The sequence below is a fragment of the Vidua chalybeata genome, chromosome 24 (assembly GCF_026979565.1).
Source record: "Vidua chalybeata isolate OUT-0048 chromosome 24, bVidCha1 merged haplotype, whole genome shotgun sequence".
NCBI lineage: Eukaryota > Metazoa > Chordata > Aves > Passeriformes > Viduidae > Vidua > Vidua chalybeata.
In genome coordinates, this window is record NC_071553.1 from 517252 (window position 1) to 657005 (window position 139754).

At 48.8% G+C, this 139754-nt stretch overlaps 6 protein-coding genes and 1 long non-coding RNA gene across 16 annotated transcripts in view; 3 read left to right on the forward strand and 4 right to left on the reverse strand.

Annotated features, from left to right (window-relative positions):
* Positions 1-11888: 11888 nt before the first annotated feature.
* Positions 11889-12906, reverse strand: LOC128799678 (uncharacterized). Its single transcript, XR_008434799.1, has 2 exons — positions 12720-12906; positions 11889-12425 (listed from the first exon to the last, which is right to left on the reverse strand). It is a non-coding gene; the product is annotated as an uncharacterized LOC128799678 (long non-coding RNA).
* A 156-nt stretch (positions 12907-13062) lies between these two features.
* LRIF1 (ligand dependent nuclear receptor interacting factor 1) lies at positions 13063-24865 on the forward strand. 2 transcript variants are annotated; one of them, XM_053963919.1, is made up of 5 exons: positions 13112-13167; positions 16649-16719; positions 18806-20330; positions 21682-21960; positions 23215-24865. In XM_053963919.1, the coding sequence occupies exons 3-5, from the start codon at positions 18819-18821 to the stop codon at positions 23680-23682; spliced, it is 2259 nt and encodes a 752-aa protein (XP_053819894.1). In that variant the 5' UTR covers positions 13112-13167; positions 16649-16719; positions 18806-18818; the 3' UTR covers positions 23683-24865. The 2 variants fall into 2 exon arrangements, with proteins under 2 accessions (XP_053819895.1, XP_053819894.1); XM_053963920.1 differs by lacking the exon at positions 16649-16719 and having other exon boundaries at positions 13063-13167.
* An 8595-nt stretch (positions 24866-33460) lies between these two features.
* Positions 33461-49860, reverse strand: DRAM2 (DNA damage regulated autophagy modulator 2). 3 transcript variants are annotated; one of them, XM_053964090.1, is made up of 9 exons: positions 49785-49860; positions 45400-45491; positions 42522-42679; positions 41526-41593; positions 40837-40976; positions 38507-38684; positions 35064-35146; positions 34274-34366; positions 33461-33776 (listed from the first exon to the last, which is right to left on the reverse strand). In XM_053964090.1, exons 3-9 carry the CDS (start codon positions 42650-42652, stop codon positions 33669-33671), a joined length of 801 nt encoding a protein of 266 aa, XP_053820065.1. In that variant the 5' UTR covers positions 42653-42679; positions 45400-45491; positions 49785-49860; the 3' UTR covers positions 33461-33668. The 3 variants fall into 3 exon arrangements, with proteins under 3 accessions (XP_053820065.1, XP_053820066.1, XP_053820067.1); XM_053964091.1 differs by lacking the exon at positions 49785-49860 and adding an exon at positions 48947-49036; XM_053964092.1 differs by lacking the exon at positions 49785-49860 and adding an exon at positions 48917-49004.
* Positions 48926-82135, forward strand: CEPT1 (choline/ethanolamine phosphotransferase 1). Of its 7 annotated transcripts, none has more exons than XM_053964084.1 (9): positions 48926-49012; positions 51377-51777; positions 55043-55190; positions 56245-56386; positions 72587-72671; positions 77412-77543; positions 78196-78354; positions 79545-79670; positions 81349-82135. In XM_053964084.1, exons 2-9 carry the CDS (start codon positions 51439-51441, stop codon positions 81466-81468), a joined length of 1251 nt encoding a protein of 416 aa, XP_053820059.1. In that variant the 5' UTR covers positions 48926-49012; positions 51377-51438; the 3' UTR covers positions 81469-82135. The 7 variants fall into 7 exon arrangements, with proteins under 7 accessions (XP_053820059.1, XP_053820057.1, XP_053820058.1 ...); XM_053964082.1 differs by lacking the exons at positions 48926-49012; positions 72587-72671 and adding exons at positions 49436-49590; positions 64014-64098; XM_053964083.1 differs by lacking the exon at positions 48926-49012 and adding an exon at positions 49859-49909.
* Positions 82136-85324: 3189 nt separating this feature from the next.
* Positions 85325-99567, reverse strand: DENND2D (DENN domain containing 2D). Its single transcript, XM_053964080.1, is given in 14 exon segments — positions 85325-88148; positions 89453-89692; positions 90100-90186; positions 90785-90830; positions 91290-91467; positions 91600-91748; positions 93671-93811; positions 93902-93979; positions 95103-95172; positions 95293-95405; positions 95932-96116; positions 99274-99359; positions 99361-99452; positions 99454-99567. Coding segments are annotated over 14 exon segments (1641 nt in total). The 3' UTR covers positions 85325-88086.
* MYBPH (myosin binding protein H) lies at positions 98983-125236 on the forward strand. The gene is made up of 12 exons (XM_053964081.1): positions 98983-99047; positions 114486-115010; positions 115230-115364; positions 117166-117333; positions 119636-119724; positions 120636-120831; positions 121162-121301; positions 121446-121605; positions 122355-122491; positions 122907-123093; positions 124714-124755; positions 125038-125236. The coding sequence occupies exons 2-11, from the start codon at positions 114665-114667 to the stop codon at positions 124722-124724; spliced, it is 1569 nt and encodes a 522-aa protein (XP_053820056.1). The 5' UTR covers positions 98983-99047; positions 114486-114664; the 3' UTR covers positions 124725-124755; positions 125038-125236.
* Positions 125237-128600: 3364 nt separating this feature from the next.
* The window catches only part of ADORA1 (adenosine A1 receptor), a 23907-nt gene continuing 12753 nt past the window's right edge, over positions 128601-139754 (reverse strand). The window contains exon 3 of the mRNA XM_053963956.1: positions 128601-129554. Coding sequence (XP_053819931.1) covers positions 128918-129554 — 637 coding nt within the window. The 3' untranslated portion in view covers positions 128601-128917. The remainder of the gene's footprint in view (positions 129555-139754) is intronic.

Genomic DNA, 139754 nt, shown 5'->3' on the forward strand with positions numbered 1-139754 from the left:
CCCTAGGACATGCCTCAAGGTCTTTCTTGGGGGGAGGGCCTTAAAACTGTCCCCAGGAACTGACCCCAGGGTTGGAGGTGGGGCCTCACCAATGCAGGGGGAGAGTCACTGGATGGTCCTGCTGGACACACCATGGCCAGAAAAAAAACCCCAGGTCCTTTTCCCCAGCAGCCACTTGGAAGGACTGAGCTGGTTTGTGACCTTATGGCCAAGAGACTTGCTCTGTTAGAATGAATTACTGGCAGAGTATCAGAATTAATCAGGCAAGACTCCATTTCTTCATGCAGGAAAAAGACAATTCTTTATTCACACATCTCATTTTATACAGTTTTTACAGACCTCGTGTGCAACTTTAATTGGTTAGTAGCTTTCTTGCCAATTACTCTATTGATTAGTAAAAGGTACTTTTCTTGTCCATGAAATTTCTCTATTCTTAAATGGTTTACATATTTTCTTCACTGATTCTCATGGGATAGATTTAATGTTTATGGAGGTGCTAGTTATTTTTCACCCAGGAATAGATTGTTATGTTAATGAACTGTTCACACCAAGATTGTTTTCACATGGGAACTTGCAAAGTGCTAGCTGCACTTAGAAGAAATAACAGGCCAGCCATTGGTCTAACAGAGCAGGCCTGATTTTATGAGGCCTTTCCTTTTATAATTTTTCTACTTGACTGCAACAGCAGAGTGTTTTCTGTCTCTGCACCTTTTTCTCTGCTGAGGCAATCTGACTTTGGATGCAGCAGGATTTGATGTGGAATTGTTCAGATACTGACCCACAAAAATGCACCTAATGCAGCTCTCTGAATTCTGGGGTGTGGAGACAAGTGATGGCATCTTTGCTGGGCATTCCTGGCATGATTCAAAGCCACTCCAGCTGGATTTGGGTCACCTTAGGTGCTTTAATAATAGGAGGGAAATGTGTCTGATGGTGTTGATTTCCTTTGATTTTTCTTTTTTTTTCTGACCACTCCTGCCCCCCCTTGTCTTCTTCACCTCTTCACCCACATGCCCAAAGCTTCTCTCTATGCCTGGGTGATATTCTTTCTTGTTTTTGCTTCATTATGAGACTTACCTTGTAAAGTTTTCATTTAGGGCTTTAAGTGTCTTTTCTGATCTCATTTTCTTTGCTTTGAGTCACTGTTGGCAGAAATCAGAGTGAGACAATTAAGTCACCTTTTTTTTGGGTCATTTATGCTCCAAGGAGCCTTTAATGGAATCCCAGACTGGTTTGGATTGGAAGGAACCTTAAAGCTCACTCCATTCCACCCCTTGCCATGGTCAAGGACACCTCCCACTAGACAGGTTGCTCCAAGCCCTGCCCAACTCAGCATTTTCAGAGCTGCTTTAGTGTTTTGCCAGCAGTGGAGTTGATGAGCTATCTGCCTTCCTGGCTGTTCAGGAAACCTTCACTTCCCATAACAGCACAGAGCTCCTGGGGGGCTGCAGATTTCTCCTGAAGGACAGCTCTGATCTGTGCTCTCTGTGACCAGGGACAGGACCCAAGGGAATGGCTGGAGCTGTGCCAGGGGAGGGTCAGGCTGGATATCAGGAAAGGTTCTTCTCCCAGAGGGTGCTGGGCACTGCCCAGGCTCCCCAGGGAATGGGCACGGCCCCGAGGCTGTCAGAGCTCCAGGAGTGTTTGGACAGCGCTGCCAGGGATGCCCAGGGTGGGATTGTTGGGGTGTCTGTGCAGGGCAGGGATTGGACTGGATGATCCTTGTGGGTCCTTTCCAGCTCAGGATATTCTATGATTCTCTTCCTCCAATTCCTTTGGCACAGGAAGGTGACCAAAGCAGCTGCTCCCTGGACAGCTGCAGCCAGGCTCTCTCTGCATCCTGACATGTCACACATGATGGTGACAGCAGAGCTTTTGGAGTGGCACTGGCTCCACAGCACCTCTGTATCCCACCTTGGTGTCCCTGAGGATGGGATATGCCATGATGGCCCTGCTCCCTCTGCCCCGGCTGCATCTCCACCTGACTGGTTCTTCCTTTGCTGGAAATCCCTTTGCTCTCAGGAACATGTGGGATTCTTAGGGTTGTCCTGTGCAGAAATAGGAATTGGACTCGATAGGTCCTTTCTAACTCAAAATATTTTGATTCTGTGATGAAAAACATTCACCAGTTCAACCAATTCCACTGGCTGTGTTGAAGGACTGAAATCACAGGCTGAAGACAGGAACAACTATGTAGCCTTATCCCTGAGGGCTTGCTCCTGGATGGTGACAACTGGAACTTTGCCAGGAGTGACAGAAGAGTGAAATCCCATCCCTCACCTCCATATAGTCCACCCAGGGCACGAAGTCTGCTGTGCTCTGACCAGCCCTGGTGTTGCTGTACTTCCAGTGCTGGAGCATTTGTGTCCCAACACCTTCCCTTCTGCAGAGCAGGACATCAAACTGCCCTCCCTGGCTGGGAGTGATGCAGCAAAGAGCCACCAGGGAGATGGTTGACTCTAGGCTATAGCTGACCCTCAAACCAGAACCACCTCTCCAGGCCTCCGATGGACGATCCTTTTCAGAATAAACCTGTTCACTGCAAACCCAGTGTACTGAGTCACAACTTCAGCTGAACAAGGCTGGTGCCTCTGGTGCTGCCCTTGAACCTTCATCAGCTGGAGAGAGGGAAGGACAACCTGCCTATCCTCCAGTCAACACTGTCTTGTTTAGGATGGATGCTTATGGGAGAAATAGCTGAGTTTTAGACTGATTGGGTTTTTCTGGATAACTAAACTATGTTTTCTCAGGTTTCTGCTGATGAGAGAAGTTCCGGGTATTAATCTTTCATGTAAGTTTATTATAGTTTTTAAATAAAATCTTCTGAGTTTTTGTATCTAAAAAATGTGCTGTCTGAGCTAAATCTAAATCCTTTCCCATATCTAAACTCTAAGACCACAGAAATCTGTATCCTAATGTTTTCCATTACATTACATGGTTAAGTGAGATATCACTTTAAAAATGAGATTTTGAATTCCAAGTAATTTACTCCTTATTTTATTTGGTTCATTAACAGGAACAATAATTACCCTCCTCTGTGCAGTAAACACCTGTGGGAGGCAGTGGAGTCAAGGTATGGGACTTTTGCCCACAATTAATTTTTTTCATTGTCCAAATAGTCCTGTCAAAATTGCAACTTACCTTTTTTACTCAGCTGGTTTTCCTTAATCCTGAAACTTCAAACATGATGGTGATGGATCCTCAAATAGCCCATTGGCATTTCAGACTTGGGATGAGTTTTGAATTTTAATTCTTTGTGGTTGAGTGGAATTGGACAAAGAAATATCTTGAACAAAATAAGCACTATGACCCAGGATTTGGTGTGCCTTGAATAGAATTTCAAGCATTCATTTGCTTAATGTGTAGAAATCAGAAGTGGAAGGTAAAATTCTTGTGAACCCTCATAAAGTCCAATTTTAATTAAAATTATGGGATCAACTAATCTCAGCCTGGTTTGGGTGGGAAGGGACATTAAAGCCCATATAGTTTCCACCTCCTTCCATGGCAGGGACACCTTCCACTATCCTGGGTTGCTCCAAGCCCTGTCCTACCTGGCCTTGGACACTTCCAGGGATCCAGGGGCAGCCACAGCTGCTCTGGGCAACCTGTGCCAGGGCCTCACCACTCTCACAGGGGAGAATGTCTTCCCAATATCCCATGTAACCTTGTCCTTTGCCAGTTTTTATAGTTTAAATATCCTAAATGAGGTTTTTGTGTGTCTAATGCCAACTCTACCTTTTCAAGCTGCAAAACTGGCAGTGAATTTAGCCAGTCTTACAACTTCATGTATACAGATTTGCTTTATGTGGTGGAAAATATGAATTAAGATATGTCCTCAAAGAGGTGGAGCCCTGCCCTTGTAGGTCAGGTATGGCTTTGTTGACTCAGTCCTAAATATTGCACTAAGAACTGTAAACCAGTTTATAATTGACGTAGCACATATTCAATGGGGAGCACCTGGTAACGTCTAACTCAGCACCATTTGGTGTTTTCAAGACTCCAGATGAATTTTGGCACTAGTTCTGTTGCAGCTCAATTTTACATCTTGTGATATCTCAGTGGAACTGAGTTTGACAAGAGCAAGTATTCACAGCATCCCTATTGACAGGCAGTGGATGCATCTGTCTGGCTGCTTTTCCAGCTGAAATGGCAGACCAAGTAGCCAAACAATCCTTTTGAGAGCAGACTGGACCAACATCTGTCAAATAAACAGCTAATCAGCTCTGCACACAAGTCTCTGCAGACACCAGACCTCAAAGTCAAACCTAAATGATGCCAAATGAACAGGCAGGAGAGGAGACAGTCAGCTGAAATATTTTTTCCCCAGAATGTTTGTTTGAAGCCTGTGGCTCTGTGGTTGGTAATTTAGAGGAAGCTGAGTTAGACCTTGCTCAACGTGTTTGAATTCAACATGAGGAAAATTTCTGACCATGAAAAAAACCTGAGAGGAATTGTTAGCCTGGCATCTCATAAATGAGGAAGGCAAAGATTGACCTCCAGAGGCTGGTGGACTTCACCAGTTCAAAGGGAGTTGAAAGACTTAGCAAAAATTACCCAAATCTGAATGAATTTGAATTTTCCAAGAGACCAGCTGGCATTCTCTTGCTAAAAGGATAAGCAGTAAATATTGCTGGCAGACAGTGATCCTGGGAAATAGCAAAAACTTATTCTCAAAGCCTTTACCTGTCTGTCCTGGCAAATTCCAAAGAATTTGCTTTTCAAGGCCTAGGATGGTGTTACGGGCCGTAGCATGAGGCACAGGATAGGTTTCCAACCATCCTGTGGTGGCTTCTACCATTGTGAGCACATAACGCTTGCAGTGGCGTGTCTGGGGCAGTGCGATGTAGTCAATCTGCCAGGCCTCCCCATATCTGTACTTGGACCACCGCCCACCGTACCACAGGGGCTTTACCCGCTTGGCCTGTTTGATGGTAGCACATGTCTCACAGTCGTGGATTACCTGAGAAATACTGTCCATGGTTAGATCCACCCCTCGATCTCGTGCCCACTTAAAAGTGGCATCTCTACCCTGATGGCCTGAGGCATCATGGGCCCATCGTGCCAAGAACAATTCCCCTTTGTGTTGCCAATCCAAGTCTATCTTTGATACCCCTATCTTTGCAGCCCGATCTACTTGCTGGTTGTTTTGGTGTTCCTCATTGGCTCTGCTCTTGGGGACATGGGCATCTACATGACGAACTTTCACCAGTAGCTTCTCTACCCTGGTAGCAATGTTTTTCCACTCATCAGCAGCCCAAATTGGTTTTCCTCTACGCTGCCAATTAGCTTTCTTCCACCTCTCCAGCCACCCCCACAGAGCATTGGCTACCATCCATGAATCAGTGTAGAGGTAGAGTTTTGGCCACTTCTCCCTTTCAGCAATGTCCAGGGCCAGTTGAACCGCTTTGAGTTCAGCAAATTGACTCGATCCACCTTCCCCTTCAGTAGCTTCCGCAACTCGTCGTGTGGGACTCCATACGGCTGCTTTCCACTTCCGTTTCATTCCTACAATGCGGCAAGAGCCATCAGTGAAAAGAGCATAGTGTGTTTCTTCTGCTGGCAGTTGGTTATATGGTGGCGCTTCTTCAGCATGTGCCACTTCCTCCTCTTCATCTGCAAGACTAAAGTTTTCACCTTCAGGCCAGTTTGTAATTATCTCCAAAATCCCAGGGCGATTCAATTTTCCAATCCGGGCGCGCTGTGTAATAAGGGCAATCCACTTGCTCCATGTGGCACTGGTGGCATGGTGGGTGGAGGGAATCTTTGCTTTGAACATCCACCCCAGCACCGGTAGTCGGGGTGCCAAGAGAAGTTGTGCTTCTGTACCGATCACCTCCGAGGCGGCCTGAACTCCTTCATAGGCTGCTAAAATTTCCTTCTCTGTTGGAGTATAGTTGGCTTCAGACCCCCTATAGCTTTGACTCCAAAATCCCAGTGGTCGGCCTCGAGTCTCACCAGGCACTTTCTGCCAAAGGCTCCAGGACAAACCATGGCTCCCGGCTGCAGAGTAAAGCACATTCTTCACATCTGGTCCTGTCCTGACTGGGCCAAGGGCTACTGCATGGGCAATCTCCTGCTTGATCTGGGTGAAGGCTTGTTGCTGCTCAGGGCCCCAGTGGAAATCATTCTTCTTGCGAGTGACCAGGTAGAGAGGGCTCACGATCTGGCTATACTCAGGAATGTGCATTCTCCAAAAACCTATGGCGCCTAAGAAAGCTTGTGTTTCCTTCTTGCTGGTTGGTGGAGACATCGCTGTGATCTTGTTAATGATATCTGTAGGAATCTGACGCCGTCCATCTTGCCACTTGTGACACTGGTGACATCCAGAACATGCCGGATGCTGTATTTCCAGTTCAGTCAGACACCTAACCTCGCTCATTTTTTAGGATTAGGATCCAGGTGGGAAAATAAGGAAATAAGAGAAAAAGCTTTTGACTGAGTAGAATGAGGTGCTCTGGTGAGGCACCTGTAAAGCTGTGTCCAGTTGTGGGCCCCTCCTGGAAGGAGAAACATCGAGGGGCTGGAGCATGTCCAGGGGAGGGAATGGAGCTGGGGAAGGATCTGGAGCACCAGGAGCAGCTGAGGGAGCTACGGGATGTCATGACCCATTGGTTGGTTCATTGTAAATCCTCATCAGGCTGAACAAAGGTCAGGGAGCACTTGTGCTTTTATTGTACTGTTGCCTCAACTCCAGCAACCAGCCAGTTGAGTCTAGAGTATAGACTCCAAAAGTGTTGACTAACAAGCTCTTGAATATTTACAATGCACTTTCACAGTAGTGGTGGCTACAGGCCCTTAATTTTGTGCAGTTCTCTTCAATGAGTTGTCAACTCCCACAACAAAATCCTCAGAGGAGCTGGCTCACAAGCCACAGTACCACTACTCAATCTGCCAACTCCCACATCAAACTTCCATACAGAGCACAGGATGGAATGTAAAAACCATGCTTTGCCCAGGCAAAGCAAGGGAGCAACTCCAGAGCACCCTGAAAACTACAGACCTGCCAGTGTCACTTCAGTGCCTGGTAAAGTTATGGAGAAGGTTACTGTGGGAGGTATGGAAAATGCACCTGAAGGACAACTGAGTCACTGGTCACAGCCAGAGTGGCTTCATGAAAGGAAGGTCCTGCTTAGCAAACGTGATTTCCTTTCATGACAAGGTGACCCACCTGGTTGACTCAGGAAAGCCAGTGGATGGAATCTTTTTGGATTTCAATAAAGCTTTCAATACTGTCTCTCCCAGGATCCTTCTGGACAAAATGTCCAGCCCACAGCTGGATAAAAACATCATGGAATGGGTGAGCAACTGGCTCACGGGCCAGGCACAAAGGGTAACAATTACTGAGGTAACATCGATTAACTGGGGACCTGTCACCTTTGCTCCAAGTATGACACAAGAACAGACGAGAGACCGAATTGCAAGAGGGAAAAAGAAGCTTTAATACAAAGGATTCCCTGGCTTACACAGACTGATACGATACATTCTACTTGATTGGCTAGTTAATAAAAACATCTTTCTCACACACTGTCCTTTAGAAGAACAGAAAAACAAGGTGGAAAGACACCACCTGCAGATTGTTTATACTAACAAGTTATCACATTCCTACAATTCCCTAAAAATTCTCACAAGCCACTGTGAGAATCGATTGCCATTTCTCTCTCCCTGACCAGACTGGCATCCACAGGGACCTGTTACTAGTGGGGTTCTACAGGTCTCCACCCTTAGCTCTGTGCTCTTCAACACCTTCATAAATTACTTGGATGCAGGACTGGAAGGGATAGTGAGCAAGTTCACAGATGATACAAATCTGGGAAGGAGCCGTTGACTCCCCCGAAGGCAGGGAGGCCCTGCAGAGAGAACTCAACAAATTATAGGTGGGCAATCACCAAACGTATGAAGTTAAACAAGGGAAAGTGCTGGATTCTGCACCTGGGATGGGGCAAACCTGGATGTACAGACAGAATGGGGAATGAGAGGCTGGAAAGCTGCGCTTGGAAAGGGACCCAGGGGTCCTGGTCAATGGCAAGTTGGATCTGAGCCAGCAGTGCCCTGGCAGCCAGGAGGGACATCCCTGTCCTGGGAGGCATCAGGCCCAGCATTGATGGCTGGACATGGAGGGGATTATCCTGCTCTGCTCTGGGCTGAGGCGTCCTCACCTTGAGTGCTGGGGGCAGTTTTGGCCACCACAAGATAAAAAATGTGATGTTTGGAGAACATCCAAACGAGGGAAACAAAGATGGTAAAGAGCTTTGAGGGGAAGACATATGAGGAGCAGGTGAGGCACCTGCTCTGTTCAGCTGGAGGAGACTGACAGGAGACTAATCACAGTTACAATTTCCATGTGAAGGGAAGAGGCAAACACTGACCTCTTCTCTGTGGTGACCAGGGACAGGACCAGAGGGAATGGCTGGATCCTGGAATGTCAGTGGAGGTTTAGATTGCGTATCAGGGAAAGGTTCTTCCCCCAGAGGGTGCTGGCACTGCCCAGGCTCCCCAGGGAATGGGCACAGCCCAGAGGCTGTCAGAGCTCCAGGAGTGTTTGGACAGCGCTGCCAGGGATGCCCAGGGTGGGAATGTTGGGGTGTCTGTGCAGGGCAGGGATTGGACTCTCCTTGTGGGTCCTTTCCAATGCAAGACATTCTGTGGTTCTGTGAAATAAAGACAGAAAAGGGGGAGGAAGAGAACAAGAGCAGAGTCTCACTAGTGCTTAGATCCCACCTTGTTCCTGGAGCTGGGCTTGTGAGACAAAGTGAAAGTGAAAGAGAGGAAAAAGAGAACAAGGGAGCCCAATCCACTTCTCTTCATAGCTAACCCAGTGCAGTCTCTTATGTAAATTAGATTTTTTTGTTCTGTTTTGTTCACAAATGCACAGCCAACCCTTTGAGTCCTCCTTGAGAAGGGGGACTGAGCATGAATCTCTGGGAGTTGGCTCAGCTCCACAGGACCTTTTCTGATCACACCTTTCCTGTTGTGACAGTCACAATGTCTTAGGCAAATCATGCCTGTGCCTGATATTCTCAGGGGACCTGATGAAAAAGGAGGCTCGGGGGGACCTTCTGGCTCTGCACAACTCCCTGACAGGAGGGGGAAGCCAGGTGGGGTCAGGCTCTGCTCCCAGGGAACAGGGACAGGACAAAAGGAAACAGCCTCCAGCTGTGCCAGGGGAGGTTTAGTTTGGATATTGGGAAAAATTTCTTCATGGAAAGGGTGGTCAGGCTTTGGCTCAGGTTGCCCAGGGCACAGGTAGAATCACCATCCCTGGAGGTGTTCAGGGGATATAGTTTAATGGTGACTTTGGCAGTGATGAGTTAATGATCTTAGAGGGCTTCTCCAACCAAAATGATTCCATGATTCAGTGATTCTGGGCTGTGTCTAGGATTACAGGCGTTGTAGAAAAATGGAAGGAGGTTCGCAAACATGAGTTTGGGCATAAGCAAATCCCATTGACCAAGTTGCTGGCCAAGAAGCACCCAGAAAGGCTCCCTCCTGGGCTGAAATGGTGGGGTGTTTCCCCAGGTAACCTCTTGATGCAGCCCAGGGGTTGGATCAGTGCAGGATCATCTCAGAGTGGTGACATGGACAGACTGTGACTGGTCATGGCGCCTTTGCCTGGTGTCACATGCCAGACACTGGTCTCAAGTGTCCTCATGACACCTCTTTCTGTGTAAGCCCACCACTGGTTTCATGGCAGGTTCCAAACTCAGTCTTAGTTTATAAAGGAATAGTAATTCTAAAGATTATAACTTTTTAGGTATATCAGGAACCACAGAGATCAGAAGATGGTCTAAACCTCTGTGTCTTGAGCCTCAAGATGTGCCAGTGGAGGTTCAAGTTGGACATGAGGAGGAATTTCTTCCTGGAAAGGGTGGTCAGGCATTAGAAGGGGCTGCCCAGGGAGGTCTGGAGTCTCCATCCCTGGAGGTGTCCAAAGAATACCTGGATGTGGCACTCAGTGCTCTGATCTGGCTGATAAGGTGGAGACCATTCACAGGTTGGAGTCAATGGTCTTGGGGGTCTTTTCCAACCTGAATGATTCCAAGATTCTGTGGATGACTTTATAACACAACTCTTGCCTGGATCATGCCATACATAAAATAGGAGGAGGATTATTGGGTTGGGTATATATTACCCTAGTGAGGAGGAAGACCTTAGAGAGAATCAGTGGGTGACTCTGGTCTCGCCCCTCCCAGCTGGGGATGCCTTCTTGGAAACATTTTGCATACAATTATTATTAACCATGTTAGCACATCATTATTAGTATGGTTGTTGTTGTTCATCTTCATCATCATCATCATCATCATCACCATCATCACCATCATCATCATCATCATTCTATTGGTGCTGGTGCATTTATCAGTGGCAATTCCAAACCTGCATTTCTGTTGTTTCAATAATTCCTACTGTTTGTGAATCTGTGATTATTAAAGTCCTTATTGAACAGGACAACAAATTGTGTTGCCCAATTGGTGATGATCGGAAATTTAACCCAGCTGTTCCCAGCCCCTCTGAGGACTAGTTGGGACAGAGGAGGATTATTTTCTGCCAAATTCCTATAATACCCACGTGACACCAATAATTGTCATGGGCAAACACTTGATGTTGGAAAAAATAATTTAGTATATTGAAAATTAAAATATGTTTGGATGTTGAGAAACCAAGACAAGATTTAAACCATTTTTTTCCCTAGGCTCAGCTTCACATCCCCAACTCCTCTCTTTCTCTCTAGCCTGGGCAGTGCTTGGGGATGGGGAATGGGGGATGTGGTCAGTGTATAAAAACTCCCCTCTGCTGCTCATTCTTCCTTGCATTTCTCCTGCTCCAGTGTGGGTACTTTGTGGGATGGATGTGGTTCCTTCATGACACACCCACCTTCTCCTGTATTACCCCAACAGCCCGTTGTTACCACAATCTAGACATTCACAAATCCAAAGAGTTTTGACTCATTCTCTTGCTTGGGGTGGAGGGGGGAAATGGGGGATGCATTGGTGGTAGAGTCATTGTCCTTGGATATTTTCAAGGATTGACTGCTTGTGGCACTCAGTGGTCTTGTTCAGCTGGTGACTGGTCACGGGTTGGATTTGATGATCTTGGAAGTCTTTTTCAACCTAAGTGATTCTGGGATTCTGTGATCCTGGCCATGGGGCAAGAGAGAGGAATATGAAAGGGTCTTTCAGTCTGTTCCCAAGGAGCAACATGAAAATCAGTGACAAGAAAGGTCTCAAGCAGTTTTGTAACATCTCAGAATCCCAGAACCCCAGACTGGTTTGGTTTGGGAGAGACTTGAAAGCTCATCCTGTCCCACCCCCTGCCATGGGCAGGGACATACTCCACTATCCCAGGGTGCTCCAAGCCCATCCATCCTGGCCTGTCTTCATGGATAATGTGACATGGAGCACCATGTTTGGCCCCACTGGTGACTGTCAGTGTGTTGGCTGTAGGGTGGGGAAGCAGCTCTGGGGAGTTAGGGTGCGGACTGACGTGGTCCTGGTTCAGCATCCAAGCCACAGGGCTCACCCCTGCCAAGGAAGGAGAACGAGCCTGGCGACACAGAGGGAGGGACATGGCTGCCAAAGCTGCTCCTCCGCCTGTGGAGAACAGCCAAATGTGCCCCCAGCATTTCGTGTCACCTTGGCAATTTATAGTTGGTGGAAGTAAATTCTAGCAGGTGATTTTGAAACTCTTACCTTCCGTGGCGTAGAGAGTCTGACACTGCAAGTCATGGAATCGTTGAGGTTGGAAAAGCCCTCCAGGACCATCGAGTCCAACCCGTGACCAATTCCCACCTTGTCAACCTGACAAATTTCACTAATATAATATAATATAATATAATATAATATAATATAATATAATATAATATAACATAACAAACATAACAAACATATAATAAATATGTCTTATATATCTAATATTTACATAATATATAAATACTTTTAGTACATGTATTCATACACATACATTCTTATCTATAGGCCCATGTGTTATACAGTCTCCTTTTATCCTAATGTTACACCATAGAGCACTCAACAATATATGGTGTGATTTGTGTTATTTTCACTCTCTCACCATTTTATACACAGACATTTATACTCTGCGAATGCACCCACTCCCAGGCACTTTTTCATTTCTTTATGTAACTGTAATAACCCAGAACATATAACAAAATGCACAGGGTATTTTATATCTGACATGTGTTATGTAGTGTATTATTTGTACTTATATTTACTGTTATATCCCACAGTGTCATGGTATTGTTTCCTGTTGGGTACCATACATGTTGCTATATTACAACATTATCTTTAATTATATATTACATATATCTACATATATGCATAGATGTATATGTATCACAGCCTCACACAGTCTCCTTTTATGTACACATGTATATTTGTAGTCTGTGCAGCCTCAGATGCCCCTTTTCATAGCATCTGTAAAATACAAAAATATAATAATGATAGATATATAATAATATATTATAAATATACAATAATATATAATAAATGATAAAAATATAATAATGATATATTTTACAAAAATATAATAATGGTATATTTTCATTATATTTGATTATAAATTTCATTATTTATGACTTTTATTTCAATTCATTATTTTACCACGATTAATTATAATTATACAACTATATAATTATTATATTAGATGACCTATTATATTTTATTATTAATTTTGTATATTACATAACATATATTACATATAAAGCTCACCGGCAGCACACAACGCTTCTCACGTGTGTAATATATTCACCCCACTCTCTCCGACAGACACCTGTCCTTGCATACATGATAACACAGATTTGCATATGCAAATTGCGCATGTAAACGCCCGCCCGCGCTCAGTAGCGCTGTCCCGCGGCCGGGCCGTGGCTCAGGCCCGCCCGGGCCGGCGGTGCCGGCGCCGCCCCCCGGCCCCGCCCCGCCGTTTCCGCCCGCACCGGAAGCGCCACCCCCGCGGTGCCGTTCGTGGCCGCCGGGCGGCGCCCCTTCCCGGAAGCGGGGTCCCGGAAGCGGCGGCGGCAGGGGCGGGGCGAGCGGAAGTGACGCGCATGCGGAGCCGCGGCGGGGCCGCCCCGCCATGTCGCGGAGCCCTGAGCGGCGGCCGCAGCTGTGAGGACGGGCGGGCCCGGGGGTCCGGCTCGCAGGGACGCCCCGCCAGGTACGGTCCCTCCGCTCGCCGCCCTGCCGGGACCCGTGGCCGGAAACGGGAGGGCGGGGACAGTGCCGTCCCCGGTGGGACGGGCGGGGGGCGGTGTCCTGTTCGTTCCCTTTCACTCCATTCCTTTATTCTCCCTTCCTTTCTCATCTTTTTCTTATCCCTCTCTATCGCATCCTTTCCTTGTCCTTTTCCTTCTTCCCTTCCTTCCTTGTCTCCTTTTCCCGTTCCCATTCCAGGCGGAGCGGAGCGGCCAGGGGCACTTCCAACTCCGTCCCGCGTGCGGTGCCGTCTCTGGCTTGACGCCACTTGTGTTTTGGTTGTGTTTTGGTTGTGTTTTGGTGTCGGGGGCTCTTGGTGTTTGTTGTCACTGCGGCCACATCGAGGTGAGGGTGGTGTGTGCTGGAGGTAGCCGGGAAAGGGGGAGTGGGGATGTGAGAGGAGTTGAACCTTTCGCGGAATTATTTCCGTTGGAAAAGCTCTTAAGGATCAATGAATCCAACCATTCCCCCAGCACTGCCGCATTCACCACAAACCCACGTACCCAAGTGCCTCATCCACTCATTTTTTTAACACTTCCACGGATGGTGACTGCACCTCGAGGAGTCTTTTCCAATGCTTGGCCACCCTTCCCTTGAAGAAATTTTCCCCAGTATCCAAGCTGAGCCTGCCCTGGCCCAGGCTGAGGCCGTTCCCTCTCCTCCTGTCCCTGTTCCCTGGAGCAGAGCCCGACTCCTCCGGGCTGTCCCCTCCTGTCAGGAGTTGTGCGGAGCCAGGAGGTCCCCCCTGAGCCTCCTTTTCTCCAGGCTGAGCCCTCCCAGCTCCCTCAGCCGCTCCTGGTGCTCCAGTCCCTTCCCCTGCTCCGTTCCCTTCCCTGGGCTCTCTGGGTCAGTTTCACTGCTCAAGTCTGCTGCCGAGCTCAGCAGGCCCAGCGGCTCCAGCCATGGTTTGGCTCCTGATGCCTTTCCTTGTCTCTCAGGAGTTCTCAGGGTGCTTTGTGTGTTCAGGGATGAGTTCTGGGTGATTTCTGAATCCCGAGGCTGCCGTGGGATCCATGTTGGGTGTTCGTGATGGTTACAGATTCTACCAGAGGTTTTGTGGTGGAGGAGGATTTGGTCATGGATCAGGAGAGCTGTGGTTGATGATCGAGCACAGGGGGTGTTTCCTGGCAGTTTGCACATCCACAATTACCTCTACTCCAGGGAATATTACACAGTGGATGAAAAGAGTTCCCAGAAACAATTGCTGTCAAACAGAAAGGTTTTTATCTGCCATTATGGAAAATTTCTGATTTAGGATAAAACCTCACATCATGAGATGGCTTGAACTGAAATTCTGGTCAGAATTCCTCCAAATTCAACATCAATTTCTTGATTTCCTTTAGATGATGATAATGATAATAATTATGGTTATTGTATATTATCTAGATTATATGTTACTATATATTTATTATCATCATTACTATTATTATTTTATTACAGTTTTCATATAATCCATGGAATGAATGCAGCTGTATCAAATAAATATGTATCAACTACAATCATCAATTAATTTTACTTTGTCCCCAGGTGCATGTTTCCAGTTGACAAGAAATAGGTACTTTGCCACTTCCTGGATCCAACTGAACCCATTAAAATAAATTCTTTTGGTTCTCTGGAGTGGCCCATAGTCCCTGGTTATTTATTCACATTTGTACATGAAAGTTGTGCCTTTCATCTAGGAACAGTTGGGAGTGAAGGCAGATGGAAAAGTAGCTCATTGCTCCTTCTGACAACTTTTCAGGAAAACTGAGCCAGTCTGTGTCTTTGGTGTCCACTGATGCATTTTTTAATGGCACTGTCAGGATTTCTGTGGGAATCATGTGCTGGTGTTTGTACTGGATTTGGTGAATGAATTTATTTGGCAGAAATAAATATTCTATTTCCTGAAAATATTCCAAGGGTGGTTTTATTAATGCATGCATAAAGGACAGAAGGTGAAGTTTGAATACTCAGTATTTTGTGTTTTGTGCTGCTTACTGATAGTAATGAACAGAGAGAGAAGTTTGGACAATAAAACTGGTGTGTCTGGTCAAGAAAACAGGAATTCTGGTGAACTGAAGGAAATGTAGATTATTCTTTTTATTTTTTCTGTTTTGAAATAAGTAAGTAAAGAAATAAATCTCCCAGTTTCTTTCTGTTCTTTCTGCTTTCTTGCCTTCCTTAATGCCACATCCATAGGGAGGTGTCGATGTTGCCACACATAGACTGTTCTCCAAAAGAAATCTTCTTTTTGGGTCAAAAAAATGTGATCTGGTTGAAGGTCCCTCTGTGAATGTCACAGAATTTTATTTGATTGTTTTTATTGATTTTGATAATTTCTCTGGTGATGTTAAATAAGTTTTTTTTTTCCAGTCTGCCATTTTTTTTGGTCTTCTGTGAGCTTATTTCCCTCAAGGTTTGTTCATGGATCTGCCTTAGGCCTTTCTAAAGTATCATAACAAGACAGTTATTTCTGAGTGTTCGTATATGAGACTTGAGGAGATATATTCTTATGGAGTTGGAAGCAAAGGAGGATGAAGAGGAGAAAGAAAACTTACTTCAATAACTATGGGAGAAGTCCCCAAGGACAACCTGGAATGATACAGATTTTTTTTTTCCTAGGAAAAGAAATTAACCTGTTCTTTAACCAAATTAATTTGACACCCTAAAAAGGGGATACTGAGGGAGTTTTTTTCATTCTGCTTAAGACATTCTTAAAAATTCATTAATTCAAGGAAGCAATGACCTTGAAGACTGAAGCAAAACAAGTTCTAACTCTCCTCTTCATCACTCAAAAATGTATGGGGACAGTACTTTATTTTATTCTGGTAACATGAAACTTCACCTGGGAAAAGCTTTATGATGTGAAATTGTTGCAATGAAGCCTTTTCAACTTAGAGAGCTAAAAAGATTTGCCGTGATTCTTTCTCTCCTCTGTTGTTTGAGTAAATATGTGTGAATTCCACTTCTCAATATCTTACTGATCTTTCCTTCTCTCTTGCCTATCCTTTAGCTTTTTGTCATTCTCCAAACATGTAAATACCTGATATTTGTTTCAAGTTAAAGAATGTTTTTTCCCTAGACAATTATGATTTTGGGGTGCCTTGCTCTTTTTCATGGAGATAAAAAGCTACAGTTGCCTTCTGTAATCATTAAAAGCAGAATGATCTGAAATTCAGGCAAATGAGATTTTTTACTCATACGTTCATTGGTGCTTTTTCTCCCAGTCTACTTTTAAAGTTCCTGTTTGTAGCACAGTCAAAACCAGTTTTTAAGTCCATTGAGCTGGTGGTGAGTGGTGATTCCAGGTGGAATGAGGAGGTGAGCGCTGGAAACTGGCAGAGGAACACATTGATGCAAATACATCGTCAACTCATCTCTCCCTGTTTTTCTTGCTTCCTCCCCCTCTGATCTGCTCCCCCTTCTCTTGCCCAAAAGTTAGAAGTGTCCCCTTGCTTTGACAGGTGGAGGAACAAGCCTCTTTGGAGGTTTCTTCTTGGTGCCAGTTTGCAACCATAGTTAGTAGGGGGTGCAGGTAAGTGCCTGTTTCTCTGTTCAGCACTTCCACGTTTGTGGGACTTGCTGAAAAAATCCTTCTGAATTTGCCTTTACTTCTTATATATAGAAGCAAATTGTGGCTGTAGATCATGAAGTTATGAAAGAAGTGTTGAGAGATTCAAAGCACAGAACAGACAAAATGTTGTCCAGGAGCTGCTGCTGTACCTCATTTGTATTGTCAGTAGTGCTAGAAGGTTTAAAGTTCTCCAAAAGTCTTTTTTCTCTGCTTTAATTATGTTCAAACACACAAATATTTCTACTTCCTCTTCATTCGAGCAAAACTGTTTTTTGTCGGATTGTTACCTGTCAGTGCTAGTCCATCTCAAGTCTCATTTCTGATTCCAAAGCATCCAATTCCATTTTGCGCCTAAGCCCTTTAATGACTGCTTCCATTAGGAACTGTGTGATATATTGCCCATATTTTAATTTTCAATACCTTAAAAACAAAAGTACTGCAGAATTTCCTGTCCACTGCACTGATACCTCATGTAAAAATCTCAATTTTCACACATTGTGTCCAGAAATGAGGCATTGTACCAAAATACTAGGTGTGGGAGTTAAATCCAAGGTCACAGCAAGGAAAGCTCTGTGTCCCTGATGCCTTTGTGTGTTGGGCAGACAGTAGTGGGCTATTTGTGTCAGTCCCCAGGGGAATGGGACCCCCAGCAGCAGCTGCCCAGCTTTGGGAGTGAAGAGCATTCCTGTGACTTCCCACTTGATGGGAAAAGGCAAAGGTTGGCTGACTCCTGAACAGACACAGTGGTGGGATGCAGGACAGAGCTCTCCAAGGCACTGCTCTAAGCTGAGTCAGAAGCCTGAAAAGACAGAAAAAATGCTGGTTTCAAAACTACCTGACAGAAAGCAGAACACAGCACTGATGTCATTGGGATGGGACTGGGAACTACTCCCATGTTCGTCTTCCCAAGGCATTTATTGACGTAGGAGGTCAATGGGATGGAGCTGGTGCTCTTGGCGACTCCAGGTGAAGTTGGCAACTCTGCCTTTTGATCACTCTGGATCTGCTGTCAGGAAATAACTTCCAGTGATTTGGTCTTTTCATTCCAGTGAGGGCAGCTCTGTTTGCCCACGTGTCTCTGCAGTGCTTTGGGCAGTAGATTGTTCTCATAGTCCAGCTCTTTGCAGAAGAGCCTGTTTTGGGCAAACTCCCCTGGAGTGGAAAAGGTTCTTTGTCTTGCCATGGACTCAGAAAACCTTGGCATTTGGAACAGTCACAACTAACTTGTATTTTGACAAGATCTGTCAGTCTCTTAGTGAGTTCTTACCTTACCTGCAAGAAATCTCTGTTTTCTCTTTGAAATGTCCCTAGTGCTGTTTCCATGTGTTCCTCCTTGGTTTCGAAGCCTTTTCCTTCCCAGACTTAGACTTCTGTTCTCAAAAATGTTTATAACCCAGTAGTATTTGAGGGTTTTCCATCTCTTTGAGGATGAACCACCTCTGCGATCTGTATCTGCCTCAAGAATGGCCAGGCAGGTGCGATGGAGGCACAGAAGCCACCTGTTCCACAAGATAAACACATATGCTTCCAAATTCCTTTGTTGTATCTGAAGTAATTCCTGCTTCCATCTTGCCATGCAACTACTCTGCCTGTATTTTCCTGAAATGTCCCTGAAATTCATAGTTCATAGCACTCAGGAAGGATATGAATAGTAACAGGGAGGTGGGAAAGGGAAAAATATGGCTTCTCTGGGAAATTGCGAGGTAGTGGTTTCATTTTCAAATTGAAAGGCCCCATGAGGGGAAGCAGAGGTAATGTGAGGTGTTTCCTGGGGTCTTTTAACTTACATTTAATCTGAAAAAGATGCCATTTCTTGCTACTCTAGAGTGTTGAAGTTGGACACTATTTTCGGACAGTCTGAGGTGGTCTGAAATGGAAACCTGGGTAGGTCAGTAGGAAGCTCCTGCAGATTAGCTCAGGCATTTACAGGAGTTAATCTGCTTCAGCCCTGGGTGTAGAGTTCACTGATGCTCGTGAATTAAAGTACCTATGCTTATTCACTTACACTGCCTTTCATTTTTCTCTCTTTTCCTTTTTCTTTGTTAAGCATTGCAGGCTGTATGTACCGAGTCATTCAGACAACGGGACCAGATGGAAAAAACCTTCTGAAATTGCTTCCCATTTCTAAAACTTCTGGAAGCTTTGTGCCAATAGTTCAGTCTCCAGCCATGCCAAATAATTCTAACGCAGATGTTTCTAGCCCAGTCCATCTTACTTTTAAGACACAGATTGGCAATACTGCTGCACCTTCATCTGTTAAGATACCGATTTTTCAGCCTTCTAATCCTGGAAAGATTATTCTTACGAGGACATTAGACGAGCAGGAAAGTGCTAGGGCAGGTTCTGAAAAGGAAAGCTTGATTCCAAGTGCACCTGCCAATGCCCAGAGCAGCTCTGTGTCCATGGATGGAGTGTCCTTGCAGAACGTGGCCATCACAAGCTCCTCTCACCAGAACAGCACAACCTACATGGTGGTGAACACCAAACCCCTCCCAGTGACTGTCAAGTCTCCAGTGCTGCCCTCCGGACACCACCTCCAGATTCCAGCTGATGCAGAAGTGAAATCTGTTCCAGCATCTCTTTTGCCACCTGCAATACAGCAAAAAATCCTGGCAGCTGCAGCCACCAATGTGTCTGGAGGGGCTGACAGTACAAAAACACCGACGGTGATTTACGTGTCACCCGTGAACACAGTGAAAACCTCCCAAGTCCTGCCCAAGCGCTTGCAGAGCTTTTGTCCCAAAATTGCCACGGAAGTTTCAAAGACACTGATAGTGACAGCTGCCCAAAAGGGATCTGATTCTTCTCCCGAGCCAGTCACATCCGAGGGGCAGCAGTGCCAGCAGTCTCCCATGAAATGGATTGTGCAAGAAACTGCCTCGCTCTCAGCAGCTTGTCTTATCCCTGTAAAGTCTTCAAATAATGTGGCTTCCAAGATCCTGAAAACTTTGTCAGACACGAAGAATGTAGAAGTTAACCCTGCAAATATTTTGCCACTCTGTTCTAATGGTCCTGGTGGAAGCCAAACCAAAATCACACCTTTAAAAGATAATGCTCTGGTCATGTACAATGGAAAAGTCTATTTATTGACCAAAAGAGGCTCTGATGTTCTGTCAGCCCAGGCTGACAAACAGACATCTTCCTCTTCTGATGCTTTACTTAAAAAGGAGACACCCAAGCAAATTGATTCTACTGAAGTCAATAAAATAACCAGTAAAGTGGTGAATCTGGTGTTGTCAAAAAGCAAAGGAGTGGTGCTGTCTCAGAAAGACCCAAAACCATGTACAGTTTCCAAAAATTCATCACCAGTTAGCTTAAGAAATGACTTAAAATCCACACCTGCATCTCTGCTGGCACCAAATGCTAATCAGCAGGATCCCACTGTAATCCAGAGACAGAGTTTGCCCTTCACCAAGAGCATTTCTTGCAGTGAAGTGATCTCAGTTCCACCAGTAGGAATGCAGGAAAGTGTGTGGCAAAATGGCAAAGACATGAGTCATTCCCCAAGAGCAGCAGGGGCTGTGTTACCTCAGGCTAAGCAGGAATGTGCTGTCAGTGAAGACTGGCCAAAGGTAATAAATCATAGACATGCTGCTCAGTGTCTGGTCAGTGGTTCTGTGGTCCTGGTTTTAGGTGGATGAAATGACTCTTGATGAGTTCACACATTTTAGAAACCAGGTATCCTGGAAATGCTGCTCTAAGGTTGGTTCTAGTCAATAAATGCCTTTTCCCCAATAATTTTGCACTGTGCAATTGAGAAATTCATAGAAAAGAAAGGGGCAGAGGAAATGTGGCTTTTGATTTCCTCCCAAGATAAATGGTCAGCAATAACTGAACTCCAGGGAGGCTGTTCATGGTTTGAGCTCTTAGATATTGATGCCGCATGCTTACAGCACAACCTTAGGGCTGTAGGGGTGATATAGGGTAGAGAAGGACAAGTCTGTGGCTTCACAAGAGGCAAATAAGTTGGAAGAGCAGAATTTGTCCTCCAGAGACAGCTCTGGTGCGGCACTGTCAGCTCCAGGTTCCGCTCACTCTGACAGCCATGGGCAGGAGCTGTGTTTCCTTCCTCCCCTGCCCTGGTGGGGAGGGTCCACCTCCTTCCTTCCTGGGTCCATGCCAGGCAGAAGGAACTCTTGAGATCCTTAATGGCTGCATTGACATATTTTAAGGTCATGATGTTGAAAATACGTTAAAAGTTGTAAGCCTCCAATCCCCAAAATCCCCACAAAGGAGTGGGGGTCTTGTTTTTAGTAGCTCCAGAGGTCTCCAAAGAGAAAAATCCAAAAATCATTTGTGTTGTCCAGGAAGAACAGAAGTGTCAGCTAAGTGTATTTTTGCAAATTTTAGACATTTAATTGTTGCAACAGATTCTAAGACTTAGTTTTTTGATTGTTTGTCACCTGAAAAATGGTTGAAATATCATTTATTTTCTTCAGTGCTGTGTGATGCCGAGTCTCAGCATTTGCATTTGCTTTAACCTTGGTGAGAAATAGCTCAGCAAATTTGGTGTTCTTGTCCCTAAATTTGCAAAGCCCTGGACTGCAGAGTAGTAGACACTACCTGCTCTCCCCTTCTCTTTCTTTGGTACTTTGAAAGGGTAGAACAAGTGATTCTCTTGTTGCTTCTTTTATTTCTGTGGTTTCTAGTTGGCCTGGACATTTTCAGGATGTTCTACAATGTACTTGGTGTGTTAAATAACGAGTGTTAGACTTACGATAATTTGCATATAATTTATCAAAATCGGCTTATCTTTGTCAAATGTTACCTGTGTTAAATGTAGCTCTTGGAGAATGGCAGACAAAATAAATGTTCACCTGTCTTTCTAGTACCTACTTTTTGTATATTAATATATGTTATCTATTTATAGATATATGTAGTGAGAGAGTGATTGATGGCTCTTTCACTGTTCCTGTATTTCAGATCAAATGTGTAAAGATGGATTCACCGGAAAAGATTATTCAAATCAAACACCAAGAGCACCCACACTGGAGACAATACTTGGAATTAAGGAAAAAATTTGGTCTCTTTAAGGAGGAGAGAGTTTACCTTACGAGAGTACCATTAAGGGTCTTCTGTGAGAATCCAGAAGAAAGGGTTTGTTCCAGTGACAGCTTGGAAAGGAAAAATGAGTCTTGCAGTTCATCCTTATTGGATGTGGAAGTAATGAGTCATCATCAAGAATATGTTAAAGAAGAAAAGGTACCTGGGATTTTTCAGTGCTAAGCACATAAGGCAGCCTATGTTTAGTCAGTACAGAGCTGGGGGTGTTTGGAGCCTCCCACCTCTAGATTCACCAGGAGAGTCAGGAGTTGTTGGGATCTTTATGAGAATTGTTCCTAGAACTTGCTTGAGATTTCTGTGACTCAAGCACCTTCTAGGAATTTTTATTCTCAATTTTGGGTTCTGCTGGAGGAAACTTGAACAACAAATGCTTTTGAGAAGACTCCCCCTACTATTATGGTGATGGTCCTTGTTGGAATAGGGACCTGACCTGGGGATCCTTATTCATATTTAAGCCTCTGCAGATGGTTATGTTTGTCTAGCAGTGCAGTGGGTACAGGCAGAAGAATGGGTTTACTTGAAATTAAAAGAAATTTATTTTGGATCTGTCCAATCTTTAGAATTGCAAGTGTTGTTACAAACTTTGTCATTGCTTGAGTACTTCTGGAAGAAAGAATTTCCATGTTAATGCATGGAAAGGATTTTATCCATCTAAGTATTTCCATTCAGCTACATTTTCTTCTATGTGATTCTACTCAACTCAGTCAAAGACTTTCTCACGTTTACTAATTTTGTGATAATAATTGAGCAGATCCATGGCTGCTCTTAACATTAGCATTAACCCATCCCTTAGAAGTGTCCAAGGCCAGCTTGGATGGAGCTTGGAGCAACCTGGCCTCATGGAAGGTATGCTTGCCCATGGCAGGGGGTGGAATGGAATGGTCATAATGTTCATAAAGTCTCAATGTTCATAATGGTCATAATGGTCACAAGGTCTCGGAACTCAAACTAGGATGTGATTCCATGATTCAAATAATAAAAGATCTATGAGGAATTTAGTCTGATAAAGGACATTACTCCTCAGATTGAGGTTTTGGAAATGTAGACATGAAGAATTCTTCTACACTGAATTTTCCCATCAAATTAGGAAGTTCTTGTCCTGCAGTAGTGTTAACTTAAACAGCCACAGAAGATGATGGACGTGGCCAGGAAAGGCAGACATGCAGCATTGACTAAGGAAGGATTTCAGTGTCTGGAATTGTTAACTGGAAATCTTTGCTAGAAAAACATCAAACACAAAAATATGTTTGTTCTTTGCTGAAAGAAACTTCTTCCAGGCAGTTCCAAGCTTGCAACAAATAACTTGTAATTTGTGCTTAGACAACTTGGTGTTATAATGTAACTGTTGCTGAGTTTAACAGAAGTGAATTTTGTCTGTTTCTAACTGTGCAGATAATTGTGGATCTGGAAGAGGATTTGATTAGGAAAAGGAAAATAAAATCCTCACCTTTGTTGGACAGTGGCAAGAGGAGGAGAACTTCGATCAAATCAGACACAAGTCCCAGTTTAGAAATCACCAGCTCAAGTTCCAGTGCACTTAACAGGAGTGTTTCACCTGCACCAGCCTCACCACAGCCAAGTGTTCCCACTGGGTTTTTTGGAGTGTCCCAAGAGAGGCACTCGGAGCAAGACACATTCCCCCAGTACAGTGACACTACCCACCCGGGGATTTCAGTTTTAGTGACTTCTGAAGAGGATACTTCCATTCTGGAAGGTTCTTTCCGAGATGATGCTTTCCCAATGGCTCCCCCGGACCTGGATGAGACAATACGGGATGAAAAAATCAAGCGACTGAAGCAGGCCCTGCGGCAGCAGAACGCAGCGCTGGAGGAAATGCGCCGGGAAATGCAGCAGAGCTGAGACCGCTGCGCTAGGGATCCCAACCTCGTGCATCACCTCTTCAGTGACTTCAAGAGGAAATCCCATGCTTAAAGGAATATTTCTGGTAGATGGAAGAACTAGATGAAGTATGTGTGTATTTAGAGAAGTGTCGGTTTTTGTTAAAGGCCAGAAATAAGAGACTTGGACCATTAAATTCTACTTCTGGGACATGATCCAAGAGCACAGACAAAGGGCATTTTTACCAGCATATTCCCCATATTTTGAATGGAGGGGGTTCTGTATTAGTCTCAGCAAATAAACGTTCCCCTTTCGAATTCCACGACCTGGCTCTTAGAGCCCCAATGCAAATTGCAAACCCTAGTTGTAGATACTTTTTTGTTTGTTTTTCTCATGTGCATGAGAACTTTGATGAATTCCTGAGAACTGTTAATTTTCAGAAGAGGTCAACAGTCAGTGGTTAATAAATGCTATTTAAAGAATCTGGGAATTAGACTGTAGACAGTAACAGTGCAGATATTTATAGGAAACCTCTTGCAGATGTGAAGACAGAGGCAGGAGGAACCCTGTGACAGTTGTTTGGATTCATGGCTCTCTCTGTCATTATTGTGAGCCTTTATAAGGCCATGGCCAGCTGTGCAATGTGGAAATTTGGTCGTTGGCTTGTTTTGGAAGGCTGGAATGTATTTTTCTTTAAACAGAATTCTGTTAATAATAATTTCTTGAAGCTAAAAGACTTCTTTATCCCTGGATGGTATCTTTAACAATCCTCAGTGGGTGTCTTTTAATTTGTTGTTGTTTGAACATGTCTCTTGCTGCCTTCAGTTATGGTACCTTAGTTTGCCTTGTAGGAGGGGATGTGCTCTCAGACTGTCTTTGCAGCCTAATTTTTGTAGAACTTTTTATTTCCCCACCGTGCTCTGTTGTATGTGTAGGGACACCTTTCCTTGTCCTCTGTTGTCCATGTCTTTGATCCTTGCAGATTCCTTCTGCAGTATTTCAGTTTCCATTTCACCAGTTAATAACTTTTTTTGCCAGCAGAGTTTGTTATTGTTTTGTTCCTGTCTGTTTATATTATGTTAAACATCACCAATCCTGGCAGAACTCCACTGCAGATTTGCGTTCATGGAAGGCTTTTTTTTACTGTCCTTAATTTTGTATTTATTCTTTGTTTAATTTTAATTAAATTTTCATCTGCAAGGTTTTCATTGCTTATCCCATGGATGCCCAGTTTATCTATAGGTTTTTAGTGGAGGATGGATGTTTCTTGGAGAGTTTAGTCCCGTATTACTTATTTATTTAAGTTTTCACAGTGGGAAAAATTCCAGTGGATTGGAGAGGCTGGAGAGGTTTTTACAAGAGAAGGAAAATGAAGTTCCTGCTCTGAAGAATCACAGAATCAGAGAAGGCTTTGGGGTGTAAGGGATCTTAAAGCTGATCTCATTCTACCCCCTGCCATGGGCAGGAACACCTTCCACTATCCCAGGCTGCTCCAAGCCCCATCCAGCCTGGCCTTGGACACTTCCAGGAACAAGGAGAGCTTAAGCTAGACCAAGGTCATGGACCAGATGCGCAGTGGTGGGTGAGGAGGGAAGGTGAATAATGGAAATAAACTCTGCAGTGATTGAGATTACTTGGTAGGAGGGAAGTGTGGTGGAACAAGCAAGTCAGGATGGTAGTGTGGTATCCATGGGCTCACTGTGTATGGAATGGGTGTTTTGGGACAGAATTGACTTTGGCCAACTCTCAGACACCCACCTGCTCCACTCGCTCCCCTCCTGTGGCATGTGGGAAAACGGAAGAATGGAAAATGGAATTGTGGGTGGAGATAAAGGAGTTTAACAGGTCAAGCAAAAGCTGCTTGCACAGAAAGTAAAATCAGGAATTCAGTCACCACGGCCTTTCAGCAGGCAGAAGATTGGCCATTTCTGGGGTCTCCGTGTGCACAGTATTCGCCTGGAAGACAAATACTGTGACCAGAAATGTCCTTCCATCCTCCTGCTTTTATAAAGCTTTTATTTGCTGAGCACGGCCTCCTGTAGTATGGAATATCCCTTTGATCAGTCTGGGAAGACTGTCCTGGCTGTGTCGCTTCCCAGTTTCTTGTCCATCCCCAAATTCCTGTCCATCCCAAGCCTGCTAGGGTGTGCACAGCAAGAGAAGGAGAAAATCTGGATGTCGTGGGAGCCCTCCTCAAAACATGGGTGCGTGATCAGCAGTCTCCTCAAAATCCCAAACACAGCATGACATGGGGCTACTGTGAAGGACATCGACTCCATCCCACCTGAAAGGATGAAATGGGACTTGGGAAGGAGATGGAGGCAGCCTTGTGTCATGTGTCTGGTGCTGCAGTCACCTGGTAGATACTCTTCCAACAGGCTTTGCTCACTTACTGTTCTCTAACAAATGTCTTTCCTTTATTTTCCAATTATCTCCAAAAAAATTAATGAAGCAGAGTTCTCTTATCCTCTTGTTTCACTTGAGGATTCCAGCATTGACATTCTACAATGCACCATCTTCTTTCTCCCAGAACCTCTTTTACCCTAACAAAGTAGTCCATTTGCCTGAGTTTTTTGTAGAGACAATAAAGTTTGGAGAAGAATCCTCACTGCAAAATTTTGAAGAAACGTGACCAGGATTTGACGGAAGAAGGTGAATGGCCTATGTATAGTGATGGAAAACACCTGATGCAGTTCAGAAACCAAGTATGGAAGAGAGAGCTCTTCCTTGGAACAACACCAGTGCAAGGTTGCAGGGATCACTGAGAGCCAAGAGAAGCCTCTTGATGTGCCGATGGGGGAAAGTTGTGCCAAGAGGAGCAAAGGGGCTTCTGACAGCCAAGGACCTTGAAGCTGTTGGAGCTGCTCCTCATCCAGACTCACCATGTGCAGCACGAGTTGGATTTTGCTGCCCTGTTCATCCTTGAACTCCCGCGATTTATGAAGAATCTGTGACAAGAACAAGAGTTCTGGAAATGCTGGCTGTCACCCCAGGAGTGAAGGTGACTGGTGACATCCCTGAATGCAGCCCAGGCTGGTGGGAAAGTGTTACACACCAGGATTGCTGTGCTAAGTACATACAAAATCCATGGATTTAGGATATGAATTACAACTTCAAGCAAATTCCTGGCAAGAATCAGTGGAAGACCTTTTAGAAATTCCAGAGTCCAAAAGCAGAGGTGGCAGTGAGTGCCGGACAGAACAGATCAGGAAGTGAAGATGGTGCTGGGCAAGTTGCCAACATGAGCCAAACCTGGTGCCTTGGAGTCCCTGGCCAGAACTGTTCCTGTGCCTGTCTCCTGTACTGGAGACCCACCACAGCAGCCCCAGAATTTCTATGTGAGGCACAAACCTCCACAGAGGTCTGTCCTAGACATAGAATCATTGGATCATTTAGATTGGAAAAGGCCCTCAAGATCATCAAGTCCGACCATAAATCTGACATAGCCAAGCCCAGCACTCACCCAGATCTGGCTGTTGCCAGGTGCAGCCCAGGAAGCCACCTGGGGGTGGCTTTTAAGGGGCTGTACGAAGAACACCCATCAGATGAAGCTCTGGACAGACAATAGCAGTGTCACGTTCACAACACAGGAGAGCATAATTGATCCAGGAGGTTCTGGAATGCATTGAGGATAAACTTCTCCAAGTGAGAGAGGAGCCAGCAAGGAGAAGAGCTGTGCTGGACCTTGTGCTCACCAACAAGGACAACTTGGTAGGGAATGAGAAGCTCAAGGGCAGCCTGGGCTGAGCGAACAGAATGGTGGATTCAGGATCCTCAGGGCAACAACGAGGGCACAGTGAGCCCTGGGATTGAGGATGCCTCTTCAGAGATCTCCTTGGTTGAGTCTCATGGGATAAAGCCCTGGAGGGAAGAGGGTTCCAGGAGATCTTGTTCATATTTAAGGAATCACCTCCAAGCTCAGGAGTGACACATCCCAAGCACGAGGAATTTTAACAAAAACTCCAGGAGGCCTGTGAGGGTGAACAAGGAGCTCCTGGACCAACTCAAAGAGTGTGGAAGCAAAGACAGGCAGCCTAGGAGGAATACAGAGAGATTGTCTGAGCAGCCAGGGATCAGGTTAGGAAACCTGAAACCCTGGTAGAATTAAGTCTGGCCAGGGACATCAAGGGCAACAGAAAAGCTTCTATAGGTACACTGGTGATAAAAGGAAGACTGGGGAAAATGTGGGCCTTCTCCAGAAGGAAATGGGACACCTGCTTACCCAGGACATGGAGAAGTCTGAGCTTCTCAGTGTTTGTGCCCCAGTCTTCACTGGGAAGTGACCCAGTCACCCCGCCAGAGTTGCAGGGGCAAGGGCAGGGACTGGGAGAACCATCCACACTAGGAGAACCATGGAATTCCAGAACCTTTAAGGTTGGAAAAGCCCTCCAAGGTCATCAAGTCAAACCTGTGTAATCAACCTGTCCAACCTGTGACCGATAACCATCTTGCCACTCAGCCCAGAGCACTGAGTACCACATTCAGGCATTCCTTGGACACCTCCAGGTATGACAACTGCATCATCTCCCTGGGAAGACCCTTCAATGCCTGACCACCCCTTCCAGGAAGAAATTCCTCCTGATGTCCAACCTGAGACTTTCCTGGTACAACTTGATGCCATTTCCTCATGTCCTGTCCTTGTTTCTAAGAGTAGAGCCTGACCTCCCCTGGCTGCCCCCTCCTGTCAGGGAGTTGTGGAGAGCTAGAGGGTCCCCCTGAGCCTCCTTTTCTCCAGGCTGAGCCCCCCAGTTCTCTCGTCCATTCCTAAGAGGACTTATGCTCCATACTCTTCACCAGCTCTGTTCCTTTCTCTGGGCTTGAGAAGATAAAGTATCTTCTACTGGAGTATCTTAAATACTTCAGTAAAGGAGTATTTAAGGAATATGAAAGTGCCCAGGTCTGTGGGACCTGATGAGATGCATCTATGGATCCTGAGGGAACTGGCAGAGGAAGTTCCTAAGCCATTCTCCATCACATTTGAGAACTTCTGGCAGTTCAGTGAAGTTCCCACTGACTGGAAAATTGGAAATTTGACCCCATTTTTCAAAAGAGAAGTAAGGCAGATGCAGTACACTACAGGCCAATCAGTCACACACAGTCTGTGTGCAAGATCATGGAGAAGATCCTTCTGGAAACTGTGCTAAGGCACATGGAAAATAAAAGGTGATTGGTGACGACCAACATGGCTGCTCTGAAGGTAAATTGTGCCTGATAAATTTGGTGGCCTTGTATGACAAGGTGACAGTGCTGATAGGTGCAGCAGAGCAACTGGCATCTTCTACCTGGACTGTGCAAAGCATTTGACACTGTCCTGCAGGACAGCCTTGTCTCAAAACTGGAGAGACATCTGATGTACCATCTGATGTTCCATCTGATGGGTGGAACACTCACTGGATAAGGAACTGGCTGGATGGTGGCACTCAAAGGGTTGTGGTCTGCAGCTGTAGACAAGTATGTCTGAGTGCAGACCAGTGACAAGTGGTGCCCCAAGGGTCAGTGTTGGGACCAGTGCTGTCTTTGTCAATGACATGGACAAGTGGGATTGAGGCACCCTCAACACGGTGCTGACAGTGAGATGTTTGGTGGGGTGACATGCTGGAGGAAAGGGATAGGGCATCCAGAGGGACCTGGATGGGCTGGAGAAGTGGGATCGTGTGAACCTCATGAAATTCAACAAGGCCAAGGACGAGATCTTGCCCCTGGGTTGGGGTGACCTCCAGCACAACTCTAGGCTGGGGGATGAATGAAGCAGCCCTGAAGAGAAGGACCTGGGGGTGTTGGTGGATGAGAAGTTCAATAGGAGTCACTCCATCAGTGATGAGAGAAAACTGACCGATGTAATTTATCTAGACTTCTATAACCATTTGACATGGTTCTCCCCCAGTATCCTTCTCTACTTTGGAGAGATGGATTTAACAGGTGGACTGTCAGGTGGATAAGGAATTGGATGGTCACATCCAGGCAGTTTGGTCAATGGCTCAGAGTCCCAGTGGACATTAATGACAGTGGTGTCCCTCACGGATCTGTACTGGGATCAGTAGTGTCCCTCGGGTCTGTACTGGGACCAGTGTTATGTAATATCTTCATTAATGACAAATGAAGGGATCTAGGGCACCCTGAGCAGGTTTGTAGGTGACACTGAGCTGAGGGGGCAGGGACACCCCTGAGGGAGAGAGTCATTGAGAGGGACCTGGACAAGCTCAGAAGTGGCCAAGTTCCAGGTGCTGTAGCTGGGTCAGGGTGACTCTGGGATGGATCCTGGCTGGGGGTGAGCAGATGGAGCAGCCCTGGGAGAATGACCTGGGGGTGTCAGTGGGTGAGCCCTGGATATGCCTCAGCCCAGGAACTCCCCAAGCCATTGGCTGATCCCTCAGTGTGGGCAGCAACGGAGGGGGGTTCTGCCCTTCTGCCCCAGTCAGGTGAGACACCACCTGCAGAGCTGCCTCCACCCCTGGGACCCAACAGCAGCAGAAGGATGTTGAGCTGCTGGAGCAAGTTCAGAGGAGGCCATGGAGATGCTCAGAAGGCTGGAGTCCCTCTGCTCTGGAGCCAGGCTGGGAGAGCTGGGAATGTTTAGCCTGGAGAGAGACGCTCCAGGGGAAGAGAAGGTTCAAAGGAGACCTTAGAGCCCCTTCCAGTGCCTAAAGGGGCTCCAGGAGAGCTGGAGAGGGACTTTGGACAAGGCATGGAGGGACAGGACAAGGGGGAATGGCTTCCCACTGCTAGAGGGAAGGGTTAGATCAGATATTGGGAAGGAATTGTTTCCTGTGAGGGTGGTGAGGCCCTGGCCCAGGCTGCCCAGAGAAGCTGTGGTTGCCCCATGTCTGAAAGTGTCCAAGGTCAGGTTGGACAGGGCTTGGAGCAACCTGGGATAGTGGAAGGTGCCCCTACCCATGACACAGTGGTGGAATGAGATGATCTTTAATGTCCCTTCCCACCCAAACCATCGCAGGATTCTATCAATCGAGATCTGAGGACTGTCCACAGAATAAATCCTGGGGCAGAGCTGAACCAGGGCCACCCACAACAGCCCAGGCCAGGGCTGAATGCTCAAGCTTGGGCTCATGTGGAGCTCATGGGCCATGAATGTGTGAGGAGGTGCCAGGAGGCTGGTCAGGGAAATTCAGGTGTATTAATGGACCCTGCCAGTGTGTTCAGTGCTTGGCTGGTCAGGCATTGGAAGGGGCTGCCCAGGGAGCTGGTGGAGGCACCATCCCTGGAGTTGTTTAAAGGGTGTCTGGATCTCGCTGGGTGATGTGATTTAGGTGTTATGGGGTTACAGTGGCAGTATGAGATGGACTTCGATGGATGATCTTGAAGGTCTTTTTCAACCATGATGACTCTATGGGAGGTGGGACCCAACCCAGACCCTGGATCATGACTGTTGGTGGGACTGCAAAGAAGGGGAAAAAGGCAAGGATTCACTGGGGGTGTGTAACTCTGGAGCAGCTGGGAGCAGGGAGCTGCTCCTCATTGCTGCTCATCTGCCTCTTGGCAAAGGGCAAGACAGCAGGAAAAGTTTTCCTGGCATTGAGGAAGTTGTTAAACAGAGAAGAGTTGGATGCTCTGAGACTGAATTTCCATGGATCTGCAGCTGAGCAGGAATCCCAGCACGTGGTGGTGGGCTGATAGGAGAGCAGTGAGGGAGGTTTAGGGGGTTTAAACCCAGGAATGTACTGGTTTGGGCAGTAAAATCATAATCTTTGAGGTTGAAAAAGCCCTCTGAGATCATGGAGTCAAATTTTTCCCAGCACTGCCCAGGCCTCCATTGATCATATCCCCTAAGTGCCACATGCACGTGTTTTTTTTAAATCCCTCCAGGACTGGTGACTCCACCACTATCATGGGCAGCTGTGCCAGGGCTGGACAACCCTTTTGGGGAAGAAATTTTTCCTGTTGTCCAACCTAAACTCAGTCTTCCCTGGCTGGCTTATCACAGTGACATTAAGTTACAGAGAAATTCCTGCTCTCTGGGGACAGGAATTGCTTCTGGGAGCAGCAGGTTGGATGTCTGTTGTCAGGATCAACCTCTGTGTTTCACAGGGATCCATGGAGAAAGCAGTGAAGGGGAGGCAAGGAAAACCCTGTGAGCAGGCAGATGCCTTCTAGAGCCTCCTTGAGAGCTGCATGAATGCATCAATTGGGGTTTTTTTTTCTCCTCCCATCATATCAGGCAAAGAGCTCTCTCCCTCCTTCTCCACAGGGATCCCATCACTGTTGGTACCACCTCTTGCTTAAACCATTTGTCTAATGAGCCTTGGGGGAGGCAAAGGATTCTCTCAGCTGAAAGATCACATTTTCTACATTGGAGCAGTTAATCAGGATCTGGGGTTTACCTATTCCCTGCTTAGTAAGTTTGTAGCCAAGAGTGCATCTCTCCACGGCGGCTGAGGTCCCTAAGGATTCATCAGCAGGTAAAATACAATACTTGAGAAACCTTCCCAGGCCATGGAGCCCAGGGTTCTCCGTGACTCCATGTGAATCACACCCACCTGTCCTCTCACCCCACTGCCCTCAGTAGTATGGCGTCTTTTGGCCCCAAATGTTTCCACCCTGTGGATTGTCTGAACTCTGGCTGAACCAGGCTGGAGATGCAGTAACAGGGATGGAGACATCCCATTTAAATCTGGAAGAAAGAAGCTACTCAGGGAACTGCTGGGGTTTTCAGGAGGCTTCCAGCTTAGATTAATTTCTTTCCAGGTGCTTTGTCTGCTCCTCCAGGAAGGGAAGGTGCCAATGTAAGGGCTTCTGGTGTGGGAGGAAATGTGCTGGAACACATGTACAAGCCTTGAGCAGTAACTTGGGAAGGGAACTGAGCTATTCCTGCCAAGCAGGGCTCAGAGGCAGCTGTGGAGGTACTTGGTAGGTCTGTGTGCAATCAGATATCCCCCTCAATCTGCTGTACTTTGGTAGAATTTGAGATACTTGTTTTTAAGGCTTCTGGCTTGACCTGGGCATGAGTGTAGGAGATTGTCCCTATGGATTGACCCTGGAAGCAGCTGGTGTGTCTGGCACTTAGAGGCTCGTGGAGCTCAGCCTTTGGAGCACACAGACACTCCACAGGGTTGGGATAAAGGCTGTCAGCACTCTGGGAGCTGCTGGAAGCAGCTGGAGGAAGGAGCAGCTGGCTTAGGTTGGAGGCTCTCAGGGAGCACCAGGGATGTCGAGAGCACAAGAACAGGGGTCACACTCTGGGGTGTTTAGGGGACAGCTCTTGGTCGGGAGGGAACAGGACATGGGCTGCCTTGGCCAACTCTTCCACCTGTCTAACAGGGATGCTTGGCATGAGAACTCCTGGGTCAACCTGCCTGTCAGCTCCAACAACTGCCAGGGAGAGGGAGGGAAGGAAGGCCAGGTTGGACAGGGCCTGGAACAAGCTGGAAGGTGTCCTTGTGCATGGCAGGGGATGGAATGGGATGGGCTTTAAGGTCCCTTCTGAGCCAAACCCTTCTGGGATTCCATGGCTATGTGGTTCCTGCTGCTCCCTGTCACTCCTCTCCAGAGCCAGCACAGGGCTGCCCTTCCAGCAGGAGGGAGCTGCTCAGCTGCCTCTTGATCTCCAGAGCAGGCTGTGGTGTGAAGAGGTTTTTCCCTATGGGCTGCTCAGAGGATGGGGTGGCTTTGGGGTCCATCCCATCTGGCCCAAACTACAGGGCATAGATCAGCCCCCTGGGCCCAAGGGGAGCAGAGGTGAGGCTGGAGACTCTGCCATCCAAAAGGATTTGGCCTGAGGAGCACTGGAAAGAGGAGGGTGAGGGAGGTCAAACTGGGTGTGGAGGAAGAGACAAGGAGACACAACTCATTAATAACCTTCATTTAATCCTTCATGACATTGGAAAATGTAGAAATGTCACAGACTCATTCACAGTACTGGTAACATTTGCAAAGCTGTGCAAAGCCCTTGATGTCAAGTACAAGACAATCACTTCATACTTTTTTTAATATAAAATTAATGTTTAGAAATAGCAGCTGTTATTGCTTATAAATTCCTGAGTTCTCTACATCCATCAGATGCTCCCTGCTATGAGCAGTGCCTGCTCCTCTGCCCTGAAGCTCCCTGGGCTCTCGTGCAGGGTCTGGCCCTGCAGGCTGACCACGGCTCGCAGGGAGATTTTCTGTGGAGGGAAAGCAAAGGGAGTCCCTGTGAGTGGCTCCTTCACTGCCTTGGCACTGGGAAGTTCAGTGGCCAGAGGAAACGCCAAAGATTTTTTGTGAATACCAACAGATCAGCTCAGAACCATGTGCCTGGCTCCTAGCTGTGCTCTGGACTGGCTCCATCATTTGCCTTGTCCTGGAGGAAAAGGCCCCTGTGGCTGTGACAGGACTGGAAGTGAAGTCAGTCGGGGCGAGTCAAGGCTAGTTAAAGCCAGACTGATGCTGGAGCTGTGGTAAAACAGCAGGGACACAGCAGGGACAGACTCTGTGGGGGTCACTTAGAGCTGCTCATGGGTCTCCAGCCCTGGTGACTGATCCATGCCAGGTTAATGGCTGGACTCCATCACCTTAAAGGTCTTCTCCAACCAAAACGATTCCATGATCCCATAAAATCTAAGGCTGCCCTGCTGCACCACACTGGGCTATTCAGAAACAGAGAATGTTAACTTCATTTTACCTGGAAGTCACGGATGTAGGTGAGGAAGAAGCTGAGGAAGGAGAATGCCAGCGACCACTCAGAGACGGTGCTGATGATGTGGGGGGTGTAGCCCTATGTTACAGAGGGGAAAAAATCCATGTGAAAACTGCCCTAGAACCTGCAGTGGCACAAGGATGGCTTGTGACTTGTGACATCCCATGTGAGATCTTACATCCAGAACTATTCCCACTAGAGACCAAAATCCCTTATTGTATCTGGAATCTCCACGAATGAAGTGCTGAAGAATGAGAATGACCAGGAAAACACCTGCTCCAACTGGGATGATGCCCACTGGGAATTTAATATGCACCTACAAAACCTGAAGGCTCAATCCAGAGCTCAACTAACAATGAGCAGAGAGGTTCAAGGCCCTCCTCAAGATGCAGGAGGGATTAATTTAGAGTTACACTTGAACATCCAACAGTTTTGTGCAATCAGTACTTCAGTAAGTGCTGGCACAGGTTGCCCAGAGCAGCTGTGGCTGCCCCATCCCTGGAAGTCCAAGGCCAGGTTGGACGGGGCTTGGAGCAAGCTGGGATAATGGGAGGTGTCCCTGCCCATGGCAGGGGGTGGAACTGGATGGGCTTTAATGTCCTCCCAACCCAAACCAGTCTGGGATCCCACAATTCCAAGGATCTGCTGGCTGGTTCGGCTGGCACAGCTCTCTCCTCTCCCATCCCAGTCTGTGCTGTGACCTGCAGGAAGTTCCCACCTGTCCCTCCAAATCCAGCTGGATTTGGTCTCCATTTCTGCCCCCCCCCCCACTTACTCTTTCCTGAGGGTCCCAGTGCAGCTTCTGCACCAGGTTCTGTCCATACAATCCACTGTACAACACAACTGAGGACACAAACACTGAGGGAAGAGGTTAAGGAAGATTCAAAGCTAAGAATGAGGAACATGGAAGTTGCAGACTGTGTTGAGCTGAGGCTATGAGGTCTCAGCCAGAGGAGCAGTAATGGTGCCATGGACCATTCACATTGTGCCCTTCAACCCATAGCTTGTCCCAGCCCACTGGTTATTGTCACATGAAAGGGTTAATTTGAACGTAAACCCATTATTTCTGTTCTCTGTGTGCTGCCTCTTGTTATTCCTCTGATCAAACACAGCACTCTCGTGGAAGTGTTTAAGCTATGATCAGATGTGCACACTTACTGAGCATTTTAATTTATTTTTACTGGTATTTCCCACCCTAATAAGAGTCTGGATCTCTTTCTCTGATGGCTTGTCAATGTCTCAACTACCTTGCATTCTTGCTGTGGGCCACAGGTTGGAATTCTGTATCACCTGCAGCAAAGAGGATATTTGGCTTTTCTATTTCCCTCCTAGTCAAGGTTTGAGAAGTGCTTTGGATTTCACGCCATCTGACAATGATCCCCCATTTAATCCAAGACCTAGATCCTTCTGGAGTGTTTGATGTCACTTCAACATCTTACAGGGGGAAGGTACCCAAAAAAGTGCTCCTGCTACACAACAAATGAAACTCAGATCATTAATTTATAGACAACCTGATTTTCATAGGATTAAGATATTAAATTTGTCAGTGGTTAATGAGATTAAACATGAAGAGCCTCCTGATGTGAAAAATTAATTTTGGTAGTGAACAAGACTGGACTTCCTAGCACAAACATGGCCTTAAGAACCCAGACTTCCAAAGCTTATTTCAAAATGGATGTGAGTGGTTTAGCAGCTCTGGTTACTGATTGGACTACAGACACCCAATTTTCTGCTTAATTGAATTGGGCAGCTCTAGGAGCTGTTTGTTATCTGCCTGAGTTCCTGCTGCAGTGGGAAGAATTTAATCATCGTGACATAAAAATAACTGGTTCCCATTCCCCTCCCTGCCCCCCCATTACAGTGGGTCATCAACTGCCTTGCTCTGGGCTGGCAGTTCTGCTGTTACACTCCACCACAGGACCAGGGGTATTTTCATAGATTCAGATAATTATTTAGGTTGGAAAAGACCTCTGAGGTTGAGTCCAATTGTTCCCCAAGGCCAAGGCCACCACAAACCCACATCTCCAAGTGCCACATCCACATGCCTTTTAAATCTCTCCAGGGATGGTGACTCCACCACTGCCCTGGGCAGCTGTGCCAGTGCCTGACCACCCTTTCTAGGAAGAAATTTTCCCTCATATCCAACCTGAACCTCCCTTGACACAGCTTGAGGCTGTTTCCTCTTGTCCTGGCCCTTGCTCCCCAGCAGCAGAGCACAACCTCATCCTGGCTGTCCCCTCCTGTCAGGAGCTGTGCAGAGCCAGAAGGTCCCCCCTGAGCCTCCTTTTCTCCAGGCTGAGCCCCCCCGGCTGCTCCCTCAGCTGCTCCTGGTGCCCCAGACCCCTTCCCAGCTCCATTTCCCCTCCCTGGATGTGCTCCAGCTCCTCAGTGTCTCTCTTGTCAGGAGGGGCCCAGAGCTGTCCCCAGGACCAGAGCTGCCCTAGCAGTGCCGGCACAGGGAATGGGCACTGCTGTGACCCCAGAGCTGACACAAAATACATTTCCTTCTGTCTTCCAGTACCTATTACAACATTTAACCCAAGGCCACAGACTTCTCCCTTTCCCCATCTTTCCCTTATGATATTATGAGCTGTTAATTTAGAACAATAAATTCCCTTTTCTTCCTCTTTCATTGTTATATATGTACATATCATTACTTCTACAACTTCCCTATAATTTTGGTTAGTCTACATTGGCACAAAAACCTCTACAAATCTGAGGTTTGTGGGCTTTTGGCATCTGTAAGAGGAATGTAACTTGCAGCAGATCATATTGTTCATAGAACATATTTTAGTTTCACCCATTTGGTTCCTCCCTATTCAAAACTGAAAATCTTGGTTGCTAATACTAAAAATTTCTGTTAAATACAAAAATTCTCCAAGTTTCTCAGAGGATTTCCTTGCTGTCTGCCAAGGCCCCTCAGCAGGTGAAGGTCCTTCATGATGGATAACAAGCCTGTGCCCCACTGTCCCTGCTCCTCTGACTCCTTCAGATTCTATAATCCTGCAGCAGCAGGGATGGGAGCCCAGCAAGATGCTCCAACCTTGTGAAATGGGACATACAGTTTAGTGTTGCTATTGGCTGCCAGCCTGCAAATATGTGGGATTGGTGGGGATTAAATCAGTGGCCTGGATACAGCTGCAGATGGGATAGTGTTTAAGCAATGGGTTTTGCAACTTGTGTCTCTAGAATTCAGGAAGTTTGGTGTTATTGTCCTATTTGACACAAAAACTTAGTTTAATTTTCAAATCCAATTTCCAAGTCCATTGTGGTGAGCAGGGGAACTATTCTGATGCAGTCTCCTGACTGTTTCAATGATTTGGGAGAGGAAAAAGGCCTCTATTTCTGAGTGAGTTTGCCCACATTTGTTATATAAATATATGGATAAATGTTCCAGAATATATTCCCACTGAGACAGGGCAGCACTAGAAGATCCCTTCAACACAAACCATTCTGTGCTTCTCTCTTTCTCTAAACCCCACAGCTGCTTCCAGCACTTGGAATACAGAGCTAAAGGGGGTGATGAACTCTGATGCTGAGGGAAGGTGGTAGGGAATGCCAGTCAGAAATATCTTGTCTTTTGAACTGCAGGATGGGCAGGGAGGAGATCAGAGGTCAAAGTCCCCCCACCCAGCTCATCCTTGAAATGTGCTCCAGACTTGTCTCCCTGGCAAGTGCCAGCACATCATCCCTGTTCTAGAGCCAGCTGGCACAGCCCTGCTCCACATGGTCTGTTTTCCTCTTGTGCTACATTCTGTTTCTTTTTCAGTTGTATCCTAATCTAACCCACTGCACCATTTTTGTCCTCAGGAACACACTTTTATTTCTTACCTGTTTTTTTTCCCCCATTGAAACCACCCATCCCTTAAGGACACTTCCCTTTGGCCCCATATTTCTTAATTTAGTCAGACCTCTTATTTTTCCTGTTTTCAGTCTCTGGTGTGCAGTAGGTAAGGGGAGGAGAAAGGGTAGTAACTGTCCCTCTTACCTTTTTTTTTTTTTTTTTTTTTTAATATCCAGGGGGGAATATTAAAAGTACTAAAGGCATTAACAATTTTCCCTGAAATTCCCAGGCTGGAATACAGAACAGGGCACTCTATAGGGTGTACAATCAAGGATGACAGGCCTCTTGTGGCACATGGTGGTGGTTCAGTTCAAGTAGGCGTAAATCCTGTGGAGACTGCTGGGTTTTGGTGCCACTGCCCAGGCAAAGGATACTGCTCAAGATGCTGGAACAGCTCCACAGGAACACAGCCAGGCGGGCCCAGAAGATGTCTTTGCTGTGAAGTTCTGGCTGCATCAGGTAGGACAGGATGGTCTGAACCAGCATGTAAATGGACCCCACCCCAAAGGTCAGGCAGGCTCCCAGCACGTGGATGTAGTACAGGATGCATTTCTAGGGAAAGAAAGTGCTGCCTGTGAAAACCTGGTTTCATTTTCTTCTGTAAACCTCTGGCATCCACCCCTCAGTGACCTGCTCCCATTCTGAGCTAAGCAGTTCTGGACTGTGCCAGTCCTCAGGAGACTTTTTTTGGAAGCCCCATTGGAAGATGTCTGGAAGGCAGAACCTGCCAGCCTCTGGAATTTCTGCTTTTGTTAAGTTCTTGTGGTGATGTTACAGGTCACAGCTGAACCTTCAGTACAGGAATTTGTGAGAGCTCTTCTCATAAATGGACAATATCACAGGAACTGGGTGAGAGAATCCCTGCAGGTGGGCAGGGAGTGGGAGTGACAACATTTCTACCCCAGGAACCTGGGCATCTATGAAAGATTATGTAATACAGAACAGATACAACACAATACTAGCATCTAATTTTGGATTAAAAATAATGAGGTTTTGCATTTCTCTGAATGAATTCCGGTTTGAATAACGATTGTTTATCAAATTAGTATCTTGGAATACTCTGAGGGAACAGGGTTCAATCAAGCAGCAATACTTAAAAACACCACCAGGAGAACCAAGTGTCAAATAGCAAAAATAACTAAAACCAGAAGATATTCCAAAAAATCCAACCCAACAAAAAAATTATTTTTAAAATATATGTGTATGAAAACCCACGTGTGTTCAGCCCTTTCCTCTCATCCCCAGCTTAGCACATGAGCCAGAGACAGGGAACAAAAAGTGTCATCTGACCTGTTGCACAAGCCAAGGCCTGGCGGCCTCCCTGCACCTTAATCGTGCAGATGTTTCCTTCCCTAAAACATGAGGTTCTCTGTGTATCTTACTGAGTAACTCTTAAGATCAAGCTTTTCGTTGTGCACCTTCTGTGCACAAACAAATTGTAAGTGCTGCATCCACAATGAGAATTTCTATTTAAGAAATATACAGGTTGCAAAGGTGTGTGCTCCAAAATCATGTACTGTGCAGGGAGGTGTCAGCAGAGAGAAATTCTCTATTTTTACACTTTGGGGTCTTCAATCACCAGTGGATTGCAGGGCAATATGCAAGAGCATCACTTCCAACTTTTGTTTTGCTCAAGATTAAACGATACACACTGTTACCAAATTAACATGCACCTCCTGGGTTTTGACTGTTGTGAAATGCAAAGAAAGTAGAAAAACTCTTTCTTGAGGGCAGTGGAGGGAAATCATGGAGTTGAGCAGAGCCTGGAGGATTCTTCTTGGTGGAATGGGAGGCTGGGACCTCTGAGGGCTCTAGAAAATAGTAAATAGATTGAGGCCTCCAAAAGAAAAAATGTCTAGAATGAGAGTGCTGAGGTTTCGAAGACAGGGGCTGCTGAAGCACCTTAGGAGCTGTGCTAGGGAAAAGGTGGAGCTTTCCAGGAGCCTTTTCTCTTTGGTTTTCCCTGTTCCTAATCCAGCAGGAGCCCAAGGTGACACTGCAGCCTGTGGTGGCTACAGGCACCACAACAGAGCCCCAAAATCCATCAGGAAATTAATGTGATAAGGCTGGCAATTATACAATCACCTGGCAAATAAAGCCAACGATGGGGACTTGCTCATGGTGTGATGGGTGAGAATATCAGATTTGGGGTTTTTGGAGTGGAAAGTATTGGGGAGAAGAAAAAATAGAGACCTGGGATGGAGAAAATCAGAAGAATTAATGTTGCAGAATTTTCAAGAATTTGAGAAGGTTTGAAGGACAATCTACCCAAGAGGGCAGGTTTTTCAGAGCTCGGCTTGTGGGGTTGGGTGGTTTTGTTGGCTTTGCTTCTAGTTGTAACAAGTTTTTGATACCTTTTATACTATTTGATACCTGATTCTCCTGAGCCCCAGTTGCAGGGTTTCAATCTAGACCTCAGGTTTTCAACCTGCTGGAAGGAGATCCAAGTGGGGCTTCTGCAATCTTGGTGGTTATGAATGTTTTGAAATGTCATGAACAGCTGCTCACAAATCCCAAAGCAAATAAGGAATAACTAACAAATTAAAAGTCAAACCTTATATTTTTTAACCGTTCTCTGTAGAGAATTTCACAAAAAAGCAGTTTGCCAGTTTCTGTAAATCCACAGTTTATCAGGTATGACAGCAGGTATCTCAGAACAGACACAGCTCTGGCAGGAGCAGAGCAGTGCACGTGGCGCACAAACCTGGAAATTTGCAATAATGCAGAGTCCAAAGCAGCTCATCCATCCCAGTGTGAGGCCCAGCTTATTCAGCCTGAGGATCTTGGGTTTTTCTGGGCTCAGGGCAGACACTTGTTTGTACCGGACGTACATGGTGGCCATCCCTGCAAAGACAGCCACAAGCATAAGATTCCTGCTGGGGAGCAGTGGCCTTGTTTACCTGGGAAGATGCTGAGTGACGGAGGCAACTTTTAAAATACAATTATTTTTTTAGGGCACAGTGAAATAGGAAAGCTGAAAGGCTGGAAATGAAAATTGAAATAATATAATGACAAACAAATCAAATTATTAGATTTTTTGGAGCTATTTCATTAAAAAGCCATATTGGGTTGTTTTCCCTCCCTCCATTGTTGTAGTACAGGTAAGGTGACTGCCTTGAATTTGCATTTTTATTGCTTTTACTTTTCTGTTTGTTTTTTTGAATGCATTTTTTGTCCTTCTGGAATCCACAAACACATACTGGCAATTCATGGATGACATCCCTGAATACACATTTTGAATCTCTTAAGAGAAGTGAGATTTATTGCTCAGTATTTAGTTTTTGAGTAAGAATTCTGGGCTGTTTAATGATCTGGAGAAGGAAGTGAACTTTTTTAAAGCTGTTGCATTACAGAACTGCCTGCAGCTCACCAAGGACAGTTTTCTGTACTCACCCAAGAAGGTTGAAACATTTAACATGATCCCAAATAAGCATCTTTCAGGTGGTATTGTCCCTGTATCACTGGAAAAGATAAATGGAGTGATACATATCCTATATTATTTATATTAAAAATACTTCCAACACAACTTTACTTATTTCAGTCTACAAAGGACATGTAAAAAAAGTGCCTCCCAGATGATTTTCACTGAATTTTTCATTACTCAAACTATGCTGTGCTGGTTTTAGAGCTGTAGAAATCACCATGGTAAAGACAAGCTTGCCTTGGAGCAGGGAATGATCATGCTCAGAGTAACTGTTCCTTTCATATCGATCTTGATGCCATAAAAGGTGAATAAAAAGGATTAAAACTGGAAAAATGAAGAACATGGAAAACTGAAAGAGCAAAGCTTGAGTTATATATATCAGCCTTAATAGAATAAAGTTGGCAATGTAGATTTTAGTATGGATTTTCTGGTGCAACAAACCTGGTGGCAGCAAGTGGCTTCACTCTGAGCAGGGATGTGGTGAGGCACCTGCAGTTTGTCATCATTTTTAAGTGTATGTTCACAGAGCCAAAGCTTAGAGTTTTGCACAAAACCAGACACCTTTAAATAGAGTAACACATAAATCCCAGAAGGAGGTTGGGAAGGACCTTAAAGTTCATCTCAACTATCTCATGCCAACCAGGGACATGTTCCACCATCCCAGGGTGCCCCAAGCCCCATCCAACCTGGCCTTGGACACTTCCAGGCATGGGGCAGCAACAGCATCTCTGAGCAACTTGTGCTAGATTCACCACGCTCACAGGGAAGGAATTTCTTCCTAACATTTAACCTGAATTTCCCCTCTGTCAGTTTAATATCACCTATAACTATATATACAATGCCTATAAAGAGTAACTTTAGAACTGGAGCTGTTGGGTAAGAACTGCTATTTAAGTCTGGAGTTGGGAAGAACTCACAGGAGTGGTGTCAGTTCAGTGCTCTGACACAGGTTGGACATCACTGACCTGATGTAGGGCACCAAAGGGTCAACGTGGTGCAGGACAATTGCAGTAATGTAGGAAAACACAAACGATGCTGCTGACCACACAACCAGCGCCACGGGCAGGAAGGAGAGGCCTTGCTGGAACCACCACATTTCGGGGCTGACTTCTGCCTCCAGACACTGTGAAAAACCAAATGCAAAGGTTTACTAAGAGTTCTCAAATGTTTACTGAGATTCTCAAATTTACTGAGTTCTCAAGTGTTTACTGAGAGTTCTGAAAGGTTTACTGAGATTCTCAAAGGTTATCTAGGATTTTACTACAAGGACTCTGAAGTTTTGCTTTCCTTGAGGCAGGCTGCTTCCCATACAGCAGTTTGATATTGCTTTCAGTCCTCTCCTGCAAACCCAAAGTGAACACTGACTTCACAGAAGAAATCATAAATAAGCAGAATTACATCTGGAAATGTTAATTCTGAAATTCTTAAGAGCATCATTAGAAACCAGTACTGTCATTTTACTACGTGACTTGGATTTTTTGCTGCCAGAAAAGGGTCATGTGGGTCACTGTGAGTAACATTTTCTTCTCAGCCTTGTGTCACAACACCAGGTCAGTAGAGTGAGCTGACAGAAAACGTGTCCCTGCACTGACACTGCAACTGATGGTGGCTGTGGTGGAGCCTCCAGCTTCTATTAACGCTTAGCTGGGTAGATGTGGAGGAAATGACCCAAAATTACTTTAATACCTGCCCTCAATTATTCCCTGTCAGACTCTGTGACTTAACATCTATTATAGAGTCCCAGGGCTGGAAGGGACTTTAAATCCCATCTTGTTCCACCCCCTGCCATGGGCAGCGACACCTTCCACTATCCCAGGTTGCTCCAAGCTCTGTCCAACCTGGCCTTGGACACTTCCAAGGATGGGGCAGCCACAGCTTTTCTGGACAACCTCTACCAGGGCCTCACCACCCTCACAGGAAGGAATATCCCAGTATCCCATCTAACCCTGCCATTAGTTGCACACACATAGGTTTTATTTTCTACTCTGAATCCTCTTTGCTTCACAGTCTCATTTTGTTGTCCCTCCATAATGTGCTGATGGGCTCTCTCAAAGCACTGGGGGGTTTCCTGGGCTCACTGTGTTAATGTTGAGCAAACAGCTCCATTTCCCCACATCTCTTCCTCCCATCCTGTCTAGATTTGGGTATTGCCAAGGAGAAGCTTTTGCTGAGGTACCTCACAGAGTGGGACAGAAAATGACTTTGCCATTCTGCAACAATTTTTAAAAATTAGTTTGTTTTTTAAATTTATTAATGTTTAGGATGAAATGTCAGTGAAAATATAAAAACCCTTCATAATTTAGATTAAATCAAAACTGAACTAACGTTTAGATCTATTTATTCTATGTTGTAAAGATAACTTTTAGAAGATATCACTGGTGAAGTTTTGAGAAGATAAACCCAATTCTTTTGTGGAGAGTGAATCAGAACTTTCCCATGGATTGTAATATCAATAATAACAATACCCATATTAACAGGGCAGGGGCACCTTTCACTAGAGCAGCTTGCTGAGCTCCATCCAGCCTGGCTTCATGACCTCTCAGCTATCTGAGTTCATTGCTACCAACCACAGCCCTCAAACTCAAGGGTTGCTCACAGCAGTTGCTGTTTTACAGGTGGGAGGAAAAGATCCGTGTGCAGTGCAGTGAAATTATGACTCTGTACTCACACTGTCCAGTTCCCTAAATCCCACCCTGACAGCAAATCTGTGTCTCAACCCAGTTCTCTAAGAGCAAGAAGGGCTCTTAGCTCTAGTGAGCTCACACAGAGAGATCTATGACTCCTCCCTACTCTTGCTGCAAAAGCAAAGTAATTTGCTACTAGCTTCAAACACAACCAGAGTTATTTCAGCCTCCCAGAATGGCTGAGGGGGGAAAGGAGCTCTGGAAGTCACCTGGACCATCTCCCTGCTCAAGCAGGGCCACCAGAGCCAGTAGTGCAGGATGACACCCCAGGGATGGAGATACCACAACCTTTCTGGGGATGCCTGGGATAACCAGTGCCAGTCACCCTCACAGATAAAAAGTGTTTCCTGATGGTCACTGGAGAGAAGAGGAGAAAAAATGTTTAGTTAAAAACTGGAGACTGTAAATGGAAGATGGAAAAGGACAAAGGTGAAGAGCAAATAATGGAGAATGCACATCCAAGGGCATCCAGGCAAAGATCTGTATGTGAGAAAAACAAAAGAATGTTGAAACAAATTAGAAGGAAGTACTGAGAGGTTTTAGAAGGGCATGGCCTGGGGTGGAGAGGCTGAAAGAAAGGAGGAAGAGAAAAGGAAGAAAGAGGAAGCATCAAGACTAGAAAGTCTCATGGCGAGAAAAAAGTTGAAACAAAAGCGGGTGAATCTTGCAAGAGATCAGAGCTGGTCAACCTTCACAACTCTTGCATAGAATGGACAACTACAGCCTTGTAGAGGTGAAGGTTCAGCTGCTTGTGAGAAAGCTGGTTGGTGACAGGTAAAGGTGTTTAAGGATATGTAGTGAATAAGAACAGATTGACAGAATTCAAGTTGCCTGATCTCTTGCCCATTTTTAAGCTAAATATAAAGTCTGCCATCTGATCATGATTTTTAAGACTGCAAGCAGTAATGACTGTAACTTCACAATCCCATCTCTAGTATGAGTAAATTGGGAATTTGAAAGAGAAATGTGGATTTTGCATGACATTCTCTGTTATAAATGTTATGCTCCTGGGCATGTAATTCCCAGCATTCCAGTCTGAATATACTTTTCATTTCACATTTAAATATTCATAGTGCCTTAATTTTATTTCTGAGCTAACATACTTTTCCCTGCAAACAAACCAACCAACCAACGAACCAACCAACCACATTCCACATACCTGAGAACAAGGGCATCAGAGGACATGTCACTTAAGGGGAATCCAAGGTCATTTTTCTGCTGAAGCTCCACGTTCGCTTCATTTTTCTGACTCTGAGATATAAAGGAAAATAAGCAAGATGTGAGGTACCTCTTGACACGTTTATTCTTCTTAGCACCTTCTGTTAGTCACTGCTGCTGACTGGACACAGATTAGACTGTTGGCTTGCCCCAGCATGATTTTCCTTCATTCCAAGTGGTTTAAGGAGTGAAGCTTGTGTGTAGTGGGGAGGTAGAAATGAAATAAAAATGGTGTTTAAGGCTCTTTGATTTTAGGAGTTTTTTACACAACCATTTAACTTGAAATGAAGAGCTTTCAAGAGATGAAGTGAATGCAACTATAATCAGTGCCTACAACCACGGCTTTCACCTAAGAAAGGGAACAGAACATGGAGACTTCCCATTTCATTGTGGACACATATCCCAATGTCCTGCTGGTGCAACGCTAAATACATGGCTGGAGAGGGGCTGGAGCAACCTGAGTATCACAGGACCATTTAAGTTGGAAAAGGCCTCTAAGATGATCAAGTCTAACTCTTCCTCTGGCACTGCCAAGGCACAACTAAACCACATCCCCAGGTGCCACATCCACAGATTTTAAATGCCTTCAGGGATGGTGACTCCACCTCTGCCTTGGACAGCCTATGCCAGTGCTGGACAACATATTCCAGGAAGAAACTTTTCTCAGTTTCCAACCTGAACTTCCCAGCTGCAGCTTGAAGCCGTTTGCTCTTGCCCTGGCCCCTGTTGCCTGGGAGCAGAGCCCGACCTCCCCTGGCTGCACCCTCCTGTCAGGGAGTTGTGCAGAGACAGAAGGTCACCCTTGAGCCTCCTTTTCTCCAGCCTGAGCCCCCCAGCTGCTCCCGGTGCTCCAGACCCTTCCCCAGCTCTGTTCCTTTCCCTGGACACACCCCAGCCCCTCAATGTCTCTCTTGCCAGGAGGGGCCCAGAGCTGCCCCCAGGACTGGAGCTACCCCAGCAGTGCCAGCACAGGGAACCACGCTGGGCCTTCTGGACACAGCATGGCTGTGACAGTCCAGGTGCCATTGGCCTACTTTCCCACCTGGGCTCATGTCCAGCCACTGTTACCAGCATCAGCTTTCCAGCCACTCCTTCCCCAGCCTGGAGTATTCCATGGGATTGTTGTAACCCAAGGGCAGAACCTGGCATTGGTCTTGTTGACTGTCCCACTGTTGGCCTCAGCCACGGATGCTGCCTGTCCATTTAATCAGACATTCCATAACTCCTGACTTCTCCTCCCACAGGTTTGAGGCACTGCCTTGGGGATGCAGAGGGGCTGAAGCTCTGTGGGGATGAAGCTCAGAGACGATGCAGATTCTCTAACTGCTGAGGATATTTATGTGCCTGTGCAGACTAATTTACCTGGGCTAGGACAAGCTTAGTAAAGCAGAACAGCTATCCAATTTCTCCCTGCATATTGCCCTTACTACAAAATAAATGTGTCCACACAGGCAGCTCATCAGCACTGCTCCAAAGCAAGCTGGGCAGCAGAGGAGCCCTCACTCTGTAAGGACTGGGAATCTGTCTACCCTGAGCTGTCACTGAGCCCAGGGCTGAGCCCTGCACATGATTTATCATAATTTTCATGTGGTCTGGCACAAAGAGCACCTTCAGTCACACCACAGAGCACTGCTGAGGCACAGCTTCTTACTGAGAGTGTATGTGCAGGCTGGCGGAATCTCCTGAGCTGGAAGTGACCCACAAGGATCACATCCAAACCCTGCCCTGCACAGACACCCCAACAATCCCACCCTGGGCATCCCTGGCAGCGCTGTCCAAACACTCCTGCAGCTCTGGCAGCCCAGCACCCTCTGGGGGAAGAACCTTTCCCTGATGTCCAGCCTGACACAGCTCCAGCCATTCCCTTGAGTCCTGTCCCTGCTCACAGAGAGCAGAGATCAGAGCTGTCCCTCAGGAGAAATCTGCAGCCCCCCAGGAGGATCATCCTGACAACACCAGTTGGGCTCTGCCCCTCTTGCCTTCCCCAGCAGAAACCCCCTCACTAACTCTCCTTACACTAAAAACAGCTTTATAAATTTCTCTTCCTTTACATTCTCTTATGTCAGTCAAGATCTACCCTGAGTTCTTATCTCCCTACATTTCTCTCCTCATTAAATATTTTACAGTGGAATCAAGTCAGTTTTCCCACTGTTCTGGGGGCAGACTGTACATCTCCCACACAGCTTCACTCTGCAAATCCCTGGGCACAGTAAGGGTATGGTGTACTCCAGGCTGTCCCAACTTCCTGCTGTGCAGCTGCCCTGCATCCCTGCCAACTCCCAAGCTCTGCCTGGGCACAGAAAGAGGCACCTCCAAACACCAGGAGGCAGAAAGGAATTGCCATGTGCGCCAGATGCAAGGTCCTGAGATAAATTTTTCTTAACACCTCATCCTATCCCATTGTTTTCACAGGGAGAAGGAAAACACTCAAACTCCTTGTTTTTTCATAAGCTGCTTTGCAAGCAGATTATACAACAGCATTGGCCAGCCTCAATTTTCCATATAACTATAATTTTCTTAAATATTTATCCTGGTCTTCAGGCACTTTGGAGTTTTAAAGGTTTTTTTTTTTTTTTTTTTAAGCTCCAGTTTGACTATCACAGATTGTTTCCAATATCAAGAGCAAGTGAAGAAAGTGTTTCAAAAGGCAAGGAGATTTTAACCCTCTCCGAAGTGTTTCTCCCAGTGCAAGAATGCAGCCACACCCTACCCAAGGGAGCGTGTGGATAGAATCTCCAAAGGAAAATGAAAGGTGGACAAGACCATCAAGGGCAGGAAGTTCATGTTACCTGGAATGACAAAGCTGCAAAGATGGTTGAATTACGTGGGGAAAAGGGAAATTCCTGAATTACTGATGATCCCTGGGTTGTCAACCTGCCTCTTCCCTGCTGTGTCAGCCAGACAGGCAGAGATAAAGCCCTACCAAGGGACACTTCCTTTTTTCCTTTTGTCTCCAGCAAATTGTCCTGTGGACAGTGCTGAGGGAAGGACAGAGGAATTTGTCTGTGCCTTCCTAAACAAACAGAGGCTGTGTCTGAACAGCCTGCACAGGTCAGGTCCGGCTGATAAGACATGGGTAAAGGTCACTGATCCTCAAAGCACTGACGTAAGGAGGTAGGAAATGTGTTACCTCTGCTGTCCCTGCTGCAGGGTAATGACAGCTGACCCATTTTGAGTGTTTTCTCAGTACAGACACTAAAAAAGTTGCCATGAAATCTTTCAGCCCTGTGGAGCAGCTTCCAGGGGGTCTCCATGTTCTGGCCCTGCTCCTGTTCCCTGGCTGAGAAGACACAGCATGGCCTGGAGCCAACCCAAACAGTGCCAGGCCCAGGACACTGTGACACAGGATGTCCCCAAGCCTGCTTGGGACACCCAGCACATTGTGACAGTGGCTGGGCGCTCCGGTTGATCCAGGAGCTCTGAGTCAGGGAAGAACCCAGAGAACTGGCTAATCCCACCTGCCTGACCACAGTGTCAACTACAAACACCTGAGTCCTCGGAGCAGAGCCACCGGGAGATTCCCACGGGACAGCTGGGACTGGAGTCACTGCAAGGTCACACGGGGAGTGGGGGTGCTGGGGGCAATCAGAGAGGAAAGGGAAAAGGAACCAGGACGGAGGGAGGTTTGGGAAAGGAGGAAAAGGGAATGAAGGGGAGAACGGGGGGGCTGAAGGCAGAGAGATGAAGGGGCAGAGGGGCTCAGTGGGGTCCTTGGGGCAGAGGAGTTACTGGAAGTGATGGGGGCTCACTGGGGATGTGGTGGGGGGGGCAGCAGGGACGGTGGTGGGCTGACAGGGGGGCACAAAGGGGATGAGGGGGATTTGTCAGGAGGGGGAGAGAGGACAGCTGAGGTTCCTGGGGGTCCCGAAGGGCAGTGGGGACTGCAGGGCAGCCGGTGGGGGCAGCCGGTGGGGTGGGGGTGACATGGAGGGGGTCAGGGGACACTGGGGGATCACTGAGGGGGTAGTGAGGGCTGACAGAGAGGCCATGGCGTCACTGAGGATGGGAGGATCTCTGAGGGGATGACACGGGGCTTCCAAGGGGGTCTCTGACACGGTGACAGGGACACCGGAAGGTCGCTGAGGGGGATGAAGGGGGGTCCCTGAGGCGGTGACAGAGGATCTCGGAGAGGGTAACAGGGAGTGACAGGAGCACCGAGCAGTCGCTAAGAGGAGTGACAGGGAGACCGAGGGATGGTCGCTAGGGGGTGACACAGAGGGCAGGAGGGGCGAAGGGGAGGTTGTGGCTTCTCTGAGGGGGTGGCAGGGCTGAGAGCGACGTGGGTTTCGTGTTTGGGTCCCTTCCCCCCCCCCCCCCCCCCTTCACCTCAGCCGCTCCCGCGCCGTCCTCGCTCTGCCCCGGCCCCGCCCCCGGCGCGCGCTGCCACCGCCTCCTTTCCGGCCGTCGCAAAAGGGGCGTAAAAGGAGCGCCGCCCGGTGCGGGGAGCGGAGGTAGCGCTGGGGCTGCCCCGGCGGCGGCGCGGAGCCCCGGCCGGGCGGGGGTCGGAGGGCGCGGGGAGGGCCCCGAGGTGGGGCCGGGCCGGGGTCCGGGGGGACCCGGGGCTGCGCCGTGGGCGGGGGCGAAGCGTCTGCGGGGCTGAAGCGTCTGCGGGGCTGGGGCTGCCCTGGGCCCCTCCTCGGCCGGGTGTTTGCCAGGCCCGGTGGGAGTCCCACGGCAGCCGCGCCGGGCGTTTGTTTTGGAGAAGGAAGCGCTCCTGGGCTGTTTTTCCCCCGGTTCATCCCCTCAGGATGAGGGAAAAGCCCTGTTTAATGCACTGGGGTAATTTTTCTGGTCATCCAGGGCAACGCCCACAGGGACCTCGGCGGTGACTAATTCTGGTCTCCTGGCGATTGGAGAGGTGCAGCTCTGCTTCCTCCCGAGCTTATCGAACACAGCGAAGGCCCTGGCACTTTCTCTTCTTCTCCCTCTGACGGGGCTGCCTGAGGTGGCTTTTCACTGCTGGAATTTGCCTTGCTGAGGGTGTGGAGAGTGGAGCTCAGATCACTTGTTCTTAGGCCAGTGATGACCTTTGATTTGCAGTTTTCTCTACCCGTGCAGTGCAGATGGTTTTAGAGCTCTCTGTCTTCTTTTCTCTGCTTTATTTGCTGGACTTCCACCGGGTTTTCTTATTTTTTTTTCATGATTGTCTCCTACAGATGAACAGCAAACTCTTATTTTTAATCCCCTTTCTCTACTGCTTCTCTACTTCTTCTGGAGAGTTGCATGTCTCTGATCACCTGCTTTCAAGAGAGATGGACCATTGTGAGGGTTCTTGTTTGTGCTGGAAAAGTTGTTCCTGACCCTTTATTTTCTTTTCACAGCTGCTTCATGCTGTCTCTGGCCAGCTAAAGCTCTCCAGCTCCTGCATGTTTTTTTTGTATATCTTGAGAGTTGAACAGACAATGAGCTGGGTTAAATTTAGAGAGGAAAAAGCTATAGCAAAACTGAAACAAGGAACAGAAATCTGAAAAAAAAAAATGTGCATGACTGTTTTTAAGTGGTTGTCCTGCATCACTGTGGAGACAAACCAATTTAACCTAACACTTTTCAGTATGAGTAAAGTTTTTGCTGCTGTCAGTTGATAACCTGAGTAGTGTCACCTGCTCTCCTGGGAGAGGTGTAAGGGGTCTGGCTGTGCCCCAGTCTGTAACACAACTCTGCTGGAGCTGGGAGTTTCTGCTGCTGCTGGAATTTCAGCTGGTGGCTGCAGGGTTTTACAGCTGCATTTGGAGCACTTGTTTCTTGTCGTTCCGTCAGCAATTCTCCAAATAACTTTCTCTTTCAAAGGAGTAGTCCTATGAAATAATCTTGCTTTGCTGATGGCAAATGAAATGCTCTTTAGGACAGCAGCTGGAAACTTTTGATATCCTAAAATCTCATCTGTGTGCTCAGGTGTGTCTCGCCCCTTTGTGTTGCAGGATCTTATGGTTCTCCAGCCCAGCTGCTGCCTGCCCAAGACAATTCCTAGGCCGCCCAACCCATGAGTGGGCACCGGAGCGTCAAGAGGCGATGTGGGGAGTCGCACCTGGAGGGCCCTGCAGGCTGTGGCCACGGCCCCAGCGCTGCCTGCGTGCTCAGCAAACTGGTGCAGCTGCCCACGCCGCCCCTGTCCAAGCACCAGCTCAAACGGTTAGAGGAGCACAAATACCAGAGTGCCGGACGGTCCCTGCTTGAGCCCCTCATGCAGGGCTACTGGGAATGGTTAGTTGGAAGAGTTCCAGCCTGGATTGCCCCCAACCTGATCACCATCATCGGACTGTTAATAAATATATTTACAACTCTGCTATTAGTATGTTACTGCCCAACAGCTACAGAGCAGGTGAGTTATGGACTCCTGACATTCTTTGTTTTGGCTGCTGTCACTGGTTTTGGGTGGGTTGTCGCTTTGGGGAGAGCTGGTTCTTGCTGTTCAGCCCGCAGTCCCCGTCCTTGTGACCTGTTCTCTGTAAATGTTTGTGCCTCTCTGTGACACTGGCATGCGGAGAGAGCATGTGTGGATGCTGGAGTGAGACAGTGGTTCCTGGGGCCAGCACACCCATATGGAGCAGGATCTGACCCCAAAGCAACCATGAGGGACCTGCTGCACAGAGCTCAGCCCTGCCAGGAGCTAGAGCAGTGGCTCTGCAGCTGTGTGGCAGGAGGAGTTGGTACCTGTTTACTTTCTGTGACCGGAGCAGGGTGACTGCCCCTCGGCTCTGCGACCAGAGTTGCCACACGAGCTGGGTGGGTTGGACATGCTGGGGCTGCACCAGAGCCAAGGCACTGAGCTCTAGAGTAGTGCCACTAAGATATCAAAGCTGGTGCAACCAAACCCAGCTTAGTGAGCCACAGGGACACCTTCCTGGGCCCCACAGGTTCTGTGTCCTGGCAGCTCAGTCAGGACTTTGGCACAGCGTGGTGGAGTTGTGTTCCTGAGCTGTGGCCATGGTGTGAGGAGGCCAGATAAAAGTCAGTGGTTTTATTCTTTGTTCTGAATGCTCTAAAAGCTCCTCACCTGCCCTGAGCAGAACTGTTTTAACCTGATTTCAGGGGTACAAAAGTCTTTTTGAAGCATTTCAACTTCCCTCTATCACCAGTTACCTCATAAGGCACTTGGAGACTCATTTTTGTACACTGGAAGAGTTTTCACTTGAATGTTGAATCTTGAAAGCTGCTTTTATGTGTGTGCACTGAGAAAGGGAGTTACTTGGTATAGAAATGTGTTACATACCAAAGGGCTGGGAATGTCTCAAGAGTTCCAGCTTTTAAAACATCTGAACTCCTTCCTAACCAAGTCTCCCAGCTGAGGTTGGGAATCCAGCAGGACACAGTTTGTTCCCCACCATACTCCAAAATCTCACGTAGTTGGCACAGTCAGCACTGCATCCCTGTGCCACGTATAACATGGGAAAGGGATGTTTGCCTCTCCTAGAAATCTTTTGAAATAGATTGTTTCACAATAACCTGTGGAATTTGGCAGGTGTAAGATAAACAGTGACTATTCAGTTTGAGCAGGGAATACTTGGAGCAGCTGTGCACAGCCTTTTCCAGGCTGTGGCATTGTGGTGTGGGTCGGTTTAACTTGTGTTTGTTTCTGAGCAGGGTTACATGGGGGCTCAATCCAGTCTGATAGAGAGACTTCAGCTCTCAGGAACCCAGAGCTGGTTTGGGTCACTAAACCAGAGGAGAATTTAAAAATTGGAGAACAGTTGTATCTTGGTTGGTAACTAAACTCCTGAAGTGCCCAGGAAGCTGCACTCAGAGCATCAGAAATTCAGTGTGAGCTGCAGGCTGTATGAAAGCACTGTTTGGTGTTTAACAGTTTGAGAAGTACTTTGTGTGAGGTGAATGAGATTTTCTCCTCACTTGAACTGGAAAATAACTTAGTGCTGAGGCAGCTTTTGGCCTGATCTGATTTGCCACATGGCACAGTATGACCAGGGAGGTGCTTTTTAAGTGTCAAGGAGCTGTGTGGGGAAGAAAATGGGGCTCTGAAACTCCAGGAGCAGAATTTCTCCTCCTCCCCCCAAACCACTATTGATTTCTGATGTAAATTGTCTCCTCCTTGTAGCTCAGCCTTAGTTCCACTTTCTTTCAAGAGTGACTCCTCCCTTCCTGTTGCTGAAAGGTGCAGCCAGGGCAGAGCTGTAGCTCATTGCCTTGTGCAGCCAGAGGGTAAAGGAGATGCAAATACTTCCTGCTTAGCTGGGAGAACTCAGCTGGAAAAGTGCTGACTGATGGAATGGTACTTGAGCTAAAAAAAAAAAAAAAAAAAAAAAATCCCTGGATAAGGAGAGAGCTGTGAAATCTTACTTGGATATAAATAGGTCTAAGGTGGAAACACCTACACTGCTCATGAAAGGAGCTTTTAAGAAATGAGAGCCAGCAGATTGATTTTTAAGTTTATAGAGAAACCTTCAGGGTGATGCAATTTAACTTAACTGTGGCAGATAAAATCTGTACATGAGGGATAAAAATGGGAGGGGATTGTATGGCATCAGAACCTTGGCTAAAAGTGGTGCTCTGCTCTTGGATGACACATTTCCCCTTTCTCACCTTTTGCTGTTTGTACAGACAGCACTGAAAGCACATCACAGTGGCAGCTTTTGGGGCAGAATGAAGTGTTTTGGTAAATGGCAGGAGCAATGCAAGTTGTAGAAGGAAATATATTTAAGTTGATGTGCTACAAATTAGTCATAGTTGGGTTGGCCAAAACCAGCTGGACTCTAGGGCTTTATGAGAGGCAGGTCAGCTTGATTAAACTGCATTTGGTTTTTCTTGGTGTGGTCTGTAAAATGAAGCTGCTCATAAATGCTCACTTCTATAAAGTGTGTCAAATGTGAAGATTGCATTAATATCTGATTATTATCAGCCAATAATATCTGATTTATGGATGTGTAAATGGAGATGGAGTAATGGCAACTCTCTGGCTTTTGTGTTCTTAATGGCTTATGCTTCAAAAGGCATAAAAAAGCTTGGATTGTAATCTTTGCTCTAGCAGGGCTTTGGCATTGTTTGTGTTTCTGTCAGAGTAGAAATTGTTATCATGGATGTGGCCATTAAGGATTCTTAAGGTAGATTTGGCAAAGCTGCTGGTGCCTCGTACTGGAGGGAACAGTTGATGGTGGAGGGGCTGTGCTGCAGAGCTCCAGAAATGTTCTTGGACTCAAAGTCTGGGCACTGGCAGTGACACAGCTCTCAACTGGTGGAGGAGTGGTGAAGATGAACACTGGTGAAGTGTTTGTGACAAAGTTGGGGGCTAAAAGTTCCCAAGTTCCTGAAATCACTGGGACAACTTGCATGTATTTAACGAGGACTTTGTTGTGCTCTGCTTTGCAAATGTAGTATTACAATTTTTCCAGCTGTACAGTGCAACTTCCTACTTTAGAGCAGGGGCTGTAGCTATTAATCTGTCACTGGTTTATTTACATTCCACATGTAACAACCCATTCTGTCTGTCCTTGCAAGGACCAGCTGCAGAAAGGTCCCTGGGAGAGGAGGACATACGTGCAAAGAGAAAACTGATTTGTCAGGCTGTGGAAGAGCTGGCTTTCTCTTTTTTGAAGATTATTTTAAACCTTATTGTGATTGCCTTTCTCTCTTAGGCACCTCCCTGGGCATACATTGCTTGTGCTTGTGGCCTTTTCATCTACCAGTCCCTGGATGCTATAGATGGAAAACAAGCAAGAAGGACAAATAGCAGCACTCCGTTAGGAGAGCTTTTTGATCATGGCTGTGATTCATTGTCCACAGGTATTGTTGTCATTTTTAATTGAAGTCGGAGGATTAAATTACTCTGTTTCAGGGATCAAATCTGCAATACAATAAAAAGCTTCTTTACTGAAGAAAGGACAACTGATAGTGTTGAATGTATCACTTTCAACCAAGAAAGTCACCTTTCTTTCCATAGAACAGTGCTCTGGATCAGCTGAATGCCTTCTCTTGTATTACATTGAAAACAAAACTAAGCATGTGACTAATTCAACCTGAGCCAGGACTTCTATATGATGCTTTAGCAGAGTCTTGGTTCTAAAATATTTCCTGTAAGAAATTGTCATAATAATGTGCTGTATTATTTCATATTGACTTGATACAGAGTGATACCAAGACAGGTCTAAGCCTGTCTAAGTGGGACTCAGCAAGTCAGAGTTTAAGATGTGAATCATCCAGGTCAGTTCCTGGGTAGGTGAAGTTCATTGAGCCAGCCTGAAGTTTAACCCCATTGCAAAAAAATCATAAAATCATAGAATATCTTGAGTTGGAAGGGTTCCACAAGATTGAGTCCAACTCCTGATCGTGTGTTTTGGGTTCCTTAAATTCTTGGGCTTTAAATTTTAGGAATTCTTTTTCAGAGTTGTATATGGAAAGGGTGGAGGGGAAAGCTTAGATATGTTATGCATCCTGAATGTATCCAGACCTTCAATTTTCTTAATGCCATCAGAAAAATTCAGAAGACAGGGAAAAATGTCTGGCAAATGCAGAAGAAAACCCCAAAACTTGCTGGAGGCTGCAGCTACTGAAATTGCTCAAGTCCCTTAATGACATTAGGCATCACAGGGAATAAAAATGTAGGAGACTTAGAAACCCTTAATATTGAGGACTTCTAATTACTGATATGGATTGAAATCTGTGTTGTGCAGCCTGTATATTTTTAAGTGGAAGCGTTAATCTCTTATGTGTTTGAAATAACCATGCCAGGATAACCTTCCCACTGTCCCTCCTCTGGGCCCTGTTGTTAGCTTTGCTTCTGGTGAGGATGCTTACACACATCCACCCTTTTCACTCTGTGACTGATTTTCTCCTGCAGTCTTTGTGGTTTTGGGAACTTGTATTGCTGTGCAGCTGGGCACCAACCCTGACTGGATGTTCTTTTGTTGTTTTGCTGGGACATTCATGTTTTACTGCGCGCACTGGCAGACATACGTCTCGGGGACACTGCGCTTTGGCATGTAAGTACTTGGCTGAGAAAAAGGGAAAGCACCCTGTTCTCCTGAATTGCAACTTGTGTGGCCATAGTGCAGCTCCTCAGAACAGTAGCAAATTGTTTTTATCCATAGTGACACACTTAGAGCTTCTGGCAGGTGTTGGATCTGTAATTAATAGTGAATGTCCCTTAGCCTGTGTTAGGAATGGTAAAAATATAATTTTGGCCTGTTAGTTAATTAGAGCTTTTGTTGTGATGTAAAGCTAAATAAGTAATGGAAAGTACCTGCTATTTTATCCCAAGACTGGAATGCTTTGGTCAGATGGTGGCAGTCTGGCTTTAGCATTCGTTAAACTCTGTCTTGATACTGCTTGATTGTGATGTGTAGTTATTCGTTAATATTAACCATAATCCTTAAAATATACTGTATTAATTGCCATTGTGCCTCCAGTTTAAAGATTGGAATCCCTTTTGGTTAGTGCAGATCACGGTTCTGTCAATAAATGGAACCAAAATTGCAGTGCCAAGAAGGTCTGGAGCAGAAATCCTGTTTCCTGCTGGATGAGGCTGGGTGGGAGGTGCAACACAAGGGCTTGGTGAGCTGTGGGATTCTCTAACCTTAATGGGAAAATAAATGTATTCTATGTTGAGAATTTATTCTGTGTTTGCATTCACAGAGTAAACACATTTCAAAATAAATGCACTGGAGAATTTTTTTCTTTTTTTTTTTTTTTTTTTTTTTTTTTTTTTTTTTTTTTTTTTTTTTGTATCTGGAAACTGAAATTTGCCCTTAGTTTGTGGGGTTTTGAAACAATTCTAAAACAACTACATACAGATGTCTAAAAACTGTTATTTGTGTTCTATAATCTATCTATAGGTACCCAGATACTGCTGAAACAGTACAACTGTGGGCCTCTTGTATATGACAACTTTTATTGGCGGGATACTGTTTCAATAATGCAGATGCTCTTGAGAAACTTCTGTATTTCTGCTCAAAAATTTAAGATGGTTTTAAATGATCAGTTTTAAATGTCTGTTAGAGGAAGAAAATCTAGACTTCTGTTCCAACTGTGACTACGCTAAAGCATATTGACTGAAACGATCCCATTCTGGTATTTAAATCTTTAAAATAAGACATGTGGCTCAAAGAGTTTCCTGTTTTAGGGGTCTCACTTTCATGCTGTACCAGAAGTCTGAATGCTTTTAGCTCCCTTTGAACTTTACAGCGCCCTGATAATCAAAGATTTCTGGATATTGATCAAAGAACACAAAAGCCTGACCTTGACATGTGCTTGACTTTACAGATGGAAGTATCAACCTCCCCAAACTGCTGCTGTGCTGCAGAGAAGTGTTTGGGTCAGTGCTGGTGTTGACTGGGACATTCCTTTAGGAGGAGTCTGTATTTTGGAGGCATTTTTCAGTAAATTTAATTTTTCTGCCTGGCCTATAATAATATAAGAATGTGGTGACCATTAATATGTAGCTAATTCAGATAAGGCAATAAGCACCTAAATGTGTGTATCATTAATTTAGATAACACAGCACTGTGTAGTAAACATATTTGTTCCTTCGTTTGCCCTCTGTCACAAGGTTAATAGACTGTCATAAGCCGATGTTCATTTTAATGCATAAACCATGAGACTATTTATCCAGTTAACAGATTCTCACTGTTTGACACTTTTTTTATGAAGCTTTCATTTCACTAATCTAAAACTGAAAAAAAGGTATTTTATCAACCCTTTCAGATTCACTGCAGTGCACAGACTTAGATATCCTTAATCCTGAATAAGTGGGATCAGAGACAGCTGTTGAAAGGAGTCAAAAAGATCCTTACACACAGGAGCTTTTTCCTGTCTGTATCCCATATGTTGTGACTCTCAAAAATCCTGAGAGAGAGGGTGTAGTAGTGATGTTTTAGGGAATGTGACGGTGTTTTTGACTTGCCTTAATTCTGAAGCAGCAGGAAAGAGTAGACAGCTGGTTATCACTTACTCTGTTTGTGATACATCCAAGAAATGGTATTTCAGTGCAGGAGAACTTGATAATGAAATGGCTTGGAGAAGAGCAGAGGGTGCTAAAGGGAGAGATTGTATTTCTCTCCTTTGACACAGGCCTAAAATGTTGAGTTATAGAATCAGCCTGTCTTGCTGGAAAAGTCCATCTTTAAAAAAACAGGGAAATTAGTGTATCAAACAAAGTGTGTGCTTGTGGAACAGTGTGTACTTTGTGTATGGGGAAGGGATCGCAGCTCCGGGAGCAGCTGAGGGAGCTGGGAGGGCTCAGCCTGGAGAAAAGGAGGCTCAGGGGGACCTTCTGGCTCTGCACAACTGACAGGAGGGGGCAGCCTGGACGGGGGTCAGGCTCTGCTGCCAGGGAATAAAGGACAGGACAAGAGGAAATGGCCTCAAGCTGCAAATTCCTCCTGATGTCCAACCTGACCCTGCACCAGGGAAGGGTCAGGTTGGACATCAGGAGGAATTTCTTCCTAGGAAGGGGTGGTCAGGCATTGGAAGGGGCTGCCCAGGGAGGTCTGGAGTCCTCATCCCTTCCCAAGGAACAGCTGGATGCAGCGCTCGGGGCTGTTGACAAGGTGGGATCAGTCAGGCTGGGCTTGTTGATCCTGGAGGGCTTTTCCAACCTTAACAATTCCATGATTGTCTCTGGTGTCACTGCACCAACCTTGACAAGTCCCTGAAGCTGAGCAGAGCATGTCAGATTGCAGGGCAGGATCAGTTCCCCTGAGGGAGGAGGAAATGGGATCCATTCTGTGAGATTTCTACAGATTCTGCAGGTGGAGGAGGAAAACTTTGTTCAGTTGGGCCCAATTACTGAATCCATCAACTGTGTAGGTTATCTTCTCCCTAACAGCTGTGGTGGTGTCCCTGTGCTACTCCAGGATTTAGAATAATCAGTTGAGTCAATAAAGTTCTGTGACCTGTCTCCATCTTCAAATGATCACATAATTCCATTAGATCCTGGCAACCACTTCACTCTTCAAAAAGCAATTGGTGTTGATTGAACAGCTCAAATAGCTAGAGGTCAGTATTGCTTAAAAATTCCCCAGGAGGAGGCAGGAAGTGTCTCAAGGCAAGTGGGGCAGGCTCCAGGAAAGTCACTGTAACAATATCAGCAGTGCAAAGGCAGCAGGGAACAGCAGGGATAGAGTTAAATGCAGAAGTTTTACTTAAAACACCTGATCTGGGGATGATCTTACAGAAGAACAGGAATACTCAGCACATTTGAAAAAGAGAAAGGTGATTTTGAATGGCAGAGAGACACTTAGTATTGAAGCAGCCCAAATAATGACTTGGCTCTCCTGACCTGGTTTCCAGCACAGGAGCTGGTTTGTCTGGGTTGTGGATTTGCTGTGCTGCAGCACAGGATGAGCTGAGTCATGTATTGGGGCAGCTGTGCCATCACTGGGGCACCTCTGCTTTGGAAACAGATAATTTTTTCCTGCATATCCTAAAAATCAAACTGGCAAGCGGTGATGGACTTCCATGTGTCCTTGTGGAAGCAGATGTGAGATATTTCAGGGACATGCTGCAGAAAACAGATCATTAGGGAGTATGATGCACAAAACCTGAAAGGATTTTCTTGATGTTTTCTGGAGCCCAGGTGTGATCACCTGGTTCTTCCCCAATCTAGGGTTATCCCACTTGGATTCAGTAGTGGTCCTGGTGCGTGCAGGAAGTGCAGGAGGAGAGAATCAAGTGTGTGCAGGCTCAGGATGTTCCAGCTGCTCAAGGTCAGAGCACAGCCTGACTGCAGGGGCTGTCCCACATGCAGGGGGCCATCTATCCCTGTCAGAGCTGGATTCTGCAGCACAGCTCAGAATCACAAAACCATGGAACTGGTTTGAGTGGGAAGGGACATTAAACTCATCCTGTTCTACCCCCTGCCTTGGGCAGGGACACCTTCCACTATCCCAGGTTGCTCCAAGCCCCAGTGTCCAGCCTGGCCTTGGACACTTCCAGGGATCCAGGGGCAGCCACAGCTTTTCTGGGCAACCTGTGCCAGGGCCTCACCACCCTCACAGGGAAGAATGTCTTCTCATTATCCCATCTAACCCTGTCCTTTGGCAGTGGGAAGCCATTCCCCCTTGTCCAACCTGGTTGTTCCCTTAAGAGACATGAGACACAAACTGCTCAGGTAAAGTCCTGGTGCATTTGTTCATGATGGAAGTGCTGGAGGTGCTGAATCTTATTGAAAAAACCCAGTGGGCACTGAACACTCAAGGTCCATCCAGAGACATGAGGGGGCTGCTGTACCATGGTCTCCAGCATTTCTCCTACAAGTTGCTGCATTATCTGGTTTATTACAACCTTTTTTAATGAAAATACCGTAAGTTGGTGATGGTAGGAATTATATATGTGTGTAAATACAGACACAATGAGATGGAAATTAGTTTCCAAGGAGGCTTCACAAAGGAATATCATAAATATGAGAGGAAGAATCAGTTTTTACCGCCTTTCATGTAACTGAAAAGTTAAAAATGGTTACTTTGCTGTGTGAATAATAATCCCCAGAGAAAGCAAAATAATTCAGGCTGCTGAACAAAACAGCCTTTCTTGATGAGAGTTGGAGAATTTGGGAAAACATTCCTGTTCAGTGACTCTGGAGCAGCTGTACAGGCCCAAGAGCCTGTGGGATAATGGGTTGGTTCACCTGAGCCCTATCACCACTGCTGCCACTAAGGTCCAAAGGAGAGGTGAGGAAATGGGAGATTTCAGAAAGCTAAACCAATCTTCCTCTTCAGCCTCAGCAGAGGAGGAGTTGATGTTCTATCTTGCGTAGACACCACACACCAAATACTGAAATACAGGGATGGAAACCTTCCAAGTCAAACTTCAGCACACTGAGTTCTTGCTCCTGGGAACAGCCTCAGGATCTCCACTCTGAGATAAGGCATTCATTCCCATGATTGTAGAGCTTAAAACTTTCCAACATTTCTTGGAGAACTTTTACACCCAGGTTATTTACAGAGGAGAGTCTGAGGCTAAGGAATGTCAGGAGGTGTTGGGCTCTCTGTACTTGCAAGCAGGATGTGTTGAAGTGTCTTTGTGGTGGGTGTGAAGTTTGGTGCTGGTAACCTGCACCTCCTGCTCTCTCAGTCACACTGGCAGTGTCACAGAAACCTGTGCAGCTGATGAGGGCTCACGGAAAAGGTGGGGGTGGTTTCCACATCCTCCTCCTCTTCCCTCCCACAAGTCCTTCAACAGCATTTTCAGCCACAATCCCATTGGTCATGTGTGGAGATGCTGCTCCTGATTGTTCTGATAAATCCTTGGAGTTCTCACTGCTTTGTGAAATAATGAACTGCAACGTAACAAGCATATGGCTACTGCCTGACCTGTGCAACTTCTGTGTACCTCTGTGAGCAGCAGGAGGAAAAATTTACATCCTGGATGTGTATAATAACAAGGAAGGGGGCTTATGGCCCATTTTTAATATTATTTTTCCCTTTAACGTGAATTTCCTGGTGCTGGAAATAATTCTAGTTCATGTTCTCATTTTTTCTGTACAGTTTGCTTTATTCACACTATTGTATTTCATTGCATCCAAGTGAAACTGCTGGATTGGAATGAGTTAGGATAAATCTCTAATTACTTTATAGCAAAGCACTTGCACTTCTGGCATGTGACTCTCAGCCTTTCTTTCTCTTGTGTTCTGATTTTGAACATTCTTTTCTTGCTGCTGTGGTTCCCTTAAAAAAACAGTCCTTTGTCTCCTGCTCAGATTCCCAGTTCATTGCTCAGCCTTAGTAATCCCACTTGCACGCTCAGTAGATATGGGCAGGACAGATGGAAGAATCATCATTTTCCAGACCAGAGTATTAACTGGTAGATGGATCCCTGTAAGTTTTCCAGTCCCATAACTTCTATTTTCTGATGAGGCAGGGGTGTTTTTCTTGTCTGCTTGTGATTTGAGACTTTTTCATGGAGTTTTGTGTGTTGGGAGAGGAAGAGGAGCATGGTGCATAAACCTCCACCATAGTTTCACACAGCCTTAAAAAGCTGTATTAGATCAGCTTTGTTGCTAATGATTTACTTGATTTCAGGGCCATCTCCAGAGTAAGTGTCTGTTTCCTGTTGTCGTTGGATCATTTTCTCAGGGTATCTCTCCATTTGAATTCAGTTTGGGTTCCCTGTTAGCACAAGGAAGGGACTGACCACAGCTGTCTCTGAGCCCTGAGCCAGTGGTGGCTCTTCAATTGTCTAATGATTTCTTTAGTCAAACATGGTCTTTTAAGAATTGCCCATGGAATACACTCAATAAATTAGCACTGACAAGGGAATATTCTGGATGCAGCACTAATCCCCCATGTGTTAATTGCCTCCAGACTCAGGAGCCTGACAGGGTTCCCAGCAGAGCGGGCATAGGGATTGTCAGTGCCAGCATCTCCATGGAGTGAAGCACATGCCAAGGTCAATGCCCCTTCTTAAACTTCCCAGATGATGTTTAAAAAATGGATCCATGTCTGAATTACAAATATCACCTAAAATAACATAGGAAAAAAGGAATAGAAACTGCAGCTGTTGTGAAGCACCAAAGTGGCTGTGGGGTTTGGACATGGGGATTCTCTTCTTGTATTCCCTAAAATACCAACTATTACCTCTCCCAGTTATTTACTGTGTTATGTGCTGTGATAATTAAACTGAAAATGTTTATCAGGCCAAACTTCAGTGGCCCCTCTCCTCAGGCCTGGTGTCTGCATATCATCACTGCACCTGAGCCCTGCACTGGGGCCGCAATGACCTTTCTGTGCTGCCCATTTAAAATCCCTTGGCATGGTGGGTGTCTGTTCCAGCACACACTGATAAGCACAGCCATAAACAGGATCTGTGTTCTGGCTGATGCAGCTGCTGCTGCTGAGTTATTTTCTTTTTAAACTAGATGGTTTGTTTTTTTTAATTTGATCCTATTTAAAAATCTTTTTGTTATGGTAAAATGCAGATTTATGGCACTGTATTAGGAGAAAGGGTGGTTTCTGTGGCTCTGTTTGCTCCAGCATATTTTTTCATCCCTTTCTGCCAGGGGTGAGAAATAAATAGATACAGAATGGAGTGTGATCATCCCTGAGCAGGGGTCCAGAGCTCACTTCTTGGAGCATTATTTACCAAGGAGCTGCATGAGGAGGGAGGTGAAACTTCTTCCTTTCCCTCAGAGGTGTCAAACTGAAATACAATCTGCATTTCTGCTCCACTGAAACATGCAGGAGCATCTTCAGCTAAAGAATTCATATATTCAGTGTCGTTTGCAGACACGAGCATGAGGTCAGGAGATGAGAGTCCTGGATTGTGCTTGGTTATGGGTTTTATTCACCATGACTCAGAGTGAGGAATTTAATTTATTCCCTCATGCACACACCAAATGATTGTTTTTTCTCATGTGTTGGAGTGATATGGTAAAACTAAATTGCAGAAGTTCTGAATGAAGATTTAAATGTGTAAAATACTATGTGGGTTAGAATGGTTTTGTTAATTCGTTAATACTCCTGGATTTTGTGGTTGTTACCCTACCCTGAATTGCCCTTTGAATCATCCCGACCCTGGATTTTGTCCTTTAGCGTGACTGAGGATGTCTAATGGTTCCCCTTCAGAGGAATGCTCAGGACAATGTTCTGAACTGTTTCTCTCCCTTGCATGTAGATTTGATGTGACAGAGTCCATGCTCTGCACAGTAGCCATCCAGCTCCTCACGGGAACGCTGGGGCCCTCATTCTGGAATTACACGGTAAAGCCTTGGCTTGGCAGTGGCATGGACTGAGCAGGGCAGCACCTTTGTCATGCACTGCTCTGTGAAAAGCAGCTCCTACAGGGGATTTCACCAGTGTTTTCATATTTAACACAAGGAGGAAAAATATTTAACGAGTAGGAAAAATTTGATTTAACTGGAAACAAATGTTTTTTGAAAGCATCTAATTGTTTTTGAAACCAAAGCAAAACCTGCCTGTTCAACAGAAGTTTAAATCAAACTTTTTATCACAGTTTTGGCTTCACCTAAAAGCCAGGCAGGGCTGTGGAAGCAGCTCTAAGTGTGGGTGTAAAATAATGTTGTTGGAACTACTTTTTAAAAAAGCTTCTTTTGTTGCTGCCATTTCAATACCTTTCCACCAAAAAAAGGAGAATTTCTTGGCTCTTTCAGGGAACTGTGTCTTGTGTAATAACTTAAAAAGTCTGGTTGAAAATGCCTGGTTTAAGCTGTGCAGCTTGATCCCTGTGTTTGTAGCTTCATGAAGAAGTAACTTCCTTTCCAGCTTGTCTTTATTTTTAAAATGCTTTTCCTTATGTCTGTGTTAAATAAGTCCTTCTCCCCTCTCGTTTGCTAGCCTTAAAAAGGACTTTCTCTTCCTTATTTCACCTCTTTTTTTTTTTTTTTTTTTTTTTTTTTTTTTTTTTTTTTTTTTTTTTTTTTTTTTTGCTGATACATTATATGTGGGTGAGGTCCCCTCCCAATAAAATGTTGTCATTAAAAGTGAATTAATTGGATTCCTTGAAATATATCATAGATTATGATTACTGTTGATGAATTTTTAGCCTGGACTTCTCCTTGAAATATTTGAGGCTATAAGAATAGTCTTTTGATCTCTTTCTTAGAACTACATCAGATGTTAAACCAAAGTGAGGTTATTTTTTTGGTGGTTGGTTTGCATAGCCTTTGTTAAACCTGTATTGATTATAATTATTTTCTAATAGTTCTTTTTTTGTTTTTTCATGTAGTAGCTCAGCAAAATCTCTGTTTTCAGGAGGTTATTTAGGAAGATGAATTACCAGCTCTACTTTAGATGCAGCACCATCAGCACTCTGGTAAATCCAGTTGTGTCTCCAGCTGACCTTGGGACTGGGTGGCTCTAAAGGGAGTCAGATGACATCAGTGACTTAATTTTTAAAATACTTTGCTCATAATCTATGAAAGGCTGGAAATAGTGTCAGGAAATGGTAATTTAGCAAACAGTATTGTAAAGGAAGGAAGAGCTTAAATCAAGATTTTAACCTGTGATATCAACTAACCAAGGAGTCACTTAAGGTGGAAAAAATTGTAAAGTCACATAGTTCTGAAGCACTCAGAGTTCTGAAATCACTCCCTGGTGTGATGTTTGTGGGGTGGAAATAACTCAGATTGGGTGATGAAAGGAAATTGTTTGAACTGGAGTAGGACAATTTACCATGGGGTGGAAGAGAGAGGAAGGGCAGGTGCAGAGGACCTGGAGCTGCTGAAGATGTCCATCTGCAGCCCTCCCTGCAAATGAGGCCTTTGCCATCCCAGGAGATACTGGTGATACTGGTTTTATAGCCAGCTGGGGATGAGAGTGTGAGGGGATGGGCCAGGCAGGGCATTTTCATAGAATCCCAGGATGGTTTGGTTTAGAGGGACCCTAAAGCTCATCCCATTCCACCCCCTGCCATGGGCAGCGACACCTTCCACCATCCCAGGTTGCTCCAAGCCCCAGTGTCCAGCCTGGCCTTGGACACTTCTAGGCATGGGGCAGCCACAGCTTCTCTGGGCAGCCTGGGCCAGGGCCTCACCACCTGCACAAGGAGGAACTTATTCCCAATGTCTCATCTGTCTCTGCCCTCTGGAACTGGGAAAGCACTTCCCCCTTTTCCTGTCCCTCAGGCTCTTGTCACTGTATCCTGAGGCAGAACCCCAGGTGTTGCCTGTGACAGGTCTCCTCACACACTTATTTTAATCCAGTTTTAGGCACTGAGTTAGAGGATAGACTTTTAAATCTATTTAAATTCTTGCATGAGTGATTTCAGATGCCTTCTGGCATCTTTAGTTTTAGTCTTAACTCATAACTGAAGATGCTGCTGCTTCCAAGTGGTTTACTCAGACACACCAAGCATAATGACTTACTTACACACTCAGATGTCAGACAGAACAGATTTTTAGGTCAGTATTGCACATCTCAGATGGGTAAGCTACAGAAAATGTATATTCATACTCTGGCTGTTTCATGTGACAAACATTTGTACTGAGAAAATATAATAATATAATCTTGTCTTGAAAATGCTACAGGAGTTGGGACAGTATGAAGTGAGTAGCTTCAAATTCTTGCAGCACAGCTAAACCTTGTACTTGCTGGGCAGGAAAGTTTTATGTTCACCAAGGAGGGGGAAATGTCTTAAATTGTTAATGAAGTTTACTTATCCCTGTAGCCAATGGGAAATTATTTAGAAGAACCTGAAGGCTTAAAAAGCTGGAAAATAAAAATATTTTGGGAATCAAAATAGGTTGACTCCATTATTCCGTGCATTTGCACTTGAAGTGCCAGAGTACCAGCCCTGCCTCCCTCTCCCTGTAGCTCTGCAGTGTCACCCAGCAGTTCTTGTACTGATGGAATGTGACTTTGGAACATTTTGCCTTGGTGATTTTTCAAAGACCAGAATTGGGCTCTTTTAGTACAGTTTAGCACAACAATATAGAGGAATTGCAAATAAAGGTCTTGAGGATGATTCAGTCTGGAGATCGCTCAGCATTTTATAGAAAACAAAATGTTAAAATAATAATGTTCCTGACAATATTTGGCCACAGAAGTGATTAGAGGGGTGGAAACCTCCTATGAGGAAAGGATGGGAGAGCTGGGGATGTTCAACCTGTAAAAGGGAAGAATCCAGGGAGACCTTAGAGCCTCTTCTTATGCCTGAAGAGCTGGAAAGGGACTTTGGACAAGGGATGTAGTGCCAGGACAAGGCAGAATGGCTTCCCAGTGCCAGAGGGCAGAGATAGATGGGATAGTGGGAAGGAATTCCTCCCTGTGGGGGTGATGAGGCCCTGGCTCAGGTTGCCCAGATAGGTTGTGGCTGCTCCATCCCTGAAAGTGTCTGAGGCCAGGCTGGACAGGGCTTGGAGCAACCTGGAAGGTGCCCCTGCACATGGCAGGGGGTGGAATGGGATGAGCTTTGAGATTCCTTCTAGCTCAAACCATGCTGGGGTTCTCTGGATCTTCTCTTATCTGGGAAGACTGTACAAGTTTGAAGACTGGCAAATAATCTGCATTTCAAATTGTCACAACTGGGAAAGGAGGATCAATAGAGGAAAACACTGCAGTGTGTGCAGGAGAATCCATGGATGGCAGTGTCACCACAGGAATTGCAGCTGCCTCTGGAAGCTCTGCAGGAACTTTCCTGTCTTGTGAATTTAGGCAGATAGGGAGTGAGGGTTGAAATGTGCATTTAAACACTCTCAACTTTTATGCTTCTCTGAGTTCATTTGAATAAAATCCTTAGGTGTTCTGGCTTTCAGCCTGTAGTCACCCTCAGTGCAGTGCTGATATTGCCTGACCCTGTCCCTGCCTTCTACAGTGCTGCTGGTTTTTATTCTTCCCTAACATCACTTTGCTGCAGAATCAGTACATCTCAGCATTATTGTGAGTGTTCTCCCCAACCTTGCCACTGGATGTTCTGTCTGAGCATTTTAGTTTGTCAAATATTGAGTCTGGGTTTTTTGCTCTGTTGTCAGCATCAGCTCTTTGTTCTTGTTCTTTGCCTGGATGTTCCTGCTGATCTTAAACCTCAATACAGGGTCTTCTGTTTATTTTATAGAAGATGAAAAAGCCCCTGGTTTATTTGAAGAAGAGATTTTTAGAACTTGATTCTTCGTGTCCGCTGAACTTGTACAATAACTTTCCGTCCATCTGTTGTAGCGTGGGAATGTCTTGGGAAAAGGGTTTGTTTTATTTTCTTCATTTCGTGGGGCTTAATGATCTTCCACACAATGTGCACAGTGTCAGTGTCTGGGCAGCACTGACATGACTCAGTTGTCAGGAAACATCAGGTAGCAAAGCTGTCAGGTTGGGGGGAAGTGTGGCTCCAGTGATGCCTGAAAATAACCCACATAATAAAAATATCCCAGTTCAGAATTCTGCTTGCAGAATTCACGCTGCTTGCTCTTACCATATGTTTTTTCTTAGGATTTCCACTGTAGTATTTAAATAAATACAAACAGAAGTTGAAAACAGAAACTTTGAACTGGCTGATTCCCTTCTTGCTTTGAAAAAGTTTTGCTTTCTTACAGCTCTGTATGTGGTACCTGCTTATATGTAATTAAATGTGATTATAGTAATTAAGTGAGGCAGTTTGCAGGAACAAAGGCCTTTCCCTATTTTCTGCTTTTTTTTCCCTTAGTTTTTTACTATAATTTGATACATGATCCATTGCTCCAAATTTGTGTTTTCTCTAATGTTTACCATGGGAGAGTCACTTGAATATGCAATGGAACTTGATGTAGAATAAAATACGGTACTAATGATGTTATATCTAAGCAGGAACATTATCACCCTGCTTTGCAAATAAATTCCCCATTCACTAAAGCAAGTAGGATGTATTTTCCCTCAAAAAGAAAGGCATTGGCCAGCCTCCCTCTGTAGAAATCTCCCTCATGGGGTCCCCCTGATGGGAGACCCATAAGAAGTTCTGTGCTAGGAATGAGAGACGGGTGGGACTCTTGGTTTTTCAGTCTTCAGGTTATTGTTTATTTTTCTCTTATGAGAAGTTCTGCACGCCGTCTACATCTTAGACTTACCTTACAAAGAGAAGGCACCAAAAGTCACAAGACACCGAGATTCAAGGTCTTTTAAAGCTATTTTGTCCAATTAACTCTTAGAACATATTTTATTTCTACCTTTCTACCAATAGCTAATTATTTTTCTGTCTACACAACATCTGCATTGCGGTTCTTTTTAACTGATCACCCTGTGCTCCCAACACTGCAGAAAATGGAGTAGATGAAGAACAAGAAGGAGATCCAACAACACCCAGAATCTTCTCTCTCGTCTCCTGTCTACCTCCGTACTAAAAACCTAAAACTCTTTAAGTTTTTCACCCTGTGATAAACTACACCTCTATCTATTTCACACACTCATAGATTCCAATTCATCCCAAAGTCTTGGAAGCTTTCTCCATGGAGGAAGGTTAAAAGCAGTGTTCTCCTGGGGATCAGGACTTCTCAGGACAGGCAGAGAAATATTCCCTGTGCCCTGGGTTCCAACATTCCTCCAAGTGGAGCAAGTGCTTTCCTGCAGCCCTGCTTTTGCCTTCCCATTTATTTGGTACTTCCCAGCTCTACCAGAGTTTAAAAGTGCTATTTTAAACCTAGGCAATTTATAGATTTTTTTGATTGCTAGCTTACTTTACCTGGATACAATGCATAAATTGAAGTTAATAATTTAGGAATGTCCTCTGGATCACCTGATGTGTTAATGCTTTTCAGGCAGTGCGGATATTGCTTTGCTCACGTCTGTCTTGACAAAACTATTGTTGGTTTGGTTTATAATGGCATTTTTTCACTTCTTTTTTACTTTAGGGGCTGGTAGCAATCCACTTTTCTGTCATTCCTATTTATTCCTCCCCTCTCTGGAGCTGTCAAGTCCCACTGGCTCAGTGTTGGGTTGTGTGGCTTCCAGGGGCTGAGCAGACCTTCCCTGCCCTTTCCTCGGGGCTCCCAGCATTTCCGAGGTCATGAAAAAAACACCAGGAAAGCTGATGGGCTGGAAATTGGGACAGGAATTTCTTCCTTTTTGGTTGGATTGTTTTAGCCAAGCCAATCTTCTGACCCTACTGATGGTGGAGATGGTGCTGGCACGAGAGAGAACGTAGGGCTGAGCAGGTGCTTTTGGGGGAAGAAAGTGGCCGGATTTTAAGGAACTTGGGATGTCTGCTCCATATAGCAGCATCATAGATGTATCTGGTTCATGCTGTGGTTGCACAATTATCTTGAATTCAGGTTAAACCCAGAGAGGATCAGTGTGCCCCTTTCACCACCTTGTGCTTCCAGATGTTGTTCCCTTCTGTGGTCCAGCTTAGAGGAGCTGCCTGTGGATTTCTGTATTCTTAGATTTCTGTCCAGAAGCCACTTGACATCCTTCAAAAAAAATTCACTGAATAATTCCAACATCAGGCATGTGCCTTACTGATATCAAGCCTATCAGTTTAAGTCATCTGACAGTGGTTTTAACAAGCATGGGATGTTCCCAGGCCTTTTTCCTCCTTGGGATTAAGAATTTATGCTTTGTTTAGGTGATAGTTATGGTGTTTAGTTTCTCCTCAGTAGGTCTTAATGCTTTTGTCTTCTGTTTTAAGGAGCCATTTGGTATTAAAAGTACAGAATATTAAGGTGGAACTGAAGTTAAGACTTGTATTTGTTCTACAACAGGAGATTCTTACTGTAAGTCAGGGGTGAGTTTTTAACAAATATCCTTGGCTGCCTGATGCTGTTTCTGTTTGAGTTAGCAGGGCAGAGCCCTGGGCAGGGGAGTGAAGGTTGTGCCATGGCTGTGTAAAGATAAAACTGTTTCCCTAATCTCAATCCAGGCACTGCTCCCCATTTATTTGTTGGGCTCTCAGTCTTGTGCAAAGGTTTGTCTGACAGAGTAACTTGGGTTTCCATACATGACATTACATTATTGTGCACAAGATTTCTGCTGCCAAAAGAAACCTGGTTTCCTATCCGAGGAAAGTTGTAAATTGGAGTTAACTCCATGACTTATTAGTCACTGTTTCTGTGAACTTTCTCAGTTTCTTTCTGTTCTTTAGGAGATTGACAGAAGTAGTGAAATGGGCTAAAACACATTCCTGCGCTCCTGGAATGGAGCTGATCCAGTCCTTCCTTGGCTGGACACACTGAGAACACATTTCCATGCTGACTCCAAGGGCTGGGAGGAAGCAATTTGCGTTAAATCAGTTGGTTTGTGTATCTCTGCTGAGCATTTTTATTTTTTTTATTGCAAAGTACCTCAGCGGCTCCATTTGTTTGTATCAGGACTGAAAACAGATCTTTTAGAGCATTCTTTCCTCAGTGGAAGTTAATTTTTCCCCAGCCAGTTGTGATTGCCTTGCAGGATTGTTATTGAGCAAATTGAATATAGGAGGGCTCTGAAGGTTATTTCCTGGATGTTCCATCTCCAGTTTTGTATAGTGGAAAGCAAATTGGCAAAGCAAAGAATCATGGAATGGGTTGGGGTGGAAAGGATCTTAAAACTCATTTCGTTCCAACCCCTGCCATGGGGGATGTCTGCCATGGGATTTAGGTGCAGCCTTGGAATTGTCCCTTGTGCGTATGGCTCTGCTGCTGACCAGACTGGAGATCCCCAAATGACAGGATCCACTCCCAAACTGAAACAAAGTCTACGGAGAAACACTGAGCTGATACTAAAATCAATTCCATGGTCTTGCAGCTCATTTAAGGCAGACAGAGGAAAGCCCACCCCATAATGCTTCTTCCCTGTGCAGGTGATATCAGCAGGGTTTTGTCACAGCAAAGCCTGTGTGTGCAGGAAGGGATTTGAAGTCTTTTAGGTAGAACTATCTAATTGGAAACATAGATAAGCCAGAAATGTTTCAAACTGACTTGAAGGATTATTTTTGATGTAGCACTTCAGGGCAAGATACTATTATGTGGCTATAATAGATATGTTATATATAACATATTTTTATATGTAACATAGATCTATATGCATATATATAGATGTATAGAATGTGTATACCTATTTATAACATATATAGTGTATTTAAACCCCATATATATATATATATCCCACCAGCAAGTCCATCTTCTTCATTTCACTTGTATTTTTATATACTACTGTTTCAGATGTTCATTTGTACACCTGTTTTCCCCTCTTTCTACCTCTAAGACTTTTACATGCTCTTTCAAACAAAGCGACAAATTCCCTGTTTTCTCCAATTCTTCCTGCAGCACGTCCTGGCTCTGCTGGAACCAGAAGTGGTTTCTCTTCTTGCTGCCACTGCACCATTTCCATCAACCCTTTAGAGATTTGTGTTTCTTTTCAAAGCTTGATGCTATTCAGAGAATATTCATATTAAGATAGGGTAGGGAATATAATAGGGGTTAAAAATACATTTTTAGAATTTTATCATCTGTACTAAATTCTTTTTTTTTTTTGGTGGACAAGGTTAAAACTGAATATTTATTTCTGCAGCTGCCACTGGGCAGCGAAGAGTTCCAATGTTTCTGGTTGATAAAATGGATTTCTGTTACTGCACTGTGAAGTAAAACAAAATTATAGCACAACATTGCTCTTAATTTGAACAATAAAACTAAATACATTTTTGCATTCTAAATTATTTGAGTTTTTCTGCTTTTCCTCAGCCTTTATACTGTGCATGACAGAGTTGTGCTGCTGAGCTTGCGAATAACTGACTTGAAATTGCTTTGAATAATTTTGCTTTTTTTTTTTTTTTGGCTTTTTATACCTAATCAGAATTGATGTGACTGAAGTACAAATCTTCATAATAATCATGCATTTACTGGCAGTGATTGGAGGACCACCTTTTTGGCAATCTCTGGTAATTTTGCTCGTGTTCTTATTTTATCCTTTGTCCCATGGTCATTGAAGGACTCCTGTGCATCTTGAGACAGTTTCACTTCTGCAGGAAGGTTTCACTTTTCCTTATAAATGGAAACAGATTTTTGAATTCAGATCCCACGGAATTAACTATGGATTCTGGCTGTACCAGGGTCATTAGAACAAGGTTATTTTATACCCTGTGCATCCAGGTAGAAAGCTATCAAACATTGCATGAACTTAAACCTTTGGTGAAATCCTGGCCAAAACCTGAATGAATTTCATGCAACAAAAAGTGGAGGAATATTAAACTGGGATGAGGATTTGGGGGAACTCTTGGAGAGCAGTTGGGAGCCATCAGTAGATAATTTGGCCTGAATGTGGCTGATGACTCTTGATTTGTGTAAGGAGACAACCCCTACTTGTCAGGCATTTCCTTTTAAACCAAGATGATTCTGGTTAAATGAGCTGCTGGCACAGCCTGGCTGCAGATCTTCTATTTGTATCTATGGATATATCTATATGTAATACAGATATGTTGATTTAGGCTCACCAGGCCATGTCAGCTGACAGTTTAATAATAATGATAATTATAATAATAGTAATACAATAGTAAGTATTAGTGAAGCCGCACTGAGCTATCAAAGTGGCACTGTCCACAGAAAACCATGTATGTGCATACATAAGTTAAAAATATATAAATTTACTGGAAATAAAATCCAAAGCATTGATGTCGTGAAAGGTTTTCCTAGTTTTCCGTCCTGGTTATTGATCTTCTCTCTGTATTTGATAAATGCAATTCTTAAGGAGAAATAAATCTTGATTTCAGTAGCACCAAGAGATGGTCAAAAGTCCCTGAAAAGCTTCACCCCAAATGGATGAATTTATAATGTGCTCTATGTAATGGGAGCAATGAAACCACAGTATGTGGAGAAGATCCCAAATGAGCTAATTGTGGCCATCCTGATTTGCGGCTTGCTTTCAGGCTTAAAACCCCAAAGCCCTTAATTAATTCAAAGTAAATACCATCTATAGGGAATGAGGGTGGGTAGGACTGATTAGAAAATAAAAATGAGGCTACATGTCACCTTACTGGTGCCAAGTTTTCCAGAAATACTAGTGTGGCCAACCTCCCCATGCAGCTATACTTTAATATTCTGTGTTACCAAGAGAATTTCTTGATTCCTGTTCTTGGTTTCCTTTAAGGAAAAAAAAAAAAAAAAAGGGGGAAAAACTGCTGCTACAACAACCTCTGGCACAGTTCAGTAATGTTTGTATGAGCTTAGAAATGGATCTCTTGTTAGTAAATAGCTTAAATAACTCTAAAACAGCCTTTTAAATAACCCTTTTCAGCAAAATCTTGAAATCTATCAGAAGTTCTGAGTTGCAGCAGCATTTGCCTAAGGCAGCTCTCAAAAATATTAAACTATTTTAGTTGGTTTAATGGAGCATTTCTCCAGGGAACAACCTTAATCAGGTCTCCCATGACAATTCTGTTTAACTCAGTGAGTGAGATTTTGTGTTCATTTAGAGATAAATGTTACTGCTTGCAGAGCAAAATAAATCACACAACCCCTTCTCACCCAGCACTCTCTAATCCTTTAATACTTGATGTGACTGCAAAATTGGTGGTTTGGTATTTTCTATTTGCTTCTGTTTGGGGGAAATATGGAGTAGATGTGGTTGTGTACTCAAACATTCCACTTTTCAAGGGAAAAGCAAAACACTCTGAACAGGCAAAATGCAGAGCTGTGAATTTTGGCAATTGTTGCTTTCATTACCTTTCTTTTATTCCATAAACTGTGTGCCCATCCTGGCTCCCTCCTTTCTGGCAGTGTAAATTCTCTTCAAAGCCTCTTAAATGCTGCTCCCCATGCTCCTGGAGCTGAGTAATTCCTTTGGGATGCTGAGTATGGCTCAGCTTGGATCATTTGGGGCATGTGAGTAAAGCAAGGAAGCTTAGGGTAACTTGTTTAGTAGATTGTATATTTGGAGTTGATTTTCCTGCTTGAAGCAAGAAAGGTGCTGCAATTGCTGGAGTTTTCTCTCGTAGGGTCTGGAATATGAAAAAGCACAAACACTTTGGGAATATGAAGCTGGAATTCAGCCCTCTGGAAGTTGTTCCTTGGGCAGATGTGACTGCAGTATATCTGGACAGCTCCAAACTCCAGCTGGGATCCAGCCCTGTGAGAAGGACTCCAGGGTTCCAGTTGCCCAGCTGGCTGTGGTATTTGTGGGATTGGTGGCAGGAGTTCCTGGAGGAAGCGGCTCCATGTCTCTTCGCGTGGTCTCTTACATGCTCCCTCCCTGCTGCTTCCATGAGCTCTTAGCTGGGCTCTGCTCTGGCCTATTTCCTCATAATTTTATTTTTTAAATCCCAATTCATTCTGCACACAACTGATGAAATTTACTCTGGAATCCTGGCAGTAATTTTCTGGCAAAACATTCCAGACTTGCTTTAATGCTGGCTTTGGCAACTGCTCCCAACTTCATCCATTGCCTGCTGCCACTTGGTTATTGCCATGCCTGGGCTCTTCCCAAACAAAATCTGGAATCATGGAATGGTTTGGTTTGGAATGGACCTTAAAGCTCATTCAGTCCCACCCCCTGCCATGGGCAGAAACACCTTCCACTAGACCAGGTTGCTCCAAGCCCTGTCCAACCTGGAATGCTCCTTTCCCAGGTTTTACCTGGATTCTGCAGCTCTCTGGGCAATGCAGCCTTCCATCTGTGATTGCTCTCAGAGGGTTCAACAGAGAACTTGATTTGCCTGCAAAAGATGGACTGGTGATGCTTCCCTGCATTGCTGACACGGTTTTGGGAAGTTCTGCCTGCATGTGACTTTCGATGAAGCCCCTGGAATCACCAGGAAGGGCAGAATAATTGCAGGGACTGTAGTGATAGAATACCAGACAGGAAAGCCTTGCAGCTGTCTTCCACTGTCCTCCAAGTTAAAATTCAGGGGCTGCAGTGCCACTTTGTAGGAACATTTCCCTCTCTCCCTCTACTCAGAGGGAAGAAATAAAAGTAATCTGATATTTGCTTGATTTTGCTGCTTTCCACTTTTGGCTTTGTTGATCTCATTTTGTACGCAGAGAAATTCAGCAGTTGCTGACTTTTTAATCCATTCCTGGCTTTCCTCTGCCAAATTTCTGTATGTGGCTGTTTCTCAGTAATTTTTTCTTCAGGCATATTTTGCACTGATTTAGCTGCTGTGGAGGCCAAAAGGAGGGTGTCAAGAACCCAAAACTGGTCAAACTCGGTGTTACAACAGTGTGGCCTTATCTTCTCCTTCCCTGAGCATCCTTCTCCAGTGTTCTAGTGGTAGCTGGGAGTTCACAGGGTGTTTTTCCCAGCCAACTCCCTTTGTCTTGGGGAAATGTCAACCTTAAAGTCTTTTGACTCCTGTAATGGAGTTTGCTACTGTTTCCTTTTGCTTGTAAAAGTCAATCCACCCCATTCTTTAAATACCAAAGTTCTGAGGCAGAGGCCAGCACAGGTACCTGTTTTTAGAAGAGCTTGAGGAGTCCTGAACCTCCTGACATTACTTTTTACTTGTCTTTATTCTTTCTCTACAATCTTGTAAGAAATGTCTTTTTTTTTTTTTTTTTTTTTTTTTTTTTTTTTTTTTTTACTTTAGCAGGGTAACCTTAGCAAGGGAGAAATACATTTGAATGTCATGAAACTGGGCGGGATTTGGGGAGTGGGCTGAACAAGGCATGAAGAGTTAAAGCTCATCTGCCTCTTAATCATGCCCTGGAAAGATGAAGAGATTCAGTTGTTGAATGGAATAGAAAACTTAGGATCTTCAAGAACGATCTTCAAGCTCTAGTAGGGTTTGGACAATGCTCTCAGGCATAGGGTTGGATTGTTGGGCTGTGTAGGAACAGGGGTTGGACTGGATGCTCCTGATGGGTCCCTTCTAACTCATAATATTCCATGATTTACCTGCTGAAAGCTACTCTGAGAGTGTAATTAAAGAAAAATAGAAGCAACTTGACCTCCTTTGGCCTACTGTTCTGGCCAGACTCATTGGGGAGCCAAGCATTTACTCAGTTGAGTGCCATGACTTCAGTTCCCGAATAAAGAGCTTTTAGTAGTTGAATAGATACAGTTGGGAAGTTTTGGGTAGTTATCTCTATACACTTGCTCCCATAATATATTTCCTGTGGTTTACTTTGGACTATTCTTCATTTCTAGTTTTTCCTGTTCTGCTTGAAACATAACTGTTAAAGAACGAAGGAAACTTTCGAAACTGCCTGTGCTCGTTCTCCCCTTCTTTAGCAACCTTATCCTTCCTCTGCCAGGTCACTGACTCTGATCTGACTTGTCTGATCTTTTTGCTTGCCTTGCCTTGTGCAAAAGATTGGACCCAGTACTTGGAAGGGTTTATCTGACCATCCCTAAGTGACTCTTGTTCTGCGCAGTTTGATCTTGACTGCAGGTTCAGGAAAGGTGATGATTCTCTCCCCTGGGATGATTTAGAGCAAGTTCTTGGTTTCTGTCCATTTCTCTGCTTTTGGTATCTCTTCTCTGGTAACTGAACATAAGTCTGGCCTTCTGGGAAGCTTCATGGAAGCTTTTGGAAAACAAATTTTTGTCTGTAGAAATGTCAATCTCTGTATAGCAGAGAGAGAAGAGCAAGTGTTGTGTTGAAAAGTGGAGTGTTTGAATGCACCTGAAATGTTAACCCAAATTTGAGTTTGTGCCTATTTTAACTTCTTGTCTCTCTTCCATTAAGATTCCAATACTGAATATTCAGGTGAAAATATTCCCAGCTCTTTGTACTGTGGCAGGAACCATATTCTCCTGTACAAACTACTTTGGTGTGATCTTCACGGGTGGAGTTGGCAAAAATGGATCCACTATAGCAGTGAGTACCTTGGGCTGCCAGTCCCTCCTCAGCACAGAGGCTCTTCAGCCAGTTTCTATTTAACATAATCCCTCCTCCATGGAAAAGATTTTCCCTTCAGCTCCTTTCTGGCTTGGGAAAAACAAGTTAATATTGTGTGTGTAAGAATTGTAGATTTAGGAGTAAAAGCTTTAAATTTTTTGATTAAAAATACTAGTTGTACTTTGATATTTGTTTTTGAATTAATGAGATAAATGAAGTTATACAAATACACCCCTCACTGAAGAGTTCATAGAAAAATCCTGTGCAAAAATCCATTCAGAAAGAAATTTTTCAAGAAGATTCTGAGTTAGATCCTTCTGAAAGATCTATATTATTTATATTACCAACATAAAAGAACAAGTGGAGGTGTCTGCACAAGCACCTTCTGTTGCAGTGTTCTTGCTGCCTAAAATCTGATTTCTTTCCCGAGCACCAGAAAGTTTCCACCACATTCTCAGCTGCTGCATGCTCAAGTTTCACTACTTTTTGTACCTTTTACCACCAGCATTCAGAAATATGTTTCTAATGTGATTTTATTTTTAACCCTTCATTGCACACCACATGAGAAGCTCTTTGAGGTTTCTTTGCAATGTGCACATTTTATTAACCTCATGCTTTAATCTCACCACAGGGAACAAGTGTCCTCTCACCTTTTCTCCATATTGGCTCAGTGATCGCCTTGGCTGCAATGATCTACAAGAAATCTGCTGTGCAGCTCTTTGAGAGGCACCCCTGCCTCTACATCCTGACTTTTGGCTTTGTGTCTGCCAAGATCACAAATAAACTGGTGGTGAGTGTGCCAGAACCTTCCCGAGTCTTGTTGCAGGAGAACTTTTTGTAGATTATGGAGCTCTCTGGGTATTCCACTGAGTAACTTGCACTTGTTTGTGCACTGAAGAGATACTTGTGCTTTGCCTTTATGTAGCCTGAAGGTGCAGCAGAGTCTTTTTCTGTTTGAAAGGGCAGTGGAAATGTGGAGTTGATGCTGTGGTTGCACAGGCAGCACCAGACAGCGCAGAGCTGTTTCTCTCCCTTCCCCAGCTGTTAATTCACACATTTGCAATGTATTTGTGCACATGTGAAGAGTTGGGCTGGAACAGAGGTGGCTGGAATTCCCCTCAGATGCAAAGGGAAGGAAAGTTTGGCAGAAGGAGAGGAGGTGATGGAGCTGCTGAGGTTTGGAACACTTCCTGAGGAATTGGAGGAAAATAGGGGTTAAAATAATTAACAGGTTGAATCAAGAGCAGAGGTGTCAATGAATGAGGGTTAAACAGCTCCTGCCTCAAAGGCCATCCTAGTTCTGCCGATCTCTGTTGTGCTACTGTGAGCTGGATCATGCTGGACTTAACTCATGGTGGAAGAGTTTAAATTCATATTGGAAGAAGAGTTTAAGCTCACAGTGGAAGAAGAGTTTCTTTCTTACCAGGCTTGCTTTGGTGCTCAGTCCTATCCCAGCTGTGCTGTGCAGTGAGGATGGAGTTCTGTGGGTTCTGTGCACGTAGGGACGTGAGAAGGGCACACTTGAACACCAAAAATGTTTATCAAATTGTAGCCAGAGAGAGGTGGTGATCCTTATGGAATGGGAGAAAAAGAGGTGGAGAGAGAGGAACAGCAAATGTCCTTGAGTTTTCCAGCTCCAGCAGCTGTGAGTTTTTGGTTCCAGGCTCAACTTTAAACATTAACAGTCTGCTTCCATTTCACTGTTTAGTTTCTGGGAGGAGGAAGAGGTGAGCTGGAAAACTTGATAGTTTTTTTTCCTGTGCTACATTCTCTGCCCTAATAGAAGATGCCTCTCTGCAAACTTTGCATCTCTGTAACTGTGGAGCACCGTGGTTCAAACAATATTGTTGCTGCCACTTGAGTATTTGGTATTTTGCAGTAATGTGGCTTGAACTGTATGGTTTTGGCTTTGTATATTCTGAAATCACTATGCCTTGGCTGGCATATGTTTATTTCTGAAACTTCTTTTTTTTACTGCAGGTTGCCCACATGACCAAGAGTGAGATGTATCTGTATGACACAGCATTCATAGGCCCAGCATTGCTGTTCCTTGACCAGTATTTTAACAGCTTTATTGATGAGTATATTGTCCTCTGGATTGCCCTGGTGAGTCCAAGCTCATTTTATTAATTAGCTCAGCCACTAATTCATTGTGTTGGCTGTGCCCATGCCCAGTTGTGCCCTGGAGGAGGGGTGGATTTGAACCTGTTGCAGAGCTGAGCAGGGTCACAGTGTCCCTGCTTTGGTGTTGGGACAGTCCTGGGCACTGTCTTTAGAGATGGTCTGGGTGACGGAATCGAGGCACTCTCAGTCAGTTTGCAGAGGACACCAGGTAGGGGGGGATGTAGATCTTCTGGAGGGATCTGGACAGGCTAGATCCATGGCCAAGGCCAGCGGTGGGAGGGTCAGCCAGGCCAAGTGCCAGGTCCTGTCCTCGGGTCACAACAGCCCCATGAAACACTCCAGGCTGGGAGAAGAGTGGCTGGAAAGCTGGGAAAAGATCTGGTAGTGCTGGTGACAATGGCTGGACATGAACCCAGGTGTGTCCAGGTGGGCAACAGCACCTGGACTGTCACAGCCATGCTGTGTCCAGAAGGCCCAGTGTGGTTCTCTGTGCTGGCACTGCTGGGGTAGCTCCAGTCCTGGGGGCAGCTCTGGGCCCCTCCTGCAAGAGAGACATTGAGGGGCTGGGGTGTGTCCAGGGAAGGGAACAGAGCTGGGGAAGGGTCTGGAGCACCGGGAGCAGCTGGGGGAGTTGTAGGGGCTCAGCCTGGAGGAAAGTTCTGGCTTTGCACAACTCCCTGACAGGAGGGTGCAGCCAGGGGAGGTCAGGCTCTGCTGTCAGGGCACAAGGACAAGAGGAAATGGCTTTAAGCTGGGCCAAGGAAGTTGAGATTGGATATTTGAAAAAAAAAAATCCGAAAGAATTAATCAGGCATTGGAATAAATTTCCCAGGGTAGTGATGGAGTCACCATACCTAGAAGTGTTCAAGAGGTGTCTGAATGTGGCACCTGGTCACATGGGTTAAGAGTGATTATGGTGGCTCTGGGGGTGATGGTGGGACTCGATGATCTTGATGACTGTGATAGTTTAAAATTTCAGAGCAATGCAGTGAATATTCAAAGCTTAAATTAGAATATTTTGCAGATGATTGTTGCTGCCTTGTTAGCAGGGTCTCTGTGATGGGCAATGCCAGGGTGCTCTGGCTGTGGCTTAAGCTCTGGAATGTCTGTCATGACTCCAGCACCCATTGGGATAAACATCCTAAGTTCAACTTATCAAATGCACAAGTTTAATGAACAAAAACAGTGTTAACCTTTCAGTAAAATTGTGTTGAGGTGATGGGAAAAGACGTGTGTGTGGTTATCACCATTCAGAGTTAATGGGGCATTTCACAGTATCTCTGTAGCTCTGTAATTCTTCTCCACTTTCTGATTGTACAGTTAAGAGTCTGTCTTGTCTTAGGCTGGAAGAAAGCCCAGCATTCCCAGAAATTCTTTAGGGAGTGACGCCCCATCCCTGGAAGTGTCCAAGGCCAGGTTGGACAGAGCTTGGAGCCACCTGGTGTAGTGGAAGGTGTCTCTGCCCATGGCAGGGGTGGAGCTGGATGGGCTCTAAGGTCTCTTCCATCCCAAGCCAGTCTGGGATTCCGTGGTTATTCCTGGTGTTGGAGATTCAGCTCAATGGACCGCAGGGTTATGGTTGTGGAGTGTGGGCTGTTACACCCTGTGTGGCACATAAGGAACATGTGGGTATAACTGTGGATGATTTTTTCCTGTGCAGATCCTGTCCCTGTTTGACCTGCTCCGATACTGTGTCAGTGTGTGCAACCAGATCGCTGCCCACCTGCACATCCACGTGTTCCGCATCAAGGGCTGCCCCACGCACTCGAACCACCACTAGGGATGGGAGCTGCCAGAGGGGAATGGAGAAGGATTGGGTTTCTACAGGAATGGATGAAGACTTGTAGGAGACTAAGGCTAAAAGCAGATAAGAACAAAGTAATTTATAATAATCGATGTTGTATAACTTTTCTTCTTTGTTATCAGTAACACTCCTTAACTAGTCTCCTGCCTGAGAGAGTGAATTCCAAGTACACCCTAGTCAACTTTCCATGTAGTCAACTCTGTTGGTTCCAAGCCTGGGAAAGCATGCAGGAAGAAAATGCTCTGTCTTTGTAATTACCTTGATTACAAATTAATCTCTATATGGTGAATGGATCCCCACCAACTGAAGTTTCTAATGTAGTATAATTACAGCTGCAATCTGACTTGCTTTTAATTTTAATATTTCATCATCTCTTAGTGAAATACTTGTTTAGTGTCCACTTGGAATTTATTTACTAAAGACCTGAGCTGGTAAAAACCCAGAGATATCTCACTAAGTTGTGTGGCTGCAGCAGCTGCCAGGTGGGAGCCAGGCTGGGGTGGTTTTTGCTCGTGCATTGCTGACAAAGCAGTTTCATGCTGAACAGGGTCCTGCGAGCCAAGGGGTGCCCGGCATGCAAAATAGTGTGGTATCTTTGTCAATTAATTTTATTTTTTTAAATAAACATTATCTAAAAAGACAACTTATTTCTCAATTTTCTTCAGTAGAAAAGACTATAAGAAAAAAAAATACTGTTTACTTTTTTATGTATAAAACTTAAGCAAAATTTCCTTTCTGCTCTTAATAAATAAGAATTCTGAGAGCAACAGTTGTCTTGAGATGTATGTGTTGCTCTGTCGTGCTCAGACTTGTGAATGCCTGTGGCTTAGAGAGTAGTTTTCCAGTGCTTTTATGTGGATCATGTCATTCCAGGATCTCTGAGAACTTTGCCTGCTATATAGTGCAGTAAGTTTGGGTTTCTTTTTTCTGTCATTGTTTTCATACCATTTTAACTGTGGTGAACTGCATGAGGGACACTAAGATTAATGAAGGGTTTAATTGCATGTTAATGAAGTTCACGTGGTGCCACAGGCCCTGGCACTGATGGGAACTCCGGATCCCAAGCAGAGGGGCTGAAGTACCGAGCAGGGAGTGACTCCGAGCAGGATCTGCCTTGGCTGTGGGGAAGCTGCTGGGGACAGAGCTGGAATGCTGGGATCCCATGTCTGAAATCCCAACCCCATGGAGCATCTCTCTGAAGGTGGGAAGGAAATCCTCTGTGCTGGGAGCCCAGGCCAAGGCAGTGCCTGTGGACAATGACATGGCTCTGAAGGAATTAAACAGAGCTCATGGTAAGAAAAAAAACCAAACCAAAAAACCTCACACCTCAGTAAGAATAAATCAAAACCTCCCTCAGCTCCTGGAAGCGCTGACTTGGATTTCCTGTGATACCCCAGTGATAAGAAAATGTGCTCAGGAAGTGGAGAGAAAACTCAGTTCCTGCAGTGCTTAGAGAGGTATGAAAACCTTGTGCCCTCTCCCTGGGCAGTGCTCAGTGTCTGGCTGCTGTGGACTGAGAGATTGAGCTTGCTTGTGTCCTAGCAGGGACAGGACTTGGAGGGGTCATGGAGAAAGGTGGCTCTGGTTTAGTGGGCTGTGCTAGGAAGTGGAGCAGAGGTGCCAAGTCCTTTGGCTTAGCCTTGGCACAGGGAAGTGCCCAGTCTTGTGGCTTCTGTGCTTGCAAGAGTCTTGGTTGGTTCCTTCCCATGGGGTGGCACCATATCAGCAAGTGACGTGGAGGTCATGTGTCAGCCTGGGGGCACTGGGGGATCAGGAACATGCTCAGGATGAGGAGGAGACTCCTATAAAGCCTCCCCACTCCACCCTTGCACTCCCAGTTTTAATCCTGTAAGCAGCAGTTTTATGGCAAGTGCAGCTGAGAGTTCTTTGGGGACCTGGCCCTTTGTTGGGGGTCCCATCAGGGTCCCTGCCAGGCTGGAGCCAGAGAGGAGGTTTGATTCCTGCATCCTGATGCCCCTGGGGCAGCTCCCAAGTGTCCTGGAGCTCTGCTCCAACTACCTTGGTGCCAGGAGCATCTCCATGTATGAGGTGACAGTTCAAGAATGACATTTCTAGATATAAGTGGAATTCAGGGAACTCACTGAGTTTTAACAGCAGTGAGCTGGGGAAGGGGGTTGATCTGGGCAATGTAGCCTCTGCTACTGTCCTTCAAGGGCAGCAGGTGAGTCTGCAAGGGAAGAGCCTGGAAGGGTTTGAACATGCCCTTTACAAATCACGGGTTTCCTTTCGCCAGCATGAAGTGGGTGCAGAACTGTTGCTTGCAAAGTCCCTCCCTGGAGTGTGAGTGGTGTCCTTGAATCAGAATCAGTCTGGTGGTTCATCAGGTCCAACCTTTGCCCAAACACCTCTGTGCCCACTTACCCATGTAAACAAGGAGATTCCTGCTCTCAGTCCTCAGGGGTTTAAGATTAGGCCACTCCAAAGAATTTGTTACTAATACTTGAGACTGGAGAAGAACCAAAGCCTTTAAAAGGCTGTGCAGGACCAGCCTTCCATGTGCAAAGCTAAAGCCTGTTGCTGTTCAGGAAATGCAATAGGGCACCTTTTTCTGAGCTTTTCTCAGAAACTCCCTGGAAGTTTGGATGCCCCCAGCCGAGAAAATTTCTCTGCTGATATAGTTTCAGTGTTATCAGGGAACAGTCATTGCTGGCAATCCAAGCCCTCTAAAGTGCTGCTATAGCTCTGGGTATGGTGACAGATAATGGAATAAACAACCTTTCCACTGCTGCTTTGTTTGTGGCCATGAGTCACCTCAGATATGCTTGTAGGGTTGAGAAGGGGGACAGGGGATTTGTGGGCTCGGCCTGATCTCATGATGGGGCCCTTTCACTTTCTGTTGTGTCAAGAAGACGCTCAGGAGGGAGAAATGCAGCAGCAGCAGCACCTGGGAATGAGAACACGCCCTGCTACATCAACACAGTTCTGCTCTGTAGGTTTTCCTCCCAGTTTGTAAAGAGAGGCTGGAAATTTCCACTAGGTGTTGTGTTGGCTCTTTAAGAATTGTGTAAGGAGTTCCTCTGATAACACAGGAAAGGGGCAGGTCAGGACACCTCAGGGCCTCTTTCTGTGTCATCAAAGCATCAGCTTTGTTTCAAAGCACTATTTCCCTCCTCTTCCCATCCTACTCAGCTTGCCCCAGTACCTCTAGTGCTACTGTGACCTAACTGTGAGTGTGGAATGGAGCTGCAGAGGACTTTAATCATTTCTAGAGAGTGAGGACTACAGCAGTTCAGCGGTTATGGCCAGATGGGCTGGGAGTAGGGTGGGAGCAGGGGCTGGTCCTGCCCTGGAGCGGTGGGAAACCCTGGGCTGTCACCCCTGTGCTGGCTCCGGCAGGGTGAACCCTCCCAGGACTGTTTGCTGGCACCGAGGCCACTGGCAGAGGGTGACACATACCAGAGCATGAAATTATCTTTCCTAGAGCAGCTGCATAGCAGGGATTGAGTCCCAAATCAGCAGCGGGGGCTGAGCTGCCTGCCAGCCGGGCCCCAAGTTGTTTGGATGGTGTGAGTTGGCTAGTGCTCTGCTGGGAACTATGTTAACAATTTAGCAGAATAAATGAGCTCTTTCCAATTCAGGGAAACATTTCTTGGCGCTGTTTTATTTACTGTTGTAGGCTTGGATCAAGTGATGGGCAAATCTCGAGCAGGAAGGAGGATTTAAAAATACACTGTGGGTTATGCTGATGTGCTGCAATGTGACCCAGCCCCAGTGTCCCTGCTCCCAGCAGCTCTAGCTGAGCCTTCCTAGTGTGTCCCCAGCAGTCTGTCTGGGCATTAAAGGGAGGGTATTAAAGCCAGAAGTCAACAAATACCTATAAAAAAAGAAGAGTGAATTTTTACACAAGGAAACAGTGGTATGACAAGGAAGGAATGGATTTAAACTAAAATAGGAGACTTTTAGATGGGATGTTAGGAAGAAACTCTTCCCTGTGAGGGTGCTGACGCCCTGGCACAGATTGCCCAGAGAAGCTGTGGCTGCCGCTGGATCCCTGGAAGTGTCCAAGGCCAGGCTGAATGGGGCTTGGAGCAACCTGGGATGGTGGAAGGTGTCCCTGCCCAGGGCAGAGGTGGGACTGGGTGATCATTAACATCTCTTCCAACTTGAACCATTCTGGGACTGGATGATTCTAAGGCAGCTCTGGCCCTTTTGAAGCTGAAGTTCACCCTAGCCTGGCAGCTGGAGCACTGGCTGCATTTGAAAATTTATATATTTTTTGATTTAAGGATGTGTTTTTGTGTGTCTGTTTTCAGCAGCTGAGGAATAACTTTCTGTCAGTTTTTTCTCCAGGAGGAATTAAGCAATCACACAGTCCAGCCCCTTGGGTGATTTTCAATTGTTTCCAAAAGAACTACTCCCAAAACGACGACCGCTTCCCAATTTCTCAATGAGATGGTGTTTGGCTTCATAACCAAAAGGTTTGGCATCTCCTCACAACATAATGAACAAGCAGGAGAAGGGTGAGGCAAGTGGCTGTTTCCAAAGAGATTGTTCGTGATATGTGCCCTTGATTTTCCACACCATTTTCTGCTGTCAGTTGAACTTTGAAAAATAAATATGATAAAAAAAAAAAAAACCAACAAAAAAAACCCCACAAACAAAAAAAAAAACCAAAAAAAAACCCCAGAAAAATACCACTAACCTTTAATTTCCTGTAGTTAACCCTGTATTCTCTCTATCAATGAAGGGGGATCTTGTGGAGCCAGAGAAGACGCCCCCAGTGCCAAAAAATCCCCTTTTTTTCCTAACAAATAATTCCCATTCTCCTTCCAAACACATGTGGAGGCTGAACAACAAATTGACTATTTTCTTCCAGCAGGGCTGGAGATTTTCACTGCTGTTTGTGCCCTATGTCCAGCCGTGTTTCTGTCACATTGGTGCCTGGGTGGGTTGTCCCACTGGACAAAGGGTTTGAAAATAAATATCCTTTATCTCTCTTGTTTGGGTGGATGTTGCCCAGCTCTGAGAATAAAAGCCAACTGGCAGCCTGGTGGATTTCAGTTCTTGTGCAAAATCCCCTACTGGGGCTTCCAGTAGCACTGCAGAAGTTGTGTTAAACTGGATTTGGAGCCAGGGGAGGAGGCAGCAAGGTGGTCAGAGGGATGAAGCAGCTCTGCTGTGAGGAGAGGCTGAGAATTGGTGTTCAGTCTGGAGAAGAGAAGCTTTGGGATGACCTAATTGTGTGCTTTCAGAACCTGAAGAAACCACAAGAAAGACAGAGAGAGACTGTGGACAAGGGCCTGGAGTGACAGGACAAGGGGGAATGGATTCCCCCTGGCAGAGGGCAGGGTTAGATGGGATACTGGGGAGAAATTGTTCCCTGTGAGGGTGGGGAGGCCCTGGCACAGCAGAGAAGCTGTGGCTGCCCCTGGATCCCTGGAAGTGTCCAAGGCCAGGTTGGACAGGGCTTGGAACAACCTGGGCTAGTGGAAGGTGTCCCTGCCCATGGCAGAGGGTGGAATTAGGTGATCATGAACATCCCTTCCATCCCAAAACAGGCTGAGATTCCATGATTCCAGGATATTTTTGATATTTTGATGCCTGGTGGGTACCAAGTGATGTGACAGCCTCGCTGTAATGTCCCAGAGAGGAGAAGAATAAAGCTCTGCCTTCATTCCCAGCCTGTGCTGGGAGAAGTACCTGGGTTGGGTTTCTGTGGATGGGACCAGTCAGATCTGCAGCCCCAGCCCAGCTTTCCTGCTGCAATATTTATGTCCTGGGTGAGTGTACTCCAAAAGGAGAACTGTCATTTAACTTTAATCTGCTGCTGGCCTCACATTTCAGAGAGGAATTGCAAGGTTTTAAGGGAAGTTGGCACCAAGACCAGACCCAAGGAGGATGGTGACACGTTTTACTCTGGGATGGAACAAATCCTTCCTCCCTCCCTGAAGCAGTTGATCAGCTGTTTCCCCTTGACACCCCACAGCCATGTGGCCCTCACAGTTTGCTCCAGCACAAATAAATAACCTGCTGGAAATGAGTATTTTTGTTTCCGTAGAAAGCCAAACTTGGCTCTATGTGGCACCAGTGATGAAGCACCTGCGAGAGAGGAAACCACTAACACCACCCCCCTGCCCCCACTCCTGCTGGTGTTCAACAATGGCTCAATAAAACAATATAAACCAGTTGTTAATAACAAAACCTCAGGAACTGTGCAATGGGACGTTCCTTATTTACAAATCCCTGGTTTGTTTTAATGAGAAGTAACGCTATTTCCTACTCATCCCTTTTTTTTCTCCCTTCTAATAATTACTCTAAAGCCCTGTTGTCCTGCAGCCAGCCCTGGCTGCCCTCCCTCTGTGTGAGGTGTTGGGGGGACAAGAACCATGCAGGGCCAAGCACTGGGAGTCACAGTCTGTCCCTGGAGCAACCATGACCGGGAAAGAAATCCCAGCCTGGCACTACTTCTGTGCAAAGAGTTTTCCAGTGCAATGATGCCCTGAGAAAGAAAGGGTGCTCAGTGCTGCCCAGGCTGCTCAGGAATCCCAGGTGGGCAGGAACAAGAGTCCAGTATGGTGCTGCTGGCAAGGATTTGTCAATCCCAGTCCTGTTCTCCTGCTCCCACGCTGGACTTCAGGAGTCCCTTCTGTGCTTCTTCTGTTCATGGTACTCTATTATCTTCTGCTGGAAATATGCTGTGGAGGAAAAGAGGTCATGGGCGAGGTGCTGGTGTTTGGAATGGGGAATACAGGGCTGCCCATCCTGAATCCTGAGAAGTGTTTGTGTCCCAAACCGTCCTGGGTTATGGACACCTGCACCCACAGAGGACACAGGGGAAATGTGGAAATGAAGTGTCCAAGGCAGTTTGGATGGGGCTTGGAACAACCTGGGATTGTGGAATGTGTCCCTGCCTATGGCAGGGGGTGGAACAAGATGCCCTTTAAAGGTCCCTCCAACCCAATTTGTTGGACTTTTAGGATTCTATAAATCTATGAAATGGGGGTGGTTGCAATGCCACCCATTCCTCTCAACCAAAATAGGCTTTATTATGCTGGGCTAGCCAGAGGTTTTAACCTGTGTGTTCACTCCTTTTCAGTTTTGTGTTTACCACCAGCAAGGAAAGGAGAAAGCAGCAGACCCAGCAAAAAGCCAGAATAGTGATAATAGACTGGGAATACAATAAGAGAAATGGGATTATGCTATCCCTCTCTTTCTCCCCAGGTTTGCCCTATAAAGTCTCAAATGAAAGGGCAGAGAAGCAACACCTGAGGCAGTGCCAGCAGGAGTCCCCCAGGCAGGGTGGCAGATCCCAGCCCAGGATGTCTCCTGCAATACAAGTTTTTGGGTGGTTCCCTCCACCCTCCACTGCCCATTTGTCCGTGTCCCAGGTTGGGAGGAGGCTCAGCTCTGCCCTGTGCCCTGTAAATCCCTGGGAAGGGGGAAAGACCAGCCCTGCTGCCACAGAGTTAGGGGCTGAGCAAGTCAGGCTCTTGGCAGTTGCTGCTGTGCCCAAGCCAAATGTTTGTGCTGCTGTTGCTTGTTTGCCTCAACACAGAGCTCCCAGTGAGCTGGGCCCAGCTCCAGGTGAGTGACAAGATCTAAAATGAATCATTAGAGTCCAGAATTCCACACTGCTTTGAGTTGGAAGGGACCTTAAAGCCCATCCAGTTCCAAACTCTGCCCTGGGCAGGGACACCTTCCACTAGACCAGTTTGCTCCAAGCCTCCAAGCCCCATCCAAAGTGGCCTTAGACACTTCCAGGGATGGGGAGTCACAAATGAGGATTTTTTTTTTTTTTTTTTTTGCTTGACAGGTATGGAGAGATGAGGCCACTGAGAGCAAACAGCATAACAGCATCTGCTCAGTGCCCTGAGCACCCTCAGCTTGGGCTGCATCTCATCCCTCACCAGGCATGAGGCATCTCTGCCCCTAAACCAACCAGCCCAGGGTTCCACAGAGCTCACCCACCAGGGGAAGGGACGAGAAATGGGACCATTACCTTCCTGTGGGATCCTGCTCTTCTCCGCTTCCTCAATAAATAGGGAAAACATGTTCGTCTTCACAAACTTTTTCAGGAATCTGCGGCAGCTCTTGGAGGCGATGGCCTTGCAGAAGGCTCGCTCCTGGAAGCTGCCGGAGCCGCTCCTGCCCCACTTGATGTGGGAGCCGTAGTGCCCGACCAGCCGCACAAAGAAGTGCACGAAGGCTTCCGACACCAGGGCATTCAGCTGCTCTGAGGCTAAAAGGGACACGGAGCACGAGAGGTGGGGATGAGACCTCTGAACACAGACAGGATGGGCTTATTTTAACCTAGTCTGTGTTTGCATCCCAAGGAATTGCTTAGAGCCTTCCTCTGCCACTAAGGATCAGACTAATTTTGCTGAGGGAACCCTGGTTTTCCAGGGTGTTGCTTTCCAGGGTGGCAGCATCTTAATGTTCTAATTATTAGCAAAAATCCATTTTTCCAGCAGAATTAAATGTTCCTGCTCTCGTGTTTCAAAGGACAGAGGAAACCCCAAGGGATTACCCCTGAAAAAAGGGGGAGAAGCACCTCAGACCAGGTGACTTTAGGAAAATCCCTTGGCTGAAGTTTCTAGCCATGGAGAGGGCAGATCAGGGCTCTTTTACCATCACAGACATCCTTACTGTGCTCGTTGTTGTTGTTGTTGTGCCTGTTCAGAGATAGCAGCATCTCGTTCTGCAGCTTTCCAGGCAGGATCTCCTCCTCATCCCCTACCTGGAAGGCAATGGGGCTGTGAAGCACTGGAGGGAATCCAGCTGAGGGGGGCTTTCAAAGCTCGTTAATTAATCACCATCACAATGTCCTGCAAAGATGTGGGTGTGGGATATCCAGTGCATGGACCCTGCTATTCTGGCTCAAAAGCCAGGAGCAGTGGCTGTAGACATCCCCACATGGGATGTTCCCCCTGGGAGGGTGCCACTCAAGATGGCTCTGCCCCCAAAATCACTGAACCATGAAATCCCAGATGGGTTTGGGCTAGAAGGGACCTTAAAGCTCATCCCATTCCACCCCCTGCCATGGGCAGGGACATTTTCCATGAGACTACATTGCTCCAAGCTCTTTCCAGCTTAGCCTTGGGCACTTACAGGGATCCAGGAGCAGCCACAGCTTCTGTGGGTAATCTGGGCCAGGGCTTCACCACCTTCACAGGGAACAATTCCTTCCCAAAATCCCATCTAACCCTGCCCTCTGACAGTTTGAAGCCGTTTAAAAACGTGGAAGTTGCCAGGTAGTTGACACCAAAGGAGAAAAGGGGTTATCCAGGGGTTATCCAGGCCACCCCCAGCCCCACAGCCACACAGGGAGGACCTACCGCCCGGATGATCTTCCCTTCACAGAGATCAACTATCAGAGCCTGAAAGAGAGCAGGGAGTGAGCAGGTTTAGCCCTGCCAAGGCACCTGGGCTTCCTCCCACCCATTTTGGGATGCGACTGGTGTGTCACTAGTCCATGAGGGTGGCAGGAGAGGGATCAGCCCCTGTCTGCAGGAGGGACCTCGGCAGGGGGACCAGGGCATTTCCCACAAGGACAATTTTTGCTGCAGGTTTGGTGGCTTGTCCCCACACAGCTTTCCTCTGCTTCAAGACTGGGATGACCCCAACAGCAGCTCCTGGAGCCGCAGGAAATCCTAGGGGAATGTGGAGGTATCGCTCCAGGTGCCAACAGGAGGGGACATGGAGGACACCCTAATTTCCAGCCTCCCTGGATAGGAAAAGGGCACAATCAGAGCCTCTGGCCCCAGGGCCAAGCCAAACCTGGGGACACGGATTAACTGATGGCTCCATCCAGCTGCCCTCCCCTCCAGATGAAATACCTCCTCCATTGGCTGCTCCAGGACCCGCTCCAGGTGCCGCATCTGGATGCCAACCATGAAGGGTGTGGGGCAGCACACAGTGTCCAGCAGGCACTCAGGGACCACGGGGATGTAGGTGTGAGCCCAGGTGAAGGGGTACAGGAGAGCAGCCACGGCGTGGATACACTGAGACAGGACACTGTGGAACAGGCAGCCAGAAGTGATATCACGGCAGGAGGGAGGGAACATCCCACCTCGAGCTCTGCTGTGTCCTGTGCCACTTTAAGAGCATTTTTATGGGCATTTTTATAATAAAGAGATCAGGACTCACCTCAGTTCCTCAGCCAGGAAAATGAGCCGTCGCTCCAACATGGCGGAGGCGAAGATGTGCAGGATGAGGTGAGGGCTGAGTCGCTGGAGCAGAGGCTGGAACTCCACGTGCTCCAGGTGGGCATCCACAGGCCGTGTGAGCTCAATGAGCTGCCAAGGAAGAGCCACAGAACCCCAGCTTAGGAGGGGCAACACTCCCCCCGTCCTGCCCTGGCTTCCTGAGAAGGTGATTTGGGAGCAATTAATGACCCAGCGTTTGCAGCATCTGCACTGTGTCCATGTACAAGGGCAAACCCCATTTCATCCTGCCAGGAGATTCAGCCTGTGCAGCACTGAGAGCTCAGGGAAGCCATCAGAAATGTGCACTGTGGGGCTCTTTATATAGGCACTGGGTTTTAACCCAAATGCCTTTTTTCTCCAGTGCTCCCAAGTCCCTGGCAGGGAGTGGCAGGGACATGTCCCATCTCAGTGTCTGAGAGGTCATCTGTGAGCTGCCAGGAAAGGGAGGAGCGGGGAGGGCACGATTCCTACAACTGCCACAAAACCTCCCTCTAAAGTGTCTCTGGCAGGGTCAGCCTGGCAATTCCTGGCTAAGATGCCCCAAAAGTGAGGGATCTAATAGATATTTGCAAGGAAGGCTGGCTACTCAGCTGCATTTGCCCACAAGTCTCCCAATTCCATCAATCCCCATGGCAGCCAGACACGGTGAGTACTGAAAGGTTAACAGGACTGTGCAGCTCATGACCTTGGCCCTTCTCCCCATCCTTCAGGAAGAAAATCCCCTTCTCCACATGTTTTTCCACCAAAGCAGCATCTTCCCAGCCAGCAGCATCAGGCTTGGCTGGGCTCCACAGCCAAGTCCAAGTTCCAGCATAAGTCCTGCCCCATCCCCACCTCAGCCCATGCAGTACCCAGGATTTATTTCCCCTCCTCTCCTGGTCTCAGTGATCTCCTTGCTCCAGACCCTGCCCAGAGCCCCAGAGTGCTCTTTTGAAGAACATCCTCATTCCTCCTCCCTCTGGCAGCCCAGGCTGTGCTTCCAACCATGGCCCTGGGACAGAGCATTGAGCAACCTGCAATGTCTTACACAAGCTCCCTGGATTAAGAAATCGCTTAGATCACCAGCTGCTAAATTGCTCTAGAGAGCAGGGATTCTGCTTTCAGGCCCTCCCTGGCACATCCATGGGATGGATGCTCAGCACTGAGGATATTTTGCCCAGTGCCAGAGTGGATCCTACCTATTTTTCCAGCTTGGCTTTGCCACAAGAGAAAGAAAAAGCAAATTAAAAAGCTATGCCTGTGCGAGTCTGGACTGTGTGTGGGTACAATGAGATCATCTCATCCATGCCTGGATCAGATATTTTCTCTACAGGAAAAGACTGGGCTTGTCATACACCTGCACTTGCCTGAGGGGCTAAACCAGGCAGGAATCAAGACTGGGAGTTGAGTACAGTGGTGTGGAGAAGAGTATAATCATGCAATCATGGAATCATCAGGGCTGGAAAAGCCCTCTAAGATCATGAACTCCATGTTCACCACTAACCCCCATCCCCAAGTGCGACATTCACGTGTTTTTTTAACACTTCTAAGGATGGTGATTCCAGCACTGTGCTGGACAGGCGGTGCTAGTGCCTGACCACCTCTTTTGGGAAAAAATTTGCAGCCCATGACAGCCCTTACACCACTGTGCTCCCCAGCCTTCCGGAGGAGCTGACGCTGGCTCAGGAGCAGGAGCAGCTCCCAGCCCCTGGCACAACATCCTGCTCTGGCATCAGGGCGAGGCAAGTCCCAACACAGCGTATGGAGAGCTTTTTGTGCAGCAGTTCCAGCTTCAGGCTGGGGGAGCTGCAGAGGTTGCAAAGATGGAGCAGCATCCCCAAGGGATGGGCTCCATCCTCATCCTCACTGCTCTCCTCCTGGATCAGGAGAGAGGTAACACCCATATTCCCAAGCAATGAGGCCCCTGGCAGTCTGACCCACCCTGCTCTGCTACGGTCAGCACCCCTGGGTGCTGCAGGGGTGGAGGATGCTCCCAGATGTAGAACAGGAGGTGCCCCGGGTCCCCCACCAACCTCTGTGCCCGACTCGGGGATGAAGCTTTTGATGGTGACAGTTTTCCCTGGAGATGGGAAGGGCGATTCCCGAAGGCCCTGCATGAAGGGGTAGATCACTGCCATGGAGATCTGGCGCCTCTTCTCCACCTCGTCCAGGATCTGGGTGAGAAAGATGTGAGCTGGGAATCCCCAGCAGATAAAGGAGCAGTCACCAGGGCCACCACTGGGCCAGAGCCACCATGTCCCTACCTTGGAGAAGAGCCCAAAGCAGCCCAGGCAGCTGATGATGCAGAAAACCTCAGGGAGTCGGACACCACGCCCAGATGGCTGGAAGAATGTGGGAAAAGGATATGAGCATCTCCCACCCCCCTGCACCAGCTCCACACTCTCCAAAGGGATCCTCACTTGCTCCCCTCAAATTCCCAGTCACTCACTGGGAGATTTTCAAAGCTAGGACCAAGGCCAATGATGCAGCTGATGTTGGAAAAGCAGAGGGTGCCCAGAGAAGGTGATTTGTGTGCCTAAGTTGTTAATTGTTTTGGTGCAAAGTCCTTTGGCATATTTGCAAACTCTCCTCCCACCCAGGCACACATTCTCCAAGACATCCTGCCCCACCAACCTTGGGGTTAATCCTGTCTCCTGCTACAACAGGGGCCATCAGGATGAGTTCTTTGGCTTTTTTTTCCCCCTTTCCAACTGAACTATCCTGGGTCTGTTTGCTCTCTGCACTTTCAGCCCTCCAAGACATCCAGTTCCAACAGCCCGAGCTCATCCCTGGATGCCGAAATGGGAAGGTTCACCAGGATGAAGGGGTGGTGGATCCAGCTGTTGCCCAGGCTATGGCACAGGGATGTCCTCCTGGATTTATGTCCCTGTTTAAAGCAGCAGCCAGGGAAGACCATTGCATCTCAGAGCCCCTGAGCTGGTCAAACCCATGAGTTGAGAAAGAGCCACTGCAGTTTTTGGGGATGGGGCTGAGGGCTCCTAGCTCCATGGTACCTGGATGGCTGCATTGACATTCACATCCTGATCCCAAGTGGGATTTGCAGCCATCCTGACCACTGCAGACATGGGAAAGGCGCCAGGGAAGCTGTGGAAGCCAGTGAGGAATCACAGAACCGTTAAGTTTGGAAAAGCCCTCCAAGATCTCCAAGTCCAAAAGTAGCCCAGCACCACCACATTCACCCCTAAACTGTATCCCCAAGCACCACATCCACAGGCTTTGTGAACACTCATTGTTTCTCCATCCAACGTCTGAGTTATGCCTCAGCAGAGAGCTTTAAAAACCCCCTTTGGGTACCCTCTTGCTGCTCATCATCACTGTGGTCAAGGCCGGTGGCTTTCTGAGGCACGTCCCCAAGAGCTGAACTCTGGGCCTGGCAGGAGGTGACGTGTCCCAGTGTGGGGAGGGGGTGACAGCTCCGATGAGTGTGGGGTGGGGAGGGCTCACCAGCAGCCGCCTGCAGTAGCCGATCTTCCTGCTGCCATCCACGTTTGTCAGGACAAAAGAAAAGGTTTCGCTGCAAGGAGAGAAAACGTGGGGCTGGGATGAGCTGGAATGGGCTGGGCTGGTCCTTCCAGCCCTCAAGAGTCCAACAGGGGTGGGGACCCCAGCCCAGAGCCTGCAGTGGGGCAGGTACCTGGTGAACTCGGTGATAGGTGCCCAGTTGTTGCCGTCAGGGAAGCAGAAGAGGGGGATGGCTTGGAGGAGACGTTCCTCCTCCTCCTTCTGGCCCTTCAGCAAGTTCTCACGCTGGATGGAAGCGATGTCAAGAGTAAGGGAGATGAAGGGTCCCCATCGTCACCAGGAACGGGGTGGGATTCAGTAGAATGAGGTCTGTCCTTAAGCGACCCCCGGCTCTGAATGATGCAGAAGGGGCCTGCACATGTCTGGACAAGCACCTCCCAAAAATCCAAATTTTGACTTTCACCCCATGGATAGTGAGGCAAAGCAGAGGGACCCTCTGCAAACTGTGATCTCTTCCTGTGCCACCTCCCTGAGATGTGATTTCCCCACTGTAGTTTCCCTTTTTGGGACAGGAGGCCAGGGACAGCCCCTGGAGCGTCCTCCTGGGGTTTGTGGCCCTGGGATCATGGGGAGGGACAGATGGTCCCAGTAACCCCAACCCAGGGCACGCAAAGCCCTGGGGTCTGGGACTGGGACTCAAGAACATGGTGCACCTTTCTCCTTCCACAGCTTTAATGATGGGGAAGGCACAACACCCCTTTCTCCTCTAAATGTGGAAAATAAATCTTATCAGAAACACAGGACTAAATACCTTGGGGAACTGGTAGGTTATTTTGGGTTCATAATGTCCATCTGGCATCTTCTTCAGTGACACCACCACCAGGTACTCAAAGAAGAACTGTCCAGCAGAGTAGAAGACCGAGCTCCGCTCCCCCTGCTTCCCCTGTGGTACCCGTGGGGGGGTGTTTTCTGCAGCAGAGGCCCCATTTTTTCCTTCTGAAGCCAAAAAGATCGCAAAAAAAAAAAAAAATCCAATCAGAGTGCAATGAAAGGTGAGGTGTCCTGAGAGCAAGGGAGGACTTGCAGAGTTACACGTGAACTGGCTGAAGGGAACCAGGTCCTGGTGCCCAGGACTTTTGGTCCCCAAAAATGAACAGCTGGGGACATGGAAAGGAAAGAGAAATGGCTTTTATGAGTCTTCTAGGGAAAATCCTAAGACACTCCCAGCCTTCCTTTGCCCCAGCCCAGTGAGGGCAGAAGGATGCTCAGAGCAAAGTGGGCACATGGAATGAGGGAGAGCAGATGGGCTCTGCATTAAACATCTGCAGGGAGGTGTGGGAATGTGTTTATAGCAGTTAATTTTATTCTCTTAGGGGAAGTAAACAGCAAAAAAACAGCCCAGATCTTGTTCGAGCACCTCCTAAAGCTCAATCAGATGAATCCCAACCTCTCCCTGTCAGGTGTCCTGGGAACTGCTGATTGCAAATGAGCTTCTTGAGGGTTTTCCCTAAACCAAAGCAAAGCAGTTCCTGGAGATTACACCCCAGTTCTTGTTGGGCTGGTTGGGGAGGGCAGCTGGGAAGCATCAGCTGTCACACCCTAAAAAACCAGGAACAGGAGTGGAAAGAGCCCCATCCAGCATCTCCAAGGGCTCTGGGATGACCACAGTGGGACAGTGACAGCCCTCCAAGGGCTGGAAAGGAGATGGGTTAAATGCTGGACAGAGACTGCAGCCAGGCCATGCCACAGCTCTTCCCTCTCCCAGAGGCCACTTGTGCCTCCCTTTATTCCTTGTTCTTGACACAGAAACTGTCCCATATCTGATTATGGTAGGGAACTGGAGCAGAAAAGTTGAGCTGCTCTTTTAGGAATAGCAAGGAAAATAAATATGTGGCTGGATGAGATCATTGGCTCTTGCAGTTTGTCCTCAGATCCCAGAGTTTGTCCCTGGGCTCTTCTAGTTGTGCCACAGATGGTTAGGGCAAGGCATGGCTGTGATCAGCTATTCCCATTATCCTTCTCCATGTATGGCATCCTCCTCCAAAAGCAGTGCTGGGGGACACCCTGCCCACATGTCCCTCCAGCTCCAGAGCTATCTCCTTTAGTTTGGAAACACCTCTCGAGCCTTTGTTCCAGGTCACTGGGAGCTGATGGGAGCAGAAGACTCATAGGAGGAGGTGGCACTCATGGTCCCATCACAGGATGTTCCTTCCCAGGGACTGGAAATTCCTTTCCCAGCTCGGGGTGGGGGGATGCTCAAAGCCACCCCTTCATGCACCCTGGGGCTGCCCCACCTCCACGTACAAAGTCCTTCCTCTTTGGCAAGGCGAAATTCATCCCGAAGAGGACGCTTTGTGGCAGTGAAGGATGAGACCTGGCTGAGGATACCTCTGGTTTATCCTCACTGGGGATCATCCTGGACCTGCCCAATGAGGTGCTCCAGGCCAGGGAAAAGTTGACAAGATGTGCATTGCTTCTCCTGCTCTTCCTTGGGATGCTCCAGCAATGGTTTTGGTCTGCTCCTACCTCTGACCCAGGCAAGGGGCTGTTGTTGAGGGGACCCCAGGGAAGAAGGCTGTGTCATGGGAGGGCTGCTGATGTCTCCCATCCATGCTGGACACTGGCATTGGCTGTTTTCCCATCACCAGGGCAAGATGAAAGTGCAGTTAAATCCTGCCTATCCAGTCCAATTCTGCATTTCAGAGAACAACAGATCTGCTTTCCAGCACGGACTGCATTTGCATTTTGTCCATGGGGTTTACAAGCAAACAAGCCAAACCTGCTGCTCTGGAGAGCCTGGCCTTGCTAGGCTACAGATCTGCCTCTTACGTGGAAGTGTGGATCCCCTGGCAGTGCCAGGTCTGGCTGCAAATCCCTCACTGGCAGAGCCGAAATCCCTCCAAGACCACAACTCCCCATTCCTGGGCTGGACTATGAGCTCCAGAGAGGTGTGGAGTGAACTGTCAGGCAGGCCGAGTGTGGCATCAGAGATCCCAGCGCTGCCCCAAACCGGCAGGGGTCACAGCACCTCCTCTCCCGGGAACATAAGTCAGGGTCACAGGAGCCAATGACTCTCCCATAGCCCGTGTCAGGAAGATTCGGGGAGCACCCCCAGCACCCCCAGCCCCCCAGCAGTGAGAGCACCCCCTGCGAGGAAGGGAAGGAGATGGGTGGCCAGGGGTGCTCTCGCAACTCCCGGATGGAAAGTGGCTGCCGGTGACGTGGATCTTCACCCTTCCATCCACCGGGCACGGAGAGGGCAAAGGCTGCCGCGGGCTTTTCTTATCGCTCAGCCCCACTCTGCCTGTGGCACAACCGGTTTCTTTCCTCCTGGAAAACTCCCGACCTCTGGTGTGCCAAGGTTTCCCGACCTGGTTTGCGGGGGAGCTCAGCTTCCCGTGCCGCCCAGCTGCCCACCTGCCCCAGCGGAGAGGAAATGGCTTTGGCTTTATGAAACCTCGGGCAACATCGAGCTCATGCGGAGCCAGCACAAAACAGACGGGGAGGGGAGCGCAGTAAGCCCCCCCAGTCCACAGACTGCTCCAACCTGCTTTGTTCTGCCTGGAGATACGGCAGCCAGAAAACTCTGGTGATCCTTTCGGTATCTCGGAAAAGATCACAAATCCCAAAGAACCAATTTCTGCATCGCCTTCTGAAGGCTCTGCAACACCCAACTGTCCTGAGGGGCACCGTCTCTTCGTGGGTCCCCCCATGGATACCCTCTGGGGTGTCCCAGATGCCACGCGCCCGCATGCCCTACGATGCCTTAGTGGGGATGTGGGGAGATAGGGGATCTGTGGGACCGCCCCTGGGGCTGGGGCTGGCTCAGTTGGGAAGGGGTGGGCTCCCGGGAGATGGGGTGCAGCTCTCGGGATGGGCTGAACCGCCGGGATGGGCTGAACCCCCGAGAACGGAGCAAGAGATGCGGTGAGTCCGGGGCAGCCGGCCCGAGCTGGGCTCCGTGGGGCGGGGTGAGAACGGGCAGGGCTGGAGGGACCGAGCCGCTGCCGCCGGTTGCGCCCGGCGCAGTCGCGCTGCCCTGCCCGGGAACGTTCCCGCTCCACCGGCAGCCGTCGGCACCGGGGATGGACCTGTCCAAACACCGAAACTGACACCGACACCGGCACCTCCCGGAGCCCCTCCCGCCCCTCACCTCTGCGGCCGGCGCGCCGCAGGCTCCGTCGCAAGAAGCTGCCGAGGGAAGCCATGGTGGTCCCGGTGCGGCCCCGGCCCGGCCCGGCCCGGCGAGGAGGGCTCGGCTTCCGCCCGCCGCGCTTTCGCTTTCCCGGGGGAGGAGGGACGGCACGGGGCGGAGAGGAGGAGGAGCGGGGAACCGGGCAACACCTGGCACCGCCGGGCACGGAGGACTCGTCCGGGGAGAGGGCGCACTGGGGTACGGGGTAGCCCGGGAAACCGGGAGAAACGGGCATGGGGGCCCCGGGAGCATCGGGAATGAGGGGAGCAGGGAGCCGAGGATGCCAGGAGGAACTGGGGATGGGGGATCCGGGAGTACAGGACATAGGGGTAAGGGAAGAACCGGGAATTGGAGTCCTTGGGAGCACTGGGGAGGAGGAGTCGGGAGACCAGGCACGGAGGAGCTGGGAAGAACCTGGATGCGGGGGTCCTGGGAGCATCGGGAATGGGGGAGGCAGGAAGACCTGGTTGCAGAAGAGCAGGAGCACCGGAACGGGGGTACAGGGGGCACTGGGATCTGAGACTGAGCGGGCACGACGGTCGTGGAGGCAGCGGGAATGGGGGAGGTGGGAACACCCCGAGTTACAAGGATGCCAGGAGGAACCAGACTTGGGACATCCAGGAGAATTGGGCATGAGGACACCCGGAGCACCGGACACAGAGGGAGCTGAGCATCCCCTCAGACGGGTCTGGGCATCTTAGTGGGGAGACGGCCTAGGCTTGGACACAGGGTGCGACTGGGCACAGGGTGGGAATCAGGGTGTGGACACTTGGGACAAGGTTTGCCCTACATCACAGGGGACAGAACACTCATTCCCCAGTGCTACAGCATTGCCCAAACGCTGCTCCAGCCTTCCGGCCTCCTCCAAGCCCTTTTCTCCCCGGGACCCCACCAGTGCCGGGACCGGTGCCCAGCACAGCCTCTGTGGGGTGGGATGGCACTGACCCATCCCCTCCAGGGTAGAGATGTTTTGGTGTCTCTTGCTTTGCAGTGTGGTGCGGAGTCAGCCCATCACCTGCTCTGGTGACTCCACTGTGCTTTATTCCCATGCCGTGGGCTGCGAGCTTGTCCTGACCGCTCAGGCACACCGGCTGAGGTGTGCTTTACCTCGGGCTGGTGTTTCTTCACCCGTCAGAGGTTTATACTCCGTCCCAGAGATACTGAGAGGTCCTTCGTCCAGGTCTGGGGCTGGAGGCCAGTTGCCATTCGCCTTTGTTGCAGGAAGGAAGAGCAGTGTCCTGGTGCTTCTATCCAGGGGTTTCCCTGTCTCAGGCATGCCGGGACACTGCAGAGCTGCTCGGCTTTGCTGGGTGGTTTCACTGCTCTGCACACACCAGCAGGGAAAGTCCCTTAAAAACAAATGATATCTTTAAAAGAAAAATCCCCCTTTCCCATTCTCAGCCTGTTCACCAGTATTTCCTCTGCTGTTTTTGGGTAATGCTTAACTAAGTTGCCGTTACTAAGTTGCAGTAACTAAGATCCATTCCAAACCAAACAAATCTCTGATCCGAAAACTGAAGTAATGGATATCTTCTATGATCCTAATTAAACCTACAGAGGGACCTTGGGCACAGCTACAGGTTATCAGACTCCAGGTGTGATGAGCTGTGCACAGTTCTCAGCCCCAGTGCCAGCGTGACACTGTTTGCAGCTGCAGAGCAGATTCCCTGCACCAAATGTCCTCATCTCTTTTATTTTCCAACTTGTCCCATTCCTCTCCCTTTCCCAAGTGTGGGCTGGAACTCGAGGATGGGTTTGCAGCCGCCAGGAATGGCCTTTGCCAGCTTGCAGAGGTGGTGGATGCTTCCAAAATTCATCTGCATCGGGACACGTGCCTCTGATTCAACCAGGATGCTGCCTCCTCCTTGGGCTTATCAGGGAATTGCTGGTCCAGGAGTCATTTTTCTGTGTAATTTTGAGTGGGTAGGAAAGCATTTGTGCTTCTCGAAGGAGAGGACAGTGTGTTTGTTTGTGCACAGGGCTTGTTCCCAGTACAAATTTCCTCTTGGCACAAAGGGAAAAGAAAAAGTAAGGGGTTTTCCCCTCGATTTCGGAGGAATACGCCTGCTTCCTGGAAACTGGCGCCACCTCAGGAAAACAGCTGCTACTTTCAGACAGAAGAAAACCCCCGAAATTCTTTGATTTTATACCCATAAGCAGAATTTTTTTTTCCTGCTTTCTCTCTTTAAGGCAAGTCTCTGACTGCGATCCCGCCTCGATAACGCCGTAATTCTGCTCAGGCGGCTTCTGTGCGGGAGTAAAAGCGCCGTGTTCCAGCCACAGAACCTCCCGCTCCTGAGGAAACACTGTCCCTTTGTGCCATTGCACAATCCAGCAAACCTTGCGTTGCTGAGAGAGGTTGAACTTTTGAATATTTCCACTGAAAGCTCCTTTCTGCGGGAATCCGGCCGCCCATGGGGACAACAAACGGGCGCATTGTGGGATCCTGGGGGCCGCTGGCCACCGCGCTTCCCCCGCTCGCCGTCGCGCTGCTCTGTCGCCGCTGCCAAAGTAATTTCGCTTCCCTGAGCAACCCCAGGGAGTTTTGTGTTTGGCTGCTTTTCCCTCCTTCAAGTCCCGATGCTGCTGAATACGCGCTGAAATTCGGCTTTCTGCAGGCACGGTGTGCTCAGACTGCAAATATCCCGCGGGAGCGGGAGGGGAGCGTTGGGAGCGTGCCCCGCATCGCCCTGGGAACGGGGTGGCCTCATCGCTGGGACCTTGCTTGCACCTCAGCTTCCTCCTCCTCCTCTGGGCTTGCAGCCCTCGCCTGACCCCGGTGCATCTTCCCTCCTTCCCCGTCCCCTCTCTGGGCGCCGGAGGAGCTCAGGTGCCGCGTGAGCTGTTTCCATTTTGCACCCAGGCTGGGATCGGGGCTTAGGAACGGAGGATGGAGTGAAGTCACAGCATCCCTGGCCGGGAGGCCACCGAGGGCAGCCCGAGGATGGCGGGGAACCCAATGCCCTCTTTTCCAGCCTTTCCCGTGTCAGGGAGTTTCTCCCACTGGATGGCGGCATTAGAGCAAAGAAATCTCTCTGCGAGAGGGGACCTTTCCCCCCGGTTTTCTGGCTCCCGGGACGTTTGTGCTCGGGCTGAGGATGTGTGGGCTCAGCACACTCATTTGCACTGTTCCTGCCACAGATGCTTAGCTCTCTGCCCTATTCCGTGCTCCATGGTCCCTTCCAGCACCCCAAAATGGGGTGCCATGGAACATCCTCTGCCAGCTCTTCTTCCCTGTGGGTGCAGAGGGACCTGCTGGGGCCTCAGCTGGGACACTTCAAGCCACGACCAGGAACAAAGACTGGGCAAGGAAAAGGGATGTCAGCCCTCACAGTACACCAAAATCACAATTTCTTAGTAAGGCACTTCCCTTATCTGCCCAAAGCCCTCCATGTTACAATTGTGGGGGTGCAGAGACCCCCATGTCAAAGTCACACACCCAAAAATGGCCCATTTTTGCATGGAAAAAGATTTGGGCCCAATTTTTCCATGGTAATTGCAGTGGAGGCTCCAAAGCTCCCAGGCACTGGAAAACAAGGACAATCTGGCCACTTTGCCTTGCACCTCATGGTTTTAACCCCAAATATTTCAATCCACCTTTGGAATTTCATGGGTGTGGTGTTGGGCAGAGGGGCTTGCACAGTGCTGGGTGGGCAGGGAAGGCTCATGCTGGGCTGCAGCCCCTCTGCAAATACAGTGCAGGGCAAGTGCTCCGAGGCTGTTTTCTGGCCAGTGGACATCTCAGCTTACAGGCTTCCAGCTGGGCTGGCATTGCTGTTGGCACATGGGCAACCACAGATCACAGAATCACAGGAACCCCTGAGTTGGGAGGCACTCTCAGGGACCATCCACTCCAACCCCAGCCCTGCACAGACACCCCAACAATCCCACCCTCGGCACCCCTGGCAGCGCTGTCCAAACACTCCTGGAGCTCTGACAGCCTCCGGGCCGTGCCCATTCCCTGGGGAGCCTGGGCACCCTCTGGGGGAAGAACCTTTCCTGATATCCAGCCTGGCCCTTCCTTAACACAGCTCTGTGCTGCTTTTGCTGAATTATTTTCCCTGCACTCTGGGGACAATTCCATACAGCATCACAGGTGGGAGCTGTCCCACAATGCCAATAAGCAGGAACATTATTTTTAATATAATCCTGTGTTGCTGTTGCACTTGACCTTGGCAGCTTTTTATTCTGTAATATTTCCACAAGGAACAGAAGCTCAGCTACACTGGCAAGGTCCTTCTGACAAGCAACTTTTTCTGCTCTCTCTGATACAAACAGGAATGACCTGTGGCCAACACAAATCTTTTTGAGAACTCAGTGACAGGAGCTCTAAGCCTGAAATAAATCAGGGTGTTCACTCAAACAGCATGGATGGAAGAACAGCAGCAATCGGGATTTCAGTCCCACATTCCTCCAGAACTTTGATGGAATACTGCTCTGGGTTGAAGTGGTTTCCTCCATGGCATTCTCAACACATACAGCTGCATCCAAATTACAAAATGGCCTGGAAAGGGTCAAGCCACAGAACTCTCAGGGATAGCCTGGGATTTCCCTAGGACCTCCAGTGATGACCCAGTGATTTATCCTGGGTTAAAATGCCATCTCCAGAATATTTTTTTCATTGGGAAGGTGTTTCAGGGGTCAATTTCCTGCAGGATGCAGAGCCTGTGGTGATTTTCCATTGGAATGCACTTCGTTGGGGCTCCCAAGTACTTGATGCCCCTTTTCCTGCTCAGTTCCAAGGGCTTCTCCCTTCTTTTTGTCTCACAGGCAGAATGAGCCCTCAGCTGAGCTTGGACAATTTGTGGTATGTCTGGAAGCACCAGGGTCCCACCTCCTATGTGGCTTTTAAATCCTGGGCACTTCTTACCCTGAAGCAGTGCTGGGGTGCTGGGGGCCCTGGGGACACTGGGGAGGGAGGAGTAGGGCGATGGTGCTGGAGATCACGGTGACTTGTCCCAGGGAACACAGGATGATGCTGGAAAGGGTCGGGGCAGCTAATGGGAGCTGGGTTTGACAAAATAAGGGAGGAAATTTGGGATTTTCCAAGGTAGTCTGAAAAGGAAAAGGCAAAGGGTGAGAATCCACAGGAGTGGGTTGTAGGACCCCACATCCACTGCTGACCCTGGACTTTATCCCATCTTCTTCAAAAAGCAAGGATTTGCAGCTTGGTGCAATCCCTGGGAGCTGGAGGGTGTGAGGTGAGGAAGACCCCCCCCGGTTACACTGGCAGGGCTCCAACCCACGACCCTAAAGTGAGCTTTAAGATTTGCTAATCTCAAAATATTGTTGGCATTCAGAGCAGTGATTTACTGCGTGTTTTGCCACAGCAAGTACTTTCCTAAAGGCCATGCTAAGTTTACACTGGAGCTGCTGGGATCAGATAACTGGTCCTGGCAGCTCCCTCCTTGTCCCCCCCCCATCCCTCCTGGTTGCTGTGCTGGGGTGCAAAAGGACAGCACAGCTTCTCCTGCACCCCATGAGAAGAGCTGACCACGGCCACAAGCAGCATTAAAAAAGGGACCAGCAAAGGTGTTTTTCCTTGTGCAGGTGGTGGGATGGGACTGGGTCATGGCCTGACTTGCAGGAAGATGTGAACTTTTGGAGAGTCCCAATGCTTTACTTTGAAGTCACAGTTCCAGGGACAGAAACGAGCCATCTCTGGTGCCGAGCCTGGCCATGTCCACCTCCCCAGGGCTTTGCAGGTTGTGAAAATAAATCAGCTTCTTACCTTCAGTGCCAGCCGGGGCGGGTGACAGCCCTGCACATCGTTTGGCATTCTTGCAATGTTAGAGCACCCCAAGAGATCCCGAGGGCTTTACAGGTACTGGGCAGGAATGACACCTCCAGCCACCACTGCCCAGTGGGATCCCGGGGCATTTCCAGCCTGCAAAAAGGATGGGCTCCCTCGGCATGTCAGCTGTGTCACAGAGCAAGGGGTGGGTCCCTGCACCTCGCTTACTGTGCTGTGGAATCCCAGACTAGTTTGAGTGGGAAGGGACCTCAAAGCTCATCCCATTCCCACCCCCTGCCATAGGCAGTGATACCTTCCACTATCCCAGGCTGCTCCAAGCCATGTCCAAACTGGCCTTGGACACTTCCAGGGATGGAGCAGCAACAGGTTCTCTGGGTAACATGGGCCAGGGCCTCACCACCCTCACAGGTGGAATCCCTATTCTTTCTCAATATCCCACCTATCCCTGCCCTCTGGCAGTGGGAAGCCATTCCCCTTGTCCTGTCCCTCCAGATCCTTGTCCCAAGTCCCTCTACAGCTCTCCTGGAGCCCCTTTTAGGCACTGGAAGGGGCTCTAGGGTTCTTTCCAGAGTCCCCTCTTCTCCAGGTGAACACCCCCAGCTCTCACAACCTGGCTCCAGAGCAGAGGGGCTCTAGACCTTGGAGCAGCTCCATGGCCTTCCTTGGAATTGCTCCAGCAGCTCCAGCTCCTTGCTGTGCTGGAACTCCGGGGCTGGAGGCAGCTCTGCAAGTGGGGTCTCACCTGAGCACAGGGGCAGAATCCCCCCTGCCCTGCTGCCCACACTGGAGTATCAGCCCAGTTGGCTTGGGAGGTTTCTGAGACCCAGCACACACAGCTGGGGCACATTGAGCACCAAGACCCCAAGCCCTCCTCCCAGGGCTGCTCTCAGATTTTGTGTGACTGAGAATTTCTCCTCCTTCTTAAGAATCTGCACTTGGGAGGTAGAAGACCCCCCCATATCTTCCTCTTGTCTCTGGATCCCTTGTGGTCTCTGCCACCTCCTAACCCCCAGGAGATGGGTAAGAGCCAAAGCCACCTCCAGCCTCACCCCTGGCTCTCACTGTCCTTGGTCATGTCCAGGTGGAGGTTTTGGCCTTTTCCTGCAAATATCCAAGTGTCCCTTTGGCACTGACCTGCTCATGGACAAGGAGGATGAGATTGTAGCATCTTCCATGGCTGTTTCTTTGCAGATTATTGGATCAACAGATCAAGCCCCTATTGTTCTCTGAGCACCATGTCTTGGCCCAGCTGCACTGGAGATGTTTTGGGGAAATGCTTGCCCCAGGGATGGCACGGGGCTGTCAGGCTGTGCTGATCAGGGCAGGGAGCAGCTCCTGGGTGCAAGCCCCTGCATCTAGAACAGGGCTGGGCCACAGCTGGCTCTGGGTATACCAGGGACTCCAAGGACCAGGCATTTCCAAAGCTTGGCTGGGAGGATTTCACTATCTGGAGGATTTTGGCAGCACCCAGCACAGGGACAGCGGGATTGAATGTCCCCATGATGCTCCCTGGTGGCGGTAGGGAAAGGATGCAGCTGGGACCTGTTGGACAACCCAAACTGGCGTGCATTCCCAGTTTACTGGGACCTGGCGGAAGTCACTGGGATTTGGGGATGCTCCAAACCGTCTCATAGCCCCTCCGACCCAGCAAACTTTCCTGGGAGGGGGAAACAGGCTGTGGATGTTGTCTATTTAGACTTCAGCAAGGCCTTTGTCACTGTCTCCCACAGCACACTCCTGGAAAAGCTGCAGCCCACGGCTGGGACAGGAGCACTCTGTGCTGGGTTCAGAACTGGCTGGATGGCCGGCTGGTGGTGAGCAGTGCTGCATCCAGCTGGGGACAGTCACCAGGGGTGGCCCTCAGGGCTCTGTGCTGGGGCCAGTTCTATTCAATATTTTTGTAGACAACATGGATGAGGGCATTGAGTCCTTCATGAGTAAATTTGCAGACGGCACTAAGCTGGGAGCTTGTGTTGATCTATTGGAAGGTAGGAGGGCTCTGCAGGGAGACCTGGAACGGTTGAATAGATGGGCTGAGTCTAACAGGATGAAGTTTAATTAAAGTCCAAGTGCCAAATCCTGCACTTTGGCCACAATAACCCCCTGCACTGCTATAGGCTGGGGACAGTGCCCAGGCAGAAAGGGACCTGGGGGTGCTGGTCAACAGGCGGCTGAACGTGAGCCAGCAGTGTGCCCTGGTGGCCAAGAATGGCATCCTGGCCTGCATTAGGAGTTATGTGACCAGCAGGAGCAGGGAGGTCATTCTTCCCCTGTACTTGGCACTGGTGAGCATTTGGCACCCTGAGTGCTGTGTCCAGTTCTGGCCCCTCAGTTTGGGAAGGATGTTGAGACGCTTGAGTGCGTCCAGAGGAGGCAATGAGGCCGGTGAGGGGCTTGGAATACAAACACTGTGAGAAACGACTGAGGGAGCTGGGGTTGTTTAGCCTGAAGAAAAGGAGACTCATGGGTGACCTTATCACTCCCTACAACTTCCTGAAGGGAGGTTGTAGACAGGTGGGATTGGTCTCTTTCACCAGACAGAACCAGAGGACACAGTCTCAAGCTAGGTCAGGAAAGGTACAGTTTGGATATTAGGAAAAAAAAATTCACCAAAAGAATAATAAAGTACTGGAATTGTCTTCCCAGGGAGGTGGTAGAATCACCATCTCTGGATGTGTTTAGAAAAAGACTGGATGTGGCACTTGGTGCTATAGTTTAGTTGAGGTGTTAAGGCATAGGTTGGACTTGATGATCTTAGAGGTCTCTTCCAACCTCATTATTCTGTAATTCTGTGAAACAGTAGGGAAGTTCTCAAATAAAGGTCTTTGGGTTAGAGAGGGTTGTGGGGTGGGCCCAAGACATGCTGTCCCAACAAGGGAGCGGATCCCATTTGCTTCCAAGAATCCTGGGAAGGGGCAACCTTTCCCAAACACCCTAGACATGGCAAGGTGCAAGGACTTCCTTGGGATATCACTGCCCCATCTGAGACATGGCTGGTCCCAATACCAGCAGTGTCCCCAGGGCTGGGGCCGGTCTGGCTGCAGGACATCCTGCTGGTCCTACCTGCTCTCAGCTGAACAGGGATGCTCCAGGATGGAGCTTGGCAGAGTCCTGCAGGGACCAGGAGTGGGTTAAAGGAGCAGGGGGGAGGAGGGGATGAGGAGAGCACAGGGAAGGTGAGGATGCCAGTGAAAGCATGTAAGGCAAGGAAAGGAGGTGTTGGGTGTGAGAAAATATGGGAAGAGCTGGGAGGGGAAGTGGAAACACCAATGTTGGTCCTACAAGAGGGACTAGGTAGGAGCAATGACCTTGAAGACATTCAAGGTGGCCTTAAGTCCTTGATGGAGGAATAGGGACCTGATGAAGGAGATGCTGAAGGTCAAATGAGTGTCTAACTCTGGGCTGTTACTGGCCAATGTCATGGTGCACCCTGGCAGGGGTTTCAGTCTCTCAAAGTCCTTAGGGCAGAGCTGGACACCCTCCTGGGAAGTGGCAGTGCCTGGTCCTGCCTGGGACTGCAGGCGAGGAGAGGAGCAAAGCAGGCTCTGAGAAGTGGTGCCTGTCTTTGTGCAGAGCAAACACTGAGTTCCCCACTGGTCCTAATCCATACTGAAATTTGCCCTTGGTGCTGGCGGGGCCTGGGGCTGAGCTGTTCCCTCCCCATTCTCCTGCAGAGCCTCCCAGCTCCTTGCTCAGGGGGGAGAAACAGCTGGTATGGCTCTGGTCCCTGGATACAAATGCTCAGAATAAACCAGCAAAGGGGCTTTGAAACAATTCAGGCCTTCCTGAGCTCTGAGTCTTAATGACGAAGGAAAACCTGAGCTGCTAATTGCAGCTTCTCCCTCACACAGGGCAGGGCCAGCCAGGGCACGTGGTGACAGAGCCTTATTGGCGTCTCCAGCTGCTGTCCCCAAGCCTTGGTAGAGGTGACTCTGGGCAGACTGAAGAGGCCGGGGCTGACACAGCCCTGTCCCTGCAGGCTCTCTGTCCTAGGTGAGCTCCTGCTGGCAGCCACAGAAGTAGGGCAGGGCTGGAAAAAACCCACCCCAGGCAGAGCAGAGTCCCAGGACTGGCATTGCTCCTGGGCACACTGCAGGTGGCAGCTGTGGTGCCAAGGTGCGTGAGGGTTCCTGCTGGCCCGGCACGCTCAGGCCCAGCTGGCCCTGGGTGCAGCTGCTGCAGGTCACTGCCCTGGAGCTCCTGCCCTGCACCTCCTGCTCAGGCTGTGCTGTCCCCTCGTACTGTGACTGTAATTGTGGTGGCCCCACAGGTGGCCCTGGGGAAACCATTTTGGCTGTGGGCAGCAGCTGATGCCTCTCTGTGATGGTTTTTCCACTGCAGTGCTGTTGCAGGCTGGAGGGAACATGGAGCTCCCTGGTTCAGCTCCCAGCAAGTCACGGGGCAAAATCAGGACATCTCTGCATGGGTTTTCCTATTTTTCTACCCCATCCATCTTGGAGGAGAATGATCCCATTACAGCCCCAAAATAACAGCCCAAAAGGTGGTTTTGGGTGTTTGCATCCCCTGCCTGAATCTGGGAGCTCCTGATCCCAGCAGGGAGAGTGCAGGTCTGGGCATCGCCCCTGCTGCTCCATGAGCTGATGTTGGGGGACCTGGAGGTGAGTGAACCCTGACTGATCATGGAATTAGACAATCAGTTAGGTTGGAAAAGACCCTTAAGGTCATCGAGTCCAACCCTTAACCCAGCACTGCCAAGGCCACCACTGACCCATGTCCTCAGCTGCCACATCCACATGGCTTTTGAACCCTTCCAGGGCTGGGGACTCCACCACTGCCCTGGGCAGCTTGTGTCAGGGTTGAACAACTTTTACCCTGAAGAAAGGGTTCCTGGAGAGTCAGTGAATCAAACTGGTGCTGCTGAGTGCTGCTGGGGTGAGCTGGGCTGCACCCAGAGACAGGGACACCTCTGGAGCCAGTGGCTGTTAGAACCCTGTACCAGTGCCCACCAAAGGATGTCCATCAGGCAAGAAATGCCCCTCAGCACCTCAGAGATGCTCCTGTTGATGTCTCTTTATTACCTGGTTGACTTTTCTGGACCAGACAAGGATATTTTAAAGCAACACTTGCTTAAAATTCTTTTCCCAGGGTAACACCTAGACAGGCCCTTTCCTGGGGGGCTTTGGGAGAGGAACTTGGGCCGTATTCCAGCTCAGGCCTGGACCCCCTGCCTGCAGTCATTGCTTTGGGATGAAGTAAGTATCCACTTGTGTGTGACAGACAAATGGAAATCTAGCCTGGTCCCAGCCCACCTGCTGCCTGCCCCTGCTGCTTGACTCAGTGCTCTGTGAATATCACAGTGACAGCAAGGCTGGAAATGCTGCTGGGAGCCGGAGCTGGAGCCAGGAGCAGGGATGTGGGATATGGGAGGTGGCAGGTAGGGCACTGGGCCTGCCTTACCTAAACACCCTGCTGGCATTTGTGGTTGAGCACTGTGTGCTTTACAGATGAGCTCCCTGGTTTTCTGGAGATCTGAATTAACCCTGGAAAGGGGACAGGCAAAGGCAGGAACAGCAGTTGAAAGGAGGGCACAGACCCACACAGGAATCAGCTCCAATAACCACCAGCAACAGCGTCCCTGAAGGGGCTTGAACACCTCCTTTCTGCTGAAATTCAGAGGATTTAGGCATTTTTCTGGCCTTCTCTGATGTCTCCCATGGACTCACAGTCCACACAATGTGTGCAGGGTTGGGGGACATGGGCATGGTTCCTTCTCTGTCCTGTTGGGTGACTTTGAATTTAGCTCATTGGGGTTGGCAGTGGGGACCCTGTCAGTCCCGGCTATCCCCTGATACAGGCTCTGGGTGGCTCTCCTTGTGGACACCCATTCTGATCCACTGGCACTCTATCCTCTGCCACCCATGGCTGTGCCAAGGACCCGATGATGCCACGTCCATGGTGTGACATCCACCCGCTGCTTTCACAGTCTTGGTGGGGAGAAAAGAGCCCACCAGGACCTCCAGAGATGTTCATGGGGACAGGGACAGGAGGGGACGAGCACAGAAGATGTGACAGCTCCAGGGAGCCCTTCCTACATGACAAGCTCCTTGTTTATTCCAGGCCTTTGGCATCTTCCCTTTGCTTTACAATGTGCAAGTGGGAAGGTCTCACCACCTCCTGTCTAACCCTGGAGCCTATTTAGGGGATGGTTCTAATCTCTGGAAGCCTCCATGATTTGCCCCAGCTGTCGGAGGCATCTTCTATCTCCTTGCACCGACACATCAGCTGTCATAGTGGGGAAGGCATCCCCGAGGCTTCCCCCATTCCATCTGGCAAGGTCTCTGGTTTCCTGAGCTGGGAGTCTGCGTGGTTGGGCTGATCTGATGTTTTGGGGAAACAAATTCAACTCTGCAATGGGATCCTGTCAAACAACCACAGCTGGAAAATGATCGACCGCTGTGCTGCATCATCAGGGGGATTTGGAATAACAGTGGCATGAGGAGGATCAGATCCTTTCTGGCATAAATGATATTTCCTATATTTAGACCTATACTCACTTGGAAAATAAGTAAGGAAATGTATCAGTGACTCAGTGGGCTGGAAATGTGGGTCAAAACCAATTTATAAAAGTACCAGTTTTTGTTGGAAGAGATTTTTTTTTCATTGGAAAACATGGATAACCTGTATTTCAGCTAAATCCTGAAATACTTAGAGTTTCAGGCAAAATGTGCTGATAATTAAATTATCACTAAATTTTTAATATTCAACCCTCCCAGCTGTCTGCAGGAACAGCCCCCTCTGTGTGATTTTCATTTCCATCACCAGAGTAATTTGAGCTCCCTCACCCAATACTGGGGGCTGGGGTAGCCCACTCCTGTCCTGAGGTGAAACCACCTCCTGGCAGCAGTTTCTCCATCCCCACTGTGAATCCACAAGTGAAGCCATCGTGGTGGGTAAGGAAAGGTTGACTCCCACCTCTGGAGCCTGTGGGAAACCCTTTGAACTGGGAGAACCTCCTGTGGTGCCTTTGCCATCCACTGCAGTAGCTCCTCAGTGTTTCCCTGCTGGGGTTTGCTCAACACCCAGCACTTGCCCAACATGTGAATAAACAAGATGCCATTAAACTCTAGTAATATGGCCCAGATAAGAGTGGGTGATAAACCACTTTGATTCATCTGCTTGTAACCTGTTAGTCACCCCCTGAGTCAACAGAGCAAAAGCATCCAAACATCATGGAGCAGGTTGACAGACCCCAAGTTTCTTTCAAATTGAGAACTTCAAGTGAAATTATTGCATTGATGTTCTTTATTTTTCCTGAGGAAAGTATTTAATTTTCAGCTGCATTCCCCCAAATTGAAATTAGAGAGAAATCTGAGTGCTCATTTTCCTATGAACTGGATTTTTGGTATTGATTTATTTTTCTTTCTGAGCTCTTTAAATTGCTTCTCGTAACATGTAATCAAAACAAGCCCTTTTTTTTTTGCAGTGAAGTGGGTTTTTTTAGATTAGACACTGTGATTGAGAAAGATACAGGGAAGATGCCTGAGCAGATGTTTGTGGGAGTCTGGAACTGGCCACCTGTGAGCTGATGGAAAGAGTCATCAAGGCATGGCCCATGTGGAGGGGTCAAGTGGAGGAGTCAAGGAGGGGGCCAAGATCATCCAAGGCATAATGAAATCCTGGTGGGCCAAGGTATGGAGAAACCTCTCCAGCCCTTCCTTGCTGTGCTGGGCAGCAGGACTTGTCCTCTCTCTGGCTAGAGCAGCTGCTAGGAATTTTCTAGTTCATGACCAACTTGGCAATTTTGAACCACTCCAAGGTGCTCTGGGCAGAAAAGGAACTGCCAGTACCCATCAATGCAGGCAGCACAAATGCCTGGGAGCCCCATATCACTCTCTCCTGCCTCAAGGATCTCATCTCTCAGGCATTCCAAGGGGATTTTGGGTAATGTGGAACTTTCATTACTCATATTCCTCCTCACTGGGGAATAATCAAGGAACATCTGGGTTATCACATAGTGTGGGGCAAACAGACCTCCCTGAGGCACCAACATTATCTCAAGATATCCTGGCTTTGTCCTGCTGCCAAATAACCAGAAGACAAAAAAATATCTCTCCTGGAGCAGAAGAGTCATGCTGCTCCAGCTGGGGTGCACCCCTCAGGCTCTTTTTTGGGATGTCACCATGCATTTAAAGACCAGCCTGGCCAATGGGGCTTGCTCTTCTTTCTCTCCCTCCCATTCCTGGGTGACCACAGCTCCCCCCACCTGGAAAGCCAGCCCCTTGTTAGCAAAGCTGGGATGATCTGGCCCTGGCAGGGAACATGCCTCATGCTCTGGCTGTCTCAGAGATGCCTCTTGACCGTGACATCCATGTCTGGAGATGTTTCCTGGGGACCACAGAACTGTGAGTCCGTGGACCAGCACCCAGGAGAGCAAGGCTTGCTTGGCTACTTCAGAGCAGCATCCCTGGAGACAGGGAATTAGCTGGAAAATGGGAAAAACACTCTTTCAACTCTAATTGCAGGAAGGTTAGGGATACAGAGACACTTCTAGTAGTGTCTCATGCACAGCATGAGGGCAAGGAAGGGAACAGGAGCAAGGAGAGGTTCGGTGGTTTATGACCCAGAGAATTAATGGGGCTTTCCTGGGTCACTAGGGGGATTTGGGGTGAATCTGAGTTTGGGGGTAACAGTAGGGTGACTGGTCACGAGTTCTGGGGTGACATGACACACCTTGTCTCCATGGACAAGGATGGTTGATTGAGCAGAACAAAGGCTGGAGAATATGGCATGGGGCTGGGGAGTGATTTATCTTCCCCAGAAATGTGGGTTAGGGGTATGGGCAGCTGGGTTGGTCCAGGTGACTCAAAGGTTGTCTTCCAACCTCTTCCAACCCAGTGGAATTAGGTATGAGGCTGAAGAAGGACAGAGGAACCAGAGGGGTCGGGGGTCACAGGGACTGTGGGAGGATCTGAGGGGCAGCAGATGGGTTGGTGGGGGTCAATGCAGGATTAACAGAGAGGGCTTGGGGGGGCGAGTCTGATGTTAATGGAGGGGCTAAGGAAGGCAAGGGGGATGAGAGGGTTCAGGGAGAGTCTGTGGGGACTGGGAGGGAGTGGATGGCTGAGGAGGTGGCAGTGGAGGGGGGAAGCCCTTAGCCAGAGGGGTGCTGGTGCTGGGGACAGGAGCCATGTCCCCAAAGAAAGGTGACCTGGCCCTGGCCTACCCAGTCCTGAGTGAGCCCAAGGGGGCCGCTGGGGGGGGCCGGGCCCATGTGCTGCCATCCCATAGGAGGGGGCAGCTGGGGCTGCTGAATGTGCAGGTCCTGGGTGGCTATTCCTGGCAGTCCCGCCTGCGCAGGCAGATTGGTTTGCAGGGAGGTGACAAGTGCCAGCCAAAGCCTATAAAAGTCACCCAGCCTCTGTTCTGGCTCAGTGACCTGGTTCCCCCCTCCCAGCACAGCCGTCCTGGAGCAGAGACCATTGGTCCTGAGTGGAGACTGCTGGTCCTGAGCCAGGACCCCAACCTCAGAGGCCAGACCCCAGATCCAGAGGAGAGATCTTTTGTCTGGAGCAGGAACATCAAAACAGAGCAGAGACCCCAGAGCAGAGACCCCAGAACATCCCCTTGCCAGCAATGACCGGCAAAACTGCACCTCCAGCCAAAAAACCAGCTCCAGCAGCGGCCAAGAAAAAGGCAGGGCCAGCCCCGAAGGAAGGAGCAGCCCCGAAGGAAGAAGCAGCCCCGAAGGAAGGAGCAGCCCCAAAGGAAGAAGCACCCCCAGCCCCAGTCCCAGCTACTGAAGAGCCCCCAGCCCCTGAGCATCCCCCGGAGCAGCCCCCAGCCCCCACAGATGAACCTGCTCCCATCCCCACGGAAGCTGGAGCAGAAACGACTCCAGTGCCTGCAGAAGGTTCCCCAGCTCCCCCAGCTGAACCCCCAGCCCCAGCCCCTGAACCTAAACCGGAGAAACCAAAGGAAGGTGAGTGGGGAACACTGGAGTGGGGAGGGGACATAAGTAAGGCTTGTAGAGGCCATGTGCCGGGGAGAAGGGATGGGGGGATGAAGTCATCAAGGATATTTTTGCAGTGGGATAGGGCTGGGGATTAGGTGGACTGAAGACAGACCTGGAGGTTGAGTGATTGCCCTCCAAGAGCCCCGGTACTCGAGCCCTGCCGTCACCACTGTGGGTTTGTTACAGAGCCACCCAGCTGCCCCTTGTCCTTGGCTGTGGAAGAAGTGAGTGAAAACTCATTCACGCTGACCTGGAAAGCCCCGGAGCAGACGGGCCGGGCAAGCCTGGATGGATATGTGGTGGAGATCTGCAAAGATGGAAGTAGGTTTGGTCTTTCCTGCCTCGCGAGCATGGAGAGATGGTACACGGCTGTGGGATGGGATGGAGCTGGATGGAACCCAGCAGAGCATTTCCCCCAGCAATAATTCCCTTTCTTTGCCCAAACGTGAATGGTTATTTCTTTTCCATGAAGGAACAGGGAATCCCATTGCCTTCAGACAATAGTGATGGCTTTAGAAGGGGCTTGGAGCAGGTTTAGAGTCACTGCTGTGTCTAGCTCTAGGGGGGAGCAGAGACCAACAACCTCTGGGGATGGTCTCTGATGAACTCCAGATCTGCAGAGACTTGGGGATGGGATGGTATTTCAAGAAAACAGGAGGAAAAAGTTCAACCCTCCCATGTTTGCTTAAAATGAAGCATGGAAGGAATGGGGATAAAATGGGAGGATGAGGAAGGGAAGGGTCCTGGGCATGTATCAGCAGACTTGATTCTGTCTGGAAGGAAGGTGGCTGTGGTGGATGGAGGTGGGCTAGGAGGTGGCAGCAGCTGTCCAGCAATTGTCCATGGTTGTCCAGTTGTATTGCTGGGAGGTAGAACGAGGTGAGTGGATGAGGTTTGTGTTTTGGGCACTCTCTTGAAGCTCTGCTGGGCTTTGGGGTGAGAGTGAAGGGTCTGTGTGGCTGGGGGGATCTGCAAGGGGAGGCTGGGCTGGAGTGGTTTGGGAGACCCAGGTGGCCCATGGACCTCAGGGAACTTGATCCTCAGTTGTTTAGCTTGTGACACACATGATGGACACATTCTTGGCTGTGGGAAGCTTCCATTGCTGGGCTGCAGGTGGAGAGGTTACCACGACTGGGTGGGATGCGTGAGGAGGCCCTTGCATGGGACAAGGAAAGATGCAGCCATTCCTGGAGGGATCTGTCTGACAGCCACCCTAAGGGCTCAGTCTGGATGCTCTCCTGGCTTGCTTTGGGTCTGCTGGAGGACAGGAGAACTCCAGTCCCTCTGTCATCACCCAGGGGCCACGGGACTGCTGTATTTGGGCTGGTATAAGACTCCAGTTGGCTAAAATATTGTGAGATTTGAGTGAGAGCTGATTCGAGCAATGCCAGTGGTGAAGGGAAAGAGGATCTGGTGGGATTTGGCTGTTCCAATGGCACTGACAAGAAAACCTTCTTCTTCTGAAGGTGCACATGGAGGTTGGCACACCCTGGCATATGTGGGTCACTCGCATTGCCCACCTGGCACACCCACTCCCTGGGGGACTGGGGCAGTTTATTTTCTAAGTGAGAAACATCTTGAGAGTTTTGGCACATGGTAAAACCAGATTAGCTGGGGCTGGGGGAGAGCTGGGCTCCAGGTTGAGTTTGAGACATCCCTTACAAGCAGGAAGAACACTTGGAGAGGTCCATCCGGCCAGGGGCAGGTCCTAAGCAGACCTTGCTCAGTGTGGAGGGGTTTGTGGAGGCCTTGGTGAGCCCCAGTGTTGTCCTGGGGCAGTGAGAGGAGCAGAGTGGCTGGCAGGGAGCTCCAGGGATCTTTCGTTTCAGAAATGCACCTGGTCAGCAGGGATGTTCTCTGGCCCGATGCCTTTTCTTGCTTGCAAATGTCCTCACGCTCCAGTGCTGAGCTCCTGCCAGCACTTCATACCCCACACTCCTTGGCAGGAATGGCCAGCCTCCCCACCAAAGTTCCTTTTTCTGCTGGTGCCCCAAATCCTTCCCCATTTCCAAGGAAAGGATTCTTTGGCTCTGGGTCTCACCTTCTGGGCCTTGAGCCTGCTGCTCAGGGTGTGTCTGTCTATCCGTGGCGCATCCAAAGTGCTGTGCTGTGTCTGTTGCAGGTTCAGACTGGAAAGCTGTGAACCAGGAGCCTTTTCTTTCCACCCGCTACACTGTCCCAAACCTCAGCTCCGGGGACAAGATCCACGTGCGGGTGACAGCTGTCAGTGCCAGCGGAACCAGCGTCCCGGCCACTCTGGAGCAGCCAGTGCTCATCAGGGAGATCCTCCGTGAGTACTGCTCCTGAGGGCACAATTTCTGTGTGAAATCTCTGTCTATCCCTGCAGCATGAGCAGCCTCTCACAGGTCCCATCCAGCCTTTGACAGATGTTATTCTCAGTGACTGTGTCCAATTCCCTTGGACAAGTTTCCTGACCTCTCCAATCTTGCTGATGTTGAAAATCTGGGGGTGAAGGACTCAAAAGGCAGAGGCACATTCCCATTTAATGGCAAGAGCTCAGAAACCACCTCCCCCTGAGCACTTCTCCTCCCCTTGGCGGTGTCATATCCTGAATATGCCACGGCACACATTGGACAGCTTTGTTTATTTAGCTCAGGGAAGTCAAGAGCTGGTTGTCTGGAGCATGGGAAATTTAATCATGCTGAACTTGCTAATGAATGAGTTGCTCCCATGCTTAGCAAGACTCAGATTCCTCTCGGGGTGCTGCCAGTGTGCAGAGCCTGATGCAGGAGGGCAGGGCCTGTTTGCACTCGCCAAACAGCAAATACAGAGTCATTTTCCCTCTAGGAGGAATTATTAATGCTCAAGTTTTCTTGTTATTCAACACATCAGATTTTTCAGCTGCTTAAAAATAGTAATACTAACAAAAGTTATTCCAGGAACCACCAGCTTTTCATAGGAAAAGGCTTGGAGAAGACTATCAGCCCATGGAAAGGGTCCTGCAGGGTCCATCTTCTCAGTGTGCTCGGAGGAGGTGAATTTGGCTTTGGGGTGGTGGCTGCGCCTGTTCACCTCAGATCTCAAAACCATCCCACCAAACCTCATAGAACTGGGAAAATTGGGGTGTGAGGGACTGGCATGAGATGCCAAATGCACAGCTTGTGCTTTTTACGCCCTGTACCTGCTGCCTGAGCTTTGTCCCAGGCACATGTACAGGTGTAAAACCCAAAACGCTGAGAGACCCCCACACAACTTGATCTACTGGGTCTTGCTCCTTCATTTCCCTTTCCCTTTCCCTTTCCCTTTCCCTTTCCCTTTCCCTTTCCCTTTCCCTTTCCCTTTCCCTTCCCCTTTCCCTTCCCCTTCCCTCTTCCCTTCCCTTCTCCTTTCTCTTCTCCCTTCTCCTCCCCTCCCCATCTGTTGCCTCCTGGCCTTCACATTTTCTCTAGGCCTGCATTTTGTTCATCTCACCAGTTCATTTATAGCACCCCAGGGGATTTTAAATAGCAGCAATGGGACAGCATTAACAACAGGTGGGATGAGTGGGCTTGAGAGGTGGAGAGAGACAAGGAGAAACCAGATGAAGGATCAGTATGGGAGTCACAGTTTGCAGGGAACAAGGGCAGGAAAAAAGGCCTTCCTCACCATGGCACTTTGTCACTGGGGGGCCACTGACCTTGGCCAGCCCAGTCCCTCTGAGAGAGGCACTGGAGAGCTGGGGAAAACGTCCATGAATTAACATTCCTCCCTGAGCTCCGGTTTCCCTGCCCTGCTGAGACTGATGAGCCCAAGTGGCAGCACAGGGGATGGATCCCTGCAGGAATCACAGCACGAGCAGAGCAGAGAGCGTCTCAGCTGTCAGGGAGGGCCAGCTGGGACTGCCGGGCCTCCCTGCCCAGCCCTCACAGCTGTTTGGCTTATTCTGGCCAGGCCCTCTCCCCAGGGTTAAGCTCGTGCACATTTAACCCAGGCACAGACTCCCAACTCCTTCATGAGGGGCTCCAGAGGGATCCCTGGGTATCACTGAGCCAGCAGAGTTGTACAGCTTCTGTTCCACCCTGGGAAGGGGACATGCTCCATGAACATTATCCAGTGGGGATTTTGCTTGTCTTTGTTATGTTTCCTTGGGGACGTTTGCCTTTGTCATGAGCCTTAGGCTTCCACAACTCTGGTATCACCAGGCACCTCCTTGGTGTCTCAGAGGCCTGGACTGCACAGGGAAGGTGGAGGTCAAGCCTTGTCCTTGCTGAAAGCTGGGCTGTGTGCCTCCGGAAAGTCAGGGGGAGAAATATTTCCCAACTGGAAGATGCTGTTCCCTGCCTTGTTACAATACAAGTTGTGGCTCTTCTGGTTGAGGCCAGGCTGTCTCCGTGGCGGGCAGTAATGAAGAGGGGTGAATGATCCATCAGAATGCTGCCCTTGGGTTGTGACTTGGGATCTCAGGGATGGCTATCACTCCGGGGTGCAGGCAATGGGATAGGCCAGCACAGCCCTGCAGGGGAGCAGAACTGTCCAGGAGATGAGAGGGAAAAGGTGGATTTTCTTGGTGGCCAAGCAGGGGTGTGTATGGGGAGGGTCAGCCAGCTGAAGAATGGGAGTTCCTTGTCTCCCAATGTGAATTCTGTCCCCAGAGCTCCCGAAGATCCGCATGCCTCGGCACCTGCGGGAGACTTACATCAGGCGTGTGGGGGATGCTGTGAACATCATGATCCCCTTTCAGGTACGTGGGTGATTTGGGCTTTCATCCGCTGAGCATTTCACTCCAGATTACCTCCTGCAGGTTAGCTTATGGGTCCAGCTGTGCTCTGACTTGGCCTGGTGGCTGTGTCTTATGGGCCAAGGGTGGGTGATGGGGTGGGAATCTCTCTCCTCTTCCTGCCCAGATCCCATTTTCCCCCTGCTACATCTTTGTTGATGGTGCTGCAGTGGGACAACCCCAAACACATCAGGATATGGACTGGCTCAGACGATAAGTCCAGTTCAGCTCATGCTCCTGGCCAGGATCTGGCCACATGCCTTGGGACCCCACAGCACAGCCCTGGGGTCCCTAGAGGGGACCAGCTGCCTTTGGAGGAGAGCAGCCCCAGGGCTGTGTGATGGTGGAGCAATGCTGACACTGGTGGGCTATCTCTCTCATCATGTCTGGGACATCACCAGAGCATCTCCACCGTGGCAGCTGGCTCTGAAACGTGTTGGGCAAGCAGAGGGAGTGAGAGGTCCCTGAGCTGAGGGGCTTGTGCATGACATGTCTCACAGACAGTTTGGACTCTGTGCTGGCTGTGCTCCAGACATGAATTTTCCCTGTATGCTGAGTTCAAGCCCTTGTGCTAAGCTGGAGCCTGGGCTCAGCACCTGGGCCATGAGAGCACAGCTGTGCCCTGGCAAGTACAGCTGGGCTTGCTCCATATGAGGACCTTGGGGAGCCAGCATGTTCCTACCTCATCCCTGGAGCCTGATGGCTTCCCATTAGTGACTCTGACAGGAATCAGCTGTAGCTTCTTTTCCAGGGGCTACTGGATGGGAGACGTGGCACTCGCTGGACACAGCGGGGTGGCTCTGCCACCCATCCTTCCCAGCAGGACCTGCTGGGACCATGTGCCCAAGTGGCTCCTGACCTGCCTTTTGCTCCAGGGAAAGCCGCAGCCCGAGGTGAGCTGGACCAAGGGAGGGCAGCCCCTGGACACCAACCGCATCAACATCCGCAACACGGCTCGGGACACCATCTTCTACATCCGCCAGGCCCAGCGCAGCGACTCGGGCAAGTACGAGCTCACCGTGCAGATCAACGGAGCCGAGGACAAGGCTACCCTGGACATTCAGGTGGTTGGTAAGCTGAGGATGGGACCCTCCAGGATCACTCTGGGGCTCATTTCTCCTCCTTAGTTGGGTAGGTCTTGTTTTGGGTGGGATGAGATGAGCAACAAGGCAAGGGGCTCTGGAGTCCCTGTTCCAGTGGGATCCTCAACAGGATCATGCATGTGAACTTCTCTGGTTGGGGATGCAGAGTTTCTGCCAGCCTTGCCCCTCACAGCTTCTCATCCCTTGTGTGCTGCATCAGGGTGAGAAGAGATTAAAAGCAAAGTCAAGGGATGGTCAAGGTACAGAATGGGGGGGGGAGCAAACTGGGATGTCACCCTGAGGGCGTTTGTGTTTGCAGAGCCACCCGGCCCTCCCCAGAACCTGAAGCTGGTGGATGTATGGGGCTTTAATGTGGCCCTGGAGTGGACCCCCCCTGCAGACAATGGGAACTCTGAGATCAAGGGCTACAGGGTGCAGAAGTCAGACAAGAAGAGTGGGGTGAGCCTGGGCACTCCTGCTGCTGGTGATGCCCTGATGGGAGAGGGACTGGTGCACTCCCTGCCCCACCCCATGCCTTCTCCATCCTTGTCACAGCCTGTCATTCCTCACTCCTCTCTTTTTTCCTCCTTTTTTTCCTTCCAGAAATGGTTCACAGTGCTGGAGCGCTGCACCCGCACCAGCTGCACCATCTCCGACCTCATCATTGGCAACACCTACTCCTTCCGAGTGTTCTCCGAGAACATCTGTGGGCTCAGTGACAGCTCTGCTGTAGCCTCTGGGGTGGCCTACATCGAGAAGACAAGTGGGGACATGTCCCTGGCTGAGGGGCTGGGGAGGGTGGTATCCAAGAGTGGTCCTGACCAGTGGGCCCCTGGGGCTTCCTTGGAGCTGTGTTGATGCTGCTGGGCTGGTCCCCAGGACAAGACCAGCAGGGGTGAGGCTGAGCACCCCCAGGGTCCAGAGGTCCCCTGCCCCCTCTCTGCACCTCATTTCTCCTCTGGGGAAAGCTTGTGCCATGGTCAGTCCCTTGGAGGAACCAAGGCATGGACATCCCTGGGATGAGATGGAAGCAGGAGCTGGGAAGGGGCAGAACAGCCTTGGCTTTGTGCCCACAGCTCAGGGCCAAATCTCCAACCAGCCCTGCTCTCCCTCCATCTCTTTCTGTCCTGCTCCCTGGTAGCACACAGTGACCTAGAGTCTCTGCCATCTGCAGAGCTTCCCTACAACTCTTATTTCTGTGGATGAGATTTGGGGATGGACTGGGAGGTTCAGAGTGTGCCTGGCCTGGGTCTGACCTGCTGCACACAGGATGTGTCACAGTGGGGTTAGTATCCCCCTGTTCCTTGCAGGGCCTGGGCACTACCATGTCATGATTGGATGAGGAAACAGGGCTGCTCTGAACTGAGGGCCAGGTCCTTGGGTCAGGCCAGGTGACATCTGGCTTCTTGCAAGAGGGAACAGAAGTGGTTTGGGGTAGCTTGTGCTGAATTCCTGTGTTGGTCAGCCTGGGAGCCTGAGGTCTGCCTCAGCTAGAATTAATTATTTCCTTAGAAACCACTTACCAGCCAGAGAAGATCCCCCAGCGGGACATGATGGAGCCTCCAAAGTTCACACAGCCCCTGACAGACCGAACGACTACACGGGGCTACAGCACTCACCTCTTCTGCTCCGTCCGGGGCTTCCCCCAGGTCAGTGGCTCCTCCATGGACAGTATAACCTTGGCCTGGGGACACCAGTGGGGTTTTTTGCAGGGTGGCTGGAGGTGTATGGGAGATGGTTGGTGCTGTTGGATTAGGGTTGGCTGAGGTTAAGGGGCTGAAGCTGCCCTCTGAGCCAAACTGTGGCATATTTGGGGTGTTTCTGCATGGAGATGAGTGACTGGTTTTAAATCAAGTCATGTCCTGCTCCCTCTGTGCTGGGGGAGGAAGGGTAGAGCAGTGCTTAGTGCTCACAAATGGGAGATTTGGATCTTCAAAATACTTCTGACTGTGAATCCCACCGTGGCCACAAGCTTCGGGCAGGGCCAAGGCAAAGGCAGAGAGAGGTGGCTGCATTTTGGGGACAATTAGATTTCTCATTTCTCTCCCTGCTTTAAACTTTCAGCCCAAAATCATCTGGTTGAAAAATCAGATGGAGATCCGGGAAGATCCCAAATACATAGCATTGATTGATCAGGGTGTGTGCTCCCTGGAAATCCGCAAGCCTGGCCCTTTTGACGGGGGTGTCTACACCTGCAAGGCTGTGAACCCCCTGGGGGAAGCTTCAGTAGACTGCAGACTGGATGTGAAAGGTGAGAATGGCTTATGGGGAAGGAGCAGCAGGAACCCTTGCCTGCCTTTTCCAGGTCCCACTTTCCCAGTGCTGAGGTTTGTCCCTGTTTTGTGTTGATCCTGGTTGTGAGGGAGTCTGAGGACACTGGGCAGCCCTGTGGAGTTGCACCCTTGGGCTTCTTGGGTTTATGGTCTTGAAGCATCTCGAAATCACTTTTCCTTATTCATGGGGAAAAAAATGGGGAGGAAACCAGAAATGGCAGAGCCAGAGGAGCTGCTGGAGGCCTGGCCCAGCACTGGCTGCCCCTGCTCTTGTCCCAGGCGTGGGGCGTGTGTGTGAACCTCCTCCCCTGCATCTGGGCTGCTCTGATTTAGGTCTTGGCATCCTACCCATGCTTCCCACTCACATTTCCCTGCCTCAGCAGAGCATCCAGAGCAGACCTGCCCCATGTTGCTCCCACAGCCCCTCCTTGGCCCATGGGAGGATCAATGCCCACACACCCTCTGCGTGTTCCTGTGCTGGCCAGGTGTCCTTATATTTCCCCTCCTGTGGCTTCCAAGCACACTGCTACCCCCAGACAAGCTCTGCCCCACTTCCCACGCAGGCAGGGTTCCAATCTGGCAACCCCAGCACCCCAGTCCCTGTGGAAGCTCTAGGGGCTGTTGGTGTGGGATGGGGTACATGGTACAGGGTCAGTGCTCAGCTCTGTGGGAGCTGCTGCTGGACCCTCCAGGAGTGCTGACCCAGCTGCCCCAGTCCCGTGGCCCCACAGGCACATCCTCAGTGCAGCTGTGCAGGGGCTCTCAACAGAACAATGGTCTGGGTGGAAAGGGATCTCAAAGCTCACCCAATCCCACCCCCTGCCATGAGCAGGAACACCTTCCACTATCCCAGATTGCTCAAGCTCCATCCAGCCTGGCCTTGGACACTTCCAGGGATCCAGGAGCAGCCACAGCTTCTCTGGGTAACCTGTGTCAGGACCTCCCCACCCTCAACAGGGAACAATTTCTTCCCCATACCCCATCTATCTCTGCTGTCTGGCAATAGGAAGCCATTCCCCTTGTTCTGTCACTCCAGATCCTTGTCCAAAGTCCCTCTCCAGCTCTCCTGGAGCCCCTTTAGGCACTGGAAGGGGCTCTGAGGTCTTCCCCAGAGTCTTCCCTTCTCCACATGAACACCCCCAGCTCTCCCAGCCTGGCTCCAGAGCAGAGGGTCTCCAGACCTTGGAGCAGCTCCGTGGCCTCCTCTGGGCTCACTCCAGCAGCTCCACATCCTTGCTGTGCTGGAACCCCGGGGCTGGAGGCAGCTCTGCAGGTGGGGTCTCACCTGAGCACAGGGGCAGAATCCCCCCTGCCCTGCTGCCCATGCTGGGGGATCAGCCCAGTTGGCCAAGGAGGATGAGCTGGGGACACAGAGCACCTGGGAGTCACCCAGGCTGGGATGTCAGGGGACACTGGCCAGGAGCAGGCAGTGATGGTGGAGTGTGGGATTGCTTGGAGTAGGTGTGTACAGGGATGGGGTGTGCAGGATTGGGATGTGCAAGTGCACATTGGGGTGAGCACACAGCACTTTTGGGAGTCAAAAGGGGAGTAAGACAAGGGGAGTTCAAGGGGTTTTTGTCTCCTGTGCTCTCCTACAGTGCCCAAGTGAGGACAGATCGGAGGACAAGACAAAGAGCAAGGTAGGTCTGGGTTGGGGCACCAGGATGGAGGGAAGGTGGATCACTTCAGGGGGCTGGAGTGGGCTGAGTGTCCTGGATTAGCCTTTGTGACCTGCTCAGGTCTTCCTTGTCCCATGGCTGGAGATGCATGGGTGGGATGGGATGATGAACCTGAGGGAAGCCTGTCCCTTGGCAAGGTGGAGGGAGGGCTGTAAATGTGGCTGGGTTTGTCTTGCATTAGAGCTGTGGCAGGGAAGTGCTTCCCACCCATACCTGACCAGGGCTCTCTTGGTGCCCTTGCAGGACTCGGATCTCGCTCCTTTTCCCAGGTGGATCCCGCAGGTGCCAGGCAGCGGCAGGGCAGGTGCTGATGCCCCTGGCCATGGTCTCTGCTGCCTGCTGTGCTGCCCCTCCCTGGCAGTGCTTTGGGGGCTGCACCTCAGCCTGCCATGGCATGGCCCTCTCTGAACCTGTCATTAGCTGTGACAATAAAACAAACCCAGCTGAGGGGCTTTGGTCCTAATAAAAGCCACCAAAGCCCTCTGTCCTGCTTATTGTGGAGTTGGCTTGGGTGGGGGCTTGTGGAGAGGTGCCAGGGCTGCTGTTGGGGTCATGTAGGATCCCACCCAACCAAGGGTGGAGGAGATGGGTTTTCAGCTTGGAAAGGAAGGACCAGCTTTGTGAAACACATAGAGAGATTACTGAACCAAAAGGAGCCCAACAAGGAGAAAGAGAATGCAGAAAGATTTCCTTCTGGAGCAGGGGAATGATTCTGGCTGGGGAAAAAGAAATGCCACATCAGTGTTGCAGCATGTTAGTGCTTCTTTATTGAAGCACAGTTGTTTTATCCACACCAGTGAGGCAGTGATCCAGCCAGGAACTGCCACCTCCCCATGGTGGGTACAGGACGTGTTGATGTGTTATCCAGAGGAGGGCACTTGTCCCTGTGAGCTGGTGGCTCATGTGCAGGGTGAGTTATCACTTGAGCTCTGGGCCAGCTCAGGGCAGACACTGGGTGTTACCAGAGCCCAGAGGGACCCATGGAACACAAGGTTACCTGGGATCAGCGGCGTGGGGTGATCTCTCCACCAGCACGACCTCCCCCCTCACGAGGGCACGAGGGTAGGAGCTCTTCCAGCTCCGTGGCAGCTCTGTCATGGGGCCAGGCCCACATCCAGCCCATGTCCTGGCTGGTCCTGGCATTGCCAGTGTAGATGCAAATCCAGCCTGGCATCCACAGATCAGAGCCCATCCTGCCCTTGGTGCCATGGAGAGCAAAACTGGGCAGTGCCTGTGATGGTGCCCCTCTCTGCACCATCTCTCCTGCAGCACCTCTGCTTTGTCTCCATCTGTCCTCAGGCACCTACAGCCCAAGATGAAGTCCAGGGAATGTTACTGGTCCCATGAGGCTCAGTAATGGTGCAGCACTGTCCACACCAGGGTTGTTTCCACCATCAGAGGGCATTGTCAGATTAATTTTATCCCACTGCTGGTCAGGATGGATTTTTGAGGTGGTTGGTACTGGTGGTAATGCCACCGAGCAGAGGTTGCAGTCCCAGCTGGCAAGTGCAGAGCTTGTTTTCCCTAGCATGCTCACACCCAGCCCTAGACCCTGCTGGGGGTGTCCTGTCCCCCTTGGTGTCCCTGGTACCTGGGCACGTGGCCTTGGCCAGTGGGATTCTTTCAAGGACAGGGTCTGGAAGCAGACTGTGAGCTGATCTCCAGGACTCTGTCATGCTGCATGCTGTGCCTTTTCTAGGCCCTTATTTCAGTCCTACAGAGCACAGACTGTGTTTGTAACCCCACAGAGGATGGAGGTGGGTGTCAACATCCACTTTTAGTGAGGGCTCCCTGGGACAGGTCTGGAGAGCACAGAGTGGAAAAATCCACTGGATGCTATTTTTAATGAAGCAACCATTCACATGCCCTTTAATTTATGAGCATCCCAGTTGCCAGGTTCCTGGTTACTTTAGCAAGGATCAGGCCAAAGGGTCAATTCCAGAAAAGCAGCAGAAATAAGATCTAAGTGGGAGTCAGAGCCGGGCAAACAGCAGCACGAATCTGAAGGCAAGGTGCTGCGGAGCCAAGGGACCATGGCCTTGGCCTGGGGCCCTCTCTTGTCCTCACTAACCTGGAGTTGCAGCATCCTCAGGTACCACTGATATTGGTGCTCCATGAGACCTGAGGCTCTTCCCTCTGCCCTTTCCAGGAGATGCTGGCTCTGGCCAGAGCTGGCACAGGACGTGGCAAAGTGAGGGCATGGGAGTCACTGCACTGGGCAGAGGAGCCATTGGGCAAATGAGGTGAGCCAAAGCCTCACCCTCATGTGAGAGGTTCAGCGCTCGCCCCAGGGCACCTGGTGATGCCTGGGAGGGGGGTGTGGGCTGAAGTCCGTGGGGAATTGCTGTTCCCAAGGGCTCAGCACCAGCACAGCACCATCTACACCATGGGAGGGTTGGGAGGGTGTTCAGGACCCCTCTGCTCTGATGAGGACTAGGGGAAGGATTTTCTCCTGTCCTTGCCATTTTTTTCCTGCTCTGCTCCTATTTTTACGAGTGTTGTCTGAGCCAGGAGCCTGGAAATACATCAAGGCCCCTGCAAAATGTGGGTGGCTAAGCCTTTCATCTCTCTTCCTTGCTGTCCTCCTTATCCCTCCGAGCTAAACAGAGCTGGCTGCAGCAGTGAAGAAGGGACTCCTGGCTGCCCCAATGCCTGTGCTGCACACACTCCCAACATTGCTAAAAATCACCCATAAATCTCACCCATCCAAGGTCCTTCTCCTCTCTGCACCCCCAGTCTCTGTGGGAACTTGCTGCAGTCACTTTGCTCATTGCTGACATCCCCTCTGAGGAGCACAACCCTGCTGGGGCAGGGCCAGGGCCGTACGACCTTGTTTCCAATGGGAGCCTGGTGAACAAGGGATGCTGATAAGAAAAGAATCCAAATCAAATTTTTCCACCACTGCTTCAGCCCTGGAGGAGGGACTGGCACTTCCAGCATCCAGAGGGACCAGGGCTGGATGAGGGATAGTCCATCTCCAGCCAACCCCTCCTCAAATCTATCCACAGCTAAATCCAGTGGTGGCAAAGTGCCCTCAGCACCCACATGGTGGCCTGTAGCTGTCCCCCACTTGCTCCTCGAGGGGTCCGTGTTCCCCTCTGCCTCCTGGGCTGTGGAGGTGACTGCATGAACCCACAATGTTTGGGTCTAAAGAGTTTGGCTGCACAGAGAGGGTGAGAGGGAACAACATGGGAGGTGTGAGATGAACAGCCTGGGAGAGATTTGCTACTGCTTTTCACAGAAAACAGCCAGGAGAAAGGAGTGAAAATGACTCAAAACCAGAGTAAAGGGAGAGAGAAGACAAGTGGAGAGGACACACTCCTGCAGCTCGCAGGAGTGGTGGGTGCTGCTGGGACCCATGGGGAGCCATCGGGGAAGCGAAAGCAATTTCTGCAGAGTTCTCTGGGATAATGCTTAAGGGTTTCACCAACACCCACCTCTGCCTACCTCTCTGGTAGTACTGAGAGCTGGAGACTGACCCTTTGCTCTGTGGGGTAGTGGGTTCACCACCCTATGGGTGCTGGTAATGCCATGGGAAGACTTTTCCTATCTCTTCCCATGTCTCAGCTCAGCTCAGCTCACCTCTCCCTGGTTACAGAGGGGAAAGAAAGGGCTTTCAAACTTAATTTCTTCAGAAATCCCAGTGCCCTGGACTCTCCTGGTTCTCAGCATCTTCACTCCCATAGGGCACCCCTTTGTCCCAGTGCCCTGGTACCCCCATGAACATGGGGCCAGAGCGTGAGGTGCCCCCAGCACCACCAACACCATGGAGATGAGGGTCTCCATCAATGGCAGGGCACCTCCTGGGTGGTTTGGATCACTTTATTTGCATGAAGATAAACTGCGCATTTGTCTGTACAATTGCTCCTTAAATACTTGGCAATGCCTAAAAAATGAAAAACAAAAACAATCAGGAAGAAAAAATCCTAAACCAGAAAGGATCAGTGCAGGCTACAATATCCAAACAGTACAATGCTCATGGATAAATAACCCCCTGGGGTGGCTGTGGGACTGCAGGGGGCTGCTGAACTCAGAACCTATCAGGTCCTTGCTACCCCTTCCTGAGACAGCAGGAACAGTGTCCGGGTGGGGACTGGGTGGGCACAGATGCCCCTCTGCCCTCCTAGTTGCCTGTCTCGGCTGTGGTGGTGCTGGTGGCGTTTTTGTTGGTTTTGCAGCAGAAGTACTGGTTCCAGATCTGCAGGAAGGCTGTCCGGAACTTCTTGATGCGGAAGGCGTAGACAATGGGGTTCATGGCCGAGTTGCCATGGGTGAGGAAGATGGCGATGTAGGTGAGGATGTGTGGGGTCTGGCAGGACGGGCAGAAGAGGGTGATGCAGTTGAGGACGTGCAGAGGCAGCCAGCTGAGCGCAAACAGGAAGAGAACCAGCGCCAAGGACTTGGCGATCTTCAGCTCCTTGCCATAGTACTTCTGGGGGTCGTTGGAGCTGGAGGACACCTTCTTGTTGAGCTGCTTGCGGATGAGGTTGAAGACCTCCAGGTAGATGAGCAGCATCAGCAGCAGGGGAGGCAGGACCCAGACAAAGAAGTTGAAGTACACCATGTACTCCATGCTGATGACTGTCTCAAACTGGCACGTGATGACAAACTCCGTGTAGCTGCTGTTCAGCTCCTGAGTCCTTCGCATCTTGTTGAGGTTGTTCCACCCAAACATGGGGGTAAGTCCCACCAGAAAAGAGACTATCCAACAGCAGGCGATGGCCACGGCTGCCCGCCGTGGTGTCACCATGCTCTTATACCTGTGGGAGAGACAACAGCCACAGGAAGGAGTTAGACATGGGTGGGATGCTCTGTTAGGGGTTGCGTAGCTCCAGGTGGGGTGGCAGTGCCTGTGCTGAGATAGGAGGATGTTCTTCCTTCCCTCCCCTGCTCTGAAAATTGTGTTCACAGACTGGTTTCCCTGCCTGTGCCCTGGGATGGCAGAAACCCCAGACACAATCCATGAGCTCTGGGGGATGATGCCAAGCCAGGGAATGCATTAGCACCTGGAATGTGCCTGAGTGTCCAACCCTCATGACTTGGAGGGAGCTCATATGCTCTGGAGTCCAGCTCCCATGCAAGCACCTGCACCCAGAGCAGCAGGTCGCCCTCTCCTCCTGCCATGCACCAACCTGGCCAGCTCACTGTCCCAGGCCCTGTGCCTGGGGAGGAAATCGCCAGCAAAAGCATCCCCTGGGATGTGCTGGGGTGGAGGAAGGATCTGCGGGTGCTAATGGACCCCTGGGGAAGCTTTGGGCACAGCCTGTTCCTCTCCTAATGTGCTTGGATTGATGAAACCCTCTTTCTTGATGGGCTGATGCCAGGGGTGGGAGGAGGAGGAGGAGGAGGAGGAGGAGGAGGAGGAGGAGGAGGAGGAGGAGGAGGAGAGCTGTGTTCTGGCTAGGCTCTGCTCCCTCCCTGATGCCCCTGGGGAGCCACCGGGGCCAGGCTCATCTCTCCAGAGCTCTGCAAGCGGGAAGTGCAGTCTGCTGGATTGATTTTTCCCCTGGCTCTCCAGAAAGCTTTTCTTTGGAGACTGAGAAGATTCTCAGCCCAAGAGTTATTGCTTTCCATCAAAGGGGATTGAATAAAGAATGTTTTCCTCATTGTTTGCTGGGTGTCTCAGTGCTGCTGGTGTTAACTCAACCATGGGGACCATGTGGAGGTGGCTGGCAAACCTGGTTTCCCAAACCTGCTGCTGCACATCTGCAGCCTTTACCTGTGATGGAAATTGATGATTTTGGGCCTTTTTTATACAGCCAAGGACCCAAACCCACTCTCCCTTCTCAAGATCCCTCTCATGGGCAAGGCATCAAGGTGGGAACTTGGAGTGGCACAGGCTGGAGGAGAGGACATCATCCCTGTGAGTCCAGAGGGTCCATAGCCATTGGTCCCCGACAGCTTTCCTGAATGAACCTCCTGTGCTCTGGGAAAAGCTTCACGACATCCTGGTGGCAGCCAGATCCCATGGGAAAGAGGTGACAGTGCGGGCAGCTGTTTCCTCTGAGAGTCAAGGCTGGTTTTAGAGGGTGATTTATTCCTTGTGGGAAGGAGAGAGGGCAGGAGACCCTGAGAAAGGCTCGGGGCAGGGAGAACTAGGGCACAGGGAGGGCAAGGGGTGGTGGGAAAGAACCAGCACTGGGGGTCAAGTGAAGGGAACAGCGAGGAGAGTCCAAGGGAGTGGGGGGTGACAGAGGGATGCCAGAGACTCCCATGAGGCTGTGTGCTGACCCCTGCACCCCACGTCTGGTTGCAGGTCCTTTGAGGGGGGCTGATGTGCCCTCCAGCTCTGACACCCCACTGCCACCTCCCCAGGCTTGAACAGCCTGGGGGGTGACACCAGAAACAGCAAGCAGCACCATCCCCCTGCCCCAGCTCCTTCCCTCTTTGCAACCCCTGTAAGCTGTGTCCCATTTCTCCCTCCTGGGAATTTCTGGGGTCTTCTACTGATTTTGCTGGACATGCTCCCACTCTGGTTCTCCCTGACCTGCAGAGCTGTGTGGGAGCCATTGCCCAACAGACAAAGCTGCTGAGCAGCAGACACAATCCCAGGGCTTGCAGCCACCACCCAGACACGAGGTCCATCTTTCCTCACTGCACACGCATCTCTCTCTGTGGTCCATATCCATCCCTCCTTCCTGCACGTGTGTCTCTCTGCCATGGTCCATATCCATCTTTACCCCTTGCTGCAGTGACTGGTCTGACACTGTTTGGGAGCAGGACCTGGCTCTCCCTGCTCCTGCCTGCACTTTGCCCCACAAGGTGTGAGGGTGCACCTGCAGAAGCAGCCTGGGGAAACCTGGACATTCTCCTCCAGCCTGTGTGTGACACGGTCATAGAAAAGTGGGTGAACCAAAAACCCATAGAAAACAGCCACATTTTCTTCTTTGAGCAACAAGCCAAGGGCAGAGGCAGCTGCAGGAAATGTGCTCCCAGGGACCTGTGTCCACTGTCTCCCTCAGCCCCACATGGAGAATGACAAAATCTAATAAATTGCTCCAAGCTCCTCCTCCCTCCAGCCCACCAGGTCCATCCATCCACTGGAGCTCTCATGGAGCTCTCATGGGGATCAGCTGGTCCAAAGGCCACAAGTCCAACTTAATTCCTTTTACATTTTATTTTCCTTGTAGGTGTCCAAGGAATGCCTGGATGTGGCCCTCAGTGCTCTGGGCTGGATGACAAGGTGGGGATACTTACAGGTTGGAATTGATGGTCTCAGAGGCCTTTTCCAACCTAATTGATTCTGTGATTCTGTAAAGGGTGAAAATGCAAGATCCTGCCTAATTCTCAACTCCTGCCACATGGTGGGAGGACAGTTAGCAGAGGGACAGGGATAGACCTTGCTGTTCCCAGCATTATTCTTGATTATGCCATAAAGAAAATATTTTCTCATTTGTCTCATTTTGCATTAATATGATAGGTCTGGAGTTTGGGATGGTCTGGGAGGTAGAAGCACTAGAAAATGCTGATAATGGCTCATAGTTAATAAATAATCTTATTATTCTCATCAGCACCAGAGCAATTACCAGCATCATTGCAATTTTATTACTGCTGTTATTTTTATTAACAGCTGTGACTAAAACATCCATGGTAATCATCACCCCCATCCTCATCCACTTTGGGTTTGTTTCCTCTGCCCATGGGGGTTTGAGCCTGCCTATAATTGGTAGATATTCCCCTTGCTCTCCCTGAGTGGTGGTTTTTGACCCATTCCTTCCCCACACAGATGGGCATTGACCCAAGCCCTCCTGGATGCAAAGTCTAAGAGAAAGGACCAACGACCATCCAGACTCATCATGAGATGGGATGGGCAGGAACTGTGGTATGGAACAAAATTGCCTTTGAGGGTTTGGAAGATAATGCCAAGAGGCAAAATGGCAATTATTGATAGAGCTGTTTGCTCCCCAGGGGAAGGGAATAGGTGATGGGTGGAGACGGAGGCCGACAAATTGTCCCCAGGGGCTGCACAGAGCTGACAGGGAGACAGGGAACAGCTCTCCAGGGCAAGATGCTGTCTCCAGGAGAGGATGAGGATGGAGCAGACACTGAGGCCTTTTTACTCATGAAAATCATAGGATCCTAGAATGGTTTGGTAGGGAAGGGATTTAAATCCTATCTCCTTCCACCCCTGCCATGGGCAGGGACACCTTCCACTGTCCCAGGGTGCCCCAAGCCCCATCCAGCCTGACCTTGGACACTTCCAGGCATAGGGCAGCCACAGCTGCTCTGGGCAACCTGTGCCAGAGCATCACCACCCTCACAGGGAACAGTTCCTTCCCAATATCCCACCTAACCCTGCCCTCCAAGTGAGAAGCCATTCCCCCTTGTCATGTCCCTCCAGACCTTTGTAATGATCCCTGGCCATCATTCTGAAGACACCATCCACCCTCCTTTCCCTTTGGTCCTCATTCCCAGACTAAATTCAACTTCTTCTGCCACATCTTGATGTGCCCAGACCTCCGCAACCCTCTCTGCTGAAGCCCAGGGAGCCCAGCTCAGCTCAGGCCCTGCTCTGGAGCTGCCCAGCCCTGGGTGGGCAAAGGCCCTGTGACCATTTCAGATATCAGGGCATGTCTGAAAGCACCTGGAGAACAGAGCATTCATTGCTTTCATGGATTTAACCTTTGCCTTGGGGTCTGTCCCTAAGAGAGAGATGAGGGCTCATTTCCAAGATCCCAACCCAGAGGTCAATCCAAACCCGATACTCACCAAACATCTCTTGTTTTGTTTGAAAATGCTTCAAAGACTCTAGGCCTGGTTTGAATAAAATGTGGAGGTTTTTAGTAGTTCTGTGATTAGTTTTTCTCTCCACAAAACACTTGCTGTTGTCCAGCCAGTGCCAAGATGTGGCTTTGCTGGTCTTTGCTCTGGAGAGTTTATTGCAGTGCAATGCCTGGGGAATTAATTCACTAATGAAGACAGACCATTACTAATGAAAAGAAGCTGGAGCCAATGTGGCAGGGAGAAAGGAGGCCAAGCTGACATGAAGCTCATCTGCACGATGAACACAGCAAGTAAAAGCAGCCAGACCATGTCCTGATCTAATTGAAAGTCTCTAGACAAAAGTGCTTTGATCTCAGAGGATTTGGATTCCTGCTCCTTTCTCCAGCTGTATCTTCCCTTCAGATCTTTCAGTGTCTTGGAGGCTGCTGGGTGGGAAAACACAGATTGTTGGTGTTCAAAGGTGCTCCGAAATGAGAACCTGAGAAATGCAAAGTGGTGTCTGGGTTCTGCAAGGGTGAGGTCAGCCACAGCTCAGGGCTGGGACAAGGGGGTTCCTGGGTACTCACACAAAGTGGGAAGTGCTGCAGAAGGGACTCTGATTGTACAGCCTTTGTCACCTATGATCCTGGAAGTGAAAGGCTGATTCCTTCTTTATAAAATCACAGAATAGTAGCAAATGTGGGTTTGTGGCCATAAGTGGGTGTGTCACTACGTGAGTGGTGGCCCTGGGAGGGATAGGGGTCAATCAATACCAGTCAAAGCTGGTATTTGGATGGACATTACAGTTTGTTCCTACAACTGCTTGGAATGGAGAGACTGGTCCTATCAGCATCCCCTTAGGATACACAAGGGACTGTCCTGATCCCCAGATCCCAGACTGATTGCTTGTCAAAACCCAGCTGGCAAGTAAAGGCATTAAAAAATGGTCTGGTCTTTCAGACAAGCCAGAAGAGCACATCCAGCAAGGACATTGGTGTTTATTGGTGCTGGAGCCTCCATCCTGTACCAAAGTAGCCCAGCAGTCTCCATCAGCACAGCATTTCCAGCCTGACACCTTCATCCTACCACAGAGCCACTTCCCAGTGCTCCAAAGGGACCTGGAGGGCCCTGTGTGTGTCCCTTCCCAGCACCTCTGGCTGGTCGGTCTGCAAGAGATTTGAGCTGTGGGAGAAACCTGAGAAGTGCCAGCAGATCCCTGGGACAAGAGGGAGTGGGAAACATGGTGGGAGGGACACAGAATCCTGTCCTTAGACTGTGCCTTGGGGACCTGATTTGAAAGGAGCTGAGGAGGAAAATCTCTTCCTGGTACCTCGCCCATGCCTGTCTGCTCGGGGTAAGGGACAGTTGGATGAGGACAGTGGTCGCTTTCCTACAGGTGTCACTTTTGGAGGGTTCCCAGGGCAGGAGAGGCACCAATGGCAACAGGCATCTTTTACCTACCACTCACATGGGTGGGGCTGCATCCCGAACCTCCACCTGGAACCTCTCTGGCAACCACTGAGCCCAGGTCAGGGCTGCCCTGCTCCTATTACCACCAGTTCCTCCAGTCTGGAGCTGGCACTGGGACAGCCCAGGGGGCCATGGGTGCCTGGTGCTCCCTGGGCCATGTGCTGCAAGGAGAGGACGCCATAAGAGGTCCAAAGGTGAGAAGGAGTCTAGGGATGGATGTTCCCCATGGTTGTTGGGTCCTCCCACCCACACCTCTGCCCCTGTGTGCTCTGAGCTGTGATTCCAGAGGTCATGGCTGTCACTGGAGCACTCTTGGCTGTTACTCGGCCCTGCAGGGCACCCAAGCCCAGCTAGGACCACCCCACTGAGAGACAGGGAAGGAGTTTCTCATTGTATGGTGTCTCTCCTGCTTGGTCCAGCTCTGGGAGCAGCTGGCACCTTCCTAAACTGGCAGCTCGGCCCACACATGGTGACCTGGAGCTGCAGCCACTCCTGCCTCCCCAGAGAGGACCTGGGCATGAGAAGCGTCTTCTTTGAGGATCTCTGCTCCTGAAACGCTCTGAGTCTCCTCCACTGCAGCACGAGGAGACGGCTCCACAGCAGGAGGCTTCTTGATGCAAACCTCCCCAAAGCCACCAGGAGAAACCCCAAAAGCATGAGAAAGGGTGGATGTGTGCATCACACTGCTGACCATCCTGGTCCATCTGTGTTCAGGGTTTGGTTTTACCATCCCAAAAAGCGACTCTGTGTAGGAATCATTCTGCAACAAGTGCCTGCAAAGCACAAACAACTGCAGCCAGGCAAAGTGTCTGGCAAGACCTCTGGATGTTTGCAATCACCTCTAATAGCCAGTAATTCTCTAATGGATGTGGGTGAGGGTGATTATGAGGCTGAGGAGAACAAATTCATGCTGCCAAAACTGATTGGTCCCCACACACTGAAACATGGAGGGCTTTGGTGAGGGCTTCGTTCAGTGGTGGGAGAAGATGGAGCTGGTCACAGCTCCAGCAAATGGCAAGAGAACAACACAAAAATGGGATTTCATGCTTTAAGCTTTGTCAGAGGAGGTTGTGGAGAGACCTGGAGCATTTGTAGATGTCCTGGGCTCCAAACAGGGACTGGGGAAATGCTGCTGCCTTGTTGTGGTGTTTGTTGGTGCTGGAGCCTCCATCTTGATGTGGGTTCAGCCTGCCCTGCCACATCTCTCAGGATCTTGGAGGCATCCTGGAATTCTTGAGGACTGCAGAGGGATGTGGGCACATCCAAAAGCAGCCCCAGGGACACAAACATCCTCACATGAAGCTGAAGAAATAAGGTAGAAAAGAGCTTTATGTGCAGAAATGGTTGGAAGTGGGAATGATGCCTCCATGGGGCAGCCTGGCCATGCCAGGTTATCTTCAGCCCAGACTGGCAGTACCAAAATGAGGGTCCATTGGGGATGTCCATCCACAAGGTGGTTACAGGTGTGGGAAAAGGTGACCCCCAGCTCCAGCAGTGCCTGTATCAGCACAGAGCCTGGCCACGTCCCCCCAGTTCTGCCACTCCCCTGATGCCACCTGTCTCAAAAGGACCAAACCTCAAAGCACAGCACACCCCAGAGATCAGCCCACCCTGAGCTTGGCACCTCCTGTGTGCGCACCCCCCAGAGCCTCAGGAGGTTTCCCTGCTCCCCCATATCCCCACACACCCCTACAGTGCCCAGCTGGTTCTGAGCTAAACCCGGCACATTTCAGCTTCCAGTGACAAGATTACGTCTTTTCCTGCAGAGCCAAGGAGATTTAGCCTATCACACCTCTGGTCCCTGGGAGCAGCCACAACTTCCCACCGGGCTGGCTGAGCTCCCCACGCCCTCCTGGGCCTGCTCCCGGCCCTGCTGGAGCTGGACCCACACCTCCCTCCGGGTGTTTGTGCCGCTGTACTGCCCCAGCTCTGGCAATGAGTCACAGCTTTGGGAGCAAACCACAGCCTTCCAGTAACTGCAGAGCTCCTCTCAGATCTCTTGCCCAGCTGTCCTCAGCTCAGAGGTGGGGGGTGAGGAACTGGTACCTGATATGACCGCGGTTCCACCACGGACCAGTACCGACAGCCCCCCTGGGGTATCCCAGTGGCTCCCACTGTGACCAGATGCTGCAGGGGAAGGGGGAAGGCTGGAAATCTCTGGGAGGGAAGATGGAAAGCACAGAGACCTCACACTGAAGCATCCTTCCTTCATGTTCTGCCCTGGTGTGGAGGAGATGCAGCTGCTGTCCAAGGAAGGTGAAGGAATGCGAGTTGCGCACTCTGCTCAGAGAGGATTTTCCTGCATCCTCCAGCAGCACCCTCACCCCAACAGCCAATATCAATCCTTTCTGCTCAGAAAACTAGTCTTGTTTCCAAACTGAGCTTGGTTTTCAGCCTGAGGCTGCACCCTGATGTGGACTCTGTCACTGCACAAGCAGATTCTCAGCAAGGACCACTCACCCCGTGCTCAGCCCCTCACCCCAAATGTGTTTGTGGTGGTTAAGCAGGGAGCTGGGATGCCCAGGCCATCCAAAGCTTGAGGGAAATAACAATTTAGTTTGTGTCCATGAGTGAGCACTACCCTCCAACCCCAGACAGACCCTTCATGCCCCAAAAAGGAGCTGTGAGACCCCTGATGCCATGGGCAGCACCAAGTCCATCCAAGGGTGCTGAGTGGGTGGCCCTGCTCTGGACGTATCACCCTCCTGCTGCTGTGTGACAGTGAGGATGCACCCAATGGCCCTGGTCAGCGGGGCACAAGTCCCACTGAGCCATAGTTTTGCACCCAGGCAGCTCTGGGACTCCCTCCCAGCTCTGTGTGGTCAGGGCCCTCCAGGACCCCTGAATTTTCCTGAGCCTCTGGCTTCTTCCTCCAGGACCCTGAAGTAGGTAAGAGTGATTTAACACTATTGGCAATGGCTGCACAATCATGAAACGAGCTGCAGAATCTCAGAACTGCTGATGTTCTCTGAAAAAATGTGATGTTCTTGTCTTTTGGCTGCTGCTTTCAGGCAACAACATTTTCAGCAAAGCAAAGTACGAGAAGTGGTGCTTTAAAAAAAAAAAAAAAAGAAAGGAAAAAAGAAGAAGCAGAAGCTTCTTTTATAGCTTCTTTTATATCTCTGCTTTTATAGCAGAGATTCTTTTATAGACCCAGGACTCTGGGAATTAGAACACACAGAGAAGGACAGCTTGGTCCCCAGGAGATGAGGGTGAGGTTGTGAAAGCTGCAGGACAGTGTGATGAGCACCATGGACTTGTCTCCGGTGCTGCCCCTGTGCAATATATTTCCTGGACATTTTTAGTGTCTAAAGAGTTTTGTTGTCAAAAATAGGTATTTGCTGTGTGAGCATCGCCTTGGATGGTGGCTCCCACACAACTGCATCACAGGGATGAGCCCCTCTGCTGCGGGAGCAACCCCACCTCCAGCAGAAGACAATTTCAGCTGGAGCCACTCATCCCCATGTGCATCCCTCTCTGGCCAGGCTGGATGGGGCTTAGAGCAGCCTGGCCTAGGGAAGGTGCCCCTGCCCATGGCAGGGGATGGAACAGGATAGACTTTTAGGTCCCTTCCCACCTAAACCATTCCATGATTCTGTGGCAGTGCTGGAGGTGTTTCTCACCCAGTGCTGTGGTGGGATATCAACCTCCTTGGCCAGGACTCTCAGGTCATCTTCCCTTGCCATGCTGGGCCATCGCCCTGTGGATTTGGCCAGGGGTGCCACACAACAGCCCTGCCCCTGCCGTAGGAATTAGCCAGGAGCTGATTGTCCAGACCCAATTCAGCAGAGTATCTGTGGGATTGGATAAGTGAGGGTGAGGTATTCCCTGAGTACAAAGGAGAAAGGATAAAAGTCAGCTTTTGCCAATCTTCGGTGCAAATCCAGGGCTTGGCTGGATAAAAGCAGTGGGTTTTTAATTATTACTTGTATTGCACTTGACTTTTCTATGCATTGCATATTTTGGTTCTCTATGCAAAAGAATCTCTTTGAAACGAGGACTTTGAAAGTCAGCCCTCAAAATTTAGGAGGGAGGGGAAGAGGGGAGGACAAAGAAAGAAAGTAGCTCTAAAACCCACTTTAAATGCCAAATGTGACAAATGTGGCTCTGAGAAATGGAAATAGGACAGCAGATATAAAGTACCTGATATGACTGGGCTCCAGAGCCTCTGTGGCTCAGAGTCCATCCCACAAAATACTGAGCTGCAGAGGGAAAATGGCTGTGCTGGGAGGGAGGTGCCAGCTGAGGAAGTGCCCGGTGCCACCACCCTTCCCTGCCTGTCACCACCACACTGCTACCAAAGGCCAGCTGGGTGTCCAGGGGAGGGCCCCAGCCAGGGGAATCTGGAAAACCTCAAAAGGTAGGAGCAGATCAGGGACCCCAAGGAGAAGGGAAATGAGGGGGGTTCTAAGAGCTGCTGTTGTTGTATTTGCATTCAACAGGACATTAAGATCTGCTCCCCAGATAAATGGGAGGCAGGAAACTGGAGATAGAATCTTGATTAAGAGGCACCAAGAAAGCCTCAGAGCAGGGCTGAGGTGGGTCTTTATCTCTCCAATGCAGAAGGACTCATCAGAAAAAAAAAAAAAAAGAGATATCCTAAATTACAGTTGGAAAAAGAGATTGGTATTGGCTGCCTTTTAATTTCTTGGATTTTACACTTCTCTTGCTAACCTGACTCCTGATTTTGCAGTCAACAACTAAACTCCTCAGTTCCTTAGGCTGCAACTTGTTATTGGATTAGGATCCTCATAGCATGATTTGTCACTGCAAAGGGAACATTTCCT

Bases quoted from the DNA above. Each gene is read 5' to 3' on its own strand.
- CEPT1 (XM_053964084.1), top strand. From the start codon at position 51,439: ATGAGTGGGCACCGGAGCGTCAAGAGGCGATGTGGGGAGTCGCACCTG. The intron at 51,778-55,042 runs GTGAGTTATGGA...TTTCTCTCTTAG, and splicing joins GCCCAACAGCTACAGAGCAG to GCACCTCCCTGGGCATACAT. The intron at 55,191-56,244 runs GTATTGTTGTCA...TTTCTCCTGCAG, and splicing joins CTGTGATTCATTGTCCACAG to TCTTTGTGGTTTTGGGAACT.
- LRIF1 (XM_053963920.1), top strand. From the start codon at position 18,819: ATGTACCGAGTCATTCAGACAACGGGACCAGATGGAAAAAACCTTCTG. The intron at 20,331-21,681 runs GTAATAAATCAT...CCTGTATTTCAG, and splicing joins TCAGTGAAGACTGGCCAAAG to ATCAAATGTGTAAAGATGGA. The intron at 21,961-23,214 runs GTACCTGGGATT...CTAACTGTGCAG, and splicing joins AATATGTTAAAGAAGAAAAG to ATAATTGTGGATCTGGAAGA.
- DRAM2 (XM_053964090.1), bottom strand. From the start codon at position 42,652: ATGTGGTGGTTCCAGCAAGGCCTCTCCTTCCTGCCCGTGGCGCTGGTT. The intron at 34,367-35,063 runs GTAAGTGGGGGG...TCTGTAACATAG, and splicing joins ACTGGGACCCTCAGGAAAGA to GGCTACACCCCCCACATCAT. The intron at 33,777-34,273 runs GTAAAATGAAGT...TTCCCTCCACAG, and splicing joins CCTACATCCGTGACTTCCAG to AAAATCTCCCTGCGAGCCGT.
- MYBPH (XM_053964081.1), top strand. From the start codon at position 114,665: ATGACCGGCAAAACTGCACCTCCAGCCAAAAAACCAGCTCCAGCAGCG. The intron at 115,365-117,165 runs GTAGGTTTGGTC...TGTCTGTTGCAG, and splicing joins GGAGATCTGCAAAGATGGAA to GTTCAGACTGGAAAGCTGTG. The intron at 120,832-121,161 runs GTAAGCTGAGGA...TTGTGTTTGCAG, and splicing joins CCTGGACATTCAGGTGGTTG to AGCCACCCGGCCCTCCCCAG.